This window comes from Ornithorhynchus anatinus, chromosome 4 (genome assembly GCF_004115215.2).
Source record: "Ornithorhynchus anatinus isolate Pmale09 chromosome 4, mOrnAna1.pri.v4, whole genome shotgun sequence".
NCBI lineage: Eukaryota > Metazoa > Chordata > Mammalia > Monotremata > Ornithorhynchidae > Ornithorhynchus > Ornithorhynchus anatinus.
The window spans coordinates 135,408,131-135,550,701 of record NC_041731.1 but is presented as its reverse complement, the minus strand read 5'-3'; the positions used below and the strand labels follow the sequence as shown (position 1 = coordinate 135,550,701).

Genomic DNA, 142,571 nt, shown 5'->3' with positions numbered 1-142,571 from the left:
TGGAGATTTTTTATAATAATGATGGTGTTTGTTAAGCGCTTACTAATAAAAATAATAACAGTTATGGTATTTGTTAAGCGCTTACTATGTGCAGAGCACAGTTCTAAGCAGTGGGGTAGATACAAGGTAATCAGATTGTCCCATGTGGGTCTCACATTTTTTAATCCCTTTTCACAGATGAGATAGCTGAGGCATAGAGAAGTTAAGTGACTTGCCCAAGGTCACACAGCAGACAAGTGGCGGAACTGGGATTAGAACCCATGACCTCTGACTCCCAAGCCCGGGCTCTTTCCACTAAGCCACATTACTATGTGCCAAGCACAGTTCTATGCACTGGGGCAGATACAAAGTTATCAGGTTGTCCCACGTGGGGCTCACAGTCTTTTTACAGATGAGGTAACTGAGGCCCAGAGAAGTGAAGTGACTTGCCCAAAGTCACACAGCTGACAGGTGGCAGCGCTGGCATTTGAACCCATAACCTCTGACGCCCAAGCCCGGGCTCTTTCCACTGAGCCACGCTGCTTCTCGACCACTGGCAACAACTGGAGTTTTTTGAGGTTGGGGGTGACATGCCCACAACATTTCTATAGAAAGATAATCCGGGCAGCAGAGTGAAGTATGGACGGAAGTGGGGGGAGACAGGAGGATGGGAGAAGCAGCATGGCTCAGTGGAAAGAGCCCAGGCTTTGGAGTCAGAGGTCATGGGTTCGAATCCCGGCTCAGCCACTTGTCAGCTGTGTGACTGTGGGCAAGTCACTTAACTTCTCGGTGCCTCAGTGACCCTCATCTGTAAAATGGGGATTAAGACTGTGAGCCCCACGTGGGACAACCTGATTCCCGTGTCTCCCCCCTTACTGAGCACTTAGAACAGTACTCAGCACATAGTAAGCGCTTCACGAATACCAACATTATTATTATTATTATTATTATTATTATGCGAGATCAGAAAGGAGGCTGAACTGGTAATCCAGTTGGGGTAGGCTGAGTGATTGTGTTAATGTGGTAGCGGTTTGGATGGAGAGGAAAGGGCAGATTTTGGCGATGGGAAGGTGAGACCGGCAGGATTTGGTGACAGATTGAGAAGCAGCATGGCTCAGTGGAAAGATCCCGGGCTTGGGAGTCAGAGGTCATGGGTTCGAATCCCGCTCTGCCACTTGTCAGCTGTGTGACTGTGGGCAAGTCACTTAACTTCTCTGTGCCTGTTACCTCATCTGTAAAATGGGGATGAAGACTGTGAGCCTCACATGGGACAACCTGATGACCCTGTATCTACCCCAGGGCTTAGAACAGTGCTCGGCACATAGTAAGTGCTTCACAAATACCAACAATATTATTGGAGAAGCAGCGTGGCTCAATGGAAAGAGCAGGGGCTTTGGAGTCAGGGCTCATGAGTTCGAATCCCAGCTCTGCCACTTGTCGGCTGTGTGACTGTGGCCAAGTCACTTAACTTCTCTGTGCCTCAGTTCCCTCATCTGTAAAATGGGGATTAAGACTGTGAGCCCCACGTGGGACAACCTGATTCCCCTATGTCTACCCCAGCGCTTAGAACAGTGCTCGGCACATAGTAAGTGCTTAACAAATACCAACATTATTATCATTATTATTATTATTATTATGTGTAGGGTGAATGAGAGAGCAGAGTCAAGGATGACACCGCAGTTGCAGGTTTGTGAGATGGGTAGGATGGTGGTGCCGTCCACAGTGATGGGAAAGTCAGGGAAAGGACAGGGTTTGGGAGGGAAGATAAAGGAGCTCAGTCTTGGACATGTTGAGTTTTAGGTGGTGGAAGGATAGGTGGGAGATGGGGTGATAATAATAATGTTGGTATTTGTTAAGCGCTTACTATGTGCAGAGCACTGTTCTAAGCGCTGGGGTAAACACAGGGGAATCAGGTTGTCCCATGTGGGACTCACAATCTTAATCCCCATTTTACAGATGAGGGAACTGAGGCACAGAGAAGTTAAGTGACTTGCCCACAGTCACACAGCTGACAAGTGGCAGAGCTAGGATTCGAACTCATGAGCCCTGACTCCAAAGCCCGTGCTCTTTCCACTGCGCCACGCTGGGGACTCTGGGGTCAGGGAGGGGTTTTTTTAGGATGGGGGAGACGTGGGAATGTTTGACGGCAGAGGGGAAGAAGCCATTGGAGATTGAGCCGTTGAAGACGATAGTTAAGGAGGGAAGGGGCGAGAGTTTTTATAAGGTATGAAGGAATGGGGTCTGAAGCGCATGTGGAGGGAGTAGTACTTGAAAAGAGAGAGGAGATCTCCTCTGAAGTTACTGCTGGGAAGGATGGGAAAGTTGAAAAGGGGACTGAGAGGAGGGAGGGATGGAAAGGGGGGAGGGGTGATTTTGGGGAGCTCAGACCCGATAGTGTTAATCACTCACTATATGCCAGGCACCGTACTAATTGCCAGGGTAGATTCAAGATAATCAGGTGGGGCACAGTCCCTGTCCCACATGGGGCTCGCAGTCTTAATCCCCGTTTTACAGATGAAGCAACTAAGCTGAGAGAAGTGAGGTGACTTTCTTAAGGTCACAAGCAGACAAGTGGCAGAGCTGGGATTAGAACCCAAGTCCTTCCGACTCCCAGTTCTGTGCTCTATCCACTAGGCCACACTCCTTCTCAGGCTCTTTCACCGGCTTCTCTTTCATTCATTCATTCAATTGTATTTATTGAGTGCTTACTATGTGCAAAGCCCTGATGAGTACAATACAACAACAAACAGACACATTCCCTGCCCACAAGGAGCTCACAGCCTAGAAGGGGAGACAGACATTACTATAAATAAATAAATGACAGATATATACATATGTGCTGTGGGCATGGGAGGGAGGATGAATAAAGGGAGCAAGTCAGGGCTACACAGAAGGGAGTGGGAGAAGAGGAGAGGAGGGTTTAATCAGTCTTGGAGGAGGGGTGCTTTCAATAAGGCTTTGAAGTCCGGGAAAGCAATCATCTCTGACAGTAGGGGATCCCTCAAGGCTCAGTTCTGGGTCCCTTTCTATTCTCTGTCCACACCCACTCTCTTGGGGAACTGGTTCGCTCCCACTGCTTCAACTCCCATCTCTGCAGATGAGAAGCAGCGTGGCTCCGTGCAAAGAGCCCGGGCTTGGGAGTCATTAGATGTGGGTTCTAATACCGGCTCCTCTACTTGTCTGCTGTGTGACCTTGGACAAGTCACTTCATTTCTCCTCCTCCCCCTCCCATCCTTTAACTGTTGGAGTTCCTCAAGGGTCAGTTCTTGGCCCTCTTCTGTTCTCCATTTACACTCACTCCCTCGGTGAACTCATCCGCTCTCACGGCTTTGACTACCATCTCTACGCAGATGACACACAGATCTACATCTCCGCCCCTGTCCTCTCCCGCTCCCTTCAGGCTCGCATCTCCTCCTGCCTCCGGGACGTCTCCACCTGGATGTCGGCCCGCCACCTAAAACTCAACATGAGCAAGACTGAGCTCCTCATCTTCCCTCCCAAGCCCGGTCCGCTCCCAGACTTCTCCGTCACCGTGGATGGCACGACCATCCTTCCCGTCCCGCAGGCCCGCAATCTCGGTGTCATCCTTGACTCGTCCCTCTCGTTCACCCCACACATCCTATCCGTTACCGAGACCTGCCGGTTTCACCTCTACAATATCGCCAAGATCCGCCCTTTCCTCTCCACCCAAACGGCTACCTTACTATTACGGGCTCTCGTTATATCCCGGCTAGACTACTGTGTCAGCCTTCTCTCTGACCTCCCTTCCTCCTCTCTCGCCCCGCTCCGGTCTATTCTTCACTCCGCTGCCCGGCTCATCTTCCTGCAGAAACGATCTGGGCCTGTCACTCCCCTTCTTAAACAACTCCAGTGGTTGCCCATCGACCTCCGCTCCAAACAAAAACTCCTCACTCTAGGCTTCGAGGCTCTCCATCACCTTGCCCCTTCCTACCTCTCCTCCCTTCTCTCTTTCTACCGCCCACCCCGCACGCTCCGCTCCTCTGCCGCCCACCTCCTCGCCGTCCCTCGGTCTCGCCTATCCCGCCGTCGACCCCTGGGTCACGTCCTCCCGCGGTCCCGGAACGCCCTCCCTCCTCACCTCCGCCAAACTGATTCTCTTTCCCTCTTCAAAACCCTACTTAAAAATCACCTCCTCCAAGAGGCGTTCCCAGACTGAGCTCCTCTTCCCCCTCTACTCCCTCTGCCATCCCCCCTTTACCTCTCCGCAGCTAAAGCCTCATTTTCCCCTTTTCCCTCTGCTCCTCCACCTCTCCCTTCCCATCCCCACAGCACTGTACTCGTCCGCTCAACTGTATATATTTTCGTTACCCTATTTATTTTGTTAATGAATTGTACATCGCCTTGATTCTATTTAGTTGCCATTGTTTTTACGAGATGTTCTTCCCCTTGACGCTGTTTAGTGCCATTGTTCTTGTCTGTCCGTCTCCCCAGATTAGATCTATCTGTCTACATTCCAAGCGCTTAGTACAGTGTTCTGCACATAGTAAGGGCTCAATAAATACTATTGAATCTCTACTTGGATGTCCTGCTGACACCTCAGACTTAACATGTCCAAAACAGAACTCCTCTTCCTACCTATATGCTGTCCTCTCCAACACTCTCCCATCACTGTAGACAATCCCACCATCCTCCCTCAATCAATCAATCAATGGTAATCATTGAGGACTTGCTGTGTGCAGAGCACTGTACTAAACACTAAAAACACTAAGCACTAAGTACAGTGCTCTGCACATAGTAAGCGTTCAATAAATATGATTGAATGAATGAATGAATGAACACGACAGAGTACAACACGAGCCCTTAACTTTGGCATTCCCCTCTATTCATTTTTCTCATTCTTCCCACAACTGTGAGCTCCCTCTACCACCCCCCCTTCACCTCTCCGCAGCTTAACCCTCTTTTCCCCCCATCTCCCTCTGCTCCTCCCCCTCTCCCTTCCCATCCCCTCAGCACTGTACTCGTCTGCTCAACTGTATATATTTTCATTACCCTATTTATTTTGTTAATGAAATGTACATCGCCTCGATTCTGTTTAGTTGCCATTGTTTTTACGAGATGTTCTTCCCCTCGACTCTATTTACGGCCATTGTTCCTGTCCGTCCGTCTCCCCCAATTAGACCGTAAGCCCGTCAAAGGGCAGGGACCGTCTCTATCTGTTGCCGACTTGTTCATTCCAAGCGCCTAGTACAGTGCTCTGCACATAGTAAGCGCTCAATAAGTACCATTGAATGAATGAACCTGTCATCTGGCACCAAATCCTGTCTGTTCAACCCTCAGAATGTCTTTCCTCTCTATTCAAAGTGCTACCAAGCTGATCTAAGTACTCACCATATCCCACCTTGAATTCTGTATCCAAAATCCACATTTTGCTCTACTGACCCGTTCACTTTCCTAAAAAAACGCTAAGTCCACATCTCCCCGTTCCTCGAAAACTTCCAGTGGCTGCCCAACCACCACTGCAGCAAACAGAAACTCCCTCCCAATGGCTTTAAGATACTTAATCAGCTCCCTCTCCCTCCTATCTCACTTCACTGATCTCTTTCTACAACCCAGCCCACATACTCTGCTCCTCTAAGGCCAGTTTACTCACTGAGCCTGAAGGAAGTAAGACCACTGAGCCCTTTGTGATCGAGGCTTATCCCAGTCTAGAGCTCCCTCCCACTTCCCATTGGGCAGAGGGAGGCTCTCTCCACCTTCAAGGCCCTTCTTAAATTCCACCCCTTTTGGGAAGTCTTCCTTGATTGCTCTTTTATCTCCCCACCCTATACCTCACCCCTGCCTCAATTGCCAGTTCACAGGACCCCACACCTTGAAGTATCTGAGTCAATACCTAAATCTTTGAGGCCAAAGAGAATAATAATAATAATGGTACTTGTTAAGCACTTACTATGTGCCAGGCATTGTACTAAGCGCTGGATGAAAACCCACTAATGAAACAAGTGTAACTCTTCTTCCCTGTGTTTTCACCCTCCCTCTTAGACTCTGAGCCCCATGAGGACCTGGATCCTACCAGGTTACCAAACAATCGATTAGTGCATGGAGTAATGGATAGAGCCCGAGCCTGGTAGTTAGAAGGTCATGGGTTCTAATCCTGGCTCCATCACTTGTCTGCTCTGTGACCTGGGGCAAGTCACTTTACTTCTCTGTGCCTCAGGTCCCTCATCTGTAAAATGGGAATTGAAACTGTGAGCCCCACATGGGACAGGGACTGTTTCCAACCTGATTTGCTTGGATTCATTCATTCACTCATTTATTCAATCATATTTATTGAGTGCTTACTGTGTGCAGAGCACTGTACTAAGCGCTTGGAATGTACACTTCGGCAACAGAGAGAGGCAATTCCTGCCCAACAATGGGCTCATAGTCTAAAAGGGGGAGACAGCAAAACAAAACACGTAGTCAAGCATCAATACCATCAAAATAGATAAATAGAATCATAGATATATACACATCACTACTAAAATAGAGTAATAAATAATATATACAAATAGACACAAGTGCTGTGGGGAGGGCAAGGGGGTAGAGCAGAGGGAGGGAATATCCACTTCAGCGCTTAGTTCAGTGCCTTGGCACATGGTAAGTGCTTAACAAATGCCATTATTTTTATTATTTATTTAGCGCTTACTCTGTGCAGAGCCCTTTACGAAGCATGGAGCACTGTACTAAAGTTTGAGAGGGAACAATACAACAGAATTGGTAGACATGGCTCCTGTCTACAAAGAGCTTATAGTCAGAGGGGGAGACAGACATGAAAATAAATTGGGGACATGTTCGTAAGTGCTGTGAGACTGAGGGTGGGGTCAATAAAGGGCATGAATCCAAGAGCGAGGATGACACGGAAGGGAGAGGGAGTAGGGGAAATGAGGGTTAAGTTGGAAGGCCGCTTGGAGGAGATGTGATTTTAATAAGGCTTTGAAGGTGGGGGGAGTGGTCTTGTATAATAATAATGATGGCATATAATAATTATATAATAATGTATAATAATGATGGCATTTGTTAAGAGCTTACTATGTGCCCAGGACTGTTCTAAGCACTGGGGTAGATACAGTAAATATGATGGTATTTGTTAAGCACTTACTAAGTGCCAAGCACTGCTCTAAGCCCTGAGGACCGTTCATTCACTCATTCATTCAATTGTATTTATTGAGTGCTTACTATGTGAAGAGCACTACTAAGTGCTTGGAATGTACAATTCGGGAAAAGATAGAGACAATCCCTGCCCAACAGTGGCCTCACAGTCTAAAGTGGGGAGACAGACAACAAAACAAAACAAAACAAGTAGTCTGGTGTAATATCATTAAGATAAATAGAATCATAGATATATAACATCATTAACAAAATAAATAGAGTAATAAATATTCATTCATTCATTCAATAGTATTTATTGAGCGCTTACTATGTGCAGAGCACTGTACTAAGTGCTTGGACTGTACAAATCGGTAACAGATAGAGACAGTCCCTGCCCTTTGACGGGCTTACAGTCTAATCGGGGGAGATGGACAGACATGAACAATAGCAACAAATAGAATCTAGGGGATGAACATCTCATTAAAACAATAGCAAATAAATAGAATTAAGACGATGTACATTTCATTAACAAAATAAATAGGGTAATGAAAATATATACAGTTGAGCAGACGAGTACAGTGCTGAGGGGATGGGAAGGGAGAGGGGAAGGAGCAGAGGGAAATGGGGGAAAGAGGGTTTAGCTGCGGAGAGGTGAAGGGGGGGCGGTAGAGACAGTAGAGGGAGAAGGGGAGCTCAGTCTGGGAAGGCCTCTTGGAGGAAGTGAGCTGTAAGTAGGGTTTTGAAGAGGCGAAGAGAGTTAGTTTGGCAGATGTTGAGGAGGGAGGTCATTCCAGGCCAGTGGTAGGACATGGGCCAGGGGTCGACGGCAGGATAGGTGAGAACAAGGGACCGTGAGGAGGTGAGCGGCAGAGAAGCGAAGTGTATGGGGTGGACTGTAGAAGGAGAGAAGGGAGGTGAGGTAGGAGGGGGCAAGGAGATGGAGAGCTTGGAAGCCAAGAGTGAGGAGTTTTTGTTTCATGCAAGGTTGATAGACAATCACTGGACGGTTTTGAGGAGGGGAGTGACATGCCCAGAGCATTTCTGTAGAAAGATGATCCAGGCAGCAGAATGAAGAATAGACTGGAATGGGGAGAGACAGGAAGATGGGAGGTCAGAGAGGACGCTGATACAATAATCCAGTAGGGATATTATGAGAGCCTGTACCAGCAAGGTAGCAGTTTGGATAGAGAGGAAAGGACAGATCTTGGTGATATTGTGAAAGTGAGACTGGCAGGTGTTGGTGACGGATTGGATGTATGGGGTGAATGAGAAAGCAGAGTCAAGGATGACGCCAAGGTTGCAGGCTTGTGAGACAGGAAAGATGGTAGTGCCGTCCACAGCAACAGGAAAGTCAGGGAGAGGACAGGGTTCGGGAGGGAGGATAAGGAGCTCAGTCTTGGACCTGTTGAGTTTTAGGTGGTGGGAAGACATCCAGGTGGATACGTCCCGAAGGCGGGAGGAGATATGAGCCTGGAGGGAGGGGGAGAGAACAAGGGAGAAGATGTAGATTTGTGTGTCATCTGCGCAGAGAGTATAGTTGAAGCCATGGGATTGAATGAGTTCACCAAGGGAGTGAGTGTAGATGAAGAACAGAAGGGGGCCAAGAACTGACCCTTGAGGAAAACTGACCCTTGAGGAACCCCTACAGTTAGTGGATGGGGGGGGAGGGAGCCCGCGAAGGAGACCGAGAATGAATGGCCAGAGAGATAAGAGGAGAACCAGGAGAGGATGGAGTCCGTGAAGCCAAAGTTAGATAAAGTGTTGAGGAGAAGGGGACGGTTGACAATTTCAAAGGCAGTTGAGAAGTTGAGGAGCATTAGGATAGAGTGGGAGCCATTGGATTTGGCAAGAAGGAGGTCATGGGTGACCTTTGAGAGGGCAGTCTCGGTGGAGTGGAGGAGATGGAAGCCAGATTGGAAGGGGTCCAGGAGAGAGTTGGAGTTGAGGAATTCAAGGCAAGGAGTGCAGATGACTCGTTCCAGAAGTTTGGAAAGGAAGGGCAGAAAGGAGATAGGATGATAACTGGAAGGGGAAGTAGGCGCTGCTTACAAGGTAATCAGGCTGTCCCAAGTGGGGCTCACCGTCTTAATCCCCATTTTACAGATGAGGTAACTGAGGCACAGAGAAGTCAAATGACTTGCCCAAAGTCATACAGCTGATCAGAGGCGGAGCCGGGATTGGAACCCGCAACCTCTGACTCCCAAGCCCATGCTCTTTCCACTAAGCCACGCTGCTTATCTTTCCCAGCATTTAGTACCGTGCTTGGCAGAGTAAGAGTTTAACTAGTTTAACTATTACTAGTATTTTTATTCCTGACCGTAGCTGAGTAGATCAAAAGGAGAGCCTTAGATTTTGTTTTCATTCCTTGCTCTTGCAAGAAGAAGAAGTAAAAAAGAACTCTACCCCGCCAATGACACTTAGTAACTAAGCCACCCCAATGGTGGCACTCGACGATGGCTTGCAGAATGGATAAGACACAGCAGGGCCTGCCACTGCTGACCCTATCTCTGATTGTCTCTCTCTGTTGCCGAATTGTACATTCCAAGTGCTTAGTACAGTGCTCTGCACACAGTAAGCACTCAATAAATACTATCGAATGAATGAATGAATGAATGAATGTTGCTGCTGCTGCCGCCACCATCACCATTTTTTTTAATGGCATTAAGCACTTCTATGTGTCAAACCCTTTTCTAAATGCTTGGGGTAGGTACGTGTTAATTGGGCCGGACACAGTCCCTGTCCTGCATGGGGCTCTCCATCTAAGTCACTACGGAAACCGTGTGGCCTAGTGGAAAGAGCCTAAGCCTGGGACTCAGAGGATCTGCGTTCTAATCCCAGCCGGCCGCGCCAGTTACCAGCTGGGTGACCGGGGGCAAGTCACTTCGCTTCTCTGTCCCTCAGTTCCTTTACCTGCAAAATAGGGATTTGATACCTGTGCTCCCTCCTACGTGGGCTGTGAGCCCCCTGAGGGACTTGATTATCTGTATCTACTCCAGTGCTTAATACAGTGCTTGGCATATAGTAAGCCCGTAACCAATTCCACAATTATTATTATCAGTGCCGCTGCCACTTGGGAACTGCCACTCCTGCTGCTGCTGTCACCCCTACCCCATCACTGCTCCTGCCAGAGCCAAAATTTCATCAGCTGCTTCTGCCTCTCTGCTTCTCCTCCCACCACTCTCACTTCCTGAATGAGTGAAACAGCACCCTTGGGAATCCAAAGAAGAATGTCATTCCTTGCAGAAGTGCAACGTAGTCAAATAAATCTCAGCCCTGCAAATCATGGATTCATTCATTCATTCATTCAATCATATTTATTGAGCACTTAATAATAATAATGATGCTATTTGTTAAGCACTTGCTATGTACCATATTTCCCCATTCCTCAAGAAACTCTAGTGGTTGCCCATCCAACTCAGCAAAAAACAAAAACTCCTCACCATTGGCTTTAAAGCACTTAATTCCCTTGCCCTCTCCTATCTCGCCTTGCTACTCTCCCACTACAACCCAGCCCACACACTTCATTCCTTTAATGCTAATGTCCTCACAGCGTGGCTCACTGGAAAGATCCTGGGCTTCGGACTCAGAGGTCATGGGTTCGACTCCCGGCTCTGCCACTTGTCAGCTGTGTGACTATGGGCAAGTCACTTAACTTCTCTGTGCCTCAGTGACCTCATCTGTAAAATGGGGATTAACTGTGAGCCTCACGTGGGACAACCTGATTACCCTGTATCTACCCCAGTACTCAGACCAGTGCTCTGCACATAGTAAGCGCTTAACAAATACCAACATTATTATTATTATTATAACCTAGATTTCGTCTTTCTCGCCCCAACCTCTCGCCTGCATCCTACCTCTGGCCTGGAATGCCCTCCCTCCCCATATCAGACAGATAATTGCTCTCCCCATTTCAAAGCCTTACTGAATAATAATAATGATGGTGTTTGTTAAGCACTTACTATATGCAAAGCACTATTCTAAGTGCTGGGGGGGATACAAGGTGATCAGGTGGTCCCATGTGGGGCTCACAGTCTAAATCCCCACTTTACAGATGAGGTAACTGAGGCACAGAGCAGTTAAGTGACTTGCCCAAAGTCACACAGCTGACAAGCAACAGAGCTGGGATTAGAATTCATGAGCTGTTCCCAAGCTCATGCTGTTTCCACTGAAGTCACATCTCCTCCAAGAAGCCTTCCTTGACTGAGCCCTCCTCTTTTCCCACTCCCTTCTGCACCGCTCTTACTTGCTCCTTTAGGAAGCAGCGTGGCTCAGTGGAAAGAGCATGGGCTTTGGAGTCAGAGGTCATGGGTTCGAATCCCAGCTCGGCCACTTGTCAGCTGTGTGACTTTGGGCAAGTCAATTAACTTCTCGGGGCCTCAGTTACCTCATCTGTAAATTGGGGATGAAGACTGTGAGCCCCACGTGGGACAACCTGATTCCCCCTGTGTCTACCCCAGCGCTTAGAACAGTGCTCGGCACATAGCAAGCGCTTAACAAATACCAACATTATTATTCCTTTCATTCATTCATTCATTCAATCGTATTCACTGAGCGCTTACTGTATGCAAAGGACTATACTAAACAGAGAAGCAGCGTGGCTCAGTGGAAAGAGCACAGGCTTGGGAGTCAGAGGTCATGGGTTCGAATCCCACCTCTGCCACCTGTCAGCTTTGTGACTGTGGGCAAGTCACTTCACTTCTCTGTGCCTCAGTTACCTCATCTGTAAAATGGGCATTTAGAGTGTGAGCCTCACATGGGACAACCTGATGACTTTGTATCTACCCCAGCGCTTAGAACAGTGCTCTGCACATAGTAAGCACTTAACAAATACCAAAACTGTTGTTACTAAACACTTGGGAAGATAATACAGTAAAACGAAAGGCACATTCCTGCCCAAAACGAGGTCACTGTCTGGAGGCGTAGACAGACATTAATACAAATCCTTCATTCATCATCCCTCCATGTTTATTACCCTCTATCGACTAGTATAGCGTCCAGCCCGTAGTGAGCGCCTAACAAGTCCTGCCGTTATTATTATGGTTCTTAACGACCCCTAGCACTTAGTACAGTGTCCAGCCCATAGTGAGTGCCTAACAAATCCCGCCGTTATTAATGTTTGTTTATTACCTCCAGCGCTCAGTACAGCATCCAGCCTAAAGTGAGTGCCTAACAACTCCCAGGGTAGGGACTGTCTCTATCTGTTACCGATTTGTACATTCCAAACGCTTAGTACAGTACTCTGCACATAGTAAGCACTCAATAAATACTATTGAATATGTATATATCTGTAAATTTATTTATCTATATTAATGTTTCTCTCCCCCTCTAGACTGTGAGCTCGTTGTGGGCAGGGATGTTGTCTGTTTCTTGTCAGTTTCTCCCTGTTTCTTGAGTCAGAGGACCTGGGTTCGAAACCCTACTCCGCTGCACACCTTCTCTATGACCTTGGGCAAGTCACCTAACTTCTCTGTGCCTCAGTCACCTCACCTGTAAAATGGGGATTCAATCGCGTCCTCCTTCCTACTTAGATTGCGAGACCGGTGTGGGTTAGAGACAATATCTGACTTGATTATCTTGTATCTTTCCCAGTGCTCAGAACAGTGCTTGACACATAGTAAGTGTGCAACAAACACTTTTTCTCCCCCGATTAGACTGTAAGCCCGTCAAAGGGCAGGGACTGTCTCTGTTACCGATTTGTACATTCCAAGCGCTTTAGTACAGTGCTCTGCACATAGTAAGCTCTCAATGAATACTATTGAATGAATGAATGAACTTTTTTATTATTAGTAGTAGTATTATTCATTCATTCGATTGCATTTATTGAGCACTTACTGTGTTCAGAGCACGGTACTATGCACTTGGAAAAGCACAATACAACAATAAACAGTGACAATCCCTGCCCACAGTCACAGTCTAGAGTGGGGGAAGCAGACATTCATTCATTCATTCAATAGCATTTATTGAGCGCTTACTATGTGCAGAGCACAGTACTAAGTGCTTGGAATGTACAAATCGGCAACAGATAGAGACAGTACCTGCCCTTTGACGGGTTTACGGTCTAATCGGGGGAGACAGGCAGACAAGAACAATGACAATAAATAGAGTCAAGGGGAAGAACATCTCATAAAAACAATGGCAAATAAATAGAATCAGGATGATGTACATCTCATTAAACAAAATAAATAGGATGTTGAAGATATATACAGTCGAGCGGACGAGTACAGTGCTGAGGGGATGGGAAGGGAGAGGTGGAGGAGCAGAGGGAAAGGGGGAAAAAGAGGGTTTAGCTGCGGAGAGGTAAAGGGGGGGTGGCAGAGGGAGTAGAGGGAGAAGAGGAGCTCAGTCTGGGAACGCCTCTTGGAGGAGGTGAGTTTTAAGTAGGGTTTTGAAAAGGGAAAGAGAATCGGTTTGGCGGAGGTGAGGAGGGAGGGCGTTCCGGGACCGCGGGAGGATGTGGCCCGGGGGTCGACGGCTGGACGGGCGAGACCGAGGGACGGTGAGGAGGTGGGCGGCGGAGGAGCGGAGCGTGCGGGGTGGGCGGTAGAAAGAGAGAAGGGAGGAGAGGTAGGAAGGGGCAAGGTGACGGAGAGCCTCAGTGACCTCTTCTGTAAAATGAGGATGAAGACTGTGAGCCCCACAGAGGACAACTTGATAACCTTGTATCTACCCCAGCGCTTAGAACAGTGCTTGGCACATAGTAAGGGCTTAACAAATACCATTATTATTATTATTACCCCTCCCCCTGCCCCACAGCACTTGTGTATATATGTACATATTCATTATTTTATTATTGTATTTACTTTATTAACGATGTGTATATATCTATAATGCTACTTAGTTATATTGACGATATTGATTCCTGTCGTTTTCTTTTATTTTGTTGTCTGTCTCCCCTCTTCTAGATTGTGAGCCCGTTGTTGGGTAAGGATTGTCTCTATTTGTTGCCGTATTGTACTTTCCAAGCGCTTAGTACAGTGCTCTGCACACAGTAATCACTCAAAGGCCTTCCCAGACTGAGCCCCCCTTTCCCTCCGTTCGCCCTCCCCCCCACCCTCTGCTTTTCCCCCTTCCCCTCAGCACTGTGCTCATTGTATATATTATTTACTACCCAATTTATTTTGTGAATGAGGTGCATATCCCCTTGATTCTATTTATCTTGATGATGTTGTTGTTTTGTTTTGTTCTGTTTTGCTTTGCTGTCCGTCTCCCCCGTTTAGACTGTGAGCCCGTCATTGGGCAGAGATTGTCTCTATTGCCGAATTGTACATTCCAAGTGCTTAGTACAGTGTTCTGCACATAGCAAGCACTCACTAAGTACTATTGAATGAATGAATTCGAATGAATGAATGAATGAATGAATGAATGAATGAATGAATGCCACCTCCCTCCCTAACCCAAACCCTAACCCTAACCTCTAATCCTCAAATTTAGCTCTGACCTGAGCCCTAACGCATACCGAAGACCTAACTCTAGCCCTGACCCTAACACTAGCCCTAGCCAGACCTCCTAACCCAAGTCCTAGCCCTAACCCTAGCCCAAGAAGCCCTAACCCTAACCATAGCCCTAAACCTTAGCCCTAGCATTTACCCAAATCCCAGTGCTAACCCTAGCCTTAGCCCTAACCCTAACCTTAGTCCTAAATCCAGCCTTAGTCCTAACCCTAGCCCAAACCTTACTCCATCTTTGGATTCCGGGGCTTGATGTCCTGTCCCGGGGGGCGAGCTCTTTGAGGAAGAAAAGGAGCTTAACCCTGCACTCCATTTTGAATGAGCTCGGCCTCGGGCCCGGGGGGAGGGGTGGGGGTGTTGGGGAGGCCGTGCGGAACGCAAGGGAAAGTTGAATTGGGCGGGAAGGTTTATCTGGTTTCCACTTGGAAAACCTTTTTATTTAGCCTCTGGTCAGAGAAAAGCTAGAGGTCAAAGTGCAAGTGTCGCCATGGATACCAGAACATTAAAATGTGGTGGCAAAGACCCTCAGACCCTCTTTCTGTATGAAACTATACGCTGCCCCTGCCAGGTGCCTTGGTTGGGATGGAGGGGTGGGGGTGGAGAGACTGTGGAGTGGGGGGCCCTGAGGGGGACCGCTCCAGAGATTCACCTTATATGAAAGGTCTGGAATGGGGGGGACTTAAAAAGGTACGATTTGAGTGAGAGATAATCACGTTTTATTCATTTTTTCAATTCCACTAATTTTCACGATTTGAGTGAGAGATAATCACGTTTTATTCATTTTTTCAATTCCACTAAAAATTAGTTTTTAATTTCCAAATCTGGGGAGTCATTTTGGATGTCCTGTTTATGATATACAGCCCACAAAGTCTGCTCCCCAGAGTTCTTCCATTGTGTTACCTCTGGCTGGGATGTTTGAAACTGACACAAAACTAAACCCATGTCCCACCTCCAAACTAGCTTCTACAGGGCTGTGCTTAGCGGACCGTTCTTGGGTGCTGCATTGGCGGCGGGTTGGGGAGAGTGTTCTAAGTGACTGGGAAATCACTTGGCTTTCTTTTTGCAGTTTTTTTTATTTTAAGTACTTAGTACATTGCTCTGCACACAGTAAGCGCTCAATAAATAAAAAGCGCTCAATAAAAAGGCCCCCCTTTCCCTCTGCTCCTCCCCTCCTCCCTTCCCCTCCCCTCAGCACCGTTCTCATCAGCTCATTTGTATATATTTTTATTATGCACATTTGTATATATTTTTATTACCCTATTTATTTTGTTAATGAGATGTACATCCCCTTAATTCTATTTATTGCTATTGTTTTTGTCTGTCCGTCTCCCCCGATTAGACTGTAAGCCTCAGTGGGCAGGGATTGTCTCTATCTGTTGCCGAATTGTCGATTCCAAGCGCTTAGTCCAGTGCTCTGCACATAATAAGCCCTCAATAAATACTATTGAATGAGTGAATGAATAAATACGATTGAATGAAAGAAGCCTGGTGATCTAGTGGAAAGAGGTTGGGTGCAGCAGTCAGAGGCCCTGCATGGGTACCAAGCACTGAACAGCCTATGAAGTGGGAGCAGAACACTGTAGTAGATGCCTGCTGAGTTCAGAATACAATCCTGCGGTGGGGGGTGGGGGGGTACCCTATGCAGAGCACTTCAGAGAGATAATTGTTCTCCCTCACTTCAAAGCTTTATTGAAGGCACATCTCCTCCAAAAAGCCTTCCCCAACTAAGCCCTCCTTTCCTCTTCTCCCACCCCCCTCTGCCCCCTCCTACTTGCTCTTTCATTCATTCTCCCTCCCTCCCATCCCCACAGCACATGTGTGTATATCTGTAATTTATTTATCTATTTATTTATGCGTTTATATTAATGTCTGTCTCCCCCTCTAGACTGTGATCTCACTATGGGTGGGAATGTGTTTATTTTACTGTACTCTCCCAAGCGCTTAGTAAAGTGCTCTGCACATAGTAAGCGCTCAATAAATGATTGAATGATTTATCAAACACTTGGGTGCACGATACTATACGGGGCACCTACTCCGTGCAAAGCACTAAAGTATGTGCCTACTGCCAGACATCCAACTGTAAGCAGAGTTCTGAACTGGTGACAACGACTCGGCTTTACATATCAACAGCTGCCTGGCTGAAAATCACCCCAGCCCTCTTTTGACTCCTAAACATTCGCCTCTTTATTCTCAAGGACCTGAGAACCCGCATTCAATTCCTCCGTTAATCAGATGAACCACTAGATTAAGTAGTTATTGCTGCTGACAACCTCGCCTACATCCCTGAAACTTCTCTGACCTCACCATGTCCCCTAAATCCCCTCCGTCTAATCGGCCCATCCCTGCCTCATTTACCCACACCTCCCCCTTCCCCTCCCCACGCTCTCGTTGTCCCCTCCCCCCTCCATTCCCATCCTTCTTTCCCAGCAACGCCCTCCCCCCATGCCTGTTCCAATCCAAACCCTCCCCTCCCCCCAGCGCTTCTCCCACCACCAACGAAAATCTCAGCCAAGCACAGCTTGGGGAAGCCCAGTTCCATCATGAGACAGCTTCCCTTCTTCCTTGACCTGTTCCTCATCCAGTCACTGTTCCTCCTGGCCATCACTGAAACCCAGCTCTCCCCAAATGACAGGGGCTCCCTTGCCACTCCCTCCTAAAGTTGGGGGTGGGGGAGTCAGCTCCCTTTTCATTCTCCAATGTGGCTTTCGCACCATCCCACCTCCCCCATCCCTCTCTTTCCCTTCCCTGGAAGCCAGATCATCCACCTCTATCACCCACTCCAGTTACTGATGACGGTCACCTACCACCCCACCAGGGTCCTCTTGCAACTTTCTGTAAATTTTAACCCTTTTTCTCACATTCCTTTTCTCCCTCCATCCCTTCATGGATCCTTGGGGACTTCACTAACCATGTGACTGTCCCTGACAGCCCTTCCACTGCCCGCTTCCTCTCACTCAACTCCACTGACCCTCTGCGCCACCCCACCTCATCTACACATCATCTCTAGTCGCTCTCATCTCCACACATCCAAATCCTGCCGATCTCACCTTCACAACATCGCTAAAATCCACCCTTTCCTCTCCATCCAAACCGCTACCACCTTAGTACAGTCACTTATCCTGTTCTGCCTAGGTTACTGCATCAGCCTCCTTGCTGACCTCCCAGCTTCCTGCCTCTTCCCACTTCAGTCCATACTTCACTCCACTGCCCAGATTATCTTTCTACAGAAACGTTTAGGGCATGTCACCCCCCTCCTCAAAAATCTCCAGTGGTTGCCTATGAACCCCCGTATCAAACAAAAACTCCTTACTATTGGCCGGCGAGCGGGTTTGAAAGCCATGGGGAAGAACCCATTGGAAATTGAATGGGAGAAGATGGCAGTCAGGGAGAAAAGGAAGGAGGCGAGTGTTTTGATAAAGTGTGAAGGGGTAGGATCAGAGGCACAGGTGGAGGGGGTAGATTTTGAAATCTCCTCTTGGGATACTACTGGGAAAGATGGGAGAGTCGAAGAGGATTCAGGAGGAGGGAGGGAATGGATAGATGCAGGGGAGATTTTAGGTGATCACACCTGATGGTTTCGATTTTATCAATAAAATCATTGCCAGATCATTAGGGGCAAGAGATGGGGGATGGGACGAGGGGGTTGAGGAGGGAGTTAAACGCCTGGAACAGTTGCTGCATTATATGGGTATTGGAGTCAATAAGGATGGAGAAATAAAATACAACTCAAAAAACTGACTCACTACCTGCCCACAGGTAGTGGGCAGCTTCTACTGTAATGGAGGTGAGGGATACAAACATACATACAAATACAGTAACCTTGGCAGAGGCTATCAAAAAGACATATGTAAATGATGACAAATGGAACAAAGAAATAGCATGGCCTGGTGGATACAGCATGGGCCTGGGAGTCAGAAGGACCTGGGTTCTAATGTTAGCTCTGTCACTTGTCTGCTGTGTGACCATAGGCAAGTCACCTCACTTCTCTGGGCCTCTGTCCCCTCATCTGTAAAATGGGGATTAAGACTGTGAGCCCCATGTGGTATATGGACTGCGTCCAACCTGGTTAGCTTTTATCTACCCCTGCACTTAAGTATAGTGCCTGACACATAGTAAACACTTAACAAATACCATTTAAAAAAAAAAATGGGCTGAAGGCAGAAGCCCCTCACTGTCGAACTGTTTCCTGTGAGTGCAAAGGAAAGAGTTTGGCTTTCAGAATTAGGACATTCATTTATTCATATTTACTGAGCACTCACTGTGTGCAGAGCACTGTACGAAGTGCTTGGAAAGTACAATTCTACAACAGCTAGAGACAATCCCTACCCAACAACAGGCTCACAGTCTAGAATTGGGGAGACAGAAAACAGAACAAAACAAGTGTACAGGCAATAATAGCATCAATTAAAATAAATAGAATTATAGATATATACACATCATTAATAAAATAGAGAAATAAATATGTACGTATGTACACTAGTGCTGTGCAGGGAAGGGGGAAGAGCAGAGGGAGGGAGTAGGGGCAATGAGGATGGTAGGAGGAGCAGAGGAAAAGGGGGGCTCAATCTGGGAAGGCCTCCTGCAGGAGGTGAGATTTCAGTAGGGCTTTGAAGGGGGGATTGGCAGATTTGAGGAGGGAGGGCATTCCAAGCCAGAGGTAGGATGTGGGCCAGGGGTCGATGGCGGGACAAGCGAGAACAAGGCACAGTGAGGAGGTTAGTGGCAGAGGAGCAGAATGTGCAGGTTGGGCTGGAGAAGGAGAGAGGGGAGGGGAGTTAGGAGGGGGCAAGGTGATGGACAGCTTTGAAGCCAAGAGTGAGGGGTTTTTGCTTGATACAAAGGTTGATAGGCAACCGCTGGAGATTTTTGAGGAGTGGGGTGACGTGCCTAGAGCATTTCTGAAGAAAGAAAATCCGGGCTGCAGAGTGAAGTGGGGAGAGACAGGAGATTGGGAGATCAGAAAGGAGGCTGAGGCAGTCATCCAGTCAGAATATGATGAGTGACTGTACTAACAAGGTAGCGGTTTGGATAGAGAGGAAAGGGCGGATCTTGGAGATGTTGTGAAGGTGAGACCGGCAGGTTTTGGTGACGGATCCCAGTTGACCCCATAGATGGCTGATTAATGGAAAGAGCAGAGGCCTGAGACTCAGAAGGATCAGGGTTCTAATTCTGGCTCTGCAGTCCTTCTAGAATGTGAACCCGTTATTGGGTAGGGATCGTCTCTATCCGTTGCCAAATTGTACTTTCCAAGCTCTTAGTACAGTGCTCTGCACACAGTAAGCGCTCAATAAATACGACTGAATTGAATGAATGAATGAATTCACCCCACACATCCAATCCGTCACCAAAGCCTGCCGGTCTCACCTTCACAACATCGGCAAGATCCACCCTTTCCACTCCATCCAAACCGCTACCACATTAGTACAATCACTCATCCTGTCCCAACTGGATTACTACATCAGCCTCCTTGCTGACCTCCCAACATCCTGTCTCTCCCCACTTCAGTCTATATTTCACTTGCTGCCCAGATTATCTTTTACAGAAACGCTCTGGGCACATCACCCACCCCTCCTCAAAAATCTCCAGTGGTTGCCTATCAACCTCCACACCAAACAAAAACTCCTCACTCTTGGCTTCAAAGCTCTCCATCACCTTGCCCCCCTCCTACCTCACCTCCCTTCTCTCCTTCTACACCCACTCCGCTCCTCTAAGGTGCTAACCTTCTCACGGGGCCTCGTTCTCATCCACCGCAGTCAACCCCAGCCCCACGTCCTACCTCTGGTTTGGAACGCCTTCCCTCCTCAAATTCGCCAAACAAGCAGTCTCCCCAACTTCAAAGCCCTACTGAAGGCTCACCTCCTCCAAGAGGCCTTCCCAGACTAAGCCCCCCTTTTCCTCAGCTCCCCCTCCTATAATAATAATAATGTTGGTATTTGTTAAGCGCTTACTATGTGCAGAACACTGTTCTAAGCACTAGGGTAGATACAGGGGAATCAGGTTGTCCCACATGAGGCTCACAGTTAATCCCCATTTTACAGATGAGGGAACTGAGGCCCAGAGAAGTTAAGTGACTTGCCCACAGTCACACAGCTGACAAGTGGCAGAGCTGGGATTCGAACTCATGACCTCTGACTCCCAAGCCCAGGCTCTTTCCACTAAGCCACGCTGCTTCTCCTCTCCCCATCGCCCCGACTCACTCCCTTTGCTCTACCCCTCACCCAGCCCCACAACACTTGTGTATATATGTACGTATCTATAATTCTATTTATTTTTATTAATGCCTGTTTACCTGTTCTGATGCATATATATAATTCTATATATTTATATTGATGCTATTGATGCCTGTTTAGTTTTTTTGATGTCTGTCTCCCCCCTTTTAGACTGTGAGTCTGTTTGGGGCAGGGATTGTCTCTACTGCTGAATTGTACTTTCCAAGTGCTTAGCACAGTGCTCTGCACACAGGAAGCGCTCAATAAATGCAATTGAATCAATGAATGAAATAGCAAAAAAAAAAAAAGAAAAAAATCCCAAACAAACCACATGGCCCTTGGCAACAAGCTGCACCCCTGTCCTTCTACTGGCTTACTGAAAGCTGGGCCCCAGTGGGAACACAACCGACCCGCAGGGACACCAGCCCTAGAATCGACTCCTCCAGGGGGACTCCACTGATTGACCCCTACCCTTCCACACCTGATTATAAGCCAAGGCAGAGTGTAAAAACATCCGGATTAAATCTTTATTAACCTCTCTTGCTCCATTTTCGTGCCCACTGTGTAACAGGAATACATAAAGGGCAAAAATGCTTAGGGACAAACAATTCAGCAGAGTTGCAAGGCATGACCTTTGAACAGAATGACAATTAAGAATCACACAGGCCACCGAGAGACAAAGGCAGAATTTCTTTAACTATAAACATGACAGAAAGGCAAACAGAACAAAAAATATTTTTAAGAACAAAGTACATTTGCTGGTTTAAAAGAAAAGTGTGTATGAATACACTTGCATGCATGCACCCCTGCACAAACACACACACACACCATTCCCAGAGAGTTTGGACCTGGGTTTCTCCTTGGAATGGAAGAAAAATATATTGGCCATGGTATGGTTATTGTACGTGAGAATAAGCGGAGTCATCTGACACCAGCGTGCCCACGACCCCAGCCCCCGGTTATTTACGTTCTCCCGATAAAATACCAGGGAAAAAGTGGGTCAAAGAACAGGAGACCCAAAACCGTAGGGCTGCCTTATGAAATAAGCTCTTGCTGAATTCAATCATATTTACTGAGTGCTTAATAACAACAATAATAACAATGAGAAACAGCTTGGCCTAATGGCTGGTCCATGGGCCTGGGAGTCAGAAGGACATGGGTTCTAATCCTGACTCTGCCACTTGTCTGCTATGTGACCTTGGACGTCACTTTACTTCTCTGTGCCTCAGTTCCCTCATCTACAAACTGGGGATTCAATGCCTGTTCTCCCTCCTACGTAGACTGAGAGCCCCATGTGGGACCTGATCGATTTGTATCTACTCCAGTGCTCTGAACAGTGCTTGACACATAGTAAGCACTTAACAGACACCAGAATTATTATTATTATTATTATGAGAGAAAGAAGTGCAATTTTGTTCCTTGGAATTCTCCCCTTTGGGCTTTCCTTGGCTGGCACAGTGACCTACTGGAAAGAGTCGGTAGAACTGAGTTAATAATGTTGGTATTTGTTAAGTGCTTACTATGTGCAGAGCACTGTTCTAAGCGCTGGGTTAGACACAGGGGACGCAGGCTGTCCCACGTGGGGCTCCCAGTCTTAATCCCCATTTTACAGATGAGGTCACTGAGGCCCAGAGAAGTGAAGTGACTTGCCCAAAGTCACACAGCTGACAAGTGGCCGAGCCGGGATTCGAACACATGACCTCTTGACTCCAAAGCCCAGACTCTTTCCACTGAGCCACGCTGCTTCTCTGTTCTTAGCCCAGCTCCACCGTTCATCTCTGCATGACTTTGGGTAAGTCCCTTCACTTCTCCGTGCCTCAGTATCTTTATCAAATGAGGATTCAGTACCTACTGTCCCTCCTCTTCAGACTTTCAGCGTCATGTGAGGTAGTGACTGTGTCAAATTTGCATATTTTGCCTCTACCCCAGAATTTAGCACAATGCTTGGCATGGAGTAAGCACTTAAAAATGCCACCATTATTTTTACTGTTGCTATGGCAAGAGTGGCACGAGGAAGCAGCATGGCGGAGTGGATAGAGCCCGGGCCTAGGAGTCAGAAAGTCATGAGTTCTAATCCCAGCTCCGCCACTTGTCTGTTGTGTGACCTTGGGCAAGTCACTTCACTTCTCTGGGCCTCAGTTACCTCATCTGTAAAATGGGGAATGAGACTGGGAGTTCCACATGGGACTGTGTCTGTGTCCCACTTGATTTGCTTGCATCCACCCTGGCACTTGGTACAGTGCCTGGTACATAGTAAGCGCTTAACAAATACTGTTATTATTAGCTTCAGGGGCATGGTGGAAGGGGGTGTCCATGGAGGAAATGCATAACCATTAAATTAGTCAGAATGGCGGAGGGAAATGAAGGTCCATTTAAGGCGGGTCAGGGGAGAGGGTGGAGGGGGAGTGGGCGGGAGAGCTGGAGGGAGGAAGGGAGGATCACAGTGTCCATTTACATCTCGTCAAATAGAATCTCATCAATCCTGTGCTATTGCTCATCTCTAATGAACACAATTTTGAGTCATCTGGGTAAAAATTGGGGATCTGACCTTGGTTATGGTAATAAAATGAATAATGATGAGACATAGTAAGTATTTACAATGTGCCATTCATTCATTCATTCAATCATATTTATTGAGGGTTTACTGTGTGCAGAGCACTGTACTAAGCACTTGGAATATACAATTCGGCAACAGAGAGATACAATCCCTGCCCAATCATGGGTTCACCGTCTAAACGGGGGAGACAGACAACAAAACAAAACAAGTAGTCAGGCATCAATACCATCAAGATAAATAGAATCATAGATATATACACATCATTAACAAAATTAAAAAAAATGGTGGTATTTGTTAAGCGCTTACTATGTGCAAAGCACTGTTCTAATAATAATAATAATAATGTTGGTATTTGTTAAGCGCTTACTATGTGCCGAGCACTGTTCTAAGCGCTGGGGTAGACATAGGGGAATCAGGTTGTCCCACGTGGGGCTCACAGTCTTAATCCCCATTTTACAGATGAGGGAACTGAGGCACGGAGAAGTTAAGTGACTTGCCCACAGTCACACAGCCGACAAGTGGCAGAGCTGGGATTCGAACTCATGAGCCCTGACTCCAAAGCCCGTGCTCTTTCCACTGAGCCACGCTGCTTCTAAGCGCTGGGGGATACAAGGTGATCAGGTTGTCCCACGTGGGGCTCACAGTTTTAATCCCCATTTTACAGATGAGGTGACTGAGGCACAGAGAAGTTAAGTAATAATAATAATGTTGGTATTTGTTAAGCGCTTACTATGTGCCGAGCACTGTTCTAAGCGCTGGGGTAGACACAGGGGAATCAGGTCGTCCCACGTGGGGCTCACAGTCTTAATCCCCATTTTACAGATGAGGGAACTGAGGCACAGAGAAGTGAAGTGACTCGCCCACAGTCACACAGCCGACAAGTGGCGGAGCTGGGATTCGAACTCATGAGCCCTGACTCCAAAGCCCGTGCTCTTTCCACTGAGCCACGCTGCTTCTCTACTTGCTCACTTGCTTGGGCAAGTTAAGTGACTTGCCCAAAGTCACACAGCTGGCAAGTGGCGGAGCTGGGATTTGAACCCATGAACTCTGACTCTCAAGCCCGCGCTCTTTTCACTATACCATGCTGCTTCTCTGTAGAGTAGATAAAATAGAGTAATAAACAATATATACAAATATGCACAAGTGCTGTGGGGAGGGGAAGGGGAAAGAGCAGAGGGAGAGAGTAGGGAGAATGGGGAGGGGAGGAGGAGCAGAGGGAAAGGGAGGGCTTGATTTGGGAAGGCCTCCTGGAGGAGGTGAGCTGTCAGTAGGGCTTTGAAGAGGGGAAGAGAGCTAGATTGGTGGATGTAAGGAAGGAGGGCATTCCAGGTCAGTGGTAGGACATGGGCCGGGGTCGACGGCGGGACAGGCGAGAACAAGGCACAGTGAGGAGGTGAACGGCAGAGGAGCGAAGTGTACGGGGTGGACTGTAGAAGGAGAGAAGGGAGGTGAGGTAGGAGGGGGCCGGGTGATGGAGAACTTGGAAGCCAAGAGTGAGGAGTTTTTGCTTCGCGCGAAGGTAGATAGGCAACCACTGAAGGTTTTTGAGGAGGGGAGTGACTTTCTGTAGAAAGATAATCTGGGCTGCAGAATGAAGAATAGACTGGAGCAGGGAGAGACAGGAGGATGGGAGATCAGAGAGGAGGCTGACGCGATAATCCAGTCGGGATATCATGAGAGCCTGTACTAGCAAGGTAGCAGTTTGGATGGAGAGGAAAGGGCAGACCTTGGCAATGTTGTGAAGGTGAGACCGGCAGGTTTTCGTGACAGATTGGATGTATGGGGTGAATGAGAGAGCAGAGTCAAGGATGGCACCAAGGTTGCAGGACTGTGAGACAGAAAGGATGGCTAATCTCTGGGGCAGATACAAGGTAATCAGGTTGTCCCACGTGGGGTTCGCAGTCTCAATCCCCATTTTACAGATGAGGTAACTGAGGCACAGAGAAGTGAAGTGGCTCGCCCAAGGTCACACAGCAGACAAGAGGCATTAGAGGGATTAGAATCCACGTCCTCTGACTCTTAAGCCCGTGCTCTTTCCATTAGGCCATGCTGCTTCTTACATGAACCAACCTCCATTTAGATCACTGTTCCTTTGAGAAAAGTGGCTGCAACTTATATTTCAACTTAGGCCGTTTCCAGGAACCAATAGTGTCAGAAATCTGCGGACTTCCTGTACCACAATACCAACGTACTCAGGTTGGTTTCAACGATCAATCAATCCATCATTCATTCAATAGTATTTATTGAGTGCTTACTATGTGCAGAGCACTGTATTAAGCGCTTGGAATGTACAAATCGGTAACAGATAGAGACGGTCCCTGCCCTTTGACGGGCTTACCCGCGTGTAGAGCACACTACTTAGCACTCTGGAAAGTACAACAAAACAGAGTTGGGAGACACTTTTTCTGAATGGTATTTGTTAAGTGTTCACTATGTGCCAGGCACTGTACTAAGCACTGGAATAGATACAAGCTAATCAGGTTGGACATAGTCCGTGCCCACTTATTTAAGTTAATATCTAATTCCCTCCGTAGACCGTAAGCTCATGTCTGGTGATTCTGTTGTATTATACTCTCCCAAGTGTTTAGTACAGTGCTCTGCATGGAATAAGTGCTCATTAGAAGAGAGAAGAGAAGCATAGAGAAGCAGCGTGGCTCAGTGGAAAGAGCATGGGCTTGGGAGTCAGAGGTCATGGGTTCTAATCCCGAATCCACCACTTGTCAGCTGTGTGACCTTGGGCAAGTCACTTAACTTCTCTGTGCCCTAGTTCCCTCATCTGTAAAATGGGGCTAAAGACTGTGAGAGCCTTATGTGGGACAGCCTGATTACCTTGTATCTACCCCAGCGCTTAGAACAGTTCTTGGCACATAGTAAGTGCTTAAGAAATACCAACAATTATTTATTTTTATTTATTAAATACTATTGATTGAGCGATTGATGTCCCACGTGGGACTCACGGTTTTACAGGCAAGGCAAATGAGGCCCGGAGAAGTGAAGTGACTTGCCCAAGGTTACACAGCCGACAAATGGTGGAGCTGGGATTAGAACCCAGATCCTTCTGATTCCCCGGCCCGTGTTCTATCCACTAGGGCATGCTGCTTTTGTGCCCACCAGGAGGTTAGAGTCTGATCAATCATATTTATTGAGCACTTACTGAATGCAGAGCCCTGTACTAAGTGCTTGGGAAAGTACAATAGAAAAAAGTTGGTGGACACAACGAGCTCACAGTCTAAAGTGGGGGAGACAGACATTAATATAAATACATTTCGGGTATGTACATAAATGTTGTGGCGTTGAGGGAGGGGTGGATAAAAGGAACGAATCAGGACAACGCATAGGGAATGGGCAAAGAGGAAACAAGGGCTCAGCCAGGGAAGGCCTCTTGGAGGAGACGGGCCTTCAAGAAGGCTCTGTATGGGGCGGGGGAGAGTGGTGATTGTCGGATATGAAAGAGGGCGGGCGTTCCAGGCCAGAGGCAGGATGTGGGCGAGAGGGCGACGGCGAGATAGACGAGATCGAGGTACAGAGAGTAGGTTGGCGACAGAGGAGTGAAGTGTGCAGGCTGGGTTGTGTTAGTCTTGGTGAGGGGTGGAGGGTGGAGACGGACCATGGGCCATCTGAGAAACTTGTGTGCAGCCATCCTGGGATGAGGGGACCTTGCTGATAAACTGAGGTCCTAAAGCAAACTTCTGTGAAGCGCGCTAAGAATCGCTTAGTGGACCGTTCAGTCCATGTTTCCCCCACTCCTCAAGAAACTCCGGTGGTTGCTCATCCACCTCCGCGTCAAACAGAAACTGCTCACCACAGGCTTTAAAGCACTCAGTCAACTCACCCCCACCTATCTGACCTCGCTGATCTACTAAGACCCAGCCCTCACGCTCTGCTCCTCCAATGCCAACATACTCACTGTACCTCGAGATCATCTGTCCGGCTGCCGATCCCTCACTCACGTCCTGCCTCTGCCCTCATTTCCCCTCCTCTCTCCTCCTCTCTTTCTGCATCACCCTTGTACTTGGGTTTTGCACCCTTTATTCACCCCACCCTCAGCCCCACCCGAGGTTATTTTAATGTCCGTCTCCCTGTCTAGCCTGTAAGCTCGTGTGTAAGCTTTGTCACCTTCCTGCATTTGAGATATAACATAGTGCAAAAGGTCTTTGGACTTTAAAGGCTTCAGAGCAGCCATCGTTTTCTGTTTCCCTTTTTCTACAGAGCCCAGCATACAAGCTCTGCCACAAGGCCGCTGTGACACCTTGGGAGAGTCACTTAAATTCTCTAGGCCCCAGATTCCTTAGTGGCTTAGTGGAAAGAGCCCGGGCCCAGGAGTCAAAAGGTCATGGATTCTAATCCTGGCTCTGCCATGTGTCTGCTCTGTGACCTTGGGCAAGTCACTTCACTTTTCTGGGCTTCAGTTCCCTCATCTGAAAATGGGGATTAAGATTGAGAGCCCCATGTGGGACAGGGACCACATCCAACCTGATTAGCTGGTAACCACCCCAGTGGTTGGCACATAGAAAGCACTTAACAAATACCAAATTTTATAACAAATATTCTTATTCCTCATCTGAAAAATGGGTAAAACCAACTATTCTCCTTCCCTCGTAGACCATGAGCCCCCAGAAGGATAGGGACTGTATGCGCAGTGCAGTGCTCTGCACACAGTACGCGCTCAATAAATACGATTGAATGAATCTGGCCTCTCTTCCCACACTTACTACAGTGCTCGGCACAGAGTAAGTGCTCAACAAATACCACCACATAGGTATTTCAGAAGCTCTACTTGGTGATAATAAAATGGCTAATATTTCTTTAGGGCGTGCTTACTAACCCTATTGTACTGTACTCTCCCAAGCATTTAGTATAGTGCTCTGCGCACAGTAAACGCTCAAAAAATACTAGTGATTGGTCGCCTTGTACAAAATAAAAATTCATATCCCAAGGAGAATTCCTCCTTTTTTCAGGTCTAAAAAGACCCTTGGGATAGGCTGCAAAAAGAGACATCATTTTTTGGCCCTCGACTGCATAAGAAGGCAGGTTCCACTTTTCTCTAGTGCAAATATCTTTCTGTTGAGTTGACTTTAGATCATTTCTTAGATGACGATCCCTCAGCATTCGAAAGCTCGCAAAGCCATTCAAAGACACATTAAAGAAAGGCCTGCTTGAGCCTTCTCCAGAGGCTGGGGAAAGTTGCAGTTATATCATTCACTCAATCAATCAATCAAATTTAATGAGTGCTAACTATGCGCAAAACATTCTACTAAATGCTCAGAAGAGTACAATACGTCATAATTAGCAGACACTTTCCCTGCCCCAAACAAGTGTAGTGTAGGGGGAGAATCAATCAATGGTATTTTTTGAGCACTGTACTAAGTTAATTCATTCAGTAGCATTTATGGAGCGCTTACTATGTGCACAGCACTGTACTAAGTGCTTGGAATGTACAATTCAGCAACAGATAGAGACAATCCCTGCCCAATGATGGGCTCACAGTCTAAACGGGGGCGACAGACAGCAAAGCAGAAGCAAAATAAAAACAAGACAACATCATCAAGATAAATAGAATCAAGGAGATACACACCTCATTAACAAAATAAATACGAGCACAACAGAATTAGCCCACAGAGAACATACACTCTAGAAGGGGAGAGAGTCAGGAGATACACACGGATGATGACCTGCTGTTTCTTTGGTTTTGTTCTTATAATGATATTTAAGTGCTTACCACGGGCCAGGCACTGTAATAATAGCAATAGAGGTATTTGTTAGCACTTTTTATGTGCTAGACACTGTACTAAGCGCTGGGGTGGATATAGCAAATCGGGTTGGACCCCGTCCCTGTCCCACATGGGGCTCACAGTCTCCATTCCCATTTTACAGATTCATTCATTCAATCGCATTTATTGAGCACTTACTGTGTGCAGAGCACTGTACTAAGCGCTCACTGATGAGGTTGAGCGAGGCCCAGAGAAGTGAAGTGACTCACCCAAGGTCACACAGCAGACAAGTGGCAGAGCGGGGATCAGAACCCATGACCTTCTGACTCCCAGGCCTGTGCTCTATCCACTAGGCCATGCTGCTCTAAGTGCTGGGGTAGATAGAGGATGGGGCACGGCCTCACACTGGGCTCACAGTCTTAATCCCCATCTTACAGATGAGGTAACTGAGGAAGTGAAATGACTTGCCCAAGGTCACACAGGAGAGAAGTGGTGGAGCGGGGATTATTCATTCATTCATTCAATCATATTTACTGTGTGCTTACTGTGTGCAGAGCACTGTACTCAGTGCTTGGAAAGTACAACTGAGCACTGTACTAAGCGCTTGGAAAATACAATTCGTCAACAGAGAGAGACAACAGAGAGAGACAATCCCTACCCAACAACGGGCTCACAGTCTAGAAGGGGGAGACTGACAACAAAGCCAAACAAGTAGACAGGCATCAGTAATAATAATAATAATAATAATAATAATTATGGCATTTTTTAAGCGCTTACTATGTGCAAGGCACTGCTTCTAGAGAAGCAGCGTGGCTCAGTGGAAAGAGCACGGGCTTGGGAGTCAGAGGTCATGTGTTCGAATCCCGGCTCTGCCACTTGTCAGCTGTGTGACTGTGGGCAAGTCACTTCACTTCTCTGTGCTTCAGTTACCTCATCTGGAAAATGGGGATTAACTGTGAGCCTCACGTGGGACAACCTGATGACCCTGTATCTACCCCAGAGCTTAGAACAGTGCTGGGCACATAGTAAGCGCTTAACAAATACCAGCATTATTATTATTCTAAGCGCTGGGGAGGATACTAGGATATCAGGTTGTCCCACGTGGGGCTCACAGTCTTCATCCCCATTTTACAGATGAGGTAACTGAGGCACAGCGAAGTTAAGTGACTTGCCCAAAGTCACACAGCTGGCAAGCAGCTGAACCGGGATTTGAACTCATGACCTCTGACTCCCAAGCCCGTGCTCTTTCCACTGAGCGGAGCTGCTTCCGTAGCATCAAAAGTAGAACCCAGGTCCTCTGAGTCCCAGGCCTGGGCTTTATCCACTGGGCCACCAGGCTGTTCTCCTGCTGATACAGACCCACAGACCCTTCAGCAGCTGTAGACAATATGCGCATCTTCTTTAGAAGTGAAAATGGGGTGGAGGGGCAGAATAGTAGGGGTAGGTGAGGAAGAGACACAAAGAGGAAACTAAACCCGGTAAAAATCTTCACAAAGTCTTCATCTACCCCAGGGTCACTTTACAACTGTCCGTGTGGAGCCTTCTGCATCCCTAAAGGAGTGTGAGGCAAACAAGGCCTCTCTCCCGAAGGCAATACACAACAACCTCTTTGGGGAGGGTAACAAGCTGGGGCTCTGGAACAGGAAACTGGCACTTTAAAAGGCTTTTCTGGGGAGGTTTTGAAAACTTTTTCCCGACAGGGCCCTTCAATCCGAAATGAACCCCGGTGCCCTCGATCTGCAAAGTTGGTGCTGGTGGTGGTGGTTTGCGTGGTGATCGACCTAGCCGTTCCGGGAGTGGGGGGCGATTCTAATGCAAACAAGGAGCCGAGCCGGGACTCCCGCCTGACCTCTGCCCTCCATGACCCCAAGGCCCCATCCGCCTGCCGTGTCCGCCCTCTGCTCTACACCTGGGACCCCCTTCATCTTCCGCTCGCTCAGAGTCCCTTGTGCCCTTCACCCTCCTTGCGGTCCCCCTCTATCCTCGGCCCTCCCCGGGCCCCCTCTGCCCTCTTGCCTGCCTGAGGCCTCCTGGGCCCTCCACCCTCGACCCATCGGGGACACCCTTGTCCCTGCCAGAACTCCCTCCGCTCAATAATAATAATAATGTTGGTATTTGTTAAGTGCTTACTATGTGCAGAGCACTGTTCTAAGCGTTGGGGGAGATACAGGGTAATCGGGTTGTCCCACGTGAGGCTCGCAGTTAATTCCCATTTTACAGATGAGGGAACTGAGGCCCAGAGAAGTGAAGTGACTCGCCCACAGTCACCCAGCTGACAAGTGGCAGAGCCGGGAGTCGAACCCATGACCCCTGACTCCGAAGCCCAGGCTCTTTCCACTGTGCCATGCTGCTTCCCCCCAAAGCCGCCGGACGGTGCTGGAGGCCGCAGGGCAGGAGCCAGGGAGTGGACAGAGGGTCCCGGCAGTGAGGTTCCCCTGATATCTCACACGGCCTCCTTTTCCGGGATAAAACGGACCAGCGCTCTCCCCACCTAGGCCCATCTCCTCCAAGAGGCCTTCCCTCATTCATTCATTTATTCAACCGTATTTACTGAGCGCTTACTGTGTGCAGAGCACTGTTCTAAGCGCTTGGAATGTACGATTCGCTAACAGAGACGATCCCAACCCAGCAACGGGCTCACAGTCTTATAACAATAATCGTGCTATTTGTTAAGCGCTGACTACGTGCCAGGCACTGAACTGAGCGTGGAGGTGGATTCACCAAATCGGGTTGGACATAGTCCCTGTCTCACACGGGGCTCACAGTCTCCATCCCCGGTCTGAGAGATGACGTAGCTGAGGCACAGAGAAGTCAGGTGGCTTGCCTAAGGTCACACAGCAGACAAGGGGCAGAGCCGAGATAAGAAGCCATGACCTTGTGACTCCCAGGCCTGTGCCTTATCTGCTACGCCATGCCCACATTTCCTCTTCTCCCACTCCCTCTTGCGTCATCTTTGCACTTGGATTTCTTCCCTTTATTCACCCCTTCCTCTGTCCCACAGCACGTATTGTCCTTATCTGTAATAGATTTATTTATATTCATGTTTGTCTCCCCTTCTAGACTGTAAGCTCTTCGTGGGCAGGGTATGTCTGCCAATTCTGTTAGACTGTAATCTCTCAAACACTTACTCCAATGCGCTGCACCCAGTTTAAGTGCCCAATAAACACAATTGATTGACTGGTTGATCTGGGAGAGGGGAGACTTGGGGAGATATATATATATATATATATATATATATATATATATATAGTAATGATGATATTTGTTAAGCCCTTACTCTGTGCCAGACGCTGCGGTAGATACAAGGTCATCAGATTGTCCCACGAGGGGCTCACAGCCTTCATCCCCATTTTACAGATGAGGTCACTGAGGCCCAGAGAAGTGTGTGACCTTGGGCAAGTCACTTAACTTCCTCTGTGCCTCAGTCACCTCATCTGGAAAATGGGGGTGAAGACTGTCAGCCCCACGTGGGACAACCTGATTCCCTTCTAGTGATAATAATAATAATGATGATGGCATTTGTTAAGCGCTTACTATGGGCAAAGCACTGTTCTAAACTCTGGGAGGGATACGAGGTGATCAGGTTGTCCCATGAGGGGCTCACAGTTTTTAACCCCCATTTTACAAAGTTACTTAACCTCTCTGTGCCTCAGTTACCTCATCGGTAAAATGGGGATTAAGACGGTGAGCCCCGTGTGGGACCTGATTACCCTGGATCTCCCCCAGCACTTAGAACAGTGCTTGGCACATAGTAAGTGCATAACAAATACCAACATTATCGTTATTATTATTATTATTATTACAGATGAGGTAACTGAGGCACAGAGAAGTTAAATGATTTTGCCCAAAGTCACAAAGCAGACAAGCGGCGGAGCCATGATTTGAACCCATGACCTCTGACTTCCAAGCCCTGGATTTTTCCACTGAGCCACACTGCTTCTATCTACCCCAGTGCTTAGAACAGTGCTTGGCACATAGTAAGCGCTTGACAAATACCAACTTTATTATTATTATTATTAAGTGAAGCGTCGCGCCCAAGGTCACGCAGCTGGCCAGTGACAGCGCCAGGATGAGAACCCACGTCCACATCCTCTGGACTCCCAAGCCCGCGCTCCCACCACCGGGCCACGGTGCTTTAGAATATTAATAATAATGTTGGTATTTGTTAAACAGAAGCAGCGTGGCTCAGTGGAAAGAGCATGGGCTTTGGAGTCAGAGGTCATGAGTTCGAATCCCAGCTCTGCCACTTGTCAGCTGTGTGACTGTGGGCAAGTAACTTAACTTCTCTGGGCCTCAGTTACCTCATCTGTAAAATGGGGATTAAGATTGTGAGCCCCATGTGGGACAACCTGATTCCCCCGTGTCTCCCCCAGCGCTTAGAACAGTGCTCTGCACATAGTAAGCGCTTAACAAATACCAACATTATTATTATATTAAAATGGGGATTAAGACTGTGAGCCCCATGTGGGACAACCTGATTCCCCTGTAACTACCCCAGAGCTTAGAACAGTGCTGTGCACATAGTAAGCGCTTAACAAATACCAACATTATTATTATTATTATTATTATTATTATTAAATGCTTACTATGTGCAGAGCACTGTTCTAAGCACTGGGGTAGACACAGGGTCATCCAGTTGTCCCACGTGAGGCTCACAGTCTTCATCCCCATTTCCCAGATGAGGTCACTGAGGCCCAGAGAAGTGAAGTGACTTGCCCACAGTCATCCAGATGACAAGTGAGAGGCAATGTGGCTTAGTGGCAAGAGCCCAGGCTTGGGAGTTAGAGGTGGTGGGTTCAAATACTATTGAATAATCCCAGCTCCATCGCTTGTCTGCTGTGTGACCTTGGGCAAGTCACCTCACTTCTCTGGGCCTCAGTTCCGTCATCTGTAAAATGGGGATGAAGACTGTGAGCCTCATGTGGGACAACCTGATGACCCTGTAATCATAATGTTGGTATGTGTTAAGCGCTTACTCTGTGCCGAGCACTGTTCTAAGCGCTGGGGTAGATACAGGGTAATCAGGTTGTCCCACGTAAGGCTCACAGTTAATACCCATTTTACAGATGAGATCACTGAGGCACAGAGAAGTTAAATGACTTGCCCAGAGTCACACAGCTGACAAGTGGCAGAGCCTGGATTCAAACCCATGACCTCTGACTCCCAAGCCCGGGCTCTTGCCACTGAGTCACTCTTCTTCTCCAATCTCCCCCCCAGCGCTTAGAGCAGTGCTTTGCCCATAGTAAGTGCTTAACAAATACCAACATTATGATTATTAAGTGGCAGGGCTGGGATTCAAACCCGTGACCTCTGACTCCCAAGCCCGGGCTCTATCCCCTGAGCCACGCTGTTTCTCCAATCTCCCCCCACAGCACTTAGAGCAGTGCTCTGCACATAGTAAGCGCTTAACAAATACCAACATTATGATTATTAAGTGGCAGAGCCAGGCATAGTAAGTGCTGAACAAATAGTAAGCGCTTAATGAAGCAGCGTGGCTCAGTGGGAAGAGCCCGGGCTTAATAATAATAATAATGTTGGTATTTGTTAAGCGCTTACTATGTGCAGAGCACTGTTCTAAGCGCTGGGGTAGACACAGGGGAATCCGGTTGTCCCACGTGGGGCTCACAGTCTTCATCCCCATTTTACAGATGAGGTAACTGAGGCACAGAGAAGTTAAGTGACTTGCCCACGGTCACACAGCTGACACGTGGCAGAGCTGGGATTCGAACTCATGACCTCTGACTCCAAAGCCCGTGCTCTTTCCAATGAGCCATGCTGCTTCTCTGAGTCAGAGGTCATGGGTTCGAATCCCAACTCGGCCACTTGTCAGCTGTGTGACTTTGGGCAAGTCACTTCACTTCTCTGGGCCTCAGTGACCTCATCTGTAAAATGGGGATGAAGACTGTGAGCCCCTCGTGGGACAACCCGATTCCCCTGTATCTACCCCAGTGCTTGGAACAGTGCTCAGCACATAGTAAGTGCTTAACAAATACCAACATCATTATTAATACCAACTTTAGGATTATTAAGTGGCAGGGCCGGGATTCAAACCCGTTACCTCTGACTCCCAAGCCCGGGCTCTTTCCACCGAGCCGCGCTGCTTCTCCAATCTCCCCCCAGCGCTTAGAGCAGTGCTCTGCCCATAATAACCGCTTAACAAATACCAACATTATGATTAAGTCACTTCACTTCTCTGGGCCTCCAAGACCTCATCTGTAAAATGGGGATGAAGACTGGGCCCTCCACCTGGGACAACCTCATTCCCCTGCACCTTTCCCAGAGTGGCTCAGTGGTAAGAGCAAGGGCTTTGGAGTCAGAGGTCATGGGTTCAAATCCCCGCTCGGCCACTTGTCAGCGGTGTGACTTTGGGCAAGTCACTTAACTTCTCGGTGCCTCAGTTACCTCATGTGTAAAATGGGGATTAACTGTGAGCCTCATGTGGGACAACTGATTACCCTGTACCTACCCCAGCGCTTAGAACAGCGCTCTGCACATAATAAGCATTTAACAAATACCAACATTATGATTATTATTCCCCAGCGCTTAGAATAGCGCTCGGCACATAGTAAGCGCTTAACAAATGCCAACATTATGATTATCATTCCCCAGCGCTTAGAACAGCGCTCGGCACATAGCAAGCGCTTAACAAATACCAACAGCATTATTATTATGATTATTATTCCCCAGCGCTTAGAACAGCGCTCGGCACATAGCAAGCGCTTAACAAATACCAACATTATGATCCCCCCAGCGCTGCCAACGCTGCTCTGCTAGTAAGCGCTGAACGAATACCAACATTAGGGTTGTTAAGTGGCAGGGCCGGGATTGGAACCCGGGACCTCTGGCTCCCGCCCCGCGGGCCGCGGTGGCTTTAGAGGGAGGCCTGCGGGGAGACAAAGGCCCCGGGGGAGCCGGAGGCACCAGGGGACGCGGAGGGAGGCCAGTCCTGGGGGGGGGGGGGCGGGGGGGGGCAGGGCGGCGGCGGGGTCGCGCGCACGCCCGGGACGCGCGCACGCCCCCTCCCCTCCCGGGGCCGAGCCCGGCGCCCGCTGATTGGCGGCGGCGGCGGCGCTGACGTCACGACGCTCCCGGGCCCGTTCGAATCCCCCCGGCCCTGGGCTCTCCGCCGTCGCCGCTTCGTCCCTTCCCGCCCCCCCCCCCCTCCCCCCGGTGCCGGTGCCGCCGCCCTCCGCCCGGCGGGATCCGGAGGGTGAGTCCGTCCGTCCGTCCGTCCGGGCGCGCGCATTCCCCCCCTTCCCCCCCCCCGGCTCGGAGGGGATTTGAAAAGCCCGGCCGGCGGCGCGCGGGCCCGCCAGCCAATCAGCGGCGCCCACTTTTCCCGCTGCTCGGCGCTGCGGCAGCCGCAGGACGGGCGGGAGGGAACGGGAGGGAGGGAAGGAGGGAGGCGGGGTCGGCGCCGGCGCGCGCGGAGCAGCCCCGGCGGCGGCGGAGGAAGAAGCGGCGCGGCCCCCCGCCATCCCCTCCCCGCGGCCCCCGGGCTGCGGCCGCCCCAGTCGCCGCCGCCGCCCCCCCGGAGGATGCGACACCCAACAGGTCACTGCCCTCCCCTCCCCCACCGCGTCCAACCGTTGCCCGCCTGGAAGTCTGGGCGCGCGCCTGTGTGTGTGTGTGTGTGTGTGTGTGTCTGTGCATGGGGGGGGGGAGGAAGTGAAGGGGACGAGGCCCTCCACGCCTTGCATGCATTCATTCATCCGTGCCCTCCTTCATTCCTTTCCTCATTCATTCATCCGTCCCCCCCCTACTCATTCGTTCATCCGCCTTCACCGAGCGCGGACGAGGGGCAGAGCCCGGCACGGATTCATTCGTCCGTGCGATCGTAGCGATCGAGCGCTGACGGGGTGCAGAGCGCGGTACGAATTCCTTCGTAGCGATTGAGCGCTGACCGGGGGGGGGGGGGGGGCGGAATCAATGCCCGACGTTATTAGGTGCGGAGGACTGGAGGAATGCATTCATTCGTAGTGACTGAGCGCTTACTGTGCGCGTCCATTCATTCATTCGGTAGTATTGATTCAGCGCTGACTAGGTGCAGAGCATCGTCTGCATTCATTCATTCATTCCATCGTATTGATTGAGCGCTTACTAGGTGCAGAGCACTGTGCGCATTCATTCATTCGTACTGACTGAGCGCTTGCTTACTAGGTGCAGAGCACTTTGCACATCCATCCATTCATTCATTCATTCGTACTGACTGAGCGCTTGCTTACTAGGTGCAGATCACTTTGCACATCCATCCATTCATTCATTCATTCGTACTGACTGAGCGCTTGCTTACTAGGTGCAGAGCACTTTGCACATCCATTCATTCATTCATTCGTACTGACTGAGCGCTTGCTTACTAGGTGCAGAGCACTTTGCACATCCATTCATTCATTCATTCGTACTGACTGAGCGCTTGCTTACTAGGGGCAGAGCACTTTGCACATCCATTCATTCATTCATTCGTACTGACTGAGCGCTTGCTTACTAGGGGCAGAGCACTTTGCACATCCATTCATTCACTCAGTAGTATTGACTGAGCGCCTACTAGGTGCAGAGCACTGTGCGCATCCATTCATTCATTCGGTAGTATTGATTGAGTGCTGATTAGGTGCAGAGCATTGTACGAGTTCCTTCATTCTGATTGATTGAGCGCTGACTAGGTGCAGAGCATTGTACGAATTCATTCATTCATTCAATCGTATTGATTGAGCGCTTACTAGGTGCAGAGCACTTGGCACATCCATTCATTCACTCAGTAGTATTGACTGAGCTCTTACTAGGTGCAGAGCACTGTGCGCATTCATTCATTCATTCAGTGGTATTGATTGAGCGCTGACTAGATGCAGAGCACGGTACGACTTCATTCACTTGTATTGATTGAGCGCTGACTAGGTGCAGGGCACTGTCCGATATTCGTATTGACTGAGCGCTTACTAGGTGCAGAGCACTGTGCGCATTTATTCAGTAGTATTGACTGAGCGCCTACTAGGTGCAGAGCATGGTACGAATTCATTCAATCTGATTGATTGAGCGCTGACTAGGTGCAGAGCATTGTACGAATTCATTCATTCGTAGTGACTGAGCGCTGAGTAGGTGCAGAGCACTGTGCACATTCATTCATTCACTCAGTGGTATTGACTGAGCACTGACTAGGTGCAGAGCACTGTGCACATTCATTCATTCACTCAGTGGTATTGCCTGAGCGCTTACTAGGTGCAGAGCACGGTACGAATTCATTCAGCACTTCCTATGTGCAGAGCACTGTACGAATTCATTCATCCAATCGTATTGATTGAGTGCTTACTAGGTGCAGAGCACTATACGAATTCATTTATTTGTATTTGAGCGCTTACTAGGTGCACAGCACTGTACGAATTCACTCAGTAGTATTTATTGAGCGCTAAGTGCAGAGCACTGTACAAAGCGCTTGGAGTGGACAATTGGGCAGCAGAGACCGACCCTCCCTGCCCAATAACGGCCTGACGGTCTAAACGGGGGAATCAGGTGGTCGTAGTAAGCGCTTAAAAAAAATACCATCGTGGTTATTATCCCAGCGCTTAGAAGAGTGCTTGGCCTAGAGTAAGCACTCAACACATACCATCATCATTTTTATTCCTCACTCTCTGTGCCTCCCTTACCCAGTCTGTAAAATGGGGGTTCATTCAGTCGTATTGATTGAGCGCTGAGGGTGTGCAGAGCACTGTAGTGAGCGCTTGGAGCGGAGAGTTGGGCACCAGAGGGAGACCATCCGTGCCCGAGGGGCTCCCGGTCTCAGGGGGGGAGGGAGACCATCCGTGCCCGGGGGGGCTCCCGGTCTTTAGGGGGGAGGGAGACCATCCGTGCCCGAGGGGCTCCCGGTCTTTTGGGGCGGGGGGAGGGGGCTGCTGCACCGCTTGCCTCGGGCCAGGGGGACGAGGGTGAAGGAGGCCGGAGATCCTCCATCCCCTCCTCCCCCCATCTTCCCTCCACCCCGGGCGACCCCCGGGGGGACGGGGTGGTCACCGGGACCGCTCCCTGCCCCAGGCCCGAAGCCTGGGGGCGGAGAGGACTTCTCCCCTCCCCGGCGATGGGAAGTCGCCCCTTGGGTGACCGGTCCTGTCCTCGTCCTCCTCGTCCTGGTCCCGGGGTCCGCTGTCTCCTCCGGGCCTGGATGGCGGCGGGAGGAGGAGGAGGAGGAGGAGCAGGGGGCGGGGGCCGGGAGAAGCAGCCATGTTAGGTCCTTTATGCCCACAGCGAGCTGCCCGCCGCCGTTAGTGAGGCCCGCACGCCCACCTCGACCCGGGCAGAGGCCACAGGCCCCCTTCCCCTCCCCTCCCCTCTCCACTGCGCTCATTTCTAGATATTATTGATTTTTGTTAACGAGGTGCACCTCTCCTTGGTTCTGTTTCTCCTGATGATGTGGTCTTGTTTCTGTTCGGTTCTCTTTTGCTCTGCCGTCTGGACCGTGAGCCCGTCGTTGGGCAGGGGCGGTCCTCTCTCTGTGGCCCAGTTGTCCATTCCGAGCGCTTAGGGCAGGGCTCCGCACATAGCAAGCGCTCAGTAAATACGGTGGAAGGAATGAGCGGCCGGCGGGCGGAGCCGCGGACTTTCCCGGCCCACGGTGGGGGCCGGTGCGGTGGTAGGGCGGCCCTTGGGCAGACCCCGATCCCCGCCCAACAAGCCAACCTCATCTACCGACCGCCCCCTCCTCTCCCTCCCCCAGGACCGACCCCGCAAACCCCCGCCCCCCGCACCACGGCCGGGGCGCCCTCCGGGGATAATAATAATGGCATTTGTCAAACACTTACTCTGTGCAGAGCATTATTCCAAGCGCTGGAGAGGAGAGAAGGCGATCAGGTTGCTCCACGTGAGGATGCTTCCCACCCTCCATTCATTCAGTAGTATTTATTGAGCGATTACTATGGGCAGAGCACTGTGCTAAGCGCTGGGATTGTACAGTTCGGCAACAGATGGAGACAATCCCTGCCCAGTGAGGGGCTCGCAGTCTAAACGACTGTGGGGGGGAGAAGCCTCACCCGGGTGACGGTTGGTGGCTCCAAACTGGAGGGATGACCAACTGACCCGGCGTCCGGCCTTGCCTCCAGTTAGGGTGGGGGGTGGGGGAGGGTGGTAGCCCAGCGCTCCGCAGAATGGGCCCACGGGCCTAGAAAACGGCCGTCCTCCCCTTTGGCCTCCAACCAGTAGAAAAAGGCAGGGGACGGTCTCTCTCAGTGGCCATCTCATCCTCTCCCAAGTGCTCAGTGCAGCGCTTCGCACCCAGTAAGTGCTAAGTAGGAGGGAGGGCAAGCCGGCGTGGCTCCCAGAGGCAACCCGTTTGGAAGTAATTTAGTACAGTGCTCTGCACATAGTAAGCGCTCAATAAATACTATTGAATGAATGAATAATTTCAGGGGTCCGTTGGCAGACTGGGCAGTAAGGCAGATGAGGCTTGGGAGCCAGCCCCCGCAGCGGCCCGGGTGGCATCCTCACCCACGGCCCCGGGACTGACCCTCCACAGCAGGGATGGGAAGCCCAATGGTTTTCACAGGGGAGAGGAGGAGGGCATCCGGTCTGATCTTTTTTGGCCGGAGGGTTCTCCGTTCCCAGCCAGAGGCCAGCACTTAGAACAGTGCTTCGCACATAGTAAGCGCTTAACAAATTCCATCATTATTATAATTAGAGAAGCAATGTGGTGCAGTGGAAAGAGCCCGGGCTTGGGAGTCAGAGGTCGTGGGTTCTAATCCCGGATCTGCCGCTTGCCAGCTGTGTGACTTTGGGCAAGTCACTTCACTTCTCGGTGCCTCAGTTACCTTATCTGGAAAATGGGGATTAAAACCGAGCCCCACGTGGGACAACTTGATCACCTTATATCCCCCCCAAGCGCTTAGAACTGTGCTTTGCACATACTAAGCGCTTAACAAATACCACCATTATTATTATTATTACAACTGATATCACGGAAGGTCGACTTCAAATTTAAGGTCGACGGTGTCTGTTTCTTATCCAGAAGAAAATTAAATACTCATAAGGTATCTGTTGAACTATGAACCCCATCTGACCTTTTTATTTCGTGTGTGGGGCCTCAAGTGTGGTTCTTTTAAATATGCCAGATTTTCTCTCCTCCTTCCCAAAGGGCAGCCTAGATTGGGCCCCGAGCGTGCCTCGGGGGCGGGGTGGAGAGAACGGAACAGAGACGGGACATGTATGTGCCGTGCTGTGCTGTATGTAAGCAGGGAGCCTTTGACTCACTTCCTCCCCTTCCTTTCCTTTTTGGTATCTGTCTAATTGCCCAACACCATTTTTAGCTTGAGCATGGGAGTAACACATACATGCAAACTGAATTTTTTTTGCAAGTTTCTCTGAAGAGAACCCTCGGAAAACTTTAGTGAAAGTACTTTCCCCAGGACTTTCATGCTGTGCTTCGGGCCCCGCCATTTGTAAGGGGCTACCTTCTAAATCTGCCTGGGACCCGGGTTTTGAGGAAGCGTGGAGGAAAAAAAAAAACCCAAAACAAAGATTTGTTTGGAAAAGTATGACCAGCAGACAATTTTGGCATTTGAAATTTAATAGTGATGGAATTTAAGCGTTTACTGTGTGTCTGTCAAGCATTGCCCTAGGGTAGATAGATACAAGCTCATTCATTCATTGAGTTGTAGTTATTGAGAATTTACTGTGTGCAAAGCACTCTACTAAGCTCTTGGGAGGGTACAATATAACAGTAAACAGACACATTCCTGCCCAGATTGGGCTGACAGTCTAGAGAATCAGCTAATCAGGTCGGACAATCACGTGGGGCTCAAAGTCCTCACCCACTTTTTATAGGATAGCATTTTTTTTAAGCACTTAATATGTGCCAAGCACTGTTTTAAGTGCTGGGGGGTTGCAAGGTAATCAGGTTGTACCACGTCAACCTCACAGTCTTCATCCCCATTTTCCAGATGAGTAACTGAGGCACAGAGAAGTTGTGATTTGCCCAAAGTCACAGCTGGCAAGTGACATATCTGGGATTAGAACCCACAATTTCTAACTCCCAAGCCCCTGCTCTTTGGTAACTGAGGCCCAGAGAATAATATAATTATTATATAATAATTATGGTGTTTGTTAATCGCTTACTATGTGCTGAGCACTGTTCTAAGCACCGGGGTAGATACAGGGTAATCAGATTGTGGGGCTCACATTTTTTAATCCCCGTTTTTACAGATGAGGTAACTGAGGCCCAGAGAAGTGAAGTGACTTGTCCAAGGCCATCCAGCAGACAAGTGGCAGAGCCGGAATTAAGTCCTTCTGACTTCCAGGCCCTTGCTCTACCCACTAGGCCCTGCTGCTTACAGTGTTTTTTAAAGGAATCGTAAGAAACGTATCGTCCATGAGGAGAGAACTAGGTTTGTTTTCAGTAGTTAACTGTCTAAGTTGTGAAAGTAGTCAGAAGAGGGTCTGTAAGTGAGTGAGTGAGCAGGGGTTGTTCTCCTTAATCTGGTATACTTTCCCAAGCACTTAGCCCCGCGCTCTGCACCAATGATTGGTAGTTTCAGCCGAGCGAAGTATGCGTTTTAGGGTGGCTGCTTCATTTGTCCTTGCCTAGTTGCTGTAGTGCCACGGTGTGGCAATTCTAGCTCCCTTGCTGGCTCGCTCTGCAGGAAAAAGGCTGAACCAGGGCCGCCTAATTCAGGGAAGGGGCCGGAGAAGGTGAAACCTTGGAAACGCCCAGGCTTCCCCGGCACCCTGCCTTAGGCAGTTCAAAGTCCTCTTGGCCTGTGGCCGCAGTTAGGACGCGGGAGGGTTCTGTTCAAATGCCTGAGGCCTTTCTTTGTCCCCCAGCCCGGTGAAAGTATGTCCCGCCTGCTGCACGCACGCTCTAAAGTGGCTTTGTTCGAGAGTTGAGAAATCTGCTGGGCGAAACCAATGGGATGGTGGGAAAAATTAGCATTGACCAGAAAGAGCACGTCTAAGGTGAAAATTGAAACAGAGTACTGAGAATCACTGCCTGGTAGCCGTTTTGAGGGCGGCCAGGGTGCTGTTGCGGTGACCCTCCGAACTAATTTGCCCCTTTGGACTGGTAGGGTCTATTTCCAGGGGACAGTTTTGATAAATGAACCCTACGTAAGGTCATGAGTTTGGTTTTCATCAGAAGCACGAGCATCAGGCCGAGTTTCCTCTTTGGGTTTTAAGCCTCTGGCTTGTGGAGAGTGACATTTTTCTGGGGGCTTTGGCTAGCGCCTGTGGGGGTCTCGTCCACTTCCCTTCCGTACCTGGGTTTAAAAAAGGAGAGGCCCTTGTTTGGCCCACAGGTTATAGCCTACAGCCCACATATTGACCCTCGGGGTAAACAGGAGGTTTTACCAGGAACGGGGGAACCGGAGGAACTCAGGAAAGAAAGATCCCCTAAACACGCCGTTGACCAAAATAGCATTTGAAGAAGCCAGAACTGCCTTAACTCTGGCTCGCTCCCGAATCGAAGTAAACCCTTCAAAACAGAATGATCTGAGTAATCCAAGCCCTGCGCTCTGGAAACCACTAAGCCTGTGAACGAGAAGGTCGTTCTTTGGTAAGCGTATGCTGGACTTTATTCAGCTGAGGGCCCAACAGGTTCCCCAGAGTGTTCAGGATGCCTGCACTTTAAAGCTGTCTACTACATGTATTTTGACTTTTTTAAATGGTATTTGTTAAACACTCACTATGTGTCAAATACTAAATGCTGGGATATTTATTCATTCAATATATTTATTGAGCGCTTACTATGTGCAGAGCACTGTATTAAGCGCTTGGAATGGACAAATGGGCAACAGATAGAGACAGTCCCTGCCCTTTGACGGGTTTACAGTCTAATCGGGGGAGACGGACAGACAAGAACAATAAACAATAGCAATAAATAGAATCAAGATACAGGTTTATTAGGTTGGACACGGTTCCTGTCCCACTTGGGTCTCAAAGTCGAAGTGGAGGGAATAGGGTTTAATCTCCATTTTACAGTTGAGGAAACAGACACAGAGAGTGAAGTGACTTGCCCAGGGTCACTCTTCCCCCATTTCAAAGCTTTATTGAAGGCACATCTCCTCCAAGCAGCCTTTCCTTAGCCCTTTCCTTCTCTCTTACTCCCTTCTGTGTCACCTTGACTCGCTATCTTCATTCATCCCACCCTCCAGCCCTACAACACATGTATATATCTATTTATTTATGTATATTGAAGGCTGTATTCCCTTCTAGACTGAGCTCATTGTGGGCAGGGAATGTGTCTGTTGTTCATTCATTCAATTGTATTTATTGAGCACTTACTGTGTGCAGAGCAGTGTACTAAGCACTTGGAAAGTACAGTTCGGCAACAGAGACAATCCCTACCCAGCAGCGGGTTCATGGTCTACAAGGGGGAGACAGAGAACAAAAAAAACAAGTAGACAGGCATCAATACTATCAAAATAGATAAAGAGAATTATAGATATATACACCTCATTAATAAAGTAGAGTAATAAATATGTACAAATATACACAAGTGCTGGGGGGAGGGGAAGGGGGTAGAGCAGAGGGAGGGAGTAGGGGTGATGGGGAGGAGGAGCAGAGGAAGAGGGTGTTCAGTCTGGGAAGGCCTTATGGAGGAGGTGAGCTCTCAGGAGGGCTTGGAAGAGAACTAGTTTGGTGGATGTTGTTGTATCGTACTCTCCCAAGCGCTTAATGCAGTGCTTTGCACGCAGTAAGCGCTCAATAAATATAATTGAATGAATGAAGGTCACACAGCAAGCAATTGGCCAAACGAGAATTAGAACCCAGGTCCTCTAACTTCCAGACTTGTGCGCTTTCCAGTAGGCCATACTGCTTCTCCTTTTCTTTCTTTGACCCTTTATCCCAGAAGGAAGGGGGGAGGGAGGAAGAGGAGGAGGAGGGAAGAGAAGAAATCCAAATCTGTACAATTAGAAAACCCAAAGCTATCACAGCGGTCACACTCACAGAGGTCAGTGCCGCCTGGGTGTCAGGCGTGAGGGGGGTCCTGCTGGACACGGTCCCTGGCCTGTGCGGGTCTCTGAGGGGAGAGCAGCTGCCCTATTTATTGTTCTAGTCTATTTACCCAAGCGCATAATAATATTCTTTCAATCGTATTTATTGAGCGCTTACTATGTGCAGAGCACTGTACTGTTTATATAATCATCATCATCATCATCATAATGATGGTACTTGTTAAGTGCTTACTGTGTGCCAGGCACTATACTAAGCTCTGGGTTGGGTACAAGAGAAGCAGCGTGGCTCAGTGGAAAGAGCATGGGCTTGGGAGTCAGAGGTCATGGGTTCTAATCCCGGTTCTGCCACTTGTCAGCTGTGTGACTGTGAGCAAGTCACTTAACTTCTCGGTGCCTCAGTTACCTCATCTGTAAAATGGGGATGAAGGCTGCGAGGCTCACGTGGGACAGCCTGATTACCCTGTATCTACCCCAGCGCTTAGAACAGTGCTGTGCACATAATAAGCACTTAACAAATACCAACATTATTATTATACAAGCAAATCGAGTAGGATACAGTCCCAGTCCCACATGGGACTCACAGTCTCAATCCCCGTTTGGCAGGTGAGGTGACTGAGGCCCAGAGAAGTGAAGTGACTCGCCCAGGGTCACACAGCAGACAAGTGTCGGAGCCCGGGATTAGAACCCATGATGCCCTGACTCCCAGGCCCTTGCCCTGGCCGCAACGCCATAAATGGTGGTATTTGTTAAGTGCTTACTATATGCAAAGCATTGTTCTAAGCGCTGGGGGATACAAGGTGATCAGGTTGTCCCACGTGGGGCTCACGGTTTTTTAATCCCCATTTGACAGATGAGGTAACTGAGGCACAGAGAAGTTAAGTGACTTGCCTAAGGTCACACAGCTGACTAGCAGCGGAGCCGGGATTAGAACCTGTGACCTCTGACTCCCAAGCCCGTGCTCTTTCCACTGAGCCACGCTGCTTTACAGTCTAGAGGAAGCCTCATTGATTTCCTACATTCCGGGCCTCTGAGGCCAGCCCACTGTGCATCCATCTCCATCCGTCTGCCCACGTCCTCCCTCTGGCCTGCAACTCCCTCCCCCTTTGTAGCCAACAGACCCACCACTGGCTCCACCTTCAGAGCCGTCCCAAAATTCTCATCCCTGAGAGGCCTTCCTTGATGAGTCACCTCACCGTCCCTTTTGTGCATCCTCTGCATTTCCTCTGTACTCCTTAAGCCCTTTGATATTCACCCCTCAGCACTTATGTCCCTATCCTTTTACTCTGCCATTATTTAATGTCTGTCTCCCCCTCTAGACTCTAAGCTCTCTGTGGGCAGGGATCCTATCTATTGTATTGCATTATCTCCTATTGTATTGGACTCTCCCAAGTGCTAAGTCCAGTGCTCTGCACATAGAAAGCCCTCAATAAGTACCAGTGTTGGATTGCTTAGAAGGTACAGACTAAAGCGCATAGAGATCACAAAAGAGAGGGGGAGTAGGGTGGAGAGGAAAGAGTTTAGTCAAGGAGGGCTTTCTGGAGGAGAGTTATAAATGATATCGATTGAGTGCTTCTTGGATACCGGGGTACCGGGCCCGTGGGAGGGTATAATGCAGTGGAGCTGCTAACCACGATAATAAAAATAATAATGTTGGTATTTGTTAAGCTCTTACTATGTGCAGAGCACTGTTCTAAGTGCTGGGGTAATAATAATAATAATGTTGGTATTTGTTATGCGCTTACTAGGTGCCGAGCACTGTTCTAAGCGCTGGGGTAGACATAGGGGAATCAGGTTGTCCCACGTGGGGCTCACAGTCTTAATCCCCATTTTACAGATGAGGTAACTGAGGCACAGAGAAGTTAAGTGACTTGCCCAGAGTCACACAGCTGACAAGTGTCGGAGCCCGGGATTAGAACCCATGATGCCCTGACTCCCAGGCCCTTGCCCTGGCCGCAACGCAACCAGGGGAATCAGGTTGTCCCACGTGGGGCTCACAGTCTTAATCCCCATTTTACAGATGAGGTAACTGAGGCACAGAGAAGTTAAGTGACTTGCCCACAGTCACAGAGCTCACAAGTGGCAGAGCTTGGATTCGAACTCATGACCCCTGACGATCCCTGCTCACAGGAGTTTGTTTACTTGTTTTGATGTCTGTCCCCTCTCTCCCCACCCCCGGGCTTCTAGACTGTGAGCCCCTTGTGAGCAGAGATTGTCTCTATTTCTAGAGAAGCAGTGTGGCTCAGTCAGTGTAAAGAGCACTCGGGAGTCAGAGATCATGGGTTCAAATCCTGGCTCTGCCACTTGTCAGCTGTGTGACTTTGAGGCAGAGAGAAGTTAAATGATTTACCCAGTTACCTCATCTGTAAAATGGGAATTAAGACTGTGAGCCCCGAGTGGGACAACCTGATCACCTTGTATCCTCCCCAGCGCTTCGAACAGTGCTTTGCATATAGTAAGCGCTTAACAAATGCCATTATTATTATTAGTTGCTGAATTATACTTCCCAAGCACTTAGTACAGTGCTCTGCACACAGTAAGTGCTCAATAGGTACGATTGAATGAGTTATAATTATTGTGGTATTTGTTAAGCGCTTACTATGCCAAGCACTGTTCTAAGCACTGGGGTAGACACAGGATAATCAGGTTGTCTCACTCGGGGCTCACAGTATTAATCCCCATTTTCCAGGTGAGGTAACTGAGGCACGGAGAAGTTAAGTGGCTTGCCCAAGATCACACAGCAGACAAGTGTTGGAGGTGGGATTAGATTCCATATCCTCTGAATCCCAAGCCCATGCTCTTTCCACTAAGCCATGCTGCTTCTCTGAGTAAATGCAGGCTAGAAGGAAACGGACATTCAAATAAATTACAGATAGGGGAAGTGGATAGGTACTACGGTGCTCTGGGGGTGGGGTGAATTACCAAGCAGCATGAGAAGCAGTGTGGGCCAATGGATAGAGCACGGACCTTGGAGTCAGAAGAAAGGACCTGGGTTCTAATCCCCGCTCCACCATTTGTCTGCTGTGTGATCATGGGCAAGTCGCTTCACCACTTTGTGTGTCTGTTACCTCATCTGTAAAACGGAGATTAGGACTGTGAGCTCAGTGTGGGATGCGGGACAGTGTCCAACCTGAGTAGCTTGTGTCTACCCAGCTCTGCTACTTGTCGGCTGTGTGACTGTGGGCAAGTCACTTAACTTCCCTGTGCCTCAGTTCCCTCATCTGTAAAATGGGGGTTAAGACTGTGAGCCCCACGTGGGACAACCTGATTCCCCTATGTCTACCCCAGCGCTTAGAACAGTGCTCGGCACATAGTAAGCGCTTAACAAATACCAACATTATTATTATTATTATTACCCCAATGCTTAGTACAGTGCCTAACACGTAATAAGCACCTAAGAAATGCTAAAAGCAAACATGCTTAAGGGTTACAGATCAAAATGTGTAGGCGAACAGGGAAATGAGGGAAAGACTTAGTTGGGGAAGGCCTTTTGGAGGAGGTGTGATTTTTAGTAAGGCTCTGAAACTGGGGAGAGAGGTGGTGTTTCAGATTTGAAAGGGGTGGGAATTCCAGGCTAGAGGGAGGATGTGGGCAGAGGGCTTGGTGGCAAAACAAATGAGACGAAACTACAGTGAGTGAGTAGGCTGGCGTTTGAGGAGCCATGTGAATAAGCTGGGTCATAGTAGGAGATGGGTGAGGTGAGGTAGGAAAGGAGCAAATGATTGGCCGCTTTAAAGCTGATGGTGAGGAGTTTGTTTGATGTGGAGATGGATGGGCAACCACTGAAGGAGGTTCTTGAGTAGATGAGAGAAGTGGCCTGAATTTTTTTAGTAAAAAAAAAAACCCTGTTCTGCCACTTGTCAGCTGGGTGGCTGTGGACAAGTCACTTAACTTCTCTGTGTCTGTTACCTCATCTGTAAAATGGGGATTATTGTGAGCCTCACGTGGGACAACCTGATTACCCTGTATCTACCCCAGCGCTTAGAACAGTGCTCTACACATAGTAAGTGCTTAAATACCAACATTATTATTATTATTATTATTATTAAAATGATCTGGGCAACAGAGTGAAGTATGGCCTGAAGACGGGGGGAGGCAGGAGAAAGGGAGCTCCCTTTATTCACCCTTCCCTCAGCTCCACATCACTATTCATTATAATGATAGCAGTGGTATTTTTTAAGTGCTTACTACATACCAGGAACCGTACTAAGCGCTGGGGTGAATGCAGGCAAATTGGGTTGGACACGGTCCCTGTCTCACATGAGGCTCACAGTCTCAATCTCCATTTTATAAATGAGGTAACTGAGGCACAGAGAAGTGAAGTGGCTTGCCCAGGTCACAGAGCAGATAAATGGTGGAGTCGGGATTAAAATCCATGACCTTTTGAGTCCCAGGCCCGTGCTCTATCCACTGCACCATGCTGCTGCTTAGGTCCATATCAGTAGCGTATTTATATTAATACTAACAATAATAAGCTCTTACTATGTGCCAAGCACTGTTCTAAGTGCTGGGGTAGATACAAGGTAATCAGGTTGTCCCACGAGGGGCTCACAGTCTTAATCTCCATTTTACAGATGAGGTAACTGAGGCCCAGAGAAGTTAAATGGCTTGCCCAAGGTCACACAGCAGACAAGTGGTGGAGGCGGGATTAGAACTCACGTTCTCTGACTCTCAAGATCGTGCTCTTGCCACTAAGCCATGCTGCTTCATGCCCGCTTCTGCCCTTAGACTGTAAGCTCGCTGGCAGGGAACATCTCTACCAGCTGTGTTGTATACTCTCCCAACCACTTAGTTCAGTCCTCTGCACATAGTAAACACTCAGCAAATACCACTGGGAATAAGTGGTTGGGTCAGGGTGGTAACAGTCTGGGTAGAGGAAGGTGTGAATAATAGGTAAGATTTTAGTAGGGCTCCAAAGAAGGGCTGAATGGTGATCTGCGGGAGAGAGCAAGGGGGCTACCAGGGTGAGACAGACGAGATTGAGGCCCAGAGTAGGTTCGTGTCCCAGGAGCCAAATGGGTGCAGTGGGTTGTAGCACAAAGGAGAGCACTGAGTGAAGAAGCGCGGTGGTAATAATAATAACAGTATTTAAGTCCTTACTATGTGCCAAGCACTGTTCTAAGCACTGGGGTAGTTACAGAGTATTCAGGTTGTCCCATGTGGGGCTCACAGCCTTCATCCCCATTTTACAGATGAAGGAACTGAGGCCCAGAGAAGTGAAGTGACTTGCCCAAAGTCACATAGCTGACAAGTATCGGAGCTGGGATTAGAACCCATGACCTCTGATTCCCAAGTCCCTGCTCTTCCCACCAAGCCATGCTGCTTCCTTGCAGCTTCTCTGCAGCATAAGGCCGAGCAGTTCCGTCTCTGTTCAGGGTCCCTCAGGAAGAAGCCGAGAGCAGTGTGGGAGGCGGCCCCGTGCTCGGAGTCGGAGGACCTGGCTCTTGGCTTGTGGCTCGAACACGCCGCATGTCCGCCGCCCCCAGAGCGGGGCAGTCGCCGGGTTAGCTTGCCTGCCTTTGGAGGTCTCTAGGATACGGGTGGGCCGATATTGGGAATGCTGGGGCTGCTTCATCCCAGACCTGCAGAATAAATCGAGTGAGTCGTTTCAATGCCCAGCTCGCCGGGTGGCGTGACTTCATTCGGTGCTTGGGATCGGTCGGTCACGAGGGCAGGAACAGGGAAAAAGCACCGTCCGTTCCATTCTCGGCCGGCCTGTCGGGACCGACCACGGTCGGGCAAGTACCTTCTTTATTCCCTGCCACCGAGGTGGTGGTCCCCGGGGCAGGTGCCGACTGAGTCTGCCGAGCTGGCTAGTTGGGAGATCTGGACTTGGGGGCAAGGGGAGGAGGTCTTCAGGCCCATGTTGGCCTATGACCAGGGAATTTTGTGTTGGGAGTGTGATTTGGGGCCAGGATGGGTTGGGAAGATGACCAGGCTCGGGACTATTGCTCTCACTAAACCCTTGGTGTGCCGTGTAGAAGAAATGCCTTCAGCGTGGCGCAGTGGAAAGAGCACGGGCTTTGGAGTCAGGGCTCATGAGTTCGAATCCCAGCTCTGCCACTTGTCAGCTGTGTGACTGTGGGCAAGTCACTTAACTTCTCTGTGCCTCAGTTCCCTCATCTGTAAAATGGGGATGAAGACTGTGAGCCCCACGTGGGACAACCTGATTCCCCTGTGTCTACCCCAGCGCTTAGAACAGTGCTCTGCACATAGTAAGCGCTTAACAAATACCAACATTATTATTATTATTAAATGCCTTCTGGGATAGAGAAGCAGCGTGGCTCAGTGGAAAGAGCCTGGGTTTAGGAGTCAGAGGTCATGGGTTCTAATCCCGACTGCCACTTGTCAGCTTTGTGACTTTGGGCAAGTCATTTAACTGGGCCTCAGTGACCTCATCTGTAAAATGGGGAATAAGACTGTGAGCCTCATGTGGGACAACCTGATGACCCTGTATTTCCCCCAGCGCTTAGAACAGTTCTCTGCACACAGTAAATGCTTAACAAATCCCAACATGGTTATTCCCGGCTCCACCGCTTGTCAGCTGGGTGACCTTGGGCAAGTCTCTTAACTTCTCTGTGCCTCAGTGACCTCAGCTGGAAAATGGGGATTAAGACTGTGAGTCCCGCGTGTATCTCCCTGTATCTCCCCCAGCACTTAGAACAGTGCTCGGCACATAGTAAGCGCTTAACAAATATCAACATTATTATTATTATTATTCTCTAGACTGTAAACTTGTTTTGGGTGGGAAACGTGTCTACTAATTCTGCTGTATTGTACTCCACCAAATGCTTCATACAGTACTCTGCTTGGGGCCCCGGGGTCTTCGGAATGGGTATAAACTGTCCAGATTGAGGATGAGCCCTTGGGTGGAGCGGGCTGGAGGGTGGAGCCCTGGGAGGAAGGCTGCCTTCTCTGCCTTGTCTCTAGGCTGCTAAAGAGCATTGTGGAAAGAAGGGCAGAAGAAACTTGGAAAGAGAAGCAGCATAGCCTAGTGGATAGTGCATGGGCCTGGCAGAGGGACCTGGGTTCTAATCCCTGCTCCACAGCTTGTCTGCTGTGTGACCATGGCCAAGTCACTTCACTTCCCTGGGCCTCAGTTACCTCATCTGTAAAATGGGGATTAAGACTCTGAGCCCTGTGTGGGATAGGGACTGTGTCCAACCTGATTAACTTCTGTCTACCCCAGCACTTAGTGCAGTACCTAGCATATAGTAAGTGCTGAACAAATGCCATTTAAACAAACAAAAAAGCTGGGAGGAGATGGTGGTGGTGGTAATGGTAGCCATGTGCTAGTGTGTGAGAAAGAAAATGAAATCCATCTTCTTGCCTAGACTGTAAATTGTGTGATGGCAAGGATCGGCTTAATTAATTTCTATTCAGTCAATCAGTGGTATTTTTTGAGTGCTTTTGTGTGCTGGGTACTGTAATAATAATTGTGGTATTTGCAGCGCTTAGAACAGTGCTCTGCACATAGTAAGCGCTTAACAAATACCAACATTGTTATTATTATTATTATTATTAAGCGCCTACAATGTGCCAGGCATTGTACTAATTGCTGGGGTGGATGCAAGAAAATCGGGTTGGACACAGTCCCTGTCCCACTTGGTATGCAGTCTCAATACTCATTTTACAGATGAGGTAACTGAAGCCCGGAGAAGTGTAGTGACTTGCTCAAGGTCACCCAGCAGGCAAGTGGCAGAGTCGGGATTAGGACTCAGATCCTTGTAGTATCCATTAGGCCTCATAACTTCTGTTCCTCAGTTTGCCCCTCTGAATAGTGCACTTAGTACAGTGCTCTGCAGTAAGCGCTCAATAAATATGATTGAATGAATACTCTCCCAAGTGCTTCTATCAGCCAGTCGTATTTGAGTGCTTACTGTGTGCAGAGCACTGTACTAAGCACTTACGGCATGGCTTAGTGGAAAGAGCATGGTCTTGGGAGTCAGAGGATGTGGGTTCTAATCCCCGCTCTAATCCCGGCTCTGCAACTTTTCTGTTGAGTGACCTTGGGCAAACCACTTAACTTCTCTGTGCCTCAGTTACCTTATCTGTAAAATGGGGATTGAGTGTGACCCCAATGTGGGACAACCTGATTACCTTATATATACCCCAGTGCTTAGAACAGTGCTTGGCACATAGTAAGCATTTAACAAATACCATAATAATAATAATTATTATTATTACTGCACTATAACAGAGTTGGTAGCTTCGTTCCCAGCCTACAGGGAGCTCAGAGGGTAGAAAATTCAATAAATCCAGTTGAGTGATTCTTCATTTTGCTGCTGTTCTTGCCCCGGGGAAGGGAGAGGCGAGAGAGGCTCTGCATCTGCCAGAGCCCTCTGTCAGTTTTCACTTGTGGGCATCATCTGGGTATCCTATGTGTGTTCTTCTGGCTTTTTGGGTTGCGTCTTTGATGAGAAGAGCAGATGTCTGAGCACCTTGGCAGCGTGGGAAGGGTAGGGTGGGCTGAATTCCTGCTCTGGTAGGGACCTGAAACGTCAAAGCTGCCCCGGCGGGAAGGCTGAGTGAAACTTTTGGTCAGTCAGGCAAGTAGGCTGCTGGGACTCTTCTAAACATGCATCACACGCACTGTAACAATAATTATGGTATTTGTTAAGCGCTTACTATGTGCTAGGCACCGTACTAAGCACTAGGGTGGATACAAGCAAATCGGGTTGGATGCAGTCCCTGTCCCACGTGGGGCTAAGAGTCTTGATCCCCATTTTACAGATGAGGGAACGGAGACCCAGAGAAGTGAAGTGACTTGCCCAAGATCACCCAGCAGACAAGTGGCAAAGCCGGAATTAGAACCCATGACCATCTGACTGGCAAGCCTGTGTGTGGTCTGTCCACTAGGTCGCACTGTATTGCTTGTGCCTAGCTCACTGGCCCGAGGAGTTACCAGGGAGTTTACCCCCAGGAGAGTTTCACTCATTTGCTCCTGCCAAATTCCACTTTGTCTTCCAGTTTCCTTAGTTGGGGGTGGTGTGGCGGGCCCGATCCCCTCTGCTGGAATCCCAGAAGCCTCTCTGGAGGTCACTTTAGGCCTCTGCCTGCTCCCCTGTCTGGGTCGGTAGCCTCATGGTTTCACTTCTGGTCCCTAATCTGTTAGGGGCCTGGCCTGTTTATGGGAGAAGGATGCAGGGGCCCAGGTCAGCTTCGAGGAAATGCCCATTGCCTTAGGGAGAAGCGGGGGAGGACCCTGGAATTCCTGCCGCCTCCTCTACCGCACTACTCCTGGGGATAGGCTAGGCTAGTCCCTTTATGTGGGCGAGTGAAAGGTTGGCTGACTTTCAAGGATCCTTTAAAGGCTGCAAATGACACACCATTCCTAGAGAATTTCCTTGTTTTTATAGTTGTGGTTTTTTTTTAAAGGGTGACATTCACAACCCTAGAAAGCCAGTCTGATTACGTGTGGCTCGGAGCCCTTCTGGTGGTAGCTGTGTTTCTTCGGGGGGGCGGGCGTGGTGGCTCTGCGAAGGAGCCAGTTTTGGGGAGACTCGAAGTTTTAATGGAGTTCTGAGGGCAGGAGGCAGGGAGCCCCTCACTGCCAGGCTAATTTGGAATGGGGAAGTGACCCAGTGCATCCCAACCGTGATCACTATAGACGGGGCCAATCGGTCCCGGAAATTTGGGATGCTGCAGCGGCTTGGAACCAGCTGGCCCCTGGAGCGACCCGCAGCCCTGCTTGCCCTGCAGGGATCTGGCCTAGCTGTGGCTGTTCAGAGACCCCTGGGGCAGGTGGGTGAGTAGACAGGCTGGAGGACAGGCCATCTGGGGATGACTCTGGCCAGACTCCATCTGCAGGCAACTGGGGTCCCTCAGAATCTTGTGGGGAGCACATTCTTCTCTCTTTTCCCCCAGCCCTTCTACCCATCGGGACCTATGTGGAGCTCCAGAGGCTCAGTCGGTGTGGGACCCTGCCCCCCGAGTCTGCCAGCTTGCTCTTTGGAGGCGGGAGGAGACTCATTTCCCCAGGAGGGACAGCATGTGGCCTCTGGGTTCAGTGATCTTACTTCCATTTAAGAATACACTTTGGTTTTCCTCAAGAAGTTAATGTGGTTTACAGACTTCTCTGAACCCTGTGGGGTTAAGCTGGAAAGTGAGATTGATCTGAAGAGAAGCTGTTAGAAGCAGCATGACCTAGTGAAAACAGCATGTGCCTGGGAGTCAGAAGGACCTGGATTCTAATTACCTGTTACCTAATCTGTAAAATTAGACTGTAAACCCATGATTAGACTGTAAACCCGTCAGTGGGCAGGGACTGTCTTTGTCTGTTGCCGATTTGTCCATTCCAAGCGCTTAGTACAGTGCTCTGCACATAGTAAGCGCTCAATAAATACTATTGAATGAATGAATGAATAAAATGGGGATTAAGACTGTGAGCCCCATGTGGGACAGTGTCCAGCCTGATTAGCATGCTGTCTATCCCAGCGCTTAGTCCGGTGCTTGCACATAGTAAGCGCTTAATACATACCATAAAAAAAAGCAGCTGTGGAACCTGCGACCATGTAATTGAGGTGCAGATCTGCTAGTCTGCTTTGGAAACTTTAGAAGGGATCCAGGTCAGATCAGTGGGAATTCCCATTTGCTACAATGAAAAAAAATCAACCCTCAGAATCCTGGTTTCTTAGTTTGGTCACTGCTTCAGGGGAATCATTATTTCCTAACTAGAAGGAAGGAATGGTGCTTGGAGATTTACGAGTCTTCTCTGAAAATGGGTTTCAAACGAGGGTCGATCTGCAATTTAATCGTTGTCATCAGTGGTATTTATTGAGCACTTAGTGGGCAGAACACTGTACTGTGTGCTTGGGAGAGTACAATATAACAGAATTGGTAGATATTTTCCCCGCCCACAATAAGCTTACTGACTAGAGACTTTATCCCTCTTGTTTCTTCTTTCTTTGTTCCTTTTGTCTTCATTTTGCTTTGTTTTCCTTATAATTCCTAATGATTATGGCATCTATTGACAGTTTACTCTGTGCCATGCCCTGGAGTTGATAGAAGGTGAAATGAGAGCAGAAATGGTCTCAGTTCCTTCTAGACTGTATAAGCTCGTTATGGTCAGGGAACGAATCCACTAATTCTGTTAGTGTTCTCTTCCAAGCGCTTAGTACACTGCTTTGCACATAATTATAATTGTGGTGTTTTAAGTGCTTACAGATGACAGACACTGCTCTAAGCAATGGGGTAGATACAAGACAATTGGGTTGGACACATTCCGTGTCACTCATAGGGCTTATAGTCTTAAACCCCATTTTACAGATGAGGAAATTGAGGCCCAGAGAAGTGAAGTGACTTGCCAGTGGCCACACAGCAGACATGTGACAGATCCAGCATTAGAACCCTTGGTGAACTCAATCGTTCCCACTGCTTCATTTATCATCTCTATGCAGATGACACCCAAATCTACATCTCCTCCCCTGTTGTCTCTCCCTCCCTTCAGGCTCATATCTCCTCCTACCTTCAAGACATCTCCACCTGGATGCCCGCCTGCCACTTAAAACTCAACAGGTCCAAGACTGAGTTCCTTATCTTCCTTCCCAAACCCCGTCCTCTCCTTGACTTTGCCATCACTGGGAACAGCACTTGCATCCTTCCCATCTCACAAGCCTGCAACCTTGGTGTCATCCTGGACTCTGCTCTCTCATTCACCCTACTCTTCCAATCTATCACCAAAACCTGCCGGTCTCACTTTTACAACATCACCAAGATCGGCCCTTTCCTCTCCATCCAAACCGCTACCTTTTTAGTACAATCACTCATCATTATTCCGACTGGATTACTGCCTCAGCCTCTTTTCTGACCTCCCAACCTGCTGTCTCTCCCCACTTTAGTCTGTACTTCTCTGCTGCCCGGATTATCTTTCTACAGAAATGCTCTGGCCATGTCACCCCCTCCTCAAAAACCTCCAGTGGTTGCCTATCAACCTTGGCATGAAGCAAAAACTCCTCACTGTTGGCTTCAAAGCTCTCCATCCCCTTGCCCCTTCCTCCATCACCTCCCTTTTCTCCTTCTGCATACCAACCCGCATACTCCAATCCTCTGCCGCTCACCTCCTCACTGTGCCTTGTTCTCGCCTGTCCTGCGGTCGACCCCGGCCCAAGTCCTACCTCTGGCCTGGAATGCCCTCCCTCCTCACATCCACCAAACTAACTCTCTTTGCTCCTTCAAAGCCCTACTGAGAGCTCACCTCCTCCAGGAGGCCTTCCCAGACTGAGCCCTCCTGTTCCCTCTGCCCCTCCTCCCCTCCCCATCGCCCCTATTCCCTCCCTCTGCTCTACTCCCTTCCCCACCCCACAGCATTTATGGGAAGCAGCGTGGCTCAGTGGAAAGAGCACGGGCTTTGGAGTCAGGGCTCATGAGTTCGAATCCCAGCTCTGCCACTTGTCAGCTGTGTGACTGTGGGTGAGTCACTTAACTTCTCTGTGCCTCAGTTCCCTCATCTGTAAAATGGGGATTAAGACTGTGAGCCCCACGTGGGACAACCTGACTCCCCTGTGTCCACCCCAGCGCTTAGAACAGTGCTCTGTACATAGTAAGCGCTTAACAAATACCAACATTATTATTATTATTATTAGCATTTGTGCATATATGTACAGTTATTATTCTGTTTATTTTATTAATGATGTGTATACATCTATAATTCTATTCATTTTGGTACTATTGATGCCTGCCTACTTGTTTCGTTGTGGTATCTGTCTCCCCCTTCTAGACTGTGAGCCCGTTGTTGGGTAGGGATTGTCTTTAACTGTTGCCGAATTGTACTTTCCAAGTGCTTAGTACAGTGCTGTGCACACAGTAGGTGCTCAGTAAATATGATTGAATGAATGAACACAGGTCCTTCTGATTCGCAGGACTGTGCTTTATCCATTAGGCCACACTGCTTTTCTGTAAGTGCTCAGTAAATACTCTTGATTCCTCTATCTCCTCTCCAATATACAGAAGAGGAAACTGAGGCCTGGGAGGTTAAGCGACTTGCACAAGGCCATACAACAAGCCAGTGGTAGAGCTGAAGCTTGAACCAATGTCTCCCAACTCCCAGGCCTGAGCTTTTTCCACTAGGGCACGTTTCTCTAGCCCATCCTTCTCTCCTTTTTCCTTGTCTTCTTGCTCTCTTCCTTTCTACATTCTCTTCTCCTCTTGTCTTCTGTCTCGTATTCTGCCCCTTAGCCCTCTATTCTCCTGATGTACCTATTCTCTCGGCTGCCCACCATTCTTCACCCCGAGTCTCCAATCTCTGCCCGTCCAATTTCTTCCACACATCTCCTGGTCTGACATTTGGACTTTTCCTTCTTCTCACAAGCCAACACCCTTTTCTGTGTGTTTGAAGGTATTTCTCCCCCACCTGCCTTTCTTTACTGCTGTTTCTGGATGAGAGAGGGAGGGGGAGGGAGAGAGACACCTCATCTCCTTCATTCATTCAATAGTATTTATTGAGCGCTTACTATGTGCAGAGCACTGGACTAAGCGCTTGGAATGTACAAATCGGCAACCGATACAGTCCCTGCCCTTTGACGGGCTTAAAGTCTAATCGGGGGAGACGGGCAGACAAGAACAATGGCAATAAATAGAGTCGAGAGGAAGAACGTCTCATTAAAACACTGGCAAATAAATAGAATCAGGGTGATGTACATCTCAGTAAACAAAATAAGCAAATAGGGTGCTGAAGATATATACAGTCGAGCGGACGAGTACAGTGCTGAGGGGGTGGGACGGGAGAGGGGGAGGAGGAGAGGGAAAGAGGGGAGAAGAGGGTTTAGCTGCGGAGAGGTGAAGGGGGGGTAGAGGGAGCAGAGGGAAAAGGGGGGAGCTCAGTCTGGGAAGGCCTCTTGGAAGAGGTGAGCTTTAAGTAGGGATTTGAAGAGGGAAGAGAATTAGATTGTCTGAGGTGAGGAGGGAGGGCATTCCAGGACCGCAGGAGGATGTGGCCCAGGGGTTAAAGGCGGGATAGGCGAGACCGAGGGACGGTGAGGAGGTGGTCGGCAGAGGAGCGGAGCGTGCGGGGTGGGCAGTAGAAAGAGAGAAGGGAGGAGAGGTAGGAAGGGGCAAGGTGATCTCCTGCCCAGTCTTTGCTGGCAACATGTCGAAGCTTGCCATGAAGGCTGGTACAAGCAACCCTTCCTTCCCTCTGTGCTCATGTTGGGTTTGAGGCAGGAGATAACAGGTGGTGGCAGATGCAGTTGGTGTTTTCCGCTTCTGACCTGCTGTGGCCCGGCGTCCCTTGTGGGAGGGTAGGAGGGCGGGCGGGGAGATGAGTGTTCAGGAGCAGCGGCGGTTGGTTGCTGCCATGGCTTGTATGCGTGGTCATGGAGGGTCAGAGTCCCTGAGCTTGCTGGGGGGGCGGGGGAGCGGTGGCAGCCTTCTGACCCAAGATGGCGGGAGCTCCAAACCAGTCAAGGGCACCAGACCGCCACACCGTCCAGCTGGAGAGGGCCGGGGGCCTGAACCGATCAACAAGAGGCTCTCCACAGAGCCCTCGGGAGATCCACTTTCCAATCACCTCCCAGTTACGACTCCCCTAAGGCCGTCCCGGACAGGAGTTCTGGCCCCGGCCCTGCCCTCCCTCCCCTGCCACCGGTGAATGGCTGGCTGGCTTTCTTCCAAGGAGCGGGCAGCTGGGTCACGGGTTTGTCTGGGGGAGGGGTTGCTGCAGTGGCTTTGGCCATGTAACAGATGTGCACGTGTCCCAGTTGGGGGCTCGGGCACCGCAGGGCAATGTCCAGCTCTTAATTCCGTCAGATCGGGTGCTCGAGGCCGTAGAGGATCAGGGGCCGGGCCTGGCTTATCTGTCTTCCAGTCCTGGGGCAGGCTTGCAGTCATTCAATCAATCAATCATACTATTGGGTGTTTCCTGTGTAATAATAATAATAATGGTATTTTATAAGTGCTTTGTGCTAAGCCCTGTTCTAAGCGCTGAGGTAGATAAAAGGTCATCAGGGTGTCCCACTTGGGGCTCACAGTCTTAATCCCCATTTTCCAGATGAGGCCACTGAGGCACAGAGAAGTTAAATGACTTGCCCCAGGTCACCCAGCAGATACATGGCGGAGCTAGGATTAGATCCCACGTCTTCTGACTCCCAAGCCCTGACTCTTTCCACTAAGCCATGCTGCTTCTTATGAAGGAGTGTACTAAGGTTACACAAGCATTTCTGGTATTTGGTCATGCAGTTCACCTAATAATAATAATAATAATGTTGGTATTTGTTAAGCGCTTACTATGTGCCGAGCACTGTTCTAAGCGCTGGGGGAGACACAGGGGAATCAGGTTGTCCCACGTGGGGCTCACAGTCTTAATCCCCATTTTACAGATGAGGGAACTGAGGCACAGAGAAGTTAAGTGACTTGCCCAAAGTCACACAGCAGACAAGTGGCCGAGCCGGGATTCGAACCCATGAACTCTGACTCCAAAGCCCGTGCTCTTTCCACTGAGCCACGCTGCTTCACTGATTCACAGGTTAAGGTTCACCTGTGAACCTTAATTCCCAGCAGGGAGTTGGACATGAACAAGATTGTCTTGTTAGCCATAACAGGAAAGTTGAAGGCCTTGCTTTTTGGATGGATTGTTAGAGATTCATTTTTCTCGTATTGGTTATGGAGGAACAGAGTAGATAGTCATGAGAAGCAGCTTGGCCTAGTGGCAAGAGCCTGGGCTTGGGAGTCAGAGGTCATGGGTTCTAATCCCCGCTCCGCCGCTTTGGGCAAGTCACTTCACTTCTCTGTGCCTCAGTTCCCTCATCTGTAAAATGGGGATTAAGTCTGTGAGCCCCACATGGGACAACCTGATTATCTTGTATTCCCCCCCCAGTGCTTAGAACAGTGCTTGTAAGCACTTAACAAATACCCTCATCATCCCAGTCGGGGGCGGAGTCTTCTGTGACAGTGCCTGTAGATTTAGCAATCCTTCCTAGAACTTCCTCCCATGTGGTGCTTGCATATGTGAAAGGACAGGAGCCATTTGCTCTGTTAGTTCTCCAGCTGTGCTCTCACACTCTCCTCATCTGTCAGCAGTACTTGTGACACGCCTGCTGTGTGAGGTGGTCCATTCTGGGCGTCCGGGCAGAACACAACACAAACGAGAGGACAAGCGGCCAAAGTAAAAATAGGGCAGCAGTGCCCTCTTCCCTCCCCTGTGGGCCTTGTTGCTGATGGGCCTCCCCATCGGCACCTGGTCGGGCCTCCCTGTGTCCACCCCAGAAGAGAGCTCCACACCCGTCTGGTGCCCAAGAAACAGCCCTGACGAGACCCGTCTTGAGGAGCCATTCAGGGCTGAAATTATAGTCAAGTCCCTTGCTTACCATGCAGGGTCTTTTTACAGTCATCGTTATGCTATCAAGAGCCTCTTCTAGGCTTGGCGCTGGGCTGGATGTGATACAAGCTAGTCAGATGGGACCCAGGCCCTGTCTCGCGTGAGGCCCACAGTTGACGGCGGGGTGGTGAGGGAGGAGAGACCAGGGATCTTCTTCCCCTTTTTATGCTGCAGAGAGGTCGGCCCGAGGAGGCTGGCTTCCTTGGCATCTTCGGGGGCAGAGCGGGGACGAGACCCCGCCGGCTTCCAACTCCCAGCTCCGGGGCCCTGCCTGCCGGAGAACCTGTAAAGACTTAAAGCTTTTAAATGCTTCCTCGAGTTTAATTTTTCACTTTTTCTTCAAAGAGTTTTTGCAGGCTTTTTTTCCCTGATCCTTGCAGATTTTCAAAATTTATCTTCTCTGCCCCAGCACTTGGGCACATCGTAAGTGCTTAACAAAAAGCACTGCCATAAAAAGACGGCATCAAATACCTGGAAAAACAGTTTTGAATGTCTAAAATCGCCTCGTTCCATTTTGATCCTCCAGAAGCGAAGTTTTTCTGAGTGGCTGTGAAAAAAACTGGATGGTGAGATGAAATGGGAAGGGATAAGAGGACAGAGATGATTGAGCTTGCAGAACACTCTATGCATACATGATGTTTTGTAATGTGACAACATAAAATAGTCACCTGCCACAAAAACTTTGGCTAGCTCTGTCCCCCACTCAGGAATTTGACCAATTAAACAAAACTGCATTCTTGATTGACAGTAATTGTTAGCTATCACACAATTTCCCGTTTCCCTCCCCCTTGTGACTTCTTCCTGTGGATCCCACGCTAATGGTGCTGTGTAGAATTACTTGCAAGGTTAGAATATTAGAGGTAAAGCAGAAGAGGTGTAAACCGGGTTCCCAAAAGCAACACTGCTTCTGTAAAATTTTGAGATTATGCTACTTAGAGCAATATATATTCCTTCTTTTTTTGAATTCAGTAGGATGAGAGGAAAGGAAGCATTTATAAAAATGCTTCATTTATACTGCCGTGTCTGAGGACTCTCATTCACAATCTTTCTCGTCGATCGATCTGTCAGGTGAAAGGCCAGGCCATGTAATTCTCCATGCTGTTTTTCTGAAAGGCCAAACTGTATTTGAAATCCTTGGTGAGGCCAGAACTGATCGTGGGTTAAGCAAGAGCTTGTAATTAGAAGTGGTATTTGAGAGTCTCTTCTGTTTTAGGCTTGTGAAGATTTCAGCCTTGTATTTATCTTTCAGTCAACTGCACTGTTGTTGATCTAAAACTGTCCTGTCTCTCGGCAGCCCTTGCGTGCAGAAGAGGCACGTTCTAGAACGTCTTGGGATTGTGAGACATCGAAGGCCTTATCACAGGGCTCCAGTTGGGCTGGGCAGAGTTAGTCTATTTTGGTTCAGACGTAGTCGATCAGTCAGTGGTGTTTATTGAGCGTCTGCTGTGAGCAGAGCACCATACTAAGCGCTTGGGAGTGTACAGTTTAACGTAGTTCGTAGACACGCTCCCTTTCCACCAAGAGCTTACACTCAGAGGGGGCGACCGATGTGAAAAAATTCCAGATATGGACTCGAGTGCTCTGGGACCCAGGGTGTTCCAAATTAATCTGGATGTTGGTGTGTTTCTTGTCTTGCTGTAGTGTGGTAACATTGGAAACGCCGGGACTGAATGGACTGTAGCATCAAAAGGGACCCTCCAACATTCCCCCCTCCAAAAATTGGAAACCCTATGAAAATGAAGCAGGTCCCGGAAATTCTCGGCAACGCCACCGGGAAGGCGCCGACCTGTGAAGTGAATCGCGAGTGTTCGGTCTTCCTCAGCAAAGCCCAGCTGCAGGACGGCGTCATGCCCAAGTTCAACGGCCACGACGCCCTGCCGTTCATTCCCGCCGACAAACTGAAGGACCTGACCTCTCGGGTGTTCAATGGCGAGTCCGGGGCGCAAGACACCAAGCTGCGCTTTGAGCCCCAGGAAATCAAGGGGATCGGGACGCCCCCCAACACTACGCCCATCAAGAATGGCTCCCCGGAGATCAAGCTGAAAATCACCAAGACCTACATGAACGGAAAGCCTCTCTTTGAGTCTTCCATTTGTGGTGACAATGGTGCCGACGTGTCCCAGTCGGAGGAGAAGGAGCAGAAACCTGAGAACAAGGCAAGGAGGAGCCGGAAAAGGAGCATCAAGTACGATTCTTTGCTCGAGCAGGGTCTTGAGGCAGCTATAATATCAAAGCCATCAAGTCCCCTTGGAAAAAAGGTACTCTCCCTGTCTGCGGGGTTTCTCATTGGTTGGGACCTGCTTTGGGGGCTGGGGCGGGGGTGTTAATGGTGCCAGGGGAGGGGGCAGGAGAGGTGGCGAACCGAAAGGGTGGTCTAGTAAGGTGGGGCCTCGACCACGTTGGATGGAGAGCCGATGGGTGAGTGGAGGATGGGCTTTGGCCGCGGTGGGGGTTGCCGGCTGTCCGGGATTGCTGCTGGGGCCAGGCTGGATGGGTTTTACCAGCTTTTCCGAGAGCAGAGTTTATCGTCCCCCCACAGGTGGGGGAGGGAGGGAGAGAAGGAAGGAAGGAAAGGACTGCAGTTAGGTCCCCTGCTTGGGACTTTCATTGAATCATATTTGAGCGCATACTGTATACAAAGAGTTGAACTAAGTGGGTTCACTTAGAGTTACACCCTCTTTCATGGCTCTTGACTCTGCTTCTTTATTTGTCATTATCACCATCACCGTGATTTTACTAATGATGATGATAGTAATAATGATGCTATTTGTTAAGTGCTTACTATGTGTCAAGCACTGTTCTAAGCACTGGGGTAGGTACAGGTTAATCCACTCATATACAGTTAGAGAAGCAGCGTGGCTCAGTGGAAAGAGCACGGGCTTTGGAGTCAGAGGTCATGGGTTTGAATCCCTGTCCCGCCGTTTATCAGCTGTGTGACTGTGGGCAAATCACTTAACTTCTCTGTGCCTCAGTTCCCTCATCTGTAAAATGAGGATTAAAACTGTGAGCCCCACGTGGGACAAGCTGATCACCCTGTATCTCCCCCAGCGCTTAGAACAGTGCTCTGCACATAGTAAGCGCTTTACAAATACCAACATTATTATACAGTCCTTATCCCACATGAGGCTCCAGTCTAAGTAGGAGAGAGAAGAGGTATTGAATCCCCATTTTTACAGTTGAAGAAACTGAAGCACAGAAAAGTTAGGTGATTTGCCCAAGGTCACACAGCAGGCAAGTGATGGATTAGGGATTAGAACCCAGGACCTCCGACCCCTAGCATATGCTCTATTCCTTGGGCTTCACTGCTTTATCACACTTCAACCAGCTTATGGGTGGATGTAGGACACATTTAATGAGACTCTATTGAGGGAGAGTCAGTCGTATTTATTGAGCGCTTACTGTGTGCCAAGCACTATACTAAGCACTCATTCACAGTAAGCACTTGGGAGAGTACAATGTAATGAACACATTCCCTGCCCACAGTGAGCTTTTAGTCTAGAGGGGAAGACAGACAATATAAATAATAGATATTTACTATATAAAATAACATTTAATATGTTAATTTAATGATATAACAAATATAAGAGGGGAATGGACAGAGGGAGAATGTCAGGGCATTGCAGAAGGAAGTGGGAGAAGAGGAAAGGAGGATTTAGTCAGGGAAGGCCTCTTGGAGATGTGCCTTGAATAAGGCTTTGCATGGGGGGAGAGTCATTGTCCATTGGTTATGAAGAGGAAGGGCATTCCAGGCCGGAGGCAGATGTGGGTGAGGATGGGAGGCGACATAGATGAGACGAAGGTACAGCGTTAGCAGGTTAGCGTTAAAGGAGTGAAGTGTGCGGGCTGGGTTGTAGGAGAGTAGCGAGGTGAGTTAGGAGGGGACAAGGAGAGTGAGGGCTTTAAAGCTGATGGTAAGGAGTTTCTGTTTGATGTGGAGTTGGATGGGAGACCACTGGAGGTTCTTGAGAAGGAGTGGGGAAACATGGCTGAACGTTTTTGTAGGAAGATGATCTGGGCAGCAGAGTGAAGTACGGACTGGAGTGGGGAGAGACGGGAGACAGGGAGGTCAATAAGAAGGCTGATATAGTAATCAAGGAGGGTTAGGTTAAGTGCTTGGACTAATTTGGCAGCAGTTTGGATGGAGAGGAAAGGGTGAATTTTAGTGATGTTGTGAAGGTTGAACCTAAAGATTTAGTATTGGAATGAATATGTGGGTTGAATGTGGGTTGAGAGAGAGGAGTCAAGGATAGCACTAAGATTACGGCTTGTGAGACAGGAAGAATGGTGGTACCGTCTACAGAGATGGGAAACCCAAGGGAAGGACAGGGTTTGGGTGGGAAGATAAGGTGTTCTGTTTTGGACATGTTAAGTTTGAGGTGACAGCAGGATATCCAAGTACAGGTGTCTTTACGGTAGGAGGAAATGCGAGACTGCAGAGAAGGGGAGCGACCAGGGCTGGAGATGGAGATTTGGGAGTCATTCGCACAGAGGTGGTAGTTGGCACCATGGGAGTGATTGAGTTCTTCAAGGGAGTGGATGGAGATGGAGAATAGAAGGAGACCCACAAGTCAACCTTGAGGATTTTAGACTTGTCAGGCCAACCTTCTAGTCAGTTCTAGCTTTTGACCTCTCACTTCCATCCCCTTGGTCATCCTTTTCCCCCTGCTTGAAGCTCCCTCCCTTCCTGCTCCCTCCCTTCCTCCTCATATCAGACAGACCCCCCCTCCCCAGCTCTCCCCACCTTCAAATCCCTCCTGAAATCCCCCCTCAGTCAGTCAATCATATATAAGCTCTTACTGGTTGCAGAGCATTGTATTGGGAGTTGATAGACATATTCCCTGCCCACAGCAAACTTACAATCTAAAGGGGGAGACAGACGTTAATGTAAATAAACTACAGATGTGCACATAAATGCTGTGGGGTTCAGGCAGGGGCGAATAAAGGGTGCAAATCCAAGTTCCGGGGCAGCGCAAGAGGGAGTGGGCGAAGAAGAAAGGAGGGCTTAATCAGGGAAGTCCTCTTGGAGGAGACGCATCTTCAATTAGGTTTTGAAGGTCGGGAGAGTGAAGTAGGAGGACGTTCCAGGCCAGAGGCAGGATGTGGGCGAGAGGTTGGCAATGACTTAAGCGAGATTGAGGTTTAGTGAGTAGGTTGGCAATAGAGGACCAAAGCGTGCAGGCTGGGTTGGAGACAATGGTAGGAAGACAGTGAAGTAAAGCAGAAGGGAGCCGATGGAGTTTGTTTGATGTGGAGGTGGATGGGCAACCACCGGAGGTTCTTGAGCAGTGGGGAAGTATCAGTCGAATTAATGTTTTTGTAGAAAAATGGTCTGTGCAGCGGAGTGTAGTATGGATTCTACCCTGTTTAGTTTCCCAGTACCCTGAGCCCACCGTCCCTTCGGACAGCTCCAGCACCAAGGAATTTCTTTTCATATCAACGGCGTGGTGGGAAGTAACATGGTGTAGTGAGTAGAGCACGAGCCTGGAGTCAGAAGCTTGTGGGTCCTGGTCCCAGCCCCGCTGCTTGTCTGCTGTGTGACCTTGGGCAGGTCACTTTGCTTCTCTCTGCCTCAGTTTCTTTGTCTGTGGGATGGGGATTGTGAGCCCCATGTGGGACAGGGACTGTGTCCAACCCAATTTGCTTGTGTCCACCCCAATGCTTAATAAAGTGCTTGGCACACAGTAAGTGCTTAACAAATACCAGAATTATTATTATTGTGGAGAGTGTACATTGGTGTACACTCATTTATTCTGTAGACCGGAGCTATAAATGTTCTCGTCATCCCATCCATTCCCCGGCTAGTGGGAGCTCCTTAAGGGCTGGGAGAGTGTCATGTCATTCTGTACTTTCCAAGCACCTAGTGTAGTGTACCACCTCAAGTAGGCGCTCCCTGCCTGAACAGCAAACCACAAACTTTCCTCCTTCGTTTGTTGTTGACCCCAGCCAGTTCGATTGCTTGCTGACCCCAGCTAATTCATTCGCTGCAGATTGTCATCTCTGCTCTTTTTCTCCACTCTTCTCGTGTCTAGCTAGCTTCTTTGTCCCGACCCTTCCTATGTTGGTTGGGACGGAGTCCCTCTACCCACCTCTCCACACTCCAGAAGGCAGGGGCAGCTCTTTGATGCCTCCACGACCGACAGGACTTCTGGTGGTTTCCATAGGCCTTGGTGAAATGCAGGTGGGATGGTGGGGTCCCCGATTCTGTCCGACCCCAGCCTTCTCATTCTCTCCTTGCTACCTCCACCCAGCTGGCATTGACTGATCTCTGACCAGGCCTGCTGCCATAGGAGTCTCTGGAACTCTGGGCTTTCCCTCCCCTGCCCAGGCTCCTCCCAAGGCCATCTCGTTCACGAAGCCACCCCCACTCCTGTTTGCCCATTCAGTCTCTCTTCCTCCTCCTGGAACTGACAGTCTGAAGCCTGCCTCCTCCAGAAAGCTCTCCCTCAACTAATTTCCCCATTCCCCAATTTGTTTTTCCCCTCATTCATTCAGTCTTATTTAGTGAGCACTTACTGTGTGCAGAGAGCACTGTTCTAAGAGCTTTGGAGAGTATAACAATAAGCAGGCACATTCTTTGCCCACAGTGAGCTTACAGTCTAGATGGGGAGACAGATAGTAATAGAAATAAATACATTACATGTATTCATTCATTCAGTCATATTTGTTGAGTGCTTACTATATGCAGAGCACTGTACTAAGTGCTTGGAGAGTACAGTTCAGCAATAAAAAGAGGCAATCCCTGCCCACACCGGGCTTACAGTCTAGAACGGGGAAGACGCATTAAAACAAGTAAACAGGCATCAATATAAAAAAAAAAGATTATAGATGTATTCACATCAAAACAAGTAAATAGGCATCAATATAAATAGAATTATAGATACATGCACATACATAGGTGGTGTGGGGCTGGGAGGGGAAGAGCAAAAGGGAGCAAATCGGTGACGCGAAATGGAGGGGGAGCTGAGGAAAAGGGGGGCTTCGTCTGGGAAGGCCTTTTGGAGGAGGTGAGCCTTCAGTAGGTCTTTGAAGTGGGGGGAAGAGTGATTATTTGGTGGATTTGAGGAGGGAGTGCATTCCAGGCTAGAGGTAGGAAGTGGGCCAGGGGTTGACGGTGGGCCAGGTGAGATGGAGGCAAGTGCAAAGGTTAGCACCAGATGAGTGGAGTGTGTGGGCTGGGATATAGGAGGAGAGAAGGGAGGTGAGGTAAGAAGGGTCAAGGTGCTGGAGAGCTCTGAAGCCAATCGTGAGGAGTTTCTGTTTGATACGGAGGTTGATAGGCAACCACTGGAGATTTTTTGAGGAAGGCGCTGTACATAAGTGCTGAGGGACCGGGAGGGAGGATGAATAAAGGGAGCAAGTCAGGGTAATGCAGAAAGGAGTGGGAGAAGAAGAAAGAAGGGCTTAGTCAGGGAAGGCCTTTTAGAGAAGATGGGTCTTCAATAAGGCTTTGAAGGGGGAAAGAGTAATTGTCAGATTTGAGGAGGGAGGCTGTTCCAGGCCAGAGGCAGGATGTGGGTGAGGGGTGGGCAGCAATTTTTTTGCCGGGGGAGGGAGGTGGCAGTGGCGCCTTTATTATATACAGAAAAACAGCATTTAAATATATTTAGCTCAATTTGGTTGACAGTTCCTTAGCCTTGGCTTTCTCCAGCTTGACAATTCGAGCCGCTGATTTTGGCTCCAGGACATTGCCACCCCATTGAGAAAGGACCTCGTCATATATGTCTTTATAGGAGAGTCTCCCTTAACTTGGCCAGGTTCCCTTTATCCTCAGGGTTAACTTGTGTGAAGGTGAGACTGATGCACGTCTTCCTCTGAATTTGGCATCTCAGCCTGGCCTTATTCTTAAGGCTGCAATAGGGAACCCCCATTTTATGATCTGTCATCTGTAAAATGGGGATTAACTGTGAGCCTCATGTGGGACAACCTGATTACCCTGTATCTCCCCCAGCACTTAGAACAGTGCTCTGCACATAGTAAGCGCTTAACATACCAACATTATTATTATTATTATTATTATTATGACACAAGGCGGGCAAGAAGACAGCCTGATCAGTGGGTTCCACATCTCATTCTCGTTTTCCATCAGGGTAGTAACCATGTCAACATCTGCTCTGAGAACAGCGGGTCTCTTGGTAGGTTCATCCCCTCTGCCTGCAGCTTTCTGCTCACTCGGCCAGAAGCCTTTCTTCTCTTGACATTCTTGTCATTTTTTGTGTGGATTTGTACATTCACATCTCAGTCCATATCGGTCTGGCTTGTAGCTTCGCTCTGTCCCCGGCGGCTCCGCCCAGCAGCTCCATTAAATTTCTGTCCTTCTCACGTGATCCAGGACGCAGATCAGAGAAGCAGCGTGGCTCACTGGAAAGAGCACGGGCTTTGGAGTCAGAGGTCATGGGTTCGAACCCCGGCTTTACCACTTGTCAGCTGTGTGACTTTGGGCAAGTCACTTAACTTCTCGGTGCCTCAGTTACCTCATCTGTAAAATGGGGATTAAGACTGTGAGCCCCACGTGGGACAACCTGATTCCCCTGTGTCTACCCCAGCGCTTAGAACAGTGCTCGGCACATAGTAAGCGCTTAACAAATACCAACATTATTATTATTATTATTATCAGAGCCTACGAAACACCAGGGGGCCGGCTCACTTCCCCATCTGCGATTGCCTTGCCGGCCGGGTGTGAACGGCCTATTTTCTACAACAGGCCGTCCAGGCCCCCCAGCTGGCCCCCCTGGTTCTGTAGGTGGGCTTGGCCTGGGAAGACTCCAACTTGGATGGGAAAAGGGGCTGAAAACCCTTGATGGCTCAAGCCACATTTCATTCATTCATTCAATCATATTTATCGGACGCTTACTGTGTGCAGAGCACTGTACCTAGTGCTTGAAAAAGTACAATAGAACAATAAACAGATACATTCCCTACCCACAGTGAACTTTCAGTCTAGAATGGAGGACAGACATTAATATAAATAAATTACAGATATGGACATGAGTGCTGTGGGGCTGGGAGCGGGAATGAATAAATGAATGAATAAAGAGACCAAGTCAGGGCAACGTAGAAGGGAGTGGGAGGAGGAAAGTGGGGCTTAGTCAGGGAACCTCTTGGAGGAGACGTGCCTTCAATAAGGCTTTGAAGGTGGGGTGAGTAATCGTGTATCAGATCTGAGGAGGGAGAACATTCCGGGTCAGAGGCAGCACGTGGGTGAGAGGTCGGTGGCAAAATAGATGAGATGGAGGTACACTGAGAAGGTTGGCATTAGAGGAGCGAAGTGTACGGTCTGAGTTGTAGTAGGATTGGATGTAGTTTTGCTGGGTTTTTCTTTCTCTGGTTCTGATAATCAAAACCTGACTGGCCAAGGGATGAGGGTCTTTTATATCAGGGAACCTAAGATCCTGGGACCCAGGAGGAATTGGTCATTCTTTTCCCACCCCCATGCCCCAACACTTCGGGTCAATAAAGCAGCATGGCCTAATGGATAGAGCACGGGCCTGGGACTCAGAAGAACCTGGGTGCTAATCTTGGCTCTGCCATTTGTCTGCTGTATGACCCTGATCAAGTCACTTCTCTGTGATTCAGTTCCCTCATCTGTAAAGTGGGGTTTAAGACTGTGAGCCCCATGTGGGACATGAACTATATCTGGCCGGATTAACTCGTATCTACCCCAGCACTGAGAACGGTACCTGACCCATAGCGCTTAAAAAATACCATTAAAAAAAATTTAACCAACACCAAAAAAAGAAGTGATCAGCTTGTATAATAATAATGATAGTACTTGTTAAGTGCGTACTATGTGCCAAGCCCTGTTCTAAGCACTGAGGTAGATACAAAGTAATCAGGTTGCCCCACATGAGACTCACAGTCTTAATCCCCATTTTACAGATGAGGTAATTGAGGCACAGTGAAGTGACTTGCCCAAGGTCACAGAGCAGACAAGTGATGGCTCCGGGACTAGAACCCAGGTCCTCTTGTCTCTAGGCCATGCTGCTTCTCTACTTGCTGCTTTTATCTACCCCAGTGCTCAGTAAAGTGCATGGCACACAGTAAGCACTTTATTATTATTATTATTATTATTATTATTATTTTTAAATGAATTGGCCATTAATTTTGATGTGGATTTTGTCAGGCTCTATTTGTGACAACTAATTCTCAGGTGGACATTGTTCAAGTGAAATGTTCTGCTGGAACTGTTGTGTTTTGGAAAACTACTTGGTTTGGAGAGGCAGAGAGGCGGAGGGAGATTGGTGCTGGGGGCTTCGGTTCCGGAGGGTGTCGCTGCCTTGCTCTTTCATATTGATCCCCCTTGGTTGAAAGCTCCCGACTATCAGGAGGACCACTGATTCCACCCTTTGTAGCTTTGCTTGCAAGATCAAGGCAGAAGGGATTTTCCTGGGTGGCCCCTCTCCTCTCAACTGTAAGTTGGGCCCTGTGTTGGTGCAAGGAGCCCCAGCAGGCCGGAGTGGCTTGTATTTAGAGAGCAGAATCTGCCAGGGTCTGGTCCCTGCCCCCCATGGCCCACAGCCCCCTTTGGGTCTGGGAGCTGCTGCAGTGGAGAAACCCTGCTGCTCCCTGCTCAGACTTAGGTGAGAACTGGGATGGTAGATGAATAGATGATGGGGAGAAGCGTCTGTGTGAGGGCACTGCTGTCAACATGACCCTTTTTCCACTTCTCCCTGTGGGGCACTGGCACTTTCCCTCCCCCACGGGGCAATAGCATTGGCATTTCCCTGGGCCTCAGACCCCCTTTCCCAGTGTAGCTAGGCTACAAGTCAGCCCCCTCAGCTTGGGGCCAGTGTGTCCGAGTCACCGGCAGCCAGCCGGTCTCCATGTCTCCACAGTCCCAGCTGCTGGGTGCTGGTTCTGTGGGAAACCCTCCGTGGAGCTTGCCCCTTGGTGCCGGGGCCTGGGACTTCTTGGGAGGGTGGGTGTCTTTCCTTTCCCTTTCTTCCTGGCCACCTCCTTCCAGGCCACCTTCTCCCTGGCCTTATTCAGTTCATCCCCTCATGCCTGCCGAGTTTGTTTTCTGAGTTGCGAAGCCCCCGTTCCTCCCTCCCTCCCCTCGGGTGCTGGGCCCCCAGCTCTTCCCCACTGCAGAGCATCTTGCATGGACCAGGGACAGGAGGTGGCCCAGCGCCCCCGGCCCTTTACTGAGCGCTTATTCCAAAATTGTCTTGCTCAGGGTTCAGGCTAGCTTTTAATAACTGTAGTATTTCAGCACTTAAAATGTGCCAAACAAACCTATTACATGGGACACCGTCCCTGTCCCTCGAGGGCTCAGCCAGAGAGGAAGAACAGGTACTGAATCCCTGTTTTACAGATGAGGAAACTGAGGCACAGAGAAGTGAAGTGACTTACCCAAGGTCACAGCAGGCGAGTGGCGGAGCTGAGATTAGAACCTAGGTCCTCTGACTAAGCCTATGCTCTTTCCATTAGGCCATACTGATTCTAATGGGCTGTAGCCATTTTTTAAGTTTTAGCCCCCATCTTGGCTCTTTAGACTGTAAGCTCATCATGGGGAGGAAGTGTGTCTTCTAATTCTGTTGGATTGTACTATCCCAAGTGCTTATTGCAGTTTTCTGGACATAAATACCACTGATTGATTGATTGAACTCATTGAATTAGCCTCAGTTGAGATTTGTGCAGTTTTACAGTAAGTCCTTGTCTTCTCCCAACCCAATTATGGCATCAGCCTCCTACTCGCAGCCCTTCCTGCTTCCATTCTTCCTCTAGCGTGGCTTAGTGGAAAGAGCCCCGGCTTGGGAGTCATAGGTCATGGGTTCTAATCCCAGCTCCACCACTTATCAGCTGTGTGACTTTGGGGAAATCACTTCTGTGCCTCAGTTACCTCATCTGTAAAATGGGGATTAAGACTGTGAGCCTCACGTGGGACAACCTGATCACCTTGTATCTCCCCCGGCGCTTACAACAGTGCTTGGCACATAGTAAGCATTTAACAACAAATACCATCATCATCCTCTCTGCCCATGCCTCCTCACTCCTCCACAAACTTCCAGTTGGTGCCTGTTCCTCTCTGCCTCAGTGCCAAGATAGAGTGTGGGCTAGGAGGACTATAATTCTAATCCCAGATCTGCCATTTGTCTGCTGGGTGACCTTGGGCAAGTCATTTCACTTCTTTGGACCCCATTCCTTTCATCTGCAAAATGGGGATTCAATACCTGTTCTTGTCCTTTGTACTTAGACAGTGAGCCCCATGTGGGCTCATAACAGGCAAGTGGCGGAGCTGAGAGTATTCAATTCATTCAACCGTATAGAGCCCAGATTCTGACTCCCAGGCCCGTGCTCTTTCTGTTAGGCCGAGGCAGGAGTAAGCACTCCATAGACTGTCACGGAATGATTATGGATAATCACTCTTTGGAACGTCACTTTTCTACCTGTTCCTTAATGCTTTAGCTGGCCTGTGCTTAGACGGCAGCTTCTTTGTGGGGGTTGCACATTCACCCCCCACCCAGGGGGGAGAAGGGGACTCAGGGCCTGGGACCCTGAAAGAGGGAAGATATCCAAAGACCTTCAGCTCATGCCTTTCGACTGATTGGGAAGCCCAGCACGGAGAGCAGGGGGAAAGGGACTGGGATGGCACCGTTTCCTCTCCAGAGGATCTAGCTGTCATAATAACAATAATAATAATTGTGTTATTTGTTAAGCACTACGTTCCAGGCACTGTGCTAACCTCTGGAGTAGATACAAGATGATCAGGTTGGACACAGTCCTTGTCCCACATGGGGTTCACAGGCTTATTCCCCATTTTACAGATGAGATGTTCTTCCCCTTGACTCTATTTGCCATTGTTCTTGTCTGTCCGTCTCCCCCGATTAGACTGTAAGCCCGTCAAACGGCAGGGACTGTCTCTATCTGTTGCCGACTTGTTCATCCCAAGCGCTTAGTACAGTGCTCTGCACATGGTAAGCGCTCAATAAATACTATTGAATGAATGAATAATTGAGGCTCAGAGAAGTGAAATGATTTGTGAGTCCGTCATTGGGGAGGGATTGTCTCTATCTGTTGCCGAATTGTACATTCCAAACACTTAGTACAATGCGCTACAAATAGTAAGTGCTTAATAAATACTATTGAATGAATGAATGAATTTGCCCAAGGTCACACAGCAGACAAGTGGCAGAGCCGGGACTGAAACCCAGGTCCTTCTGACTCCCAGGCCTGTACTCTATCTGTTTGGCCACGCAGTTTCTCTAATGAGATGGGCTCCAGGCATATTTTCACCACTCGCTGCAGTCGGTCATTGTCTCCTACTGGTCCTGTGGCCCATGTCTTTTAAAAAAATATCCCCACTTCAGAATTTGGTTTTCAAGCCATCATCATTGGTTGCGTTTTCAGCTAGCCCCTGCGCATGGCCCGGAATGGTTCTCCCCCTCCCCGGTGAAAGGTGCAAAGATGGATCGGGGCTGGGGTGTGCGGCCACTCCTTGGCCATCACACGGCCATGCTGGCATGGGCAGAGGCTGAGTGGAGGCCCCGGTCCCGGGCTCCTGTCGGCCGCCTGCCTGCTCCCAGAAACCCAGGGTGGCTTTAAGCAGCCAGACCGCCGTGATTGCCGCAAGCCGGAAATGTGAAAAAGGTCAGGAAGCAGCCCCGAGAACCCGCTCTTCAGGATTTGTCCAAACTTTTGATGCAGCTGGCCGATCTCCTGGGCTCTGGAGATAGGTTTGTGCGGTCTGCAGACGTTTGCCCAGAGGGCCAAGAAGGATGTCACCCAGGTTTGCAGGGTCGAAAAAGCCCCAAGGGCCCACTACCCCAAGTGGTGGAAAGCCCCATCTCTGGCCCTCCTCTAGCAATCCCCCAGTTACGGAGGGCCCCGCCACCATTGTGAAGTCCTGGTGGAGTATGGCCGGAATTTCATGGATGCCCCAGTGGGAGAGGGATCCTCCCCTTATCCGACTTGGCCTGTGAACTCCCAGGGAGCCACCTCCCATTCCTGGGACCGAGGTCCCACGTCAGGGCTTGGGGCCAGCTTTCCCTTATGATTAATCCACCAATCCATGGGGGTATTATTATTTATTATTATGGTGCCTGTTAAGTGCTTGCTTTGTTCCAAGCACCGTTCTAAGTCCTGGGGTAGATACAAGTTAATCAGGTTGGACACAGCCCCTGCCCCATCTGGAGGCTGCACTCTTATTCCTATTGTACAGATGATATAACTGAGACCCAGTGAAGTGACTTCCCCAAGCAGACATATGATGGAGCCAGGTTTAGAACCCAGGACCCTCACTCCCAGACCCATGCTCTAGCCACTAAGCCATGCTGCTTCTCTGGTATTTATTGAGCACTTACTGTGTACATCCTTCATTTCAATCCAGCCCCCTCTCACCCTCTGTGCGCCACCCCCTCCTTCCCCCCCCACCCCAACAGCAAGTCTGGTGACCTTCACCTAACTTCCCTATCACACTGCCCTCTAGGGCAGTGGTATATTCCTCACCGAGCAGGGAGAAGATGGCGTGGCAAAATAGATGACTTTCCTCTCTACCCCCATGGGTGGGTCTGGCAAGGGGGAAGTGCTTAAAGATCACTTAATACTGTCAGATGTTCACACTCGCTGATCCTCCAAATCCTGGAAGTTTTCTTAATCTTTTGGGATTTTACCTACCTTGTCTTTCTGCCTGTTGGCCTCTGTTGCTTTGCCTCCTACTTTGATCTAGAAAAGAAATTCAGTAGCCAAGTCAGGACGTTCAGTGGACAAGAAACATGACTAACCCAGCAGTGGTGGCCCTTGACCAGTAGCTCTGCTCCTCCTCTTTGGCTCTGGTGGGCTGCCCCTGTCTAAGAGCGGGACTCAGAGTGGTGCAGACCCACTCCCGAGGACTACCTGACCAGAGGAACGAGTTCCCTGTTGTGCCAGGGTCCTGGCAGGCTTGTTAGTGTCCCCATTGCCCCCATGCCAGAGGGCTTCTTTCTGTGGGTCGGTATCAGTGGGGACCACCATACCTTGGGTTGGGCAGAGTGCTGGGCACAGGTGGGATGGGATACCCTGACGGAACCAGGGGACCTTCTCCCAGAGAGATGGGCTTGCCCGTCCGGCCCACAGTTCACCATGGATGAAGGACGGCTTGGGCCCCATCTATAAACCCAGTTCAGATGGATTCCCCAGCCTACATCTCCCACCATCTGTTTGCAAGGTTTCCTTTTTGGCGGGTTGGCAGTTGGGGCTTGTGTTCACCACCCCCACAATTTTCCAGTGCATGGACCCGGGGAGTGGGGGCGGTTGAAAGTCACTCGTTTGTGTATCAGGGCGAATCTGAGTTTGCTACGCCTTCCCGCAACCACTCAACTGGGGCTCGGGCCGGGGGCCATTTCCTGAATCCTTCAGAGTCTTGGCCACTGGCCTGGCCACCTGAGGGGCCTCTGGCTGACCTTGGCTGTGCTTGGCAATGGGAGTCAGTCGGCTTAGGGCCTGGGGTCCTCGGGGTGGGTATAGGCTGTCTGTTCAGACCCAGGGTGGGTTCTGGGTGCAGAGACCAGGCAAACGGGAAAGGCTACCAACAACCCCATAGCGGAACTGGCTGGGGAGACCCTGGGCCTCGGAGAAAGATGCTTTCTCCACTTACCTGTAGATTGCTAAAAAAGCAGCGTGTGGGAAGAAGGGCAGGAGAAACTTGGAAAGCAGACTTGGAGGGGCTGATGGTGGTAGTGGTGGTGGAAGCCATGTGCTAGTGAGGCAGAAACAAAATGAAGACTGATGCCCAGTTAGTAATCCTTTGCAAGCACTAGTATGTGGAAACCCTTTCTGTTTCTTGGGATGGCATTTTGGCTCTCCGAATAAAGATCTTTTTGGAGAGCCACCTGAAATTTGGTAAATCCCTGCCCGAGATGACCAGATTTCATGGGGTTTTTTTTGGATTTTTTTGTTTCCCAGAACCCTTAATTGCCTGAACTGGTTTTGGTTTCCATTAGTTTGGAGGAGAAGCTGCCTCTGAAGCAGTGTGGTCTAGTGGAAAGAGTCTGGGCCTGGGGGTGGTCAGAGGACCTGTGTTCTAATCCATGCTCAGCCACCTTTCTGTTGTGTGACCTTGGGAGAGTCACTTCTTCATGACAAGTTACCTCATCTGTCAAATGTGGATTAAAACATGTACTCTTGTGGGGGGCAGGGACTCTGTCCAACCTGATTATCATGTATCTACCCCAGTGCTTAGTACAGTGCCTGGCATATACTAAGGGCTTAACAAATACCTTAAACATGTGCGGCACCTTATCTGGGAATTTCACTAAAATCTGGTGTGTGCCCACCTTCTGGGCCAGCGCAAGGGTCCTCTTGGCTAGTGTTTCTGGTGTCAGAAAACTGCTTGTGAAGCTCAGATTCCTGGAGCTGGCTTTCTGTGGTGCTGAATCTCCTACAGAGCGCCCCACCCCACTGGATGGCTTTGCCCAGCGCCCACCAAACTTCTGATGTGTGCGGGGGGAGGTGGCAAGTGTTGTGTCAGCCTCGTTGGAAGGAGCTCATCTTCCGGGCCAGGATGCGAATCCTGTCCTGTGGGAATGGACTTGGGGGACCAGGCGGCAGTCGGCAGCCAAGGCAGAGGACCTGCCACAGCCTGGATTTGGACGGGGTTAATAAATGGTGGTATTTAAGCACTTATTATGTGCCAAGCACTGTTCTAAGTAGATACAAGGTAATAAAGGTTTCCCATGTGGGGCTCATAGTCTTAATCCCCATTTTACAGATGAGGTAAATGAGGCAAAGAGAAGTTAAGTGACTTGCCCAAAGTCATGCAGCTGACAAGTGGTAGAGCCAGGATTAGAACCCATGATCTCTGACTCCTGAGCCCATGATCTTTTCCACTAAGCCAAGCTGCTTCTCAGCCATGCTGCCCAATGCTTGAGAGGAGGACCCTTGCTGCCCGACTCTGAACAAGACGTGCCTGCCAACTCGTCCAACTGCTTAGTACAGTGCTTTCCACTTTGCCACCATTCAATAAATATCATTGATTGATTGATATAGGTTTCCCACTCTGCTCAGGTCTAAAGAAACCAATTATCTTAACATGAAGGGAATAGTGAAACTCGGTTTTGGTTGGAAGTTGGTTTGCACTGAATGCTTAGAAAAATGGTAGTCAAATTTCTGCAGGATCCATTGATTATGAAAAACCTGCCATCTTGGAGACCTAAGCTCTCGTCCCGTCAGTAACTGCTTTTATAACAATTTTGTGTACCACTCTTCCAAGAGTGCTACTCTAGAAGTCTTCATAATATTACTACCCAACTAAACTTCATTTGGAGCCTTGCATCCTAATCAACCAGACTCTAACAAAGGGCGGAAAATGAAACATTAGAGTCAGGGACAGATCGATGCATCAGCTCAAATAATATTGGAGTCGTCGACGTTCCCCTTTTGGGCCAAATAAATCAGCACCAGAAAGAGCATTATACTAAGCATTTGGGAGAGTGTACTCAAAATATGGTAGACAGGATCTTTGTTCATAAGGAATCTACATGGGGAGACAGACGAGAAAATAAACTCCAGATAGGAGAAATGGTAGAGTGTAAGGACTGAGCAAAAATGCTGTGGGGCTGAGGCCTGTATCAAAGGGTTGAAGGGGTTCCATTCATGGGTACAGGTGATGCAGAGGGGAAGACAGGTAGGAGAAATGAGGGCGTAGTTAGGAAAGGCCTCTTTCAGGAGTTGTAATTTGAGGACCACACTTCAGAGAATAGTGGAGACTGCAATGACTTGGTTTATCTTGGGAGTCTGAACCGCTTTTTTGGACTCTCCATTCCTGCAGACTTGAGGTTACATCTGGTGTATAATACCTCCCCAGTCTCTCTGTTTCTCTCCCCTCCCCCCCACCGCCAGCACACACAAGAAGCCCCCCAGGACCAACATCTGCCAGAGTGGGTAGAAAGAGTGACAATGATTGCTCTTCTTGCTGATGCTGGGAATGGTTTGGGTTTCCAGTCCATCCATGAATGTTGTAATTGGAATTATTCTTCAGCTCTTTGGCCAGGGGACCCCTAAGGAATGGCCAATACCTACTCCAATCTAGATTAATCTCCTACTCCAGCCCAACTCACACACTCCACTCCTCTAGCACCAATTTACTAACTGTGCCCCAATCTCGTCTGTATCCCCACCATCCCCTTTCCCACATCTTCCCCCAGCTTGGAATTCCCTCCCGCTCCACATAAGCCAGAACATGGCTCTCTCCACCTTCAGAGCATTTTTAAGGTCACGCATCTCCAAGAATCCTCCTCAATTAAGCTGCCTTTCCCCCAGCTTGCTCTCCCTTCTGCGTCCTCTAGGCACCTAAATCTGTGACCTTTTGGACACTTGATACTCTCCCCAACCCGACAACACTTATGTACATTTCTTTAAGTAATATATTATTAATTCATATTAATGTCTGTCTCTCCATCTAGACTGTAAGCTTGTTATAGGCAGGGAAAGTGCCTGCTAATTCTGTTGTACTCTCCCAATCGCTTATTATAGTGCTTTGTAGGTAGTAAGCATTCAATAAAGATTGATCGATTGAATGCCACTCTGGGCCAACGGTTGACTGTGGACAGTTTCATTGAGGTTATGCTTACTCTTATTAAACCTGCCCCTTCTGCCCCTCCACTAGCCCAAAGACGCACTTGATGGTGGGGAAGCTGCCTCCAAAGTGGCAATGAGCCATCTCTGCAGCTCTTTTGTGGGCTGCATTGAGTATTGCTCTTGGGAATGGCATGTGCCAATTCTGTGGGCAGCGAAGCAGCGTGGCTCAGTGGAAAGAGCACGGGCTTTGGAGTCAGGGCTCATGAGTTCGAATCCCAGCTCTGCCACTTGTCGGCTGTGTGACTGTGGGCAAGTCACTTAACTTCTCCGTGCCTCAGTTCCCTCATCTGTAAAATGGGGATTAAGACTGTGAGCCCCACGTGGGACAACCTGATTCCCCTATGTCTACCCCAGCGCTTAGAACAGTGCTCGGCACATAGTAAGCGCTTAACAAATACCAACATTATTATTATTATTATTATTATTACCGTGATTTGATGTCAACCTTTTGGGCCATTAGGATGATCTGCCCCGTTTAAGCACTTAATATTCACCCCACTCGCAGCCCCCACAGTACTTATGGGCACATTTGTAATTTATTTATTTATGCTAATGGCCATCTTCTCCTCCAGGCTGTAAGCTCTTTGTGGTTGATCAATCATATTGATTGAGCGTTTACTGTGTGCAGAGCACTGTACTAAGCTTTTGGGTCGGTACAGTAGATCAGAGTTGGTAAACACATTTCCTGCCCACAACAAGCTTACAGTCTAGGGAGGAAGACGGACGTGAAAATAAATTATGGGTTCGGACATAAGTGCAGTGAGGCTGAGGGTGCAAATAAAGGATGCAAATCCAAGTGCAAGGGCGAGGCAGAAGGGAGTGGGAGAAGAGGAAATGAGGGGTCAGTCAGGGGAGGCCTCTTGGAGGAGTTGTACCTTCAATAAGGCTTTGAAGATGGCGAGAGTGATCATCTGTCAGATGTGAGGGGGAGGGAGCTCCAGGCTGGAGGCGTGACATTGGCAGTGGTTGGTCATGAGCTAGATGAGATTGAGGTACAGTGAGTAGGGTGGTTGTGTGCTGGCTGGGTTGAAGTAGAAAATCAGCAGGATAGGATAGGAGTGGGTAAGATGATTGAGTGCCTTAAAGCCAATGTTAAGAAGTTTCAGTTTGATGTGGAGATGGATGGACAACCACTGGAGGCTACTCAAGGAGTGGCGAAACATGGACTGAACGATTTTGTAGAAAAATAATCCGATCAGCAGAGTGAAGTATAGACAGGAGTGGGGAGAGACAAGAGGCAGGGAGGCCAGCAAAGAGACTGCAGTAATCAAGGATGGATAAGGTAAGTACTTGGATTAATGTGGTAGCAGTGTGGAGAAGAAAGGGTGGATTTTAGTGGTATTCTGAAGGTTGAAATGAAAGGATTTAGTGACAGGTAGAATGTGTGGGTTGACTGAGAAAGATATTGAGGATAACGCCAAGGTTTTGGGCTTGTGAGACAGAGGATGGTAGTGCTGACTACTGGGATGAGAAAGTCAGTGGGGAGGATGGGGTTTGAGCAGGAAGATGAGGAGTTCTGTTTTGGACATGTTAAGTTTGAGATAATAATAATAATGTTGGTATTTGTTAAGCGCTTACTATGTGCAGAGCACTGTTCTAAGCGCTGGGGTAGACACAAGGGAATCAGGTTGTCCCACATGGGGATGTTGGCGGAACATCCAAGTTGTGATGTCCTGAAGGCAGGAGGCTATGCCAGAGTGCAAAGAAGGAGAAAGATCAAGGCTGGAGAGGGAGATTTGGGAAGCATCCATAGAGGTGGTAGTTGAAGCCATGAGAGCGAATGAGTTGTTCAAGAGAGTGGGTCTAGATGGAGACTAGAAGGGAACCCAGGACTGAGTCTTGAGGGACTCCTGCAGTTAAGCCATCGGAGGCAGAGGAGGAAATAGAGACTGAGAATGAGCTTCCAGAGATATAGGAAGGTACAGTACCAGAAAAGCCAAGGTTAGATAATGTTTCCAAGAGAAGAGGGTGGTCCACAATGTCAGAGGCAGCTGAGAGGTAGAGGAGGATTTACATGGAGTAGAGGCCACTCGATTTGGCAGTCAGGCAGTCTTTGGTGACCTTAGAGAGGTGAGTCTCCATGAAGTGAAGAGGGCAGAAGCCAGATTGTAGGGAGTCAGTGAAAGAGTTGGAGGGGAGGAAGTGGAGGCAGCAGGTGCAGAAAATTTCCTCAAGTAGTTTGGAGAGGAACAGTAGGAGGAAGATGGGGCAATAACTGGAGGGAGCCATACGGTCAGGGAGTATATTTTTAGGAAGGGAGAGACATGAGCGTGTTTGAAAGCAGTGGGGAAGAAGCTCCTGGAAAGCAAATGGTTGAAGATGGAGTTTGGGGTGGAAAGAAGCTGGGGTCACTTGCTTTGATAAGGTGTGAAGAGATGGGGTCAAGAGGAGCATAAGGAGGGGGTAGGTTTGGAGAGGAGGAAGGAGATCTTTTGAGCTACTTCTGGGAAAGATGGGAAAAGAGGGCTCAGAGGAGGGAGAAATTGGAGAGAAGTAGGTGTGATTTTGGGGAGATCATGCTTATGGTTGCTATTTTCTCAATGAAGTACATGGTCAATTTAGTAGGGGCAAGAGATGGAGAGGGTGGGAGGTCAGGGGAGCTAAGGAGGTAGTTAAGTGTATGAAACAACTGGCGAGGGCATGAGACACGGGGGTCAGTAAGAATGGAGAAATAATATTGCCGAGTGGAAAGGAAGGCAGAATTAAAGCAGGTGAGGATGTCTTTGAGATGAACGAGGTCAGCTAGGTATCTGGATTCTGCCAGCAGTGCCCTGCAGCTCGAGCACAGGAGCAGAATGAGCGAAGCGTGGAGGAGATCCAGGGTTGCAGGTTGATGGTATGAGATCAGTGGAGGGTTGGGGAGTGAGGGAGTTGAATTCAGTAGAGGGGATGGTGTTGAGGCCATCAATTTGTATGTCAAGATAGTCTGGTAATGGATACCAAATGGGACACGATAACTTGAGAAAATTGGAAGGGGGTCAAAAGACCAGAGGTCTCTGTAGGGGAACAGGACAGACCGTGCCTCCCCCAATTAGGCTGTAAACCCATCAGTGGGCAGGGACTGTCTCTATCTGTTGCCGATTTGTACATTCCAAGCACTTAGTACAGTGCTCGGCACATAATAAGTGCTCAATAAATACTATTGAATGAATGAACTCTGGGGTGAGGGGTGGGTGTGGAAGAGAAGGCAGGTGAGGAGGTTGTGGTGGGTTAGAAGAATTTTCGAGTTGGTTTGAGCAGGGATTCTACAGTGACCGGAGATGATTAGATTGAGTGTATGTCCAAGTTGGTGAGTGGGTGGGGGGGGTGGAGCAGAAAGTCAGTAGAGTTGAGGAATGAGTGGAAGTGTTGTTGGGGACATCCACATGATTTTGAAGTCCCCAAGGATCCATGTAGGGACGGAGGAAGAGAGAAGGAAAGTGAGAAAAGGATCAAAATGGTTCTGAAAGTTGGAGGAGAGATCTGCAGTGGGTGGTAGGTGACTGAGTCTAGTAACTGGAGTGGGTGGAAGAGGTGGATGATTTGGGCTTCAAAGGAAGGGGAATGGGGAAGATGGGATAGTGCAGAAGCAACACTGGGGAACGAGGATGAAGTGGATTTCTCCCCCTTTCCCAGTGGGTCTTGGGAGTGGGAGGTGAGGAGGCCCCCTCTGATGAGAGCAGCAGGGCAGATAGTGTCATCTGGAGGCAGCCAAGTTTCAGCGATGGCGAGGAGGAACGGTGATTGGGTCAGGGACAGATCGAAGATGAAGGGAAACTTTCCCATGATGGAGTGGGGTTTCACGGGCTGCATTTGACTAATAATAATAATAATAATAATGTTGGTATTTGTTAAGCGCTTACTATGTGCCGAGCACTGTTCTAAGCGCTGGGGTAGACATAGGGGAATCAGGTTGCCCCACGTGGGGCTCACAGTTTTCATCCCCATTTTACAGATGAGGGAACTGAGGCCCAGAGAAGTTAAGTGACTTGCCCACAGTCACACAGCTGACAAGTGGCAGAGCTGGGATTCGAACTCATGAGCCCTGACTCCAAAGCCCGTGCTCTTTCCACTGAGCCACGCTGCTTCTCAGCTAAGCTTTGGGGAGGTGTTGGGAAAGGGATTGGATGGCAGTGAGTTGACATGGGCCGGCGTTGAGGGTAGGAGGGCTAGGGGCTGTGCTGGGGAAGGAGGACAGGGAAGGAGCAAGTGAGGCAGGAGGGAATGTATCCCCCAACTCTGTCGTATTGTTCCAAGTGCTTAATACAGTGCTCGTCACACAGTCGTCACTCAGTAAATACCCTTGATTGATTGAGAAATTGATCTGGATTTTCCCCCCCTCTTTATTTCTTTTCATTGTTCAAAGATTCCAGCCAAGAAAGAGTCAAATCCAAACGCTATCAAAGAGAAAGACCATCTGTTGAAATACAATGTAGGAGATTTAGTCTGGTCCAAAGTATCTGGTTACCCTTGGTGGCCATGTATGATTTCAGCTGATCCTCTTCTCAGCTACACTAAGCTAAAAGGTAGGTGTTTGTGTATGTATGTCTGCCTGTCTGACCCTGCCGAGCCATATTCCTCTCTCCCTTCTCCCTCGTTCCTGCCGCTATTGCAGGTCTCAGGCCGCCTTGGCACTTTCCAGGTGGGAGGGGGAATTTGTTAAATTGATTTATTTTCACTTTAAGGGGCCTCTACTTGGTTCTTTCCCCCAGGAGATGAGCCCTTCGGTGGCCTAACTCAAGTATGGGTATGTCCCTGGCTAACTGGGCTGGGGCGGGAGGAGTCGCATTGAAGCAGAAGCTGTTTAAGCCTTTGGCCATAATTCGCTTTGTTCCCTGCAGGTTTCCCTTTTGGGTAAAAAGAGATGTCCAAAATTAAGGCGCCCATCCAACTCGGAAACAGGGCTTTTTGGTCATGTGTTGGTATTTGTTAGCCATTTTGCTCCTGTGAAACTGCTCTTTCTGCTTGTCTTTCTGGCTTTTAGGTTGAAACGAACTGTAGAAATCAGTGAGTGTACACGCTTAGTCAAAAGGTCTTGGCAAGCCCCGAGTTCCTTCCAGCCTGCCGATTCCCCGTCCTCCCTCTGCAGAGATGCAATGCCCAGGCTGAGGCTTTGGCCCTCGGGCTGGTCCCGCCCCAAGGAGGTGGGACCCCTGGTCGGGGCCACCTCCAGGCCCATGGGACCCCAAGTCTCATTTTGGGGCTGAGGGAACTAACTCTTGGGGCACACTGGTGGCCCTGCCACTGGCCCCCACCCCTTTCACCAGGCCCAAGGGGGAAGAGCCAGGGTTTCCTGAAAATTCCCAGGGGCCACTGTGCCGACTTGTGGCGGGCCGGGATCTTTCCATATGTTTCAAACCCGAGTCCTCTGCGTCGGTTTCCCGAGTCACTCAAGATTGCCTCGGGCCTGGTGGTCAGCGACGCTTCTCCTGAGCTGCTTTGGCAAGTGGGAGGGATAACCAAGGAAGGTTCCCAGGTGGAATTATGACCCCCCCCCCCCCTTGACAATTTATGTGTTTGAGGGTGGGGAAGCCTCCGTTTCTCTGTTATGCCGGCTCCCTCTTTTGAGCCTTAAGCTCGTGGGCTTGACTCTGCTGGATGAAAAACCAAAGGTGCCTCCTGGCTGATCAGCAGCCGGGAACAGTCACTGTCTCCCATCTGGGTTGGTTATTTTGTTTTGGCAAAGATGGGCTGGTGATCGGTATCCCCAGCAGCCGGGACTCACTGACTTGGGCATTGGGAAGTTTAGTGGGCCTCTTCTTCCTGCTGCTCTCAGCCCCACCTTCCTCCACGGCCATCTTCCAGGGCAGTCCTCAAGCTGCTGTAGCCCCAAGATTACTTTCTCCAGGCCAAATGCCTTCCTGCTATTTTGAACCCACAAGCTTCCGACTGAGGCTTTGGGTACGTCGGTTCCCAGCGACCAGAGGGGCAGACGCCTTGGGTGGCAGCTGGGACCCAGCAGCCACTGGGCTCGCTTCCCCTGGGGGTCTTGTGGACCTCAGCCCAAGGAGGTTTCTGTCTCTCCTCGCTCCCCACCCCTTCCAGTGCTGGTGCCAGCCCTTGGGAATGCACCAGTGGGTGCACTTGACCTCTCACCTGGAGGCAATAGTGTCTTCTTGGTTTCTAGAGAGTACTAGACCTCACCTGGCTCCTGCCACACAGCTGCCACTTTGGGAGTGGTTTCAGGGGTCTCCAGAGGAGGCCCCCTTTCGGTAGCCGATGGCAAAGTTGGGGAGTTGGTTGGTGGTGCCGTGGCCATTTGGCCCAGTTTCCTGAAGATTGCCCCGAAGGGCTTTCTCTCCTTTCATGACCTGTTGTTTTTTTCATTTGGTTTTCGACACCTCAGGGCAGAAAAAGAGCGCTCGCCAGTACCACGTGCAGTTCTTTGGAGATGCCCCGGAAAGAGCGTGGATCTTTGAGAAGAGTCTCGTAGCCTTTGAGGCAGAAGAGCAGTTTGAACAGCTCTGCCAGGAAAGTGCCAAACAGGCACCCACCAAAGCGGAGAAGATCAAGGTGACGAATGTTTCTTGAAATCTCCCCCTGCCCCCACCCCTCCATCCCCCTTTCAGGCAGACACTGAGGTGACTCCGTTCAATTGTAGGTTAATAAATGTCTTCTAGAATTAAGAATTGCTGGCTCTCTTAACTGTTGGTAGTGGATCGTTGGCTGTTTTGATCTTTACCCTGGCATCTCCTGCGACCACCTGGCCAGTTTATCATCCGGTCAAGCAGATAATGCCTTATTGCTTATCGGCTTGAGGGTTCACGGGGTAGGTTTTCTAGGGGGGCCATTTTTCCTCTGTGCCCTTTGCTTCAGGATAATCCTACCTAGTTGGAGACTGTCCCTCCTAAAACCGCTTTAAGAACTTGTTTGAAACGCTGTGCTGAAAGAGCTCAACAAGTCTTCGTTCTTCTTTTGTGTTTGCGTAACTTTGTATTTCTGCCAAGTGCTTTACCATTTCTCTCCTTCCCTCCCCCGCTCCCCTCTCTCTCCCCCCCCACCCCCTTTTATTTTTTTTAAAGCTGTTGAAGCCTATTTCGGGGAAATTGCGATCCCAGTGGGAAATGGGTATCGTTCAAGCAAAGGAAGCTGTGGGTATGACGGTAGAAGAGCGGAAAGCCAAGTTTACCTTTGTCTATGTTAGGGACCGACCTCAGCTTAATCCTCGAGTAGCTAAGGAAGCTGGCATTGCTGTGGATCCCATCGAAGCCTCCGAAGCCACCGTGGATGCCAGTGCAGAACCCGCCCGGGATCCAAAGGCGGCCAGAGAGCCAGGCGTCCCCGTCAAGAGGAGGCGGCGATCCAAATGGGCCGCCCTCAACCAGGACCACCAGAGCGATTCGGGGAATAGAAACAGCACTCCTTCAAAGGCCCCCGAGCTGGCCGACTCCAAGAGAGGCGGGGCATCCCCCGGGGGCAGGAAGAAGGCAGTGGCGGCCACGCCGCGCAGCCGGAAGGGAGATGCAGCGTCTCAGTTCTTAGTCTTCTGTCAGAAGCACCGAGATGAGGTTTGTGTCTTCCCCGTGCCGGGAGCCTTTTGGCAGATGGTCAGTCTGTCAATCAGTCGATCATATTTATGGAGTGCTTACTGTGTACGGAGCACTTTATCCGGTGCTTGGGAGAGTATGACGTAACCAAGTTCTTAGACACATTCCCTGTCCGCAATGAGCTCACGGCTTCTGCAGGGGAAACTTGTCCACCTTAATGACGAGGTGCGATTGGTTGGGTTCTAATCCTCTTTGGGACTCCATCTCCATCGCATGCCGTCTTCCCCCCCCCTCCGCCCCCCCCCCCCCCCCCCCCATTGTCTCTGAGCAGAATACAATTGGTAGTCCTCTATTCTCTGAGCTCATTATGGGCAGGAAGCATTTCTGCTAATCCTGTTGTGCTCTCCCAAGCGCTTAGAACAGTGCTCTGTACATAGTCAATGCTCGTTTAATACCACTGATTGATAGTAAAATCCAGGGAACCACCATTTCGATCCTTTTAAGAGACGAACCCAGTGTCCTTATCAGCTAGTTGATCCTGGGCAACCTGCAAGAGCTGGAAAATTTTTACGCTCTCCAAGTCTGCCCTGCCTCCAACCTTCCCCAATCCATGTGATCCTCAGAAGGATCTCTCTCGGGCCTCCAGGAATCCATTCTGGGACCCCAGCAGGTGCCCTCGTTTCCTATTCTTTGGGTTCATGAGGCCTGCGTACTTTGTCTCTACCGTGACCTGTTCCCAACTTGGGGGTCTGGGTCACGGGTGGGGCAGGCAGAGACGGAGATGGACACGAACTGGGGAGTTGAGGTCAGAGGGTTGGATCTGAGTTAAGGGGTGCTAGAAGTGAAACCCATGCCCTTGGATGGCCAATACAGAAGGTTTTTTTCCCAAAAACCTGCACTGCTGCTTTTGTGTTGCGGGGGAGGGACGGGTATTTGCTAAATGCTCACTCTGTGCTGAACACTAGGGTAGTTACAAGCTAATCAGGTTGGGCACAGTATGAGTCCCACCTGGGGCTCATATTATTAATCCCATTTTACAGATGAGGTAACTGAGGAAGTGAAATGACTTGCCCAGGGTCACTCAGCAACCAAATGGCAGAGCCTAGATTAAAACCCAGGTCCTCCTTACTCTCAGGCCTGGGCTCCATCCACTAGGCCACATTGGTTCTTGTGGCAAGTAAAACATTTTACTTACCTTCCCACAGGTAACCAACTTGGGAAGTATTCAGTGCGGAGAAAAATGTAGTGGTTTCTCTTGCATCTGCTTAACATTAGCCCCAGGGACCTGTCAGATTTCATCAACTCATAAACAGTCCACCAATCAGTGGTATTTACTGAGTGTTTACTACAGATCCGGGAGAATATGATACAATTAGTAGATGTGATCCCTGCCCTCAGGAAGCTTACAGTCGAGCGCAGGACACAAATCGCAGGTAAGGGAAAGCAGGATTGGCCCAGTGGGTGTCCGGTGGGAGGAAATATGAGGTGGAGCTGAAAGATTTATCAGGGAGAATTTAGTGGTAACCCTTTATGGGTTTTTGAGTGTTGTACTCTGCCCCCTGTCTCTCCCCCACAACAAATCTGGTGGTATTTGTCCATTTTCCAAAGAGGAAGACTGTCCTTCTGTTTTGATATGCGTCTTCATCTTTCTTCCGAAACAGGAATGTCACTTTGTCAGTTTCTTGGCCCATTCACAAGCAGTGGTGGCTTAATCAATGGTGTTTACTGTGTACAGATCTCTGCAGTAAGCACTTGGGAGATGGCAATATAACAGAGTTGATAGGTTCCCTGCCCACAAGGAGCTTACATTCTGGATCGGGGCTTTCTTGGGGAGTCGGGGTGGGCGAGTTCTGCATGGGAAAGGAGGGGCACATGACGTTCCTGTGGGCTCCCAAGTCCAGACTCTTGCCTTAGAAGAGCAGGCGCTAGGAATATGTGCCGTGGCTTGGTTCAGACACTCTCCCAGGCGGTCAACAGGTAGTAGTAGTCAGTTCATCACTGGTGTTTATTGAGCGCCTGCTGCATGCAGAACACTCTATTGAGTCATGGCCCCAATCTCTGCCCTCAAGGAGAAGCAGTGTGGTCTAGTGGATAGAGAACACGGATTTGGGAGTCAGAAGGACCAGGGTCCTAATCCTGGCTCCATCACTTGTCTGCCCTGCGACCTTGGACAAGTCACTTAACTTCTCTGTGCTTCAGTTAACTCATCTGTAAAATAATAATAATAATTGTGGTATTTGTTAAGCACTTACTATGTGCCAGGCACTGTACTAAGCACTGGGGTGGATATAAGCAAATTCGATTTGGGTTGGACAGTCCCTGTCCCAAATGGGGCTCACAGTCTTAAGCCTCATTTTACAGATGAGGTAATTGAGGCACAGAGAAGTGAAGAGACTTGCCCAAGGTAACAGCAGACAAGCGGCAGAGCCAGGATTAGAACCCAAGTCCTTTTGACTCCCACATTAAGAATGTGAGCCCCATGTGAGGCGTGAACTGTGTCCAAGCTGATTAGCATGTATCTATCCCAGCACTTAGTGCAGTGCCTGGCACATAATAAGTGCTTAATACCATTTATAAAAGAAAGGGAGGAGGGGGCCGGGGGAATCGACAGTCTGGTGGCAACTGAACATCCTTGTTCTCTCAGGTCGCTATTGCCAGGCTGATCAGAGCCCAGACCTGAAATTCGAGTCCCCAAGGACTCAGTTGCTCTTGACCCACTTTTCGGGGTGCTGCTCTCCATAACGTGGATGTTTTCCTTCCCAGGTGGTAGCCGAACATCCAGATGCTTCGCCTGAGGAGATAGAAGAACTGCTGGAATCGCAGTGGAATATGCTTAGTGAGAAACAGAAAGCTCGCTACAACACCAAGTTTGCCATAGTGACCTCTCCCAAGTCTGAAGATGATACTGGTAATGGTAGAGCGGTGCTAGTGTGCGCTAATTCAGTTTTGAAGGCCGAGTGAGAGGTCGCCATTGAGCACAGAGATTGGCAATCTGCAGGGCAAGCAGAGCTCTCGGTTTCCCAGTTGGACTGCTTGGTCTCTGTGCCGAGAGCAAGACGAGGCAAATGACGGCAATAAAAAAGAATCCTTGAAGTCTACGTTTCTTGCTCGTTGTTGCCCCCAAGTTGTTCCGTGTAAATCTACTGTTTTGAGATCCCAGGTTTCTCATTCTTCATTCTTCTTCTGCCCTTAAGCAGCTGCTCCAATAGACATTGCTTTTACTGGGACTTGGGCTGGGGGTAGGGTGTATGTTTGTATGTGTGTGCGCACGTGCGTGTGTGGGTGTGTAGTGGGGGAAGGTGGAGATCAAAAGCACAAGTTAATTTCCTGGAGGCAAATTTTTGCAGAGAGGCTTTCGAGTAATTATGGGCAACTTCTGTCATTCCTTCAAGTAAGCCAGGCAACCATCACCTCAGAATGGAGACGTTCCCAGCCTCCAAAAGTGTTTGATGCCATGTAGCAGGCTGCTCCCCCTGCAGCCGTTTCAGAGCTTGGGGACCTGCGTTCTCAACACACCCCATGGTCTGGTCTGATCTGGTCCACGTGGCTTAGTTGCCCCGGTGCCCGGCCGCCGTCTCTTCTGAAGTCACATGGCCTTCCATCGGGAAAGGCACGCAGGCCTGGGAAGTCGGACCTGGCTGGCATTTTGACCGAGGTCCCGCCACGCTCTGAGAGAACCACCTGGGCTCATGGCCACGTAGGAGAGGGCTGCTGTTACTCGGTAGTCTTTGGGATTTGTTTTTCGTTTGGATGAGGTTGGCATGGTTCCAGGAGCGCCTTACTTGAGAAGAAAAAAAGTACTGAGTGTAAAGTTGGCATAGTGCTTCTTCCAGTTGTCTTTGGCTGCTTGAACTCCTATACAGAACCATAAGAAGGCCTTTGGAGAGGGATTTGTTTTTTCGTTTGTTTAAAAATAAATAAATAAAAGGCAAACTGAAATTTGATGCCTTGCTTAGGGCAATGACAAGAATGAGGGTGTTTCTGAGAGACCAGATTAGAAAAAAATCAAATATACAAAGATGGCGCGCGCGTGTGTGTGTGTGTGTAAAAATCATTGTGTGAAAAACTGTTTTAAAAGTAATTGTCAAATGATTGAATTATCAGTTTAAAAAACCAAAACATTCTGTATCTCTCAAGGTTCGTCATTGAAGAATATTGGAGAGGCCAAACGTAAAGTGTTTCAAGATTCACCTAAAAGGAGATCAAGATCCAGAAGTAATTGCAATTTGTATTCTGTACAATTAGCTCCTCAGTAGAGATTAACTGTATCTTTATGTAAATTGTCCATATACCATAACCTCCTCCTTTTCTTTCTTCCTTTTTTCTCCCTCAGATGTTATAGTTCGGATTTAGGGTTTCAACAGATTCCAAATTGTGTGTGAACATTGTAGTTCTGAACCTTATTCACCTTCCTATGCTTTTAGCAAGTAATGTAATTAGTGTAGTGAGAAGTTTTTTAGCTTGTGATTGTCTACTGTTCTCCGCAGTTGGAGGAAATTCACTCTAGTTGCCCTTCCCTTCTTTCCAGCCCCTACCGGGAATCATACCCCAGGATTCCCAATACCAAGCCTACTCCCACTCTGGAGGGTGAGCTCTGAACTCTGAGAAGAGCTGGCGTGATATTTCAAAAACAATCTTTTAAAGCATAAAAGCACACCTTGTTTTAAATTGGAAACTGAGTCTACCACTTTGTTTAAAAGTTGAAAATTGTGCGCTGAAATGATCACCTTTGAATTTCAATCCCTTAACTCTTAGCAGTGTTGTGTAGTTAAATGTTACATCCCCGACATCCCATTTTAGTTTCTTAAGGCTGCTTCTGGTGCATCTCCTCCTTTCCCAATAGAAACTGGCTGGAATTTCAGCACACCTTTGGCCCCCAACTTCTGGGAAGCTGAAACAAACCGAGAGGTTATTCCTGAATCTGAGCCTCCTCTTTAAACTTCCAGTTGAAAAATTCTTTAGTGTGCCCCTAGCGATATTGGAAAGGATCCACAGATTCAAGAAAGCTGGTACAATTCAGAGCTGAGCTCAGTTGCCCTGTCTCACCGCTCGGGGCCTGAGAACAATGATGTCTAGCTAGATGCTGAACATCTGTTGAATCTGGCTTCTTCCCAGCCTGGCAGTGGTGGGCGGGGGTGGCAGCCCGTGGACACTGTGCCCATGACCAGATCCTGGGGGGCTTTTGGGGACCAACAGGCTGGTGGGGACCCAGCAGTGACAGCCACATCAAAGCCCACATCAGGCCCAATTTCCTTGTATCCACCCCAGCGCTTAGTACAGTGCCTGACATACGGTAAGACAGTAAGTGCTTAGCAAATGTCTCCCCCACTCCCCAGCTGGTAGCCAAGGCCCGGACTCAAAGACGCTTCTGGCCCCCGATCCCTTTCAGGCCTAGGTCCTGTTCCAGTTGTCGTCCCCTAGCAGCTTTGGGGAGCCCCAGCCTAGCGCTAACTTGAGAAACACCTCATATCTAGCAGCGTGGGTTGCATCATGTCCCAGGGTAAATTGGAGGGGTGTAGGCGTTCATGGGTGACCAGGTTTCTCCCAAAGATAGCTGTTGGTTGCCTCTTGCCCATCTTGGGGCAAAGGAGGGGGCCTGACAGATAACTCGATCCAGATTGCAGGTTTCTAGTATGTTTCCAAAGTGGCTGGGTAAACTTATGCTGCTCTGTAGTGAGGAAGAAAGAAATATGGTATTCCAAAAGAGATGTCTCTTCATTGCTTCTCGAATCTAGCTGTCAATTGGACAGGAGCCAGTTGGGCAATGTCTTCAGCATCTAGTTCATGGGTATTCCTAGGAGAACCAGAGACTTTACTAAATGGAGGTGTAGAAGGCTCTTTACTCCCCACCCCCTTCACCCAAGTGACGTGGTAAAACCGCTGTTAGTGGTAAAACCGCTGCAATTCTGATGTGTGAAAAGTTGCCTCCTCGCTTTAAAACCAGCCGTGTCTGTGTAGAGTACTCGATTCTCTTCTGTTCGGGATCATTGTCACATTTGATATGTAGACGTAACATCACAGGATCCTGGGAAATAGCCTAGTGATAATAGTGGGGAAGGTTTCCCAGAGATTCTCTAAGTACTTGTAACTCATCTGAGTGTGTTGAAATCGACCTAGGTACTTTCACGTTAACTTGTAAGTGGCCTTTCGATTCTTTTTCATGGAAGTTTCCCCCATCCCCCTCCCCCCCATTCCAAGGTAACTTACATGGGAAAAAAAGAAACCATACAAAGAGGACACAGGACCCTACAGAAGATTTTGAAGTTCAGGAAGCACCTAGGAAAAGACTCAGGATGGATAAACACAATATTCGGAAGGTAATTATGCTGTTGGTTTGTTTGAGTCATTGCACCCAGCACCGGTCCCTGTTCTAGTTCAGCCTATTAGCATTTTCATTTTCTGATTGACACAGAAACTCGCCACAGTCACTGTCGGGAAGTGATTCGGGGTGTCATGTTCAGCGAGGGGAGCTGGGGAGGGTGGCGTAACTGGGTCTCGGCCTGGGACGGTAGGAAGTGGTACGCTGGGGAGCTGGCGTGATAGGTGCTCTGATTCGTGGCAGCTCTCCCCCCCCACCGGTTTTGAGCAGGTAGAAGATTCTCTCCATCGTCAAGTAGAGAAGAAAAGAAACGTGGTTTCAAGAGGCCAGTTCTAATGCCTGATAGATTTTACTTCCCAGAGTTTAGTGCCATCTCTGACTTGGCTGCGAGAGCAAGATATCTGCCCACTCTTTGGATCTAAGATCCACAATTTTGACTCGAAGTTCACACTCCATTGTAGTTCAGCAAGGCAAGCCTGACTTGATGGGGGTCTAGTTTTAAATGAATAAATTGCTTCTTCTCTCACCATCCAGTTGAAGATTGGGCTACACAGCCCAGCGCCTCCTGGTTCTAGAGAGCTGAGGATGTGTGGTGGTTTGCAGCCCCCGCCCCCTTCACATACACCTAAAGAAGGGAATCCTCTGTGCTGTACCAACTGAGCTCCTGCTGTGGCAAAACACTCCACGAGCACTTGGGTCAATATGGTAGAATTAGTAGACCAGACCCCTGCCTCAAGTAGCCAGCAACCTAGCAGGGGACAGAGGAGCAGATTCCCTAAAAACGTGTGACTTTCTGTGGCCCTGTTAATACACTCATTGCTTGGGAACACATCCATGTCAAAGATGAGTGTGGCATTTTGGTTTTCTTCTTGTTTTGTTCCACGATGCCCCTCACTTCTCGTCTGGTTTTCCTCCGCCTTTGTCCTGCATGTACCAACTGACATTCAGAAAGCGGGTTTCTAAGTCATACAGAATGCAGGCCGGACCTGGGTTATCCACCCTTAACCTGATTCGGTATAGGCCCCTCCAAGAGTATCTGTCTGCTTACTACTTGTGGATGGCTGATCTCATTTTGTGGTCTTCTTTCTCCCAGATATAAATTACTGCAGGCTGTAGTACTCCTTTCACTCTCCCTCTTAAGGTCATGGATAGGGAAAACTCTTGGGCCGGACCCAAAAGGACCGTTGATTTAATCTCAGGCCCTGCTTGCTCACATTTGCCCCTTCTGCAGCGGATTGCATCTGGGGGAATCCTGCCTTCCCCAAATGCGCTGTCCAGATGGGGTAGTTAGTGGGCAGGGGCCACTCCCCTCTCTCCCAAACTTGAGGTCAGTGAGGAATGAGGAAGGTCAGGCCTCATTACAGGGATGGGGGGCAGAGGGCACCTTTCAGTTTTGTCCCTGGTATTTGGGAAACGAGGGCCTCTGGAGCAGCCCCGACCCATTGGGCTCAAAACTGCTGTTTGGGCATGGGGCAAGAGTATGCCTTAAAGAATGACTCAGGCCCCGTGCCTCTCTGTGCCCTGTCTCCCTCAGAGAGAGCAGGTGATCGCAAGAGCTTAGGTGACAGACATTCCCGGAGTTTCTTTGAATTATCTGACGAAGGGCGGCATCAGTGAGAACCTGCTCGCTCCCAGAACTTGTTGGCACAAATTGAACTGAATCAGGCAAGGAAGTTCCTGTTTTCAAAGACAAGGGAGAACGTAATCAATCAAGAGAGATGGTGTCTGAGGAAGAGGAGCAAGGATCCAGGTCTCATCCCCAGGATGGACAGTAGCTCGATTCACAGAATCTTTCCCATCTTCTGTTGATCTGGTTGTCTTTCATCCCGAGGCTGTTTCAGATAGAAAAATCCCCAGGGCAGGGATGGAATATAGTGTGAATGACATTGGAACCCTTCACAGATGTGAATTCTTTCTTACTGCAAGTCTGCGACATGTGCTCCCCCTTTCTCCCCCCATACACCCCCCCCCCCACTATAAAATGGTCGGTGGTTAGAGGCACTACAGCCTAACAGAGAGACACAACTTTTCCTTCTCTTCTTCCACTTCCCAGCTTCCTTTTCCCAATTCCAGAATGCTTGATGCTCTTTGGCACATTTGTATGGGACCCGTTTCCACCCTTGAACAATCCCCTCCTAAACAATGGAAACACTTGCTGAAGTGAAACCAGAGCAAGACTTAAACAGGACTTGTGCCCTTAGCCAAATGGATTGGGGCCCCAATTCTGTGACTGTCCAAGTCACCACATGTTGAAGAAGAATGGTCAACATTTTCCAGGAATGGCCATATGGATCTAGCCTAGGTGGTGGCCCTGATTCCTATGGAGCATCCTGTGGCTGCTTGCCTGCCAAATGTGGGAACCAGATTGGCCATTTCTCCGCCCGGGTTTCCCTTGGCCCCAAGCCTAGATCTCCCGGCCAAGGTGGAGTGGATGGATTTAGCTTTGGAGGCTGATTGCCTCTTGAATTGAATTTTTTCAAAAGGAGCCTAAAACTGGGGAAAGCATTAGTGATAATCATCCACACTGAACATATTGCCTGAACTTGAGCAAAGACAGTTCCTTCATTTTTGCCCTCCTAAAAAATTGCCCACCTCTGTTCAGTCACTCACATATTAGGAGTCTTTTATTTTTATTTTTATTTTTCATTTTTTTTTTTTTTTTTGTAACAGAGGGAGACAAGCAATGACAAAACAGCCAAAACAAACTCTTCTAAGGTCACAGACACCACCTCCTCACTAAAGAACCAGTCAGGTAATGTGGTCAGAATGAGTTTGAATGTCACTTTTCAGTAAACCATTTTCATTTAAGCCAGTCGTTTAAGCCAGCTACATCGGGTGGCTCCTTCCTCTTCTCCGGGGCTGCTCTTGGGCTGATAACTACCCACTCCTGGGCCCGCACCCCGTGGTTGAGTTTGGGTGAGTTCTGTGTAGTTTGAATTCGGTAGAGGTTTAATTCTGGATTCGGTGGGGGTGCGGTTCAGTTCTAAAATGATTTTCGGGAAGGTTTTTTTGGTCTTTTTGTCATCACTCACACACACGCACATGCACCCCCCCCCACACACACTGCATACACCCCATAATAATAGTAGTAATAATAACTGTGCTAATTGTTAAGCACTTACTGTGTGCCAGGAGATGTGCTCAATAAATGCGATTGAATGAATGAATGAATGAAAGGCACCGTATCAAGCGATGGTTTAGATAAAAGGTAATCAGATTGGACACAGTCCTTGTTCCACATGAGACTTACAGTCTTAGTCCCCCCTTTTACAGATGAGGTAACTGAGGCACAGAGATGCGAAGTGACTTGCCCAAAGTCGTACCCCAGACGAGTGGCAGAGCCGGGATTAGAACCCGTGTCCTTACTCCCAAGCCCGTGCTCTATCCACTAGGCCGCGATGCCTTTCCCCATATTCCCCTATTGAAGTTGCGGACTGCTGATTTATAGTTTCCCCACTTGGGGGCGCCCTGGGTGTGGAAGCCAATAGAGGGCATAATGAGCCATAAATATGAAGCAAAAAGAACAAATGTAGTGGTCCAGCTCTCTCTCTTCCTCCCCTCCATTTATATATATAAAATTCCCTTCCAAGCAGCTCAGGATAACACACCCTTAGGGAAGGAAAAACCTGTAGACGTGGGGAAGTCAGGTGGGTCACTCATGGGGAATTGTCCCTCCTGCCGCTAGCTGGTGCCCCTGGCACATTCCTGCTACCTGTGGGCTGTCAGCAGGTGCTAGTTCAGAACGGTGGGTCCCTCGTCACCGAGAAGTCGGTGACGATTTCACAGCTGCGATCGGCCATTCCGGTTCCTGTTCTAACTTGGAACCGGCACCCTCCACCCTTTTCCAAATGAACCCTGCCAGGGCAGTTTGAGGTTTTTTTGGAGGAGGTGGCTTGTACTGTTTTTTTTTTACTTTGGTGTCTCACCTTAACAGCAGGGTATGGTCCATGTCCCCTTTGAGGTGATGCCCCTTTATTTAGCCAGCCAAATGGGGGAGTTTTCAAACGAGGAGTCGTCTTCGCTGCCCTTACGTGTCTCTTTGAAGAGTGCGTGGGCTCCCGTTGCTATGAAGGAATCCGGAAGACTCACGCAAACAAACCCTTCGGTTGCGAGGGAGGACATTGGTTTAACATGTTTCCAGTTCCAAACTTCACTTTGTAAACCCGAATTATTTTACAGCAACGAAAAATCTGTCCGATGCATGTAAACCACTGAAGAAGCGAAATCGAGCTTCAGCTGCAGAATCTTCAACTCTTGCGTATAGCAAAAGTTCATCTCCTTCAGCTTCCTTAACTGAGAATGAGGTAAAAAATCAATAGTGGCATTCACATGCCAGCCGTTTAGTTACCCAAAGTTTTCGAGTGTGATGTAAAAAAATCTATTTTTAAGGAAAGATCAGACTTAACAGATATGACTCGGTGCTCTCATGGAACCTAGATGGCTTAGAGCTTTTGTCTCTGTGAACCCAGTGACTTCGATGCGTTGTGAAAAGTCATTCATTTATTGTAGTGGGAAGCCCATTCGGGTACTTCAGGTAGAGCGATGCGGTTTAATTGTACTGAAAACCTCCGTACGTTTTAGAGATGTACTTTTAGAAACCAAGTAAAATGCCAGTGTGGTGTGTATTTTCTTCTGGAAAGATTTTCTGTTCTGTATCCTTCCTCATTGATCACCTTCATGGGAAGTCTAGGTGGTCAGTTTTTTGGAGGGGAAGCCAAATTGGCTTTGGTTTCCGTATTTGGGCCCGAATGGTCTCGGACGGTCTCCGGAGCAGAGCCCCCGGGACCCCGGTAGTGGGATGTATTGTACTGTTTCCGCGGGATTCTCCGTGGCTTGGACAGTACGGTGTGCAGACAGCAGAGGATGTATCTTCTTCATCTTGAGAATCTCCTGGCCTTAGGTCCGTTAGTTTGGTCCTCCACTGAGATTCTGACCCAAATTAACTAGGCCGATGTGATTTCATTTCAGATTCCAAAACCTGAAATCCTAGGTGTACCAGGAACATAGTCTGGTGGTAGCCAATTCCAAATTACTGAGGCACAAGATTGCCCAGCGGCAGAATATGGTTCGTGTGTGTGTGTGTGTGTGTGTGCGCGCGCGCGTGAGTGAGCGAGCCTGGGTGTATGCACTTGCACAGTTTAAATCTGCGCAAAACTTCCCTTGCTAAGGTACCCTCAGAATATTAAATGCCTCCAAACCAGAAACGTTGATTATTTTGGAAGGGGAGAGAATTTGATCTTTGTTTCCCGAGAGTATGTATCTCTTGCATCTATGTTGTCTTCCCTTTTTAGTATGGTGTAATCCTAATTTTCCTGACATAGACAAAATTTTTGCATGCCAAGAAGGTATAGAATTAGAGCTTTAAATTTACAGGTTTTTGTTCAAATTTAGAAAATTGCACAGAAATCCAGGGGTAACTAAGCCATTTTTAGCACATTTTTAAAAAAAAGTGTTTAAAACTCAGACCCATTAAAGAGAGACGCTACTTCTCTCCATCTCTCACTCGTACTGGCCCTTTGGATTGCGAGTTTGAAGATTTTTCTAGTTACTGATCGCTTTGAAGTTTAATTTTTTTCTCAACCTAAAACATTTAAGTTGATCTTTTCACCTCTTTTAGATACGTACATATTTTGATTATGAGAAAAGAGTTGGATCTTAAGTAGCCTTCCACTTAAGGAGTTGTAGACAGTGAGATCTCATTTTGGATTGCCGTGTGACTGTAGTCAAGCGATGCGGATAGTTTGGGCCCTGGGTTCTCAAACTCTAAAACAGAGTGGGAGGGAGCAATCTGTGGAATAGAGAGCCTGCTCTTGGAGTTGTGAGTCGCTAGCCATTGCTGGTGAAAAAATCAAAGAGAGGAACAGAGACTTTACTCTATGCTCCAGCCCTGTCCCTCCATATTTCTAACCCAAGACTGAAATGATTTCAAAATGTAGACACCGTGAGCCCTAGCGCTCGCAAGCCATTGCTGATGGTGGAAAGTGTAAGAGGAGCCTGATTTTATTCTGAGAATGTTTCCTAGTTGGTTCCATAAAGGGGAAACATGGTGGCGGTTGATTTGCGATTTGCTGTTCATGATTCCACTGAAGCAAACATGGAGACATCTGTTCATTGTCTGTTATATTGTTTTATGGCAAGCTGTATTTTTCAATGCATTTTTTTTGTTGTTCTTGTTGTTTAATCGCGTTAAAGTCTAAACTTGGCTGCAAGGAATGGATTGAAAGGAAGTGTCCAGATTAGAGAGAAAGACCTTTTGTAGAAAGAGGCCCCCCCCTTCCCCAATAGACCCCCACAGTTAAGTTAAATTTTCCTTTGGTTTTTCTAGAAAGCCAGGAAGCTGATCTAATGAGGCGGTAAAGCCACCTCTGACCCCCTTGAACCTCATTTTTGTGATCACCTTCACTCAAGTCTCTGATTAGGTCCGTCTTCCCAGGGATCGAAGAAGAAGCGGGCCATGGGGTTCAGTTCCCCCACAGGCCTGATGATTTGGTCCCGTGAACCACAGAGATGGGTTTTAAAGTAGTCAAAGCTGTGGGAGTTTGGGGTTGTTTTGGGGTGTAGCTCGGCTGAGTGAGCGAATGCCATCTGTCAGCGCACTAGTACAGCCTGGCCAAGTGTCCTCTGTAGAATATCTTCTTGCTATTCCTGGGCGGCGTCCTTCTCTGACAGAGAAACAGTCATCTCGTTGTACCCATTCGAACCTGGTGGAGTTGGACTATTCCAAGAAAAACTGGCAGAGAATTTCAACGCTGCAATCCAGATAAGGCACCAATAAGACTTGAGCACTATATTTTTAATCTCTTTAGTATTTGAGATGATGGATGTAGGTCAATAAATCGCAGAAAAAGTGATAGCTCCATATATTTTGAAAACTAGCTGATATTTCAGGGTGTGTATTTTTTCCATGTTCATTATATAAACATATTTAAAGCACTCGGCCTTTATGTTGTGCCACATTTGTGTGGGTTATGTAACTTCTCCATTAAAATTATTTTTTACGGAATGACACTGCTGTTGTAATTAAAACTCTATCCCTACTTTAGGGAGCGGGAAAGTCTTGTATGCCATGTATAATAACCCCCAATTGTCACCTACCAAAACTTAAATGCTGTTTGTGAAGAGACAAGTGTCGTGTTCTATCTCCTTTGGGTGTAATAAGGGAATAGTTATAGAGTTGGGTGATTTGGGTGGTTTTTTTCGGTAAATAAAGCAAGTGGTCCAGAACCGATATGTACCACTTCTCTGAATATGTCCTCTCTAGATTCCTTTTTGGGAAGTCCATGACTCCTTCCTTCTCCCCTTTTTTCTAAAGTGAGGTTTCTGGGGCTTCCGGATCTCTGAGCCATTTACATGCGGGTGTTGGTGGCACAGCTGGAGAGGCGGAACTGAATGAAATTGGTGTAGTTCTCCGGGTGGATATAGAAATGTAACCTTTGGCCTTTGGTTTGATCTCGGTGTGTGAGAGAGGAGAGAATGAATGAGAATCAAGCGCCAGTGCTGTCAGCCTGGCTGTCACAGAGTTCGGCGTCCAGCTTGCTAGGAAAGGGGACCAGGCGGATGTAGGCTGATGCCTGAGAGAAGCCCAGGAAAGAATTTGTGTGATTTTTAATTTTTTTTTCTCTTTGAACAAACTCTTATTTTTCTCACGTTCATTGGTACCAGCTTGTATTGGAGCCAGCATCAGTCAAGTTGGATTTGAACCCAGCTGAATTATGCTGCCCTTAAAATGATATAATGTCTGTCGCACGTGGTATAACCGTCCTATACGCAGCTGTTATTTCTATCACGGTCATTTTATGGAAGATGTAGGATATTCTGTTTTCACTGATTATTGTAAACACACACAATGAAGAAAACAGACATGCACATTTTAAGACCAAGGTAAGATGCCCAGTTGAGGCCATCACTCAACTATATTCATCTCGTAATAGATACATATTCCTGTTCCAGTTGCCAGTACAGCAGCTAAACAGAAAGAAATGGGGTGTCCATTTCTCAGCATTGGCTCTCCAAGAATTGTGACTCTGGGTGAGAGTCCATAGCCGGGGAGTAGAGCATTTGCCCCGCTTCCGTTCTCTACCTATAAACGGTCCAGGGTGACTCTTTTGGGCAGTCACCCCTTATAATTTTCTTAAGCATCCTACGTCCAGATGAGGACGTGCATAGAGTTCTTCTAAGTTTGAGCCTAAATATAATTACCTGTTTTTGCTCATATAAATCCAAATTAGTCTCCCCTCCTTAATAGACAGACTTTGATTCTCTATTTCATTCTCATTTCATGAAGCTGAGGAAACTTGCAAAGCAGTGAGTACATTTTTAGACTGTGTTGTCTTATTGTAGGCAGTCAATTTTTCCTTTTGGGTGGATTCACAAATGACACAGGAGACCTTAATTACATAAAATTGTATTGCCTGCTCAGTTATTTGCTTAATTAGAATGTGCTACGTTCCATTGAAATGTCTCAGGCTTTTGTTCAATATGCTTGGACATCATCCTCTGACCTCTATATTTTCTTTTGTTGTGTGTGGTTTTTTTGGGGGGCGAGGGGATGGTTTGGTTTTTTTTTGCAAAGCATGTTTGCATGATGAGACTGAAGTCCTCAAGCCTTTCAATGGCTGAGTCTTGTAAAGTGGAAACTGCTATCAATGCCAGCATGTATCGAAATGTAGTGCTGAGAAACAGCGGTCATGGCAGAACTATGTTTCCCTTTTTTGCCAGTTGAATTTTTTTTTTTTTAAACCAAGAGGTAGAACCCATTACCAGCCCTCCTCCTCCTGCCTCATCCTGCTTCTCCTCTCCTTCCCTAAGTCTATACTGACTTCAGAAGTGCTCTTGGGTTCGGGGAGTGGACTCTGGCGAGAGAGAGAGAAAGTGTGAGAGTGTGTGTGTAAGTAATTGGCTCAGAGATAGGGCACCAGTCTAATCATCTCTTGGTCCCTTCCTAATCTACATCCCTTTGGCTTTTCAGAGTGGATTACGAGACATGTCCCATTTGACTGCAGTGCTCAAGTTTTCAGAACCTTAGCCTAAACTGCTTAGGAAATTTTCTAGGCCAAACCAGGGGATGGGGGAGAGGGAAGGATGTGTCAAGCACAGGAGCCAATCCCAGGAGGCAGTAGTGGTCATTGAAAGGTGTTGTTCAGGTTGTTTAGGCGAGATCGTGACAAAAAGTCTATTGGGAAAACTCAGACGTCCCATTTGAAGTGACCAGGGTGATGGATTGTACAAATGGTGGCCCTACACACACCTAATATATCAACAGTATTTATCAAGTGCTTACTGTGGGTAGAGCACTGTACTGAGCACTTGGGGAAAATGCAGCAGCGTTGGTAGGTATGATCTGTGTCCACAAGGAGCTTACAGTCTACAGAATGTTTTGGTGAGGAGGGCAGGATCCGGTCATCTCGAACGAAATCCCAAAGAGCTCCCAGTCGCATTTTCTGTTTGAATAAGAATAATATATTTGTTAAGGGCTTACTATGTGTCAAACACTGTTCTAAGTGCTGGGGTAGATAAAATTTAATCAGTTTGGACATGCTCCCTCTCCCTCATGGGGCTCACAGGCCAACTGGAAGGGAGAATTGAATCCCCGTTTCACAGTTGAGTAAATTGAGGCTCAGTGAATCTGGGAGACACACACCAGGAAATTAAGTGGCCGAGCTGGGATTGAAATCCTCTGACTCCCAGGCCCAGGCTTTGTCCACTGTCATGTTATTTTAGCGGGAGCGAGCTCTGAGGAATGTATTTTTCTGCTCCTGCTGCTTATTCTGTGCATGGAATCGTTGTTTGGGATGGGCCAATTCAGCAACCTTCCTTGAGGCCCACCTGCAGGCACTGGGCACGCAGTGACTTGAGGCGGACCACTGGGATGATGCTCGGGGAATCCCCTGGAACATTTAGTCTCCCCTCGTGTCTCAGGCTTTTGTCCGGGATGCTTTTTTGAGCTTGGCCGGAAAAGCCTGGAGCCTAATAAAACCCCGAGAGTAATTACTTCAGGGTAGGCAAATGGAGGCCCTGAATGGCTTGGCTGGTCGAAGATTCGTGGCCAGAGTTGAGGCCCACAGTTAAGATTTGTTCCTCCTTGACTCTGAGAAGGAAATGAAAAAATTAATAACCAAAAACCTCCCCCAGAGGACTGCTGTCCTACCTCTCTCCTTCCTCATGTCAAGCTGAACTGCAGGAGTTAAGGTCTTGGTTAACTCAGGGAGTAAGAGGGGAGGTACCTCAGAATCCGCCCCTTGCAAAAAGGTGTCGCGATCAACCTTTACCCAACATCAGGGATCTGCAGTAGCCAGATCAGAATGAGTCTTCTCAAGGAAAGCCCGCCTGCCCATCCCAGCCCCCTAGCATGGAGGTGCTCAAAGGAAACCAGGTACCGTGAACCTCGGATGGGTTCACCAGTTGGGACGAACCAACCCGAGAGTGCTGATGTGGCCCCGGAGCTCCAGTGGGGAGGGTGGGGGGGTGTTTGTCAATTCCTCAGATCCACTGGGGAGTCCTAAACCAAACATTTCCCCACCTCACCTGGTAGTCGCCGCCGTGGGCTGGCCTATCGGGAACAGTGGAGAGATGGCGATCTGACGACTCGATCCTGGAAAGGCGAGTCCCTCTGCAGAAGGAACGGCACATCTAGTAGTGTGGAAGAACTCTTGGGGAGAGGGGCTGCGTGCGTCCTCCCTCGGTAGGGGGAGAGGAGATGCGGGTACCGACGCTGGCTCTGTGGGCGTCCAGGTTGAGGTAGGCTACCCCTGACTTGCACCCAGCCCTGGAAGCTCCCCCTGCAGAACCCCTTGTTGGGAGGAAGGGTGGAGAATGAAAAGAATTCCTGGTGCTAGAAATGGTTACTGGGACCTGAAGGTGACTTTTCCGAAAGGCCATTGCAGACGTGGGAAAACCTCTTCCTTAACTTGAGCCCTTAAAACAGATTCTTGTGAGTAAAGTGAACTTGTTCATGAACTTGTACATGGATTTATGGCCTCGTTATTCTTTACTCTCTCGTGCAATTTAAGCTTTTCTAACTCAGCCATTGGTTAAAAAGAGACAAATGTGGATCCTTGCCTATCAGTCAGTGGTATTTGAATATCTAGTCTGTGCAAAGTGCACGGTACTTTGGGAGAGTATGATGCCATAGTCAATAAGTACTGTTGATTGATCAGTACCTCTCAACTGTGGTGTTGCCCCTAAAACCAAGAACGGCAGCCTCTGGCCACTCTACCTTTTTCCCTGCCCCTCCAACCCCAAAACCTTTTTAGCACCAGACAACAAGGGGTCATCCAGAAATCGAAAATCCCAAACTGAACCAAGAAGCAGCTTGGCCTAGTGGGAAGAGCGCGGGCCTGCAAGTCAGCAGGATCGGGGTTCTAATCTTGACTCTGCTGCTTGTCTGCAGTGTGACCTTGGGTGAGTCACTTCACTTCTCGGTACCTCAGTGACCTCATCTGTAAAACGGGGACTAAAACTGTGAGCCCCATGTGGGAAATGGACTGTCTCCAACCTGATTATCTTGTGTTTACTCCAGTGCTTAGTACAGTGTCTGCACATAAGTAACACTTAAATACTATTTTTAAAAAATCCCAAGTGCTTAGGCCAGAGCTCGGCCCGCAGTCCGTGCTCAGTCAATACCACTGAGCAGTTACTTGGGGAACGCTGACTGACGATGGCACTGCCGAACCCCTGGTATCATCTCTAATCTGCAAGTGGAGGAGAGCAGCCAACCCTTTTAGCCTCCTTTCAGGTGGACTGACTCCTGAGAGAGCAGGGCCAGGACAAAGAAACACCTATCGGAACACGTAGTAAGTGCTTGAACAAGTCCCACAGTAAATACTAATGATGGTGATGTTGGTGCCATTGTCAGTGCTGAGCAAGCTTCCTTTCAGTCAGCAAGATCTGAGATCTGAGACTCTGCGAGGAGGAGTTGATTCTAGTGCTATTGGCGGGCACGGGGCCACTGTCATGCTCTCTCTCCCTACCTGTCAGGTGCCCAAAGTGCCGCAGGAAAGGTGGGCAGCAAGGTGGACACAGGTGGGGAATGGTACTCGAAGTATTAGAAGGGTGGTGTTGAAGCACTTACTAAGGGCCAAGCCCAGTGTTTGGTGCTGGAGTACATATGAGTTAATCAGTTCAGATCCAGCCCCTGTCCCACTTGGGACTCCCGGTCTAAATTGATTTTCCTTTTTGAAGAGTTAGCTAGGAGGGAGGGGTTCATCTTGGTTTCAGAGCAGTTGAGGGAATTTTCTCCAGCCCCTTAGAAGTGTGAGTGGGGTCAGTGAGCCGAGGAAGGCCTACCTCAGTCAACGGGTTCCAAGAGATTAATATTTTTTTATATCGTGTACTGTTTAAAGAACATCGTAATACAGCCTACCACTTAAGGTAAACTACGATTAGAGGATTGTTGAGAGAAAAAAGCATTCCGACTTCCTCCTTCTGGGTACCCTTCTCAAACAGTTGAACAAATGGTGTCAACTTCTGTCAAAATAGGTAAAGCGTCTTGGTGTTCTGAATTGTGTTCTAGCCTGTTCTTTGAATGAACCGTTCAGCCCTTGGATCTTTTCAGAACTCGGTTTGAGAGAGCATATTTTGGCCTTCTGCCTCTAGCCTTTTCTTCTTCCCCCGGGTTCACACATTTCTCTTTCCTTTGCTGCCCCCCTTTGGAAGCAGGCATTGCCCGTTTCCAAGTAGTTGACCAAAGCAGGTGTTCATTGCTTCCAGGCAAGTTCAAGAGATGCTGATTCTGGTCTTGTGTGGTCAAATGGATTTTTTGTTTTACCTGTTTCTCCTGAAACTTTCTGTTTGCTAATGTCAATTTCTCCTTTCTGGAACATGTCGGCTTCAAAAACCCGTTTTCTGCCCAGGTCCTGCCACCTCTACCTTTGCACAGATTCCCCCAGTGAGTTTAGGGAGGCTAATTCAGAGACGTTGCGTTTCTTAGTTATCAGTTTCCCAGGTGGACTTGAAACACTTAGGCTGGTGATACTGTAGAGGTTGCCAAAGAAAACTTGGTTTTGAAGGGCCCTTTTTGGATCTATATGTGGTTGAGCTGTTCATTTAAATTAGAAGCAAGGTGTATTTCGTCTTTCTGAATGACTACTCTGGGGACTGAGCATCTGGGGATAACTAGTTGAAAGGAAATTCTGGACATTTCTAGGTTTTATTTTTGAACTAACTGTGGTGTGTGGTCTGTGGCAGTTGACCGTTATCTTTTCTGGCCCTGGGTTGCTCTGAGACCCCTAAGGAGCCTAGAGGGAGCTCCATCAGCTGTTTCTTCCCTCCCCCATTTCCTGAAAGGGTTCCATGAAATAGACTCGGGTGAATAGGTAAAGCCGTGCATCTTGTTAACGTTTGTTTGGCTCAACCAAACCGTTATCCCCCACCTGACAATTACATCCAGAATCATCAAGATACCCAAGTGAATGAATACTTTCGGCCACAGTCTTCTTCAGACTGACTCTTTTGGACACAAGGTTATGGCAAAATATATCGTACCTCTCCCAAGTTCTTAGTACAGTGTTGTTCTTAGTACAGTGTTCTTCACATACTAGGAGCTCAATGAATACAGTTGATTTCAGGAAATGGGTGATCACCTTTAAAATGTCTCCTCTAGTTTGGATGCAGTGGATTGCGATTGTGGAGTAGTGGGTTAGCCTTTCTTTGACACCTTTAGAGTAAACCTTGTTTGGTAATTCAGCTATTAACCGGGAATGTGACAGCTGTCCAAAGTGTGGACAGCAAACCTTAAGGCTAACACCGCTCTGGAAAACATCATTTTTCCTGGAAAGTGACGCACGCTCCTGCCAAAACACTTGGTATTCATCCAGCAGGCGGAAAGTGTACTCTTAACCTTGGTGCCGTCCTTAATTCATGGAGATGTTTGTTACAGAAGCTAAGGGGAATATCTGTGATGAAGACAACCCTTCACGGGCATGGGCCTGGTTAGAATGCTGCTTTTCCTCCATTTTTTTGTTCATTTTTTTTTCTTTTGGCTCCCCAAAAGTCAAAGCCTAGCTGGCAGTTGAAACTTTGTTCTGGGAGCACAGAACAAAGTAGGCATGTTGTCTAAGGTGTCCCTTGAATTATTTTCAAGGTATTCTTTCATATTAGACCAGTCTGGGTCCAATGAGATTGTTTTGGAAAGTCCTGCAGAGGTATGTAAGAACTGTGAGAAAACAAAGTCTGTTCTTCCCAAGCAGTTGAGTGCATTTTTTTCCCAAATTCCCACTGTTCTAGACCTCACTCAAAAAACACATTTGAAGCCTGAGAAATCCACTGCTCTTCATTCTGAGTCCCGTTTAGCAAAATAGGAGAATGGACTCGGAGACTTTTTTTTTTTTTTTGGTATGTTTGCTGGGGATTTTTTGCCGGGGGGGAAGGTGGGGGGTCCAAGGAGTCTTGGATCCACTAAGTCACTACATCTCTCTTTCTCCAAATGCACCATATTGCCTATGCATAAATACCATTGTAATGGGTTTGGGGACCCAATTCTTAGGCTCCAGCAAGGTGAATTTCTCACTCGCTCTCCAAAAGGCATTTTTGAGTAAGCGATGGTCTCACCCCATCGAGTGCAGGTGGTCCAACTCTCTAAGTTAAGGAAGTCTGATGTGTGTCGACATCCCTTGGCAGTACATGGCAGCTCCGCATTAGTGATCTGTCTTCCTAGAGACGCGTGGGCCCCGCTCTCGCCACGCCGAGTGGGAAAAAGAAGGGACGTGGCGGAGCGCACGCAAGGCAGAAAACCCTGGAACTGTACTTTCACTGACTGTAACATTGTATGGTTTCCTTTTTGATATCATTCTGTATGTGTATCCCATACCCAATACTAGCCAGTTACCTTGATATTTTGTCTTTAAAGTTTATACTTCCATTTATAATGTGTATTCAGTGTTTATTTCCCTAAACACTTTGTTAATTTTAGGATCTAGCTCTCCTCTCCTATTGAAAAGATGCTAACTTTTTTCTGTAAATCTTAAATAAAAGGTGCTGCTTCTTCCTCTCTACCAGGCCTGGTGTGTGTTTTCTCTGTCTCTGTCCGCCCCCATTCCCCTCGTCCCCCCCGACCCCCTCCACCTGGAAATTTGGTTTACCCGACGGTTACCAGCCATGTGGCCCCAGTGGACCAAGCCTGCCCTGGCCCCGGGGGGTTGGCAGGCACTCGTCATTCTTTGGCCTCTGTCCCTATAAGCTGGGCCCATGTCGGCGAGGCATTTCCAGAGCCTCTGAGCCGCGGCCGGGGCCTAGGAGGCGGTACAGGCCAGGGTCAGGGGAGGGGGTGCCGATGACCTGTCTTCTAGTTGTACCTGCGGGGGAGGATTGAGATGGACATCCACGAGTGACCCACGGACAGGCCCGCCCGCTCTCCCAGGGGGAGGGGCAGAAGGATTGATTTTCTAACTCTGGGAAGTCCGGAACTGAACTGAAAGGATCTGCCAAACTGCATTTTCTGAGCTTAGTATATTGCCCTCCCACCTCTCGGAGCAGAGCGGGGAAGATTAGGAAAGAACTCTGAAGAACTCTGTTAGGGCTCCTGGGGAAGGTCACAGAGCCCAGGGCTGGCGGTGAAAATGCAGCTAAGTGAAAATTGAAAAATCTCATTTTCAAAAGGAGTGGGGTTCCGTACAGCGGCGAGTGGTCTTCTTGCTGGAAAGGAGGACAGAATGGAGTTGTGGTCCAGAGAACAGAAAGGTGGGGTTCCTAACAGTGATTTATCATGGGGAAGCCCTTTGCTTTTAGCTTATGGCTTGCTTTCCCAAAGATTCCTCTCATCAGTTGGCTGACTTGCTAGGAAAAAAGTTTAACCCACCTTCGTTGTTTCGGGGGAACTGGAGCAGTCGCCTGGCCCCTGGAATTCTAGTTTTGGCATTCAATTTTCCAACTCACACCGCTCGTCCTAAAGAACCTTGTATTCTCAAGATCCCTTAGGGATGGTGACCAGTGGGCCCTATCCCCGTTCCTTGTGGCAGACTGGGTTTTCAGCAAAGCGTTCTTCCCAAATTTAGCTTTCACGTGCCCAACGTAAGTGAATCTCCAGAAGGTTTTAGTGTTGGTGTGGCCGGGGGCGCTTCTCCCCAGACGAGTGGGGCTCGCTCAGTCCAGCACCTTGCATCCAGCGGATGCGCAACGAATACCATTCCTGTTAAACGCCTGGGCAGGTTGGCCAGATGTTAGGGCGAGGCTGCAACCTGTGGCAAGGTCTGTCCCCCGCTTGCCATATTCCTGGAAAGGGGTGTGAGTGGGGAAAGGGGTCGGGCGACAGAAGAGCCTGGATGAATAAAATGCACCAACAGCATCAGAGGCTGGTTTCAGCCACCGGTCTTCACCTCCTCTCTCCAAACCTTGTACCCGAGCTGCTGTCGAGGAGTCAAACCCATGTCTGTTTCCCCTTCCTCCACCCCTTCTAGCCACCCCCTCGCCCCCTGGCAGTGTTGGTGACAAAAAGGGAAATGAGCCTGAAACAGGCACTGGAAAGAGGGAGAGAGGTGCAGGAGAAGGACTGGGGGTCCAGATAGTCTCTGTTCTGCTCAGCTACCCCTTCGTTCCCACCCTCCCGACCCCACCAAAGCTGCAATAGAGGAACCACAAACAATGACTGGATTACTTCAAACATCTGTTTGGCTTGTTGCGTCTGTTAGGAGTGTCACTGTGAAATCCCGGTTTCTTTGAGGGCTACATAGATGACTTTCTATCCCGGCCACTGACAATTCTGCATTCAGCTCTTATTTTTGCACTTGGAAATGCGAATGGAAGCTTCTTGGGGAGAGCGGAGGGGAAGGGAGGGGCAGTGGCAAAGCCTCTAGGCTTTGAACATGGCAATTGTGCCCTTTTTACTCTATGTATTTCCCAAATTTGGCTATTCTTTTCCAACTCTTTCCCGGGGGTTTGTGGCCGAATACTAGGAATGGCATCATTTTTGTGCGCATTTACGTACTCTGTCAACTTCCTGCAACTTGTCATAAATGTCAGTCAATGAATAAAAGTCATGCAATTTTCCCGCTGTCTGCTAAGTTTATTTTTGGGGGAAAGAAAAAAAAGCTGTAATCTACTTTTCTGAAACCACTTTATAAAACCTGTAAAATCTCCCTTAAAGCTTTGGTAGTAATAAAAGAGCAAATGGTGACACGTTACTTTGTGTCTGTGTGTATTTGGTAACGTAGCTCTCCCCTAGTGTGTCCTCCTGTACGTTGAATAAGATCCGTTCTTTTCTGACATGGCTATAGCGAAATATAATACATGCGCTTCATCTTCAGATCTCAGACGGTCAAGGTGATGAGCCCTCAGAGTCCCCATACGAAAGCGCAGACGAGACTCAAACGGAAGCGTCTGTATCCTCCAAAAAGTCTGAGCGAGGTGCCGCCGCTAAGAAGGAATATGTCTGTCAGGTGAGATTGAAGTTGGTTGGCTAGGCCATTTGGGAACTGCTCCACGGAAGGAAAAGGTCCCACCCAGCGTGGGGTAAATTGGCTTTTTCTGCATACATTTGGCAAGGTGGAACATCTGCAAACACCTCAGTCTCAGTTGAGCAGTGGTGATTCCTTTGTCTGTCATGCTGTTCAGGAAGGTGGTGGGGGGTGGGGTGGGGGTCAGAGGACGGGATGGCCACCACAATGTACTGAGAATTGGTCTTCCAACTTGCCCCAGGCAGATCTTGATTCTTCAGGCGGAGTTTTCTCTCATTTTGTGTCCTGTGGCTTCCACTTAGCAAATGGCATCATCCATATTCCCGGGAGTGGGAACAATTGATGTCTAATTTCATTTGGGGTTTGGGGGGTGATGGGGTGCAGTCATCAGTTTTCCTTGCATAGGAAACTGCTGTTAGAGCAAATTGGCTGTCGGAAGAAAGACCGCCTTCTGCAGCTGCAGAGGGGGAGGGGGAGTGAACGCAGCAGGCTCGTTGCTTCAACAGTTGATGCTTTCTGTTCCAAAGCTCTGTGAGAAAACCGGCAGTTTACTGCTTTGCGAAGGACCCTGCTATGGAGCCTTCCACTCGGCCTGCCTCGGATTGCCTAGGAGACCGGAAGGAAAATTCATCTGCAGCGAATGTACTTCAGGCAAGTCTTAGCCAGCTTTTACCACCGGTTTCCTTGCGCTTAGAACCGATCTTGCCGTCCCTGAAATCGGCTAACTGTTGGCCTCGTGAGGACATGGAGATCGTGGAATCCCAACTGACATTTACAAATTGTTGGATTGGTTCCTACGCTTGAAAGGTTCTGAAACTTGAATTGTTTCAGCATGGCTCTTAAAAGCTCAACCGAGCGAGTAACATCAGTTTTCTTTACTCCTCATTGGCCTCCACCCTACAGACTCCTCTTTCTCTCCTGATGGCTCTTTTCGTCCAAGTCCCTAGAGCTGTTGTCGTTGGCCATCGGCTTCAACCCGGGAATGGGGGTGGGGAGGGGAGGACGAGCTCATTATTAGAGGTAACGGAAGGATCTAGTGGTCCCCTCTCGGGCTTCAGCAGATGGGAGACTCAGACCCGCACAAGTTAGACCTAAAGGTGAAACCTGGCTCACTCAATGTGCCCATTGTTGGTCACATTTGTAAAGAGAGACTGAAAATACATCTTACTGACCATCTCCCTGACTGAACCGTCTGCTCCTTGTGGGAGGGGATCATGTCTCCCAACTCTTGTACGGTCCTCTCCCAAGCACTTAGGACAGTGCTCTGCACCCTGTAAGTGTTCAATAAGTACCACTGTTTCCTTGATCAAAATGTCGTGGTAGCAAATGCTTGGGCATTTGCTACCAGACTGTGCCTGCCTTTGAAGCAAAGCTGGTGGGGGCCGCTGGGAGGGGCGGGTGGAGAGGGTTCCTAGCTGTAACTACCCTTGTCTTTTTATTGTCAGGAGTTCACTCTTGCTTTGTGTGCAAGGAGAAGAAAACAGAAGTGAAGCGCTGTGTTGTGTCTCAGTGTGGGAAGTTTTACCACGAAGCTTGTGTCAGGAAGCATCACCTGACCGTGTTTGAGAGCCGAGGTTTTCGCTGCCCCCTCCACAGCTGCGTCAGCTGCCACGTCTCCAACCCTTCCAATCCAAGAGCATCCAAAGGTAGCCACTCATCCCTCCTGCACTCTCATTCCCTCTGAATCAGATCCCAGTTTTGAGGCGATAGAACGGTAACCTGTGGGTGAAACCATCCGCTGAACCCCTCCATTGGTTGAGCCTAGCAGATGAGGTGAATCCCAATTCAAATGAGGGACAGTTTTTTTCCCCCTGAGGAACTGATTTTAAGTGTTCTTCAAACCTCAGTAAAACTTGTTGGGCTAGATGTTTTTGAGCAATGTCTCTTTTTGTCAGGGTGGGGAATGATTTTTCACATCTCTCTTTGGAAGAGAATGGCCCCTTTAAAGTATTTTATAAGGAAGACACACTATAGATGCAACAGAGTCTAAGAGGAAGAGCTTGGACCTGGGAGCCAGGAAAGCTGGTTCTACTCTCAGCTCTGCTCCTTGCCTGCTGAATGAACTTGGCAAGTTACTTCACTGCTCTATACCTCTGTTTCCTCATCTGTAAAATGGGGATAAAAATTCCTCTTCTCCCTCTCTCTTGGGCTGTGAAGCCTCACGGGGGGCAGGGAGTGCCTTTGGTCTGCTTACCTCGTCTCTATCCTGGCACTCGGTTCAGTGTGTAATGTTGTACCACTGTAATAATAATAATTACTATTTTTTTTAAAAAAATTATATATTACTATTCCCCAATTTGACAGACATTTTCATTTGGAATTCTTTTCCTACAGTTGTTTTATTTGGTTGGAAATGGGGTTTACATTTACAATAGATGGAAGCTTGTCACTAAATTCCAAAAGGAGATTATGCACCCAAGTACTGCTTTTCCAGGTATAAGGAGCTGGAACATCACATAATCTCCATTCATTCATTTGATCATATTTGTTGAGCAATTACTGTGTGCAGAGCACTGTACTAAGCCCTTGGGAAGTACAATTCACCCAGCTTACACCGAATTTGCAATTGCTTTCATCGCCTTGGCCCAGAGAGCTTCCAGATAGTTCTATTTCCTTGTTAAGGCTTTTGTTTTTCTTTTTCTGGACACATTCAGGTCTGTCCTTTTGCTTTCTCTGCTGTTGTTCCCAAAAAACATTTGCTCTGGTTTTCTAAATGCATTTTTCCCAAGGCAGTAACTGGTGATCCAATTTATTCCCGCTTGGGAAAGCAAATGGAGCAGCCCCGATCCTTTTGCCCTTGTGCACTGTCTTAAATTTGGCCCTTTGAATGGTGTAGGAAAGCAGGTTTAAGGTGCAGTTTGACATTTCCCCCTGACCTTTTCTAAGTAGTCATTGGAAAAGACAGATTAACTGAACATGAAGACAGTAAGTTGGCTTTTTGGGGCTTTTGTAGTTCATGCCACTAGAACATGGAACATACATGAGAGATTATGCTGAGAAGGGAGGGTCCAGCTGAAACGGGTAGTGTAGGCTGACGTCATGTGATTCGCTGCTTCTCTGGCACCAGTCGTAATGTGTGTGTGTGTCTTTGTGTGTTTGTGCGTGTACATGTGTTTGTTCCGCAGGGAAGCTGATGAGGTGCGTGCGTTGCCCCGTGGCTTACCATGGAGGAGATGGCTGTATGGCCGCCGGGTGCGCAGTGATCGCCTCCAACAACATCATTTGCACCAACCATTTCACTGCCCGCAAAGGGAAGAGCCACCACGCCCATGTCAATGTGAGCTGGTGCTTCGTCTGCTCAAAAGGTATGTCATCGCCAGGGCGAGCCGGACCCTTGCATTCCATCCGTCCTCTTCTTCCACTGGGAAGGACTTGACAGCAGTGTGGCTGCCTACTGGTAGGAGCGCCGGCCTGGGAGTCAGAGGACCCGGGTTCCGATCCCAGGTCCCGCCATGTGCCTGCTGTGTAGCCTTGGCCAAGTCACTTTGCTTCTTTGGGCCAGCGTTTTCACATCTGTCACATGGGGACTCAGTACCCGGTCCCCTCTGTCCTTAGACTGTGAGCCCCGTGTGGCAGGGGGACTGTGCCCCATCTGGATAATCTTGGATCTACCCCAGAGCCTCAGGGCTTGGCCCATAGTAACAGATACCACCAATGTTATGATTATGGTTATCATCACCGTAACTTTCTATTCGAAGAGGAGTCCCAGAGAGTTGGGCCCTGCCTGTCTGCCAGGAGGCCTGTGGATTCACTTAGGCTGGGGGTCGGGGGAGAAGCCAGCCTGCCAGGAGCCCTTGACCCTGGGTTCCGGAGCTTCTCATGCTACACCGGTCTAACAGGTCAGGGAAGAGGCATCAAGGAACTCAGAGTGCCTGCCGATGGGAAGGGGACCAGTGTAGCTGCCTCTTCTCAATCTGACCATGGGCGGACTTGTGTTTAAGAGCTAACCCAGTAAGGGCTGACAGGCAGAAAGACCCCTGACCCCCAGGGTCCGCAGCCCAGGTGGCGTGAAACCTAGGGTGACCTAGTGGAGAGAGCCCGGGCATGGGATTCAGAGGACCTGGGTTCCAGTCCCGGATCCATCAATTGCCTTCTGTGTGACCCTGGGCGACTTGCTTCACTGCTCTGTGCCCATGAGATGGGGTTTCCACACCTGTCCTCCCTTCTACCTAAGCCATGACTGTGGGATGGGGACTGACTGTCTCCTTCCTGAGTGCCTTCTTTCCCTCCAGTGCTCAGGACTTTGCATGGCACCTACTGAGCACTCAACTCCCACAATTGTTGTGCAGGGGGGAGCCTGTTATGCTGCGAGTCGTGCCCGGCGGCGTTCCACCCGGACTGCTTGAACATCGAGATGCCCGACGGCAGCTGGTACTGCAATGACTGCAGGGCGGGGAAAAAGCTTCACTTCCAGGATGTCATCTGGGTCAAACTGGGCAACTACAGGTCAGAGGGAACAGCTTGGGCCTTCCAAAGACAACCCGGTATCTGCCACCGTCCTATCCGGTGGACCCATATGTCGCTCGTTCGGTCTTTCTGCGGAATGAAGGGTGCCTGAATAATTTGGGGTGTGTGTTCTGTTTGTATTTCCAACATACTAGATGGTGGCCTGCTGAAGTTTGCCATCCAAAGAACGTTCCCCCAAATATTCAGAAAATGAAGCATGAGATCGGAGAGTTTCCTGTCTTTTTCTTTGGGTCCAAGGATTATTACTGGACACACCAGGCTCGAGTCTTTCCCTACATGGAGGGCGACCGGGGGAGCCGCTACCAAGGGATTAAAGGGATCGGAAAAGTCTTCAAAAATGGTACTGAGCGCTGGCGAGTGGCATCGGGGATAGGTCTGCGCGGAGCCCAGGGCTGGGGACTCAGCCAACTGAGGAGTAGGACTGCCTGGTGGGTCCTGGTGGTGCTGTTTGTTTTCCCCTGGCCCCTAACTTCCCAGAGGGAAGCAGTGCGTCTTCTTGTCTTTCTATCTGGAGGCAAGCAAGCAAGCGGGAGAAAGTCAGAGGAGAGCAAGTGGTGGGCCTCACTCCCCGAAAGTTTGGGGGAAGCCTCACTCTGAAAGATTTATTTTCGGTGGGCTAACCGTGGATTGTATGTTGAGATCTGACCGGTTTTAAAAAGATGCTGTGATTTAGCTGGGGTGTTGCCCTGCAGTTTACAGATGATGGTGAGGTGGTATCTTGGGCTGGAAGAGTCCCACTGTGCCACAGAGGTGCAGCAGGGCTCCTCTGAACCCTTGTCATTCGGAATGAGACCTCGATGGCATTGAGGGAAAGGGCCCTGTTCCACGGCCTGGAAGAGCTGCACTGGAGTTGATTTTTATGCCATTGTAATGATAATAATAATAAGGTATTTAAGTGCTCACTATGTGTCAAGCACTGTTCTAAGCGCTGGGGTAGGTAGAAGGTAATCAGGTTGTCCCACGTGGGGCTCAGTCTTAATCCCCATTTTGTGGATAAGGTAACTGAGGCACAGAGAAGTGAAGTGACTTGCCCAAGGTCACACAGCAGACAGGTGGCGTAGCAGGGATTAGAGCCCACGACCTCTGACTCCCAAACCCATGCTATTTTCACTAAGCCACTCTTGCTTTGTAGGTATCTCCGCGCCTCAGGGGCAGGAAAGGCGCTGCCCCCTAAAGCTTTCTGAGTCATGCTCCGAGCCTCACTCGTTCTTCTCATGTCTCTGGAAAGACCCAAGAGTCTCCAGTTGGCCCGTTGGCCCTATCTGTTAGATTGTAAGCTCCTCTAGGAAAGGAATCATCTCTACTCGAAAACCAATGTACTATCCCAAGCAGTCAGTACAGTGCCCTGCCGAGGCTCTGTGCTCAGTAAATACAGCTGACTGAGGGATTGAAGCCTATCACTCTGCCCTCTTCACACTCCTAACAATTAAAATAAGTCGGCATTGCTGGGTGTAGTATGGGAGCGGTGAGGGTTTGTGCTGTGCCCTCCGCACTCTCTCGCCTAGTCCCAACGTGGAGGCCCGCCCCAAAGTGAGTAGTCAGAAAATAGCTTTCTTTGGCCTGGCTTTGTGGACAGTCAGTCTCAGTGGTGAAACGCACGTGTGCACGCACACACACACACACACACACACACACACACACACACACACACACACAGAGCCTTTAAAACTAAATCAACTTGTAAACTAGAAAAGCTGAGAGACTTTGCCATCTGTTCAAAGACGACTTTGCTGCCATATATTTCAGAGTGATGGCTTGCGGGATGGGAGCCGGTGCTGTTGGGATTTCTGAGAAATTCCATTCTGTGAGTGAAGGCTGAACCTATCCTCCCTGCTGGCCGCCCCACAGTGCCTGCACCTGTGATGAGAATGACACTATGTCTCTGTCCCGTGGACTCCTGCTGTCTTGGAACCTGACCACTGACTTCAGTCAGTCAGGTTTATCTATTGAATGCTGACTTGTGCAGAGCATTGTATTAAACACTTGAGAGAGGGCAATACAACTTCCTCCGAACTCTTTCAGATCAGGTTTTCAGACCCAAGCATCTATTCTGGTCACCGTTCCACTCATTCAGTGGTAGTTATTGAGCGCTTAGTGTGTGCAGAAGACTAAGTGCTGCTTCTGAGAAGGAGGCCCTTCTCAGGCACTGTGCCTTTCTTTTCCTCCCTTCTCGCCCTTTTTCTCTGGCAGTCATCCCTTGGGCCCTAGCTATTTTGCTCTCTCGGGTCGCCCATTATTGTGCATGGATGGTGATTTTAGCCGTTATCTCCTGCCCCAACCTCTCAGCCCCTCTCCAGACCCCCATTTCCTCGTCATAACGAGAGCAATTGTGATATTTGTATCGCTTGACTTACTATGTCCCGAGTGCTGAATACAGACTGATACAGTACAGTCTGATCAGACACAGTCCCTGTCCCACACAGAGCTCAGCTCTTTCTTTCTCTCTGCTTCCTCCCACCCCTCATTGCTTCTCATCTTCTGTGTCCAACAGTGAACTTATTTTCCGGTTTTAGCCCTGGTCTTCGAACTTTTCCATCATTCTTGGGCCAGTCACCTCTGTCGGTGGGTGGCGGGAGAGTCACAGATTTCATCATGTTGGCCTTCTCTAATCCCTCACTGGTGGTGGTTCCTGGCTTCCCTGATCTCTTCCCAACTCCAGAATTCTGGCCCAGCCTCTCTGCTGGACTCCCCGCCTGCAGCTTTTCCCTTTTCTAGGCCATCCTCCACCCAGCCATGGCAGTCACTTCCCGTGGCAGTCACTTCCCACCTCCCTGGCTGCCTCTCTGCCCCCAACCCACCCACCCGCCACCATCCATGAAGCGCCCTTGGCCTCGGTCATTTAGGTTCCCGGTTAGCTCTAGCTATCCTCTTCTCCTTGCACTCCCCAGTTCATTCATTCATTCAATAGTATTTATTTATTCTTGTCTGTCCGCCTCCCCCGATTAGACTGTAAGCCCGTCAAACGGCAGGGACTGTCTCTATCTGTTGCCGACTTGTTCATTCCAAGCGCTTAGTACAGTGCTCTGCACATAGTAAGCGCTCAATAAATACTATTGAATGAATGAATGAATGTGCAGAGCACTGACCTAAGCGCTTGGAATATACAATTCGGCAAAAGATAGAGACAATCCCTGCCCAGTGACGGGCTCACACTCTAATCGGGGAAGACAGACAGCAGAGCAAAACAGAACAAAACAAAAACAAGATATTATCAAGATAAATAGAATCAAGGGGATGTACACCTCATTAACAAAATAAACAGGGTAATAAATAATATATACAAATGAGCACAGTGCTGAGGGGAAGGGGAAAAGGGGAGGAGCAGAGGGTGGAGGGAGAGGAGGGGGACAGAGGGAAAGGGGGCTCAGCTGAAGGAAGGGGGAGGAGCAGGGGGAAAGGGGGAGCTCAGTCTGGGTGGCCTCTTGGAGAAGGTTAGCTCTCAGTAGAGCTTTGAAGAGGGGAAGAGAGTTAGTTTGGCAGACGGGAGGAGAGAGGGCATTCCAGGACAGTGGTAGGACGTGGGCCAGGGGTCGAAAGTGGGATAGACGTAAATGGCGGACAGTGGAGGTGAGTGGCAGAGGAGCGGAGTGTACTGGGTGGGCTGTAGAAGGAGAGAAGGGAGGTGAGGTAGGAGGGGGCAAGGTGATGGAGAGCTTTGAAGCCAAGAGTGAGGAGTTTTTATTTCGTGCAGAAGTTGATAGGCAACCATTGGAGGTTTTTGAGGAGGGGAGTGACATGCCCAGAGCGTTTCTGTAGAAGGATGATCCGGGCAGCGAAATGAAGAATAGACTGGAGTGGGGAGAGACAGGAGAAAGGGAGATCAGAGAGAAGGCTGACACAATAATCCAGTCTGGATATTATGAGAGCTTGTACCAGCACGATAGCCGTTTGGACAGAGAGGTAAGGATGGGATGGGCCCGTGAGATGGGAAGGATAGTTGTGCCGTCCACAGTGACAGGGAAGTCAGGGAGAGGACAGGGTTTGGGAGGGAAGATAAGGAGCTCAGTTTTAGACATAATAAGCACTTAACACATAATAAAAATCAAAGTAGAACAGATAGCTGGAGATACTCACTCTGTGTCTTCTTAGTACAGCACATTGACTGAGAGTCCTTTTGGTGTGGTACTCTGTACTAGGTACTTGTTTTCTCCCAATACTTAGTCCAGTGTTCTGCACCTAGTAGGCACTCAGAAAATGCTGTTGATTGCTCGATTTGGCTTTGTTTTCAAGAGGACCTTGGCTTCCTTACAAGTGGAAGGAATGTGGTTCTATGCCCCCAGCCTTCGGGTGACTTTCCCCCATCCTTTCCCTGGGAATCCCTGTTAACCAAGGACTAAGAACCCCAATGATGGCAAGCTCCCCAATTTTGGAGTGGCATCCCAGGTCTCCAACATTAGTCCAAGATTTTGTCCTCCACCGATCAATCAGAAGCATTTAACCAGTGCTTATTAGGTGCAGAACACTGTACTGAGCACTTGGGAGAGTTCAGTAGAGATAGTAGACTCAATCTCTGTCCTCAAGATGCTTACAGTCATTCAGTGAATGGGATTTATTAAGCATTTACTATGTCCAAAGCACTGAACTAAGGGCTTGGAGAAATACAGTACAACAGAATCGGTTGACATGATCCCTGCCCACAAGACACTTAGAGACTAGGCGGGGGGAGACAGGCAATAAAATAAACTCTTCATTTATTAACAGAAATGGCAGTGTGTCAGGATTTGGATGTGAGTACTGTGAGGCTGGGAGTGTCAAGAGTATAAGCTTGTGGACAGGGCATACGTGTACCAACTCAGTTGTATTCAACTCTCCCAAGCTCCTAGTACAGTGCTCTGTACACACTAGATGCTCACAAAATACCATTGATTGAGTAGATATCAAGTGCTTAAGGGGTACAGATCCAAGGAAGGATCCAAGGACAACAGAAGGAAGGACCATTAGGAGAAATGAGGGCTGTCAGGGAAGGCATCTTGGAGGAGGTGTGATTGTAGTAAGGTTTGCTTGTGGGGGTCGCATAGCCAGTCTGGTCGAGGAGACAGATTTACAGATGGGGGAAGCAGGATTAGGGTATAAGGTTATGTGCATAAGTGGTATGGGATGGTAGGGGTCAAATCCATGATTTAGGTGACAGGATGTAGTGGGAGAGAGCTGATTGAGTGCCTTAAAGCTAATGGAAGGAGTATCTGCTTGATGCAGAGAAGAACGGGCAATCGCTGAAGACTTTTGAGGAGTGAGGAATTGTGCCAGGACAATATTTTAGAAAAAGATCTAGGTGACAGAGTGACGTATGGTCTGGCGAGGGAAGAGGCAAGGAGGTCAGCGAGGAGGCAGATGCGGCAGTCATGCTGGGATATCATCACCATCAGTGGTATTTATTGAGCGCTTATTGCATGCAGAACACTGTACTAAACAGTAACTATGGGCGGTGCCAAATGCCCAGACTAGCAGGGTGGTGGCTGGCCTCTGCCTCTGTGTGATTTTAGCAAGGGAATCTCGAATGTAAGGCAAGGCCCTGGCTCTTCAGGGAGGGGACAGGGGCTATGGGCTCCCAACTGGGCCCCTGATTGGGCCATGCCTAGAGCAGCCACTGCCCTCCCCGTCAGCTCAGAGGGTGTTGCTGGGGGGTGGTCCAACTCACCTTTTCTCCTCCATCCCTGTCCCATGGCCTGGCTTCTGCTCCAACAGCTGCCCTCGTGCAATAGAGGAGCAAAGCTAAGCTTAAAGAAGCAGTGTGGCTCCGTGGAAAGAGCACGGGCTTGTGAACCAGAGGTCATGGGTTCTAATCCTGGCTCCGCCGCTTGTCAGCTGTGTGACTTTGGGCAAGTCACGTAACTTCTCTATGCCTCAGTTCCCTCATCTGTAAAATGGGTATGAAGACTGTGAGCCCCACAGGGGACAACCTGATCACCTTGTATCCCCCCAGCACTTAGAACAGTGCTTTGCACACAGTAAGTGTTTAACAAATACCATCATTATTAAAGCTTTAAGAGAGCAGATCTTGACAGCAGAGATGCCAGACCTCCTGGCCAGTTGCGCTAGGTAGTTGAGTGTGAGGGCTGGGGCTCAAGGGTCGGGTCCTTTGGGATGCTGAGAGAGAGCCCGATGGGATCTGCCTCATCCCTGCCCTGCGGAGAATGGGCCTCGGGCCCAGAACGGCTTATGTTCTGCTTTCCCTGGAGTCCTCCCCCGCCACCCTCTCCCGTGAGTGCATGTCTGCAATTTGCTCCTGTTTGTACCCCCACGTGTGCTTCTGCGCTGAGCCCAGCCTCCCTGAGACACCCCACCCCCCCGCCCACCTCCCAGCTCACCAGCTGCCGGGCCACAGCCAGCACCGCAAGCTCCTGTCCTATCAGCCCCAGATGATGGAGAGGCAGCCTGGCTGAAGGAAATCCAACCTCTGGGCCTGGCTGACTTCCTGACCCTTACAACATTTTACAGTCATTCATAGGAAATGGACTTGGTTTTCAAGGCCTGGTTTTCATTTATGGTCAAGAGAAATTCGTAGAATGGTAAAGCAATGGTAGACCAAACCAAAGGGAAACTGACTAGCTTGTCTGGAGTGGTTACTAAGATTCCTTTGATTTCACTTTCAGCTCTGCAAGAAGCTGAAGCTCGTTTTCGAGAAGTCAAACTTCAGAGAGAAGCCAGAGAGACGCAGGAAAACGAACGCAAGCCTCCCCCTTACAAACATATTAAGGTGAAGTTTTTCTTGAAGTAATCGAGTGCCTGGGTGACCCAAATCACAATTGTGTGGAGAAGTTGTGTAATGTTGGCTGAGCATGCATCACTTAACTAACTGCCAGGGTGGATGCGAGGCAGGAGGCTTTTTGCAGCCGATCCGAGCTCCCGGCCTTTCCAGATCCTTCTGGGACAGGCCAGCCCTGTCCTGCCCCAGAGGCTGTCCGCGGACCTCGATCTCAACCCAGGAAGCCATGTCTCTCTGGCCAGCTCTGGGCCGAATTTTGGTGGGATCGAATACCCAACCTAGCCCGTGTTGAGCCCGCCTGGGCTCTCCTGGGCTGGCTCCAGCCCCAGCCACACCCCCCAGCCCTCTCCCCCTGCTCTTGGGCCTGCCAGGGCTTTGCCCCTCCCCATGCCATCTCTTTGCTGCATTGTAGAGGGCGGAGGGAAGGTGGAGAAGCAGTGGCCCACCGCACCTTGGGAGCTTGTCTTTCCAGCCCATGTTTTTGTCCACTCTGTGGGGAGCAGAGGTGTCTGCACATCTGTAGCACTGGGTTGCCACGGTGACCGTGAGCCAGCTTGCATTTCATTGCTGAGCTGCTCTTTCAGCCACCAGCCGTGTCCCCAGCCCTGACCCTCTCGCCCTCAGAAGGCAAGAGTCCATCCCTCCAAAACACCCCCCCCCCCCCCCCCCAGTCGTTAGGGATGTGGACAGATAAGCAAGAGGTACTTTTTGCTAAACCGTCCTCAGGACTCTTGTCCAATGAGCAGATATCGCACCCAAGTGACAAAACCATCCTGGCATGGCCAGTGCTCGGCGGTGGCAAGCAGACCGGGCGAGGAGCACCTCTTACATATTGGGGCTGAGCCCAGGCCGGGGCACCCTGTTGGCTTGTCGGCTTCCCGGGAGGTAGGCCAAGCGGGCTCTTTGGAGATGCAGTCAGCCAGTCAATCCATCAGTGGTATTTATCATTGGCTTCATCTCACTTCTGTACATATGGATATGCCAGTTATGCAGTTCCCGAGCTTCCTCACCCACGTATCTCTTTCCAAACCCGTTACAATCAACCATTGGTTTTGTTTGAGTGCTTTGATTTTAGCACACCTCTCCCCTTTGCAGGCAGGGATCAAGTCTCCTGCAACCTATCGTACTGTTCAGGATACTCGTTACAGAGCTCCGTATTCATTCAATCATATTTATTGAATACTTACGGTACGCAGAACACTGTACTAAGTACTCGGGAGAGTACAGTACAATAAGCAGAGACATTCCCTGCCCACAACGAGCTTACAATTTAGGCAGGGGGAGGGGAAGACAGACATTAATATAAACAAACCACAGATACGTACGTAAGCGGTGTGGGGCCGGGAGCGGGGAAAAACAAAGGGTGCATGTTAGGGCGATGCAGAAGGGAGTGGGAGAAGAGAAAAGCGGGGGCTTAGGGAAAACCTGTAGGAGGAGATGTGCCTTCAGTTAGGTTTTGAAGAGGGGCGAAAATAATTGTCGGGTTTGAGAAGGGAGGGCGTTCCAGGCCAGAGGTAGGACATGGGCCGGAGTCGGTGTGGGTACTCAATAAATGCTGCTGCTTCTCCTCCCTCTTCTCCTTCCCGTACTCCTCTTCCACCTCTTCCTGCTCCCCTCCTCCCCACAATCCATCTCCTGCTCCTCGTGGGCCAGGATTAAGTGTTGTCCTCTCCCAAACTCTCAGCTCAGGCACTCCTGTCCCTGGTCTGTCCCGGCGGGCTCTGGGAAGGCTGGGAGGTTGGACTGGCTGCAGAAAGCCTCCTGCCTCTCGCCCACCCTGGCAGTTAGATAAGTGATGCAAGCTCAGCTGAGCTCTACCCCCAGTAGATACTTGGTACAGTGCTTTTGATGGAGAAACGGCACCATCCCTGCCCTGGAGGTGTTCGAAGGAGAGCTCTGTGCAGTGGGAGTGGGGTGAGGAGTATTTGACTAATTTGAAAACTTTTTTTTTTCTGTTCCCTTTGCACTCTTCAGGTGAATAAGCCTTGTGGGAAAGTTCAGATTTATACCGCGGACATTTCTGAAATCCCCAAGTGCAACTGTAAGCCCACAGACGAGAGCCCCTGTGGCTTCGACTCAGAGTGCCTGAACCGGATGTTAATGTATGAATGCCACCCCCAAGTCTGCCCGGCCGGGGAGCAGTGCCAGAACCAGTGCTTTACCAAGCGTCAGTACCCCGAGACCAAGATCGTCAAGACTGACGGCAAGGGCTGGGGCCTGCTGGCCAAAAGGGACATTAAGAAGGTCTGTAGATTGCTGCTGCCAATAGGAGAGTCGGCCTTGGTTCAAAATAAGAGAGGGAGAGGATACGGCCTGTAGGCCGGGGGAGTTTTGCTTAACCCCTCGGGTAGGAGAACGGGCGCCACTGCCCTCCCTGCATCCCTCCCAAAGTCGCGGCATAGACCCACCCACTGGAGAACCCGCTGGGGCCCCGTTCTCGGGAACGGCCTGGGGGCCCTGACTGACTGGAATATGCGTGCATGTGTTTCCGTCTCACAGGGAGAGTTTGTCAATGAGTATGTCGGGGAGTTAATCGACGAAGAGGAGTGTATGGCACGAATTAAGCATGCCCAGGAAAATGACATCACTCACTTCTACATGCTCACCATTGACAAGGTAATCAGCCAGTCACTCGTTCCCGCTGGAAAACCCCTGCAGGATCTTGGGTGCAAGATGGCCTCCTCCCTGTCGTCCGTTGTGCTGGCATTTGGGCCCAGAGGCCCCGCGGTCAGTGGAGCAAGGATGAGCAAGGAGGGGATTATGAGAAAGAAACGGCCCCTTCTCTCTCAACTGGCTAGTAGGTCACAGTCAGGCCCGGGCGATCCATTTTAGCGAATCCCCCTGTACCGTTGGCGCTCCCAACGGGTTTGGGTCCCTAGAGCGGTTGGAGTGAAGGCGGGGGGAACTGCAAGCATGCCGAAAGAGAGGGGCCACCAAGATCATGACAGGCTTGACCAGCGAGTAGCCTTCCCTCGGCCTGGCTCTTCCCAAACCCCCCCTCCCGAGCCTGGATTGGGGTTCCGAGGACGAGTCCAAGTTGCGGGGCCATTTGGAACTGAGCCAGTGCTCACCCAACCTGCGTCCTGCCCCACCTCTGGGCATGTGACAAGACTTGCGTGAGCTAAATTATTGATGGCCAGTATTGCTTTGGGGGTGCCCCCGCCCAGTACACCGGGGGACACCACGGTTTGCAATACAACAGGGATGCACTGTCTCCATTCTTTCCTTTATAAGACTTGGGCAAGACACTTCACTTCTCTGTGCCTCAGTTACATCTTCTGTAACCTGGGAATTATCATCTCACCATCAACCCCTTGCTCACATCCTCCCTCTGCCTGGAATTCCCTCCCCCATGCCACTTTTCAGGCCAGAGAAACCAGTGTTCTTCTCCCTCACCCCCCTTTAAAACCCTACTACAATCATGTCTCCTTCTGGAAGTCTTCCATGGCTAACCTCTCATCTCCCCAACCTATTCACCCTCCCACCTAATGCATACTCTGGGCACTTGGTCCATACCTCCTAAGCACTTTGACATTCACCTTTCTCCCATAATGTTTATGTACATAGCTTTTTACTTGGTTTCTTCCACTACCTGTAATGTGTTAATATCTGTCTCCCCCTCTGGACTGTAAGCTCCCTATGGGCAAGGACTGTGTCTACCATCTCCCTGGTATTGTACACTCCCAAGTGTGCTGAGTTCAGTGCTCCACACCCAATAAGTGCTCAGTAAATCCCATCGATTGATGTTGTAACTTGCAGGACCGTATAATTGATGCTGGTCCCAAAGGAAACTATTCCCGATTCATGAATCACAGCTGCCAGCCGAATTGCGAGACTCTAAAATGGACGGTGAACGGAGATACCCGTGTGGGCCTGTTTGCCGTGTGTGATATCCCTGCAGGTATGTTTCCTTTCCCGTCCAGAATTTTGGTGCCCACGGTGTGGCTTGGGGACAGGGTCTCAACCCCTGGCTGGGAGGATGGTAGGGGTCCTCACGTGTTTGGCCTACTCTTCCTCCTCAGGCTCTGGGTGCTGACTGATTCTAAATGGTTCCAGGCCGATTCAGCAGACAAGGCAAATGCAGCCCTCCCTCCCTCCTTTTCTTCCCTGCCTTCCCTCTCTTCTTTCCCTCCCTCTTTCCTTTCCCTCCCTCCCTGAGCTTTACAGCAAAGACTAAACCACAGTCGGGGCGACGCTTTTGTTAATTCATTTTGTTTCTCATATCATTAAGTGATGCAGCAAAGGAAAAACACATGCTAGCATAGGCATGCCCGGATCTCAAGTCCATGTTTCGGATTCTGGGTCCCCAGCTGTTTTGTTTCATTTTACCCCCACGGCCGAGGCTTGAGGCATCTCCTGGCAGGATCAGAGGGCGAGTCTTGGGACTGATAGACTTCAGGGCTGAGGCCCCAGAACAAGGAGTTGATTGGTGGATGTGCCAGAGGCCTGTGCCAAGGGGTTGATTGACTGGGGGTCATGCCTCTGGCCTGTGCCAGGGGATTGATTGCTGATCATGCCAAGGGTTTGACTGGTGGTCACGTAGGTGGTCTGTGCCAAGGACTGATTGATTGGCGGTTGTGACAGTAGCCTGTGTCGAGGGATTGATTGATCATGTCAGTGGCCTGTACCGAGGAATTGATTGATCGTGTCATTGTGGCCTGTGCCAAGGCGTTGATTGGTGGTCATGCCAAGGGATTGATTGGGTGGAGGCTGTGCCTGTGGTCTGCACCAAGGGATCAATTAACTGGTGGTCATGCCGGTGAGCGCCCTGAGAGGTTTGGTGTTGCCCAGCCTTCCCCTGCAAGGGTAGGGCCCGGACAAGACCCCGGGGTCCCTGATGCCCGAGCCACGCCGCAGTGGGAACAAATTGATTGCCGGATTGAGCCTGTCCCTGGATGGGCACCCAGTGGCCGCCCTGAGCCCAGCAGACGTACGCTCAGTGGTGCGCTTGCTGATCCGTTCTGTTCAGCCTCCCTGCCATCTTCACACAACTGGCCGGCGGGACCTGCAGTGCCTCCGGCTCCCTGTGTGCTTGTGTCCGTGAGGCCGGACAGCGGGAAGACTGATCAGGTGACTCCCACGGCAGGTTGCAGGAAGTTCCCCATGGGTGGGGACCCTGGCATTGGCTTCTCTTGTACTTTCCCAAGCATGGAGAATGGCATTCTCTCTGTAATTCAATAATTGCTATTGATGGATTGGCCCCTGGGTTTGTTCCGTGAGTGAGTGCCCCGAGTAGCCCCCCCTCGCACACACACCCCCAGCCACGGGCTGAAAAGTGGCCACCGGCAGCCAACACCTGGATCTCGGAGGAAGCTTGTTGAGGTGTCTGCTCTGGCCGCTGGGCTGAGAACCATCAATGTGAAGCCACTGGGGGGGCAGCGGTGCCGATGTCAACGAGGTGGCTTCATTGTCTCCCTCAGAGGCGTAGTGGTCCACGGTGGGCCTCGTCAGCCTGCTCCGGCTCGGAGCACCCGAACAGAGGGAGCAGCCGTGCTCCACTGCCCACCGAGCCAGGGGAGGCACGTGACGCATCGTCTTCAAGGAAGCAAATGGAGAATTATAACCGTGGCATGTGTTCAGCACCCGGATATCTAGAAATGAATAAGGCCAGCCCTGAAGGAGAGAGGAGGAGCCCAGTGGGGTGCAGAGGGAGTTCCTAGTGTGTGCCTCTGGGAGATGTGCCTCTAGAGGCTTGGTGAAGGAGAGGAGGCGGCCGTGGCTGCCCAGCCTAGCCTGGACAAATAACTTAGAGGAGAAGCAGGGTCTAGTGGGAAGAGCTTGGTTGGGCCTGGGACTCAGGGTACGTGGATTCTGGTCCCAGCTGTGTTCTCTGCCTGCTGGGCGATCTTGGCAGATCACCTCGGTTGCCTCATCTGTAAAATGGAAGTCCCATACATACCTGTTCTCCCTTCCCCTGAGACTTTGAGCCCCATATGGGAAATGGACCGTGTCTGATTGGATTATCTTATCTAATAATCATAATAATGTTGGTATTTGTTAAGCGCCTACTATGTGCAGAGCACTGTTCTAAGCGCTGGGGTAGATACAGGGTAATCAGGTTGTCCCACGAGAGGCTCACAGTTAATCCCCATTTTACAGATGAGATAACTGAGGCACAGAGAAGTTAAGTGACTTGCCCACAGTCACACAGCTGACAAATGGCAGAGCCTGGAGTCAAACTCATGACCTCTGACTCTGAAACCCAGGCTCTTTTCCACTGAGCCATGGTGCTTCTATTCCAGCACTCAGCATTATTATTATTGTGAAAATGTCAGTACCACCATCCGCAGAGCAAACTTGTACATCATTGGCAGCCTCCTGCAAAGACATGTATTGCAGCTTCTCATTTAGATTGTATTTTATATTTGTTAAGCACTTACTATGTGTCAAACATTATTCTAAGTACTGGGGTAATGACAAGTTAAGTAGGTTGGTCAAGGTCCCCCCTTTTTTTTCCCTTCATGGTATTTAAGCGCTTAATATATGCCAAGCCCTATACTAAACACTGAGGTAGATACCAGCTAATCAGGTTGGACACAGCCCATGCTCCATATGGGGCTCACAGTCTTAATCCCCATTTTTATAGATGAGATAATTGAGGTCCAGAGAAGTGAAATGACTTACCCAAGGTCATACAGCAGAAAAGAGGTGGAGCCAGGAGTAGAACCCATGTCCTTCAGTCAGTCGTATTTATTGAGCGCTTACTTGTGTTAGAGCACTGTACTAAAGGCTTAGGAGAGTTCAATGTACAATCTAACACACATTCAGTCTTGAGGAGACAGACTTTAATATAAATTACAGATATGTACATAAGTGCTGTGGGGCTGGGAGTGGGGATGAATAAAGCGCTTAGCACAATGCCGGGCACATAGTAAGTGCTTAACAAATGCCATCATTATTATTGAACGGGAACAAGTCAGGGTGATAGAGAAGGGAGTGGAAAACAGGGCTTAAGTCAGGGAAGTCCTCTTGGAGGAGATGTGCCTTCAATAAGGTTTTGAGTGGAGGGGGTTCACTATCTGACGGGTATGAGGAGGTTGGGTGTTCCAGGTCAGAGGCAGGACATGGGCAAGTGGTCGGTGGCGAGATAGACGAGATCGAGGTGCAGTGAGAAGGTTAGCATTAGAGGAGCGATGTGTGTGGGCTGGGTTGTAGTAGGAAAGAAGCAAGGTGAGGTAGGAGGGATCAGGTGAATGAGTGCTTTAAAGCCGATGGTGAGGAGTTTCCGTTTGATGTGGAGGTGGATGGGCGACTACTGGAGGTTCTGAGGAGCGGGAGAGTATGGCCTGAACATTTTTGTAGAAAAATAATCCGGGCGGCAGAGTGAAATATGGACTGGACTGGGGAGAGACAGGAGCCTGGGAGTTCAGCAAAGAGGCTGATAAAGTAATTAAGGCTGGATAGAATAACTGTTTGGATCAACGTGTTAACAGTTTGGATAAAGAGGAAAGGGTGGATTTTAGCCATGTCGTGACAGACTCCCAGGCCCGTGCTCTATCCACAAGGCCATACTACTTCTCGTGAGTACCTGCACCTCATGAGGCTCACGGTTCAAGTATTGTGCTTTGAATTTCTGAAATACAGATTAAACAGTAGCTGAGTGACATTTTTGTTCCCGTGCATGTGTTGGGTATGTATTTTTCCCCGAGCTTCAGGAAGCAATCACACGGTCGGGGACCGTGCTGGCCGGCGCCCCCGCCGGATCAGGGGCCAGACCTGCACTTAGGAGCCTACGTGGAGCTCGGAGGAGCGGCGGTTCCTAGCCAGACCCACCGGTGGTTAACATTTGCTATCCTGTTTTTGTTCTTGCTCAGGGACGGAGCTGACTTTCAATTACAACCTTGATTGTCTGGGCAACGAGAAGACCGTGTGCCGGTGCGGGGCCTCCAACTGCAGCGGCTTCCTCGGGGACAGACCAAAGGTAGGCGACACCGGCTGCTTCAGAAGCATCTGCCACGGCATCTGCCCCTGCCCCCTCTTCCTTTAAAGTAAATTCAAGGGTTATTAAAACAGGGATTTCCTGTCTTGGGCAACACTGGAAATTATGCTGGCGGACTCCTGTGTTACATTGTAAAAACAGCAGGGTTAATGAGAGAGAATCTCTACATTCAGAATCCTACCTTTTTGGCAAATTTACCTGGGCAGCTTCCCACACTGATTCTCCGCTGCTCCACTGGGCTTAATGGATGGCACGTCTCTCTTGGCTACTTGGTTGTCAATCAGTCAGTCAGCGGTATGTCTGGGATGCTTACTGTGTTCAGAGCATTGTACTAAGCGCTTGGGAGGGCACAACACAACAAAAACTCCTCCCATTGACTTTAAAGCACATCACCACCTTGCCTCCTCCTACCTCATCTCCGTACTCTCTTTCTACAATCCAGCCCACAAACTTTGCTCCTATAGTGATAACCTTCTCACTGTGTCTCTATCTCGCCTGTCTGGCCACTGACCCCTAGCCCATGTCCTGCCTCTAGACTGGAACACCCTCCCTTCTCAAATCTGACAGACCATTACTCTTCCCCCTTTCAAAGCCTTATTGAAGGCACATCTTCTCCAAGAGGCCTTCCTTGATTTAGCCCCCCTTTCCTTTTCTCCCACTCCCCTCTGAATAGCCCTGACTGGCTGCCTTTGTTCTTCACACCTCTCTCCCAGCCCCAAAGCACTTACTTACATATCTGTAATTTATTTGTATTAATGTTTGTCTCTCCCCTCCGGCCCCCAAGACTGTAAACTCGTTATGGCCAGGGAACGTGCCCGTTTATTGTCGTACTGGACTCTCCCAAGCGCTTAGTACTGTGCTCTGCACACAGTAAGCACTCAGTAAGTACGATTGAATGAATGAATGAACACAGCAGACTCATTCCATGTCTGCAGCAAGCTTACAGTCTAGGGGGAGGTTTGTTCCAGAAAGCCGAGGCCATTTGTTCAGGGCCCACTAAAGTGTGTCTTGGGACCTCCGGTCCTCTTCCCTTCTTGTCGCCAGCTAGTTGGGAATTGGATTGCGCAGCTGGGTGAAGCCCATTCGTCCGTGCAGACGTAGTCTGTGGATCTCCACTTTCATCTCCCCCTGCTCCCCCATCCCCATTTTGTGTTTAGTAATAACAATTGTCGTACTTGGTAAGCACTTACTGTGTGCCAAGGACTGTATTAAGTGCTGGGATAAGCAAATCGGGTTGGACACAGACCCTGTCCCACATGGGGTTCTGTCTTAATCCCCATTTTGCAAATGAAGTCTAGAGAACTGAAGTGACTTGCCCAAGGTCACACAGCATATAAGTGTCAGAGCTGGGATCAGAACCCAGGACCTTCTGACTCCAAGACCTGTGCTCTGTCCACCAGGCCAAGCTGCTTCCCTCTCCCCCAGGGGTTGGGTCCCCCGTGAGACCTTCCTCTTTGGGAGAGGGGTCCTTTCTAGAGAGAGAGAACGAGGGTATGACCTCGAGTTCATCTGGCACGGTGGATTTTTCCGAAGTTCTCCTTCCCACCTGTCTCCCTTTACCCCGGCCTCATTCCTGGGGTATGAGGAGCTTCTGGGAGGAGGAGCTGAAGCTCAGCGGGGCTAAAAAGGATCTTTGTGCTACCCGAACTGGGCTCATCGGGACCCAATGGTGAATCTTTGCTCGCCCTCTGAGCTGGGGCCCAGGCCGTCCTTAGCAGGCAGGGCACTTGGGGGCAACCACCTGCTATCCAGTAATTCCTCCTGCTGAAGTGTGGCAATCATTCAGTCGTATTTATTAAGCACTTACTGCGTGCAGAGCACTTGTGTAGGGTGCAATCTTGGTGTAGGGCAGCCCTTGTGCCCACTAGGAGTGTCCTCACCCTCTGGATCCTCTTGTTGAGGAGTGTGCAAGCTAACAAGATGCCCCAAGCATGCAGCACGGCTGCCGAGGTGCCCAAATATTGGCTGCATCATTCTCCCCGCCATCAAACCCTATCTGAAAGAGCAGCGTGGCTCAGTGGAAAGAGTCGGGCTTGGGAGTCAGAGGTTGGGGGTTCTAATCCCCGCTCGGCCTCTTGTCAGCTGTGTGACCTTGGGCAAGTCGCTTCACTTCTCTGGGCCTCAGTGACCTCATCTGTAAAATGGGGATGAAGACTGTAAGCCCCACAGGGGACAACCTCATCACCTTGTATCCCCGCCCCCCCAGCGCTTAGGCACATAGTAAGAGCTCAACATATGCCACACTTCCTCCAAGAGATCTTCCCCAACTGACCCCTCATTTCCTTTTCTCCCCTTCTCTTCCTGCGGTGCCTGGCACTTGGATTTGCCCCCCCTTTACTCACCCCACCCTCGGCTCCACAGGATTTACGTCCATATCTGAAATTTATACTAATGTCTGTCTCACCGTCTAAGACCGTAAACTTGCCATTGGCAGAGAACATGTCTACCAATTCTGTTGTGCTCTCCCAAGCGCTTAAGTGTGGAGCTCAGCACATGGTAGGTGCTCATGGATTGATTGAATAGGCTTAGCCCATGTCCCGCAGCTGCCCGTCCAGGGGTTGGTGTTTGTGTGTGCTGCCTGTCCCCTGGAGAGGGGAACCCTCCACACCCGCCATGCTTGGCCTTGACCGGCGGAGAACCCGGACCAAGGGGGCCAGAGGGGTTGGATGGTTGGATGACTCCTTGGCTGCACCACCACCCGCCCCCACCCCAGCCGGCTGTTTGCCGCTGAGCATTGATGGTGTGGCGTGGGGCCCCGGTGTGACTCTCCACGGTCTAGGAGTCAGAAAAAACTGACCTTGGCCTTGCAGGAGCTACAGGGAGCTTCCTGGGGTATCTGCTTACAAGGGGTGACTTCCACACTTGGAGTTTAGAAATGTTTTCCGCTCCAACTTGGTCTAAACCTTAAGAGCTTTTGGTTGGGTGGGGCCCTCCTTCCTCTTCCCAACAAGAGTTCCGGCTGATCACATCCCAGCTGGGCCTTTGGTCCTTCTCCGCAGACAAAAATCCCTTCCCTCTGTTCTTCCTTCTAAATGGAGTGCTATTCTTCCATTGATCTTTTGGATTCTTTTTGAAATACTCCCCTCTGCCCATGGAATGATGGTCCTCATTCTTGGGATTTGCTTCTGATTGTGTGTGTTTATGTATGTGTGTGTTTGTATGTGTTTCTACTTCTAGAACTCAACTGCTCTTTCCTCAGAGGAGAAGGGTAAAAAAACCAAGAAAAAAACAAGGAGACGTCGGACAAAAGGCGAGGGGAAGAAAGAGTCTGAGGATGACTGTTTCCGGTGTGGGGACGGGGGTCAGCTGGTGCTCTGCGACCGGAAATGTTGTACTAAGGCGTACCATCTCTCTTGTCTTGATTTGGTGAAGCGACCTTTTGGTGAGTTGAGGTGTGGTGAGGGAGGCTGACTTTTGGGTGGCCAAGGCCCTCCCGTCTTTCCAGACTGCTACTGGTCCAAACGAAGATATCCCCCTGTTTCTGATGCACAAGGCCCGTGCTGTGGTCCCTGGGCTGGGCTGGGCCAGGCTGGGCTGGGGGTGTCCCCAGAGAGTGCTTGTGCCCCGAGCCGCAAAGGCCCCCTCCCTCCCCTCCCCTAGCAACAGGGTCCAATTGTCTGGGCTACGTCGGTCCCCGCATTATTGCCGCGGTGCCGGTTCAGCTATTCCTCTTGGCCAATCGCTAGGGTGAGGACTGTACAATCTGAGCAGAGGCAGCCCATCTCCCTCGAGGTACTCCCAGGCTAAGGGAGAGGGAGACCAGGTAGTTCATCCCCAGTTTTACAGATGAGGTTTGGTGGGAGGGTGCTGGGCCTGTTTCCGCTGGCCGGCCTGGCCAGGAAGAAAAGAAAATCATCTCTGAAGCCTCCGAGCCTCCCACGACTGACTCCTTCCAGGAAATGGATGACGCCCCACTTTCAGGGAATGTGCTTTTGGCAGACAGGGTGTTGTAACCGGCCATCCGGAGATTGATGCCAAACTGGGATCCAGTCTGGCTGAGCCGTGCCCAAGGCCCTCCGACATCTCAAGTAGCACGGGTTTCGTGCCAGCCCAATGCTCTGACTGCTGCCACTGCCTTCCTTCTCCTTAGCGTGGGGCTAGGAACAGACAGTTGTGTCCACTGGAAATTTTTTTCTCACGGGCAACTCAGTGTTACGAACACTTCTGTCCTTTGATGCGCTTGACTAGCGTGTTTGCCCCAGAGGCCACTTGAGTCCAGTCAGTGTCTCTTAGAAGCGGGAAAGGGCAAAGGAGAAGACTGGCCAGTAGAAAGAACCACCCTGAGGGGCAGTGGAGGCCTCGGGCCTGACCGGGGCAGCCCAGAGGCTGCTCAGCCTATTGTTTCATGGGCTCCAGGGCCCATCTATGCCCAAGGATTGGGAGCTGCTCTCCCTCTGTGCCCAGGTGGCATTGTCTGGTGAGATAATCAGCATGGCTTAGTGGCAAGAGCACACACTTGGGAGTAAGAGGTTGTGGGTTCTAATCCCGCCTCCGTCACTTGTCTGTTGTGTGACCTTGGGCAAATTACTTCTCTGGGCCGGAGTTACCTCACCTGTAAAATGGGGATTGAGACTGTGAGCCCCACGTGGGACAACCTGATTACCTCGCATCTACCCCAGCGCTTAGAAAATGCTTGGCATATAGTAAACGCTTACCAAATACCGTCATCATCATCAATATTATTATTATGGGCTGTCTGGGTGGCTGGCCAGGAGAATGGTTCAGCTGGGCTGGGCCTGTTGACCTGCAGAAGCGAATTGGGAGCCTGCCAGCGGGGCTGTGGATCACCCTAGTGTCCTGTTGTGTGATGCCGTGGTATTGTGAGCCCGTTGTTGGGCAGGCATTGTCTCCCTCTGTTGCCGAATGGTACATTCCAAGCGCTTAGTACAGAGCTCTGCACACAGTAAGCGCTCAATAAATATGACTGAGTGAATGAGTGCCACCTGGCTCGGTCTTGAGCATTGCGATCCGTCTGGAGGCGAGTCTAGGCTTCTTTTCCCTGCTTTCAGCGGGGGTTGTGTCCATTGGCCCCGATCCGGCCCACAGGCTGCATTTGAGCTTGGTGCCAATCAATCAGTCACTATTTATCAAGCCCTTACTGCAGGTGGAGCACTGTACCGAGCACTACTCCCAGGGCCACGGGACCCTGCCCTTTCAATTCTTAGTGTCAGCCCTATCTCTGGTGTAATATGCCCCGAGTCTCTGATGTCTGTTATTAATAACAAAGGCCATGATTAGTATTATTATTATCATCATCATTATTATTATTAATTACTGTGCCAAGCATTGTACTAAGCAATGGGGTAGGTATAAGATAGGTCCCTCACGGGGTTCACAGTCTCTAGGTAGGAGGGAGAACGGGTATTGATTCCCATTTTGCAGATGAGGGGACTGAGGACCATAGAAGTGAAGTGACTTACCCAAGATCACAGAGCAGGGACGTGGCGGAACCGGGCTCAGAACCTGGGTTCCTGCGCTCCCTCCACCAGGCAGCCGTGCTGCGTCTCCAAGCCTGCTCTCACGGGGCTTTTCTCTTGGGTTTCAGGCAAGTGGGAGTGCCCCTGGCACCATTGTGACGTGTGCGGGAAGGCTTCCGTGGCATTTTGCCACTTCTGCCCCAATTCCTTCTGCAAAGAACACCAGGACGGGACGGTCTTCAGCTCCACCCAGGATGGGCGATTGCGCTGCTCCGAACACGACGGCGGACAGGAGCCCGCGAGAAACCCAAAGACTGAGAGAGCCAGCCCGAAGCCCGCCAAGTTCAAGCCCAAGAGGAAGAGACGGAGGGGTTGGAGGAGAAAGACTGAAGGCGGTAAACAGTGACAGACTGCAGCTTTCACTGCCAACACTATCTTGTAGATACAAGTGGGACTGTACCTAGGCCCGAGGAAGGACCATTTGCATATATAATAAATGTACAGGTTGCATTTGGGGGGAAAGCATTTTTCAATCCACTGAGCCATCTCCAGCAGCTTCTGCTGCTTCTGCACTGATCGTGAACCGTGACCTGCACGGTTCAGAAGTTTTCAGGACAAACAGAGCCTATTTCCACAGCATTACAGTCGCACTTGAATTTATAAGAATGTCAAAACTCCCTCCTGCTTTTAGCTTTTCTTTTTCGTTTGTTTGGTTTGTTTCTTTTTAATGGTTAGAGGTGAGATTCCTAAGTGGGCATCTGAAGCAATTTCCATCCTGTCAAGCATTGGGCCCAATGGAAAGGAAACTACCACCAGCTCCTGAGTTCCAGGAAGGGGGTCTTCGCGCCCCTCTCTTTCTCCTCCTCCTCCTCTTCCCCACTCCCTCCCCGCCCTGCTCGGGAGAGGTGGAGCAAGAGCCTGTTAAGGACATGGCCCAGCTGGCCTCCCTGGGGCTTCCGGGCGGTGCTCCACGGCCCTGGGGCCCTTTTCTGCCCATGACCCCTTCTCTGTCTTGGGCGGGAGGAGGAGCACCCTAGGATAGTGGCAGGGATTTAGTCAGATTTTTTTCCCCCTGAGCCTACCCCCCAACCCACTTCAGCCCCTGTTTCCAAATTCTAACTTTGAACTAAATCTGCAAAACACCTAACTCCCTCTCCTGATGGGGGACACCCCTCCAGTTGCCCCCTTCTAGGTATCCTCTGCCCACCCCTCCTTCGCAGGGCAATTTATACTGAGACCGCTTCTCCGGTCATTGCCTGCTGAAGTGGCCTGTCACTGGCCAGGCTGATATCTTGCCACACGGCAACCAGCTCCGGGGTCTTGCAGGGTCTTGGAGGGTCTTGGAGCCTGTAGTGGGTGTGGCGTTGCACAAATTACCCGGGAAAAGTACTGATAGGCGGCAGGGAGAGTTCAGATGGTTTTGCGTTGCCACTTTCCGCTCGTGGATTGGTATGACGGGGGAGGGTCAGTGTAGTGCCATCATGATCGTGATCGCTCTCACACATACACGTGCCTCCCCCCGCACACACACCTCCTCTCTCCTGCCTATTGTGTCTAGAATAGTGTAGTTGGACTTTAACAGTGCAGTTCCTCTGGGTAGCCCTTTTAAAATGAAGCATAGCTATATCATAAAAGTATATTTTTTCAAAAGTATTTTTTCAGGGTTTGATCAAAGAGTTAGATTGTAGGATTATTGATAACTAAAGCTATTTCCATCACCCGCAACCTTGTGGATCTCTCCGTCAGAAACTTGAATCGCTCCTGACTCAGACGTCTCCTTGCCCGGACCTTAAAATCCAAAAGCCGCCTTATCGTCCTGTAGCCCAACGACCGCTTCGGCGGGATTGTGGGTCATCATTCCCAGGTTTGGTCTCCCCCTCGGTCTGTCTGCCTCCCCTTTCACCGGGCCTCTTTGGGGCTGCAAGTAGCCATCATATCAAGTAGAAAAGGACCCACGGGGTGAAGTCTTTCCTGGAATTTGTACTGGCTAAAACAAGCCTGACACCTCCCTTTCCCCCAGCCAATGTATTATTCAAGCAATATTGAGTTTTCTCTTTCAAAGATGCTTCCTTTGCTAGAGTTTTCCTTGGTACTAGGAAGCATAGAAGAGATCGAGGTGCTTCGAATCCAAAGAGCTCCAACTCTTGCAGAGGGCTTTTTTGGCGGGGAGGGAGGGGAAGTCCCCATTTTCTGGCTCCGGGGATGGACGGAGGAAGGATGGCGGTGTAAAGAGGAGCTTGGGGTTACAGTGTTGGGGTTGGGCAGGTGAAGGAAGGAGTGCAGTGACCCCTGTTCTCTTTAAAGAAGAGCAAAGGAACAGGTCCTCTGGGGAGTCACTGCTGGCATATGTCCTTTCTCAGATGACCCCTGGAGTTTAAGTCTACAATGATGAAGAATCAGATGGTCTTTGGGTTCTAATTATGAATTACTATTGAAGTTCAGTGGGTTTTGAGAGTCTGTATGACTGTATATTTGCCTTGTGATACTGCCATGTACCATTAACTGTAATAAGTGTTTTCAAACCTTGGCACTGCCCCCTCAGTCTGGTGACTGGTTCCCATCTCAGGGCTCCCACTCGACCTGGTTGGGCTGGCTCCCCGGGTGGACCGTGAAGACCCCACCCGCTGCCTCGCAGGTGCTGGCCGAGGTCCCGGGGGTGTTGCTCCACAAAACGTTGGCACAGGGCTACGGGAAAACTTGAATGGTCTGCATTGCCTGGGTGCTCTCTATGTCCCCTGGATCGGGAGGCGGGGGCGGCGGCGGGAGCGGGGGTGGGGGGTGTCAGCTGGCCCAGCCGAACACCTTTCGTAAGCACTGAACCTTTTTTTCCAAGAGAAGTTAGTTTACTGTTGGTAACTGTGGTGCTGTTCCCCTGTCCCCTCCTCATCTCCCCGAAATAAAACAAAGTTTTGTGTCAAATGTTTACTTGAGAGACATTCTAGGGGCACCTAGGCTGGGGCTCGAGTCCCTCCTCGGACGCTTCATCGCCCTGGGTCTCCTGCTGCTCCCCGGATCATCTCCCTTTGGGCGAACCCCGGCTCTTCAGATGTTTCGGGAAGACCCAGACCGGCGCCGAGGAGAAATTGGTACGGCGGGAAGAACGGTGGTGGTGGTGTGGTCTGACGTCACCCATGGTGATCTGGATCAAACCAAGCCGGTTTCCACGGAGGGACAGAATAGCTTTCAACGGGCCGCAGCCGTGCCTCTACTGCCCGCGTCTTCTGTCTCTGAGCCACCAACGCCAAGCGTAGCATTGAGATGCCACCCATCTGCAGTGCCGCTCTGCTGTTTACGGATCTGCTCCGCCTCCTCTTGGCCGGAGGGGGTGGCGGGGCAGTGTTGGGGAGGAGGGGCGGGGGAGTCGTCTCGGCCGACTTGAGATTTTGTGATAAATTTCAGGCCAGGGTCCTCTCGTCCACCCGGTGGCCCCAGCGGCCTGACTGCAGGGCCTTGGGCTCGGGACCAGTGGACGTGGGCCGGGTGGGGAGGGTGGCGATCGGCAGCCGGGGCTCCGACTACCTGCTCCAAGGCTCCACAGGAGGGAGTTGTTTTCTCTGGCCCCTTGGAGTTCTCGAAATTACCTTTTTATAAACGTCCCATGTCTTAAGAAACATTAGTCTGTGTTGGATATTTTTGCCAACTTTGATTGGCTAATGAATACACTACTATTTCTTAGAATTAGATTTTTGTTTTCTTGATGAGCGAATATTCGAAAGTGTCAGTTAAGTGCCAAGACTCTTTGGATGAAAGGTTAACCAACTAACTAACCCCTTAAGATTGATATTCAGGATTTCCAAGTCGCCCCTCCCTCCTCCTGATGCAGCCTCGCCCCCCACCCCGCGCCCCGAACAACAGCTTCAGATAGGAAGGTGAAGAAATCCTAACAGTCCCATGGGTCCCGACTGGCAGGAGGAAGTGACCGCCAACAGAATCGATGGGAGGTAATCGAGCTTCTTCGACGGTCTTAAATCCGAAAAAAGGAGCTCACCCGACCAGTGGAGTTCCTGGGGCCTGAGTCTCTGGCGGGCATGTCACTTCCTTTGGCTAGCCGAGACCCGGGCAGGCTGCGAGGGTCAGTTTTCACATTCCTAGAATGAGCCGAGGTGGCCCGTCCGAGAAATTTTGAGATTGGGGGGATTCTGATGAGAACGCCGAGGAGCAGGGAGCTCTCTAAGTGGTCCCAAGTGATGGAGATGGTTTCCATTTGTGTTCATTTCCCAGATCCACTCAGTGTGTCGTGTGTTCCCTCCAAAACCTTTACAAGTACTGGGTGCCCAGGTTTTGGAAAGAATATTTACCTTGACGTAATGACTTGTGCCGTACACGCTATCCCCGTCTTTCCTTGCTCCCACCTTTTTCAGAATTGAACCGCCTTAAACTGAGGCTGACGGAATAGACCGGATCAATCGGTTGGCCCGTTTCCCTTCAGCCCACGAGCGTCAAACCTGCACGGTACTTCATGAATATGATGGTGAAAATGATGGTGATGATGATTCAAATGATGGTGAAACTGCTCTGTCCATGCTATTTAAACGGTGTTGGAATCCTATCCTGATGAGATGTGAAATGTGTCGTCGTTTAGAGTAACAAAAAGTTTCATGGTTCCTGTTCATTTTACCAAATTCCACATAAAGAAATGTCTAGTGATAGACAATTCCATACTGTAATGTCAGGTAATATGGAGAATTTTTGTCACCGATTTTGGTTTTTTAGACTGTAGTGTGTGAAATCTGGAATGTACGTTTCTAGAATACTCTGAGATTCTGTAGTTTTTTTAAAAACTGCTTTACTTGCAAAAAAAAATGGAAGAACAGCTTTTTTAAAGGGGAAACTTGTGTTTGAGAATTTTGTGTCATTATTTTCTGTATAAAAGTCTGAGCAGGTTTTCTTAAGCCTACTCTAAAACAGGAGTGCTTTTGAAGTTTTTCATCGTCTTTCAATACTCTAGTTAACTTTAGGGTTCTAGTGTTCTAACTGACCTAGTGTCTTCCTGCCAAAGAATATTACTGTAATGACAAGATTGTGGTGTTTCTGGAATACTTATTATGTGCCAAGCACTGTACTGAACACGGGTAAATACAGGACAATCCGGGGAGACCTAGTTCTTGTCCCACATAGGGCTCTTGGCCTAAGCGGGGAGGGAGAACAGGTGTTGAATTCCCCTTTCGACAGATGAGGAAATGGCGGTACAGAGAAGTTAGGCACCTTGCCTAAGGTCACACCGCAGACGAGTGGTGGAGCCGGTCTTAGAACCTAGAACCTGAGTTCCACCGACTAGGCCAGACTGCTTCTCTCTCTAAGTTTTCAAATGTCAAAGAAAGCTTGACATTTGGTCGGGCTGGTTGACAAACAAGTATCTTCAGCCTGAGTGTCATGCCAACACTACTGGGGATCTGAGGAGATTCTCTTTTGGGGACAAAATTTTTGAGGGACTTCGACTGGATCAAGTGTAATGGAGCTAATGCCCCCTCCCCACCTCTTTCTGTCTCTTTGCTCTGGAAGCTTCTTCACAGGGATGGGATGGAGAGCTGAATTTTGCCCATGCAGACTTGGCCACTGAGTGGCTTATCCGAGGCCTGTGGGCGCTTGGGTCCCCGAGCTGGTTTCTGCCGAGGCGGTGCTGCCTCCTTGTAGCCTGGGCATTGGGCTCTGTGTTGCCCTGCCCTGGGGGTCGGGTTGTCGGCTCTTCCAGCTCGGCTGTGTGCTCTGAACCCTAACCCTTCATTACCCCTGCTGACTGTCCTGCCCCCCTCTCTCTCCCTCTCTCTCTCTTTTTTATAATATTTAAGTGCTTACTATGTGCCAGGTCCTGTATGAAGTGCTGGGGTAGATTCCACCTACTCAGGTTGGACACAGTGCATGTCCCACGTCGGGCTTGTAGTCTTCATTCCCATTTTACAGATGAGGGAACTGAGGCACAGAGAAATGAAACAACCTGCTCAAGTGCACACAGCAGACAAGTGGCGGAGCCGGAATTAGAACCCAGATCTTTCTGACACCCAGTCCTGGGCTCTATCCACTAGGCCACACTGGCAGAGGCACCTATCTGGACTCCTCTGCCCAGAGGTTAAACAGCTGGAGGTTGGGCTGGGGGAGGGGGTTCCGAACCTGGGCCCGACAACTTCGGGGGCCCGGTCGGGGGTCAGAGCAGGTGCCGGCACCTCCCCACCCCCCACCACGGGAAATGGGAGTGGAGTGGGACCCTCCCCTGCCCTCCAGCGCCTTGGGCCACAACAGTGCGAGGCGCCATCTCCACCGTCTCACTGCGACTGTCGCTACCACACCATCATCTTCCTGCCGCTGCCACACGGCCTCCCCCAGCCCCGGGGACGGCTGGATGTCAAGGCCAAAAAGCCCAACCTGCTGAACAGTCCACGGGCCCGGGGTCAAGCAGCAGTGAGCCTGTCAATCAATGGGATTTAAGGAGCACTTCCTGGGGGCACAGCCCAGTAGTTAGCGCTTGGGAGAGGCCAGTACAGTAGAGTCAGTAGATACCATCCCTGCCCTCGAGGAGCTTGCAGTCCAGCAAGGGAGGCAGACATTAAAACAAGAACAGGTAGAGGAGGTGACAGATCTGTGAGGACGTGATGAGTAAGTGCTTAGAGGGTAAAGACTCCAGTGCTTAGGTTTTTTTTGTTTTGTTTCAAAGTATCTGCTAAGTGATTACCATATACCAGGCACTGTATTAAGTGCTGGAGTAGATACAAGGTAATTAGGTTGGACATAGTCCCTGTCCCACATGGGGCTCATGGTCTTAATCCTTATTCAGATGAGGTAACTAAGTCATAGAGGAGTGAAGTGATTTGCCCAAGGTCCCACACAGCAGATCCCAGTGATGGAACTGGGGTGACAACCCAGGTCCTTCTGACTCCCTGGTCCGTGTCCCATCCACTAGTATATGCTGCTTCTGGTAGGTGATGCAGAAGGGGAGAGAAACAGGATTGGGGAGAGCTCAGTCTGGGAAGGCTTCCCAGTGGAGATGGGAATGTAGAAGGCCTTGGAAGATGGGGAGGTCAGAGGTTGGCTGGATGTGAAAAGAGGCAGGGATTTGTGGGCGGGAGGAAGAGTGAGAGATGGGAGGGAAATATTT

The 142,571-nt window shown here is 49.5% G+C and overlaps 1 protein-coding gene and 1 long non-coding RNA gene across 8 annotated transcripts; one reads left to right on the top strand and one right to left on the bottom strand.

Annotated features, from left to right (window-relative positions):
• Positions 1-36,182: 36,182 nt before the first annotated feature.
• On the top strand, positions 36,183-140,391 carry NSD2 (nuclear receptor binding SET domain protein 2). Of its 7 annotated transcripts, none has more exons than XR_005659975.1 (24): positions 36,468-36,547; positions 62,870-63,486; positions 84,126-84,285; positions 86,106-86,272; positions 86,782-87,267; positions 90,010-90,154; positions 91,384-91,461; positions 93,445-93,563; positions 96,236-96,317; positions 97,745-97,869; positions 110,803-110,934; positions 111,480-111,603; positions 112,398-112,598; positions 114,078-114,257; positions 115,242-115,398; positions 115,554-115,759; positions 122,013-122,116; positions 124,100-124,369; positions 124,625-124,741; positions 125,885-126,026; positions 129,940-130,046; positions 133,242-133,446; positions 135,610-137,345; positions 138,415-140,391. XR_005659975.1 is itself a non-coding variant. In XM_029063146.2 (23 exons), the coding sequence occupies exons 2-23, from the start codon at positions 62,899-62,901 to the stop codon at positions 135,885-135,887; spliced, it is 4,173 nt and encodes a 1,390-aa protein (XP_028918979.1). In that variant the 5' UTR covers positions 36,183-36,203; positions 62,870-62,898; the 3' UTR covers positions 135,888-140,391. The 7 variants fall into 7 exon arrangements, 5 of the variants coding, with proteins under 5 accessions (XP_028918979.1, XP_028918977.1, XP_028918981.1 ...); XR_003758875.1 differs by having other exon boundaries at positions 135,610-138,567; positions 139,843-140,391; XM_029063146.2 differs by lacking the exon at positions 36,468-36,547 and adding an exon at positions 36,183-36,203 and having other exon boundaries at positions 135,610-140,391.
• LOC114811202 lies at positions 95,217-97,610 on the bottom strand. Its single transcript, XR_003758877.1, has 2 exons — positions 97,492-97,610; positions 95,217-95,397 (listed from the first exon to the last, which is right to left on the bottom strand). It is a non-coding gene; the product is annotated as an uncharacterized LOC114811202 (long non-coding RNA).
• Positions 140,392-142,571: the final 2,180 nt, after the last annotated feature.

Excerpts from the sequence above, each read along its gene's own strand:
- NSD2 (XM_029063146.2), top strand. The coding sequence starts at position 62,899 with ATGGACTGTAGCATCAAAAGGGACCCTCCAACATTCCCCCCTCCAAAA. Across the intron at positions 122,117-124,099 it reads CCCCTTACAAACATATTAAG|GTGAATAAGCCTTGTGGGAA; the intron begins GTGAAGTTTTTC and ends TGCACTCTTCAG. Across the intron at positions 124,742-125,884 it reads ACATGCTCACCATTGACAAG|GACCGTATAATTGATGCTGG; the intron begins GTAATCAGCCAG and ends TGTAACTTGCAG.